General features: G+C 37.3%; 9 protein-coding genes across 22 annotated transcripts; 4 read left to right on the forward strand and 5 right to left on the reverse strand.

The window, feature by feature from the left end:
* Nucleotides 1-3,502: 3,502 nt before the first annotated feature.
* Nucleotides 3,503-4,045, reverse strand: LOC121252392 (uncharacterized mitochondrial protein AtMg00810-like). The gene has a single exon (XM_041151999.1). It carries the CDS (start codon nt 4,043-4,045, stop codon nt 3,503-3,505), a length of 543 nt encoding a protein of 180 aa, XP_041007933.1.
* A 5,181-nt stretch (nt 4,046-9,226) lies between these two features.
* Nucleotides 9,227-11,596, forward strand: LOC121253120 (proteoglycan 4). 2 transcript variants are annotated; one of them, XM_041153042.1, is made up of 3 exons: nt 9,234-11,115; nt 11,152-11,312; nt 11,392-11,596. In XM_041153042.1, the coding sequence occupies exons 1-3, from the start codon at nt 9,426-9,428 to the stop codon at nt 11,416-11,418; spliced, it is 1,878 nt and encodes a 625-aa protein (XP_041008976.1). In that variant the 5' UTR covers nt 9,234-9,425; the 3' UTR covers nt 11,419-11,596. The 2 variants fall into 2 exon arrangements, with proteins under 2 accessions (XP_041008977.1, XP_041008976.1); XM_041153043.1 differs by lacking the exons at nt 11,152-11,312; nt 11,392-11,596 and having other exon boundaries at nt 9,227-10,730; nt 10,829-10,967.
* A 14,298-nt stretch (nt 11,597-25,894) lies between these two features.
* On the forward strand, nt 25,895-35,122 carry LOC121252042 (tubulin-folding cofactor E). The gene is made up of 15 exons (XM_041151507.1): nt 25,895-26,291; nt 27,360-27,530; nt 28,311-28,357; nt 28,624-28,770; nt 28,843-28,917; nt 30,332-30,441; nt 30,539-30,681; nt 30,806-30,867; nt 32,984-33,091; nt 33,179-33,213; nt 33,379-33,444; nt 34,083-34,174; nt 34,261-34,337; nt 34,422-34,499; nt 34,717-35,122. The coding sequence occupies exons 1-15, from the start codon at nt 25,982-25,984 to the stop codon at nt 34,813-34,815; spliced, it is 1,620 nt and encodes a 539-aa protein (XP_041007441.1). The 5' UTR covers nt 25,895-25,981; the 3' UTR covers nt 34,816-35,122.
* Nucleotides 35,123-36,994: 1,872 nt separating this feature from the next.
* On the reverse strand, nt 36,995-38,870 carry LOC121252043 (protein PSK SIMULATOR 1-like). Its single transcript, XM_041151508.1, has one exon. It carries the CDS (start codon nt 38,504-38,506, stop codon nt 37,103-37,105), a length of 1,404 nt encoding a protein of 467 aa, XP_041007442.1. The 5' UTR covers nt 38,507-38,870; the 3' UTR covers nt 36,995-37,102.
* Nucleotides 38,871-45,064: 6,194 nt separating this feature from the next.
* Nucleotides 45,065-81,186, reverse strand: LOC121252039 (cleavage and polyadenylation specificity factor subunit 1). Of its 5 annotated transcripts, XM_041151493.1 has the most exons (26): nt 80,721-81,186; nt 80,133-80,279; nt 79,179-79,332; nt 77,536-77,671; nt 72,707-72,852; nt 72,430-72,525; nt 72,102-72,154; nt 70,989-71,120; nt 70,413-70,464; nt 70,155-70,274; nt 69,677-69,811; nt 68,505-68,633; nt 68,092-68,169; nt 67,259-67,381; nt 65,998-66,092; nt 51,489-51,679; nt 50,062-50,846; nt 49,103-49,183; nt 48,922-48,987; nt 48,747-48,824; nt 47,634-47,864; nt 47,339-47,470; nt 46,943-47,119; nt 46,276-46,461; nt 45,802-46,187; nt 45,065-45,478 (listed from the first exon to the last, which is right to left on the reverse strand). In XM_041151493.1, exons 1-26 carry the CDS (start codon nt 81,041-81,043, stop codon nt 45,364-45,366), a joined length of 4,347 nt encoding a protein of 1,448 aa, XP_041007427.1. In that variant the 5' UTR covers nt 81,044-81,186; the 3' UTR covers nt 45,065-45,363. The 5 variants fall into 5 exon arrangements, with proteins under 5 accessions (XP_041007427.1, XP_041007428.1, XP_041007429.1 ...); XM_041151494.1 differs by lacking the exons at nt 80,133-80,279; nt 80,721-81,186 and adding an exon at nt 78,211-78,265 and having other exon boundaries at nt 79,179-79,289; XM_041151495.1 differs by lacking the exons at nt 80,133-80,279; nt 80,721-81,186 and having other exon boundaries at nt 79,234-79,334.
* LOC121252040 (65-kDa microtubule-associated protein 3-like) lies at nt 79,387-102,640 on the forward strand. Of its 8 annotated transcripts, none has more exons than XM_041151502.1 (15): nt 86,817-87,036; nt 87,695-87,762; nt 88,176-88,242; nt 98,212-98,298; nt 98,432-98,638; nt 99,220-99,471; nt 99,589-99,798; nt 99,891-100,046; nt 100,162-100,321; nt 100,402-100,553; nt 100,652-100,739; nt 101,143-101,216; nt 101,310-101,384; nt 101,473-101,752; nt 101,950-102,640. In XM_041151502.1, exons 3-15 carry the CDS (start codon nt 88,216-88,218, stop codon nt 102,426-102,428), a joined length of 2,247 nt encoding a protein of 748 aa, XP_041007436.1. In that variant the 5' UTR covers nt 86,817-87,036; nt 87,695-87,762; nt 88,176-88,215; the 3' UTR covers nt 102,429-102,640. The 8 variants fall into 8 exon arrangements, with proteins under 8 accessions (XP_041007435.1, XP_041007436.1, XP_041007433.1 ...); XM_041151499.1 differs by having other exon boundaries at nt 86,817-87,029; nt 87,934-88,242; XM_041151503.1 differs by having other exon boundaries at nt 86,817-87,029.
* On the reverse strand, nt 81,769-84,822 carry LOC121252045 (ATP-dependent Clp protease ATP-binding subunit CLPT1, chloroplastic). The gene is made up of 6 exons (XM_041151511.1): nt 84,484-84,822; nt 84,333-84,368; nt 84,144-84,253; nt 83,459-83,638; nt 82,202-82,329; nt 81,769-82,126 (listed from the first exon to the last, which is right to left on the reverse strand). The coding sequence occupies exons 1-6, from the start codon at nt 84,732-84,734 to the stop codon at nt 82,094-82,096; spliced, it is 738 nt and encodes a 245-aa protein (XP_041007445.1). The 5' UTR covers nt 84,735-84,822; the 3' UTR covers nt 81,769-82,093.
* A 524-nt stretch (nt 102,641-103,164) lies between the features above and the next one.
* Nucleotides 103,165-111,529, forward strand: LOC121252044 (AT-hook motif nuclear-localized protein 6-like). 2 transcript variants are annotated; one of them, XM_041151509.1, is made up of 5 exons: nt 103,165-104,022; nt 105,789-105,871; nt 106,309-106,440; nt 109,229-109,390; nt 110,888-111,529. In XM_041151509.1, the coding sequence occupies exons 1-5, from the start codon at nt 103,674-103,676 to the stop codon at nt 111,101-111,103; spliced, it is 942 nt and encodes a 313-aa protein (XP_041007443.1). In that variant the 5' UTR covers nt 103,165-103,673; the 3' UTR covers nt 111,104-111,529. The 2 variants fall into 2 exon arrangements, with proteins under 2 accessions (XP_041007443.1, XP_041007444.1); XM_041151510.1 differs by having other exon boundaries at nt 103,188-104,022; nt 105,804-105,871.
* A 5,442-nt stretch (nt 111,530-116,971) lies between these two features.
* Nucleotides 116,972-117,499, reverse strand: LOC121252394 (uncharacterized mitochondrial protein AtMg00860-like). The gene has a single exon (XM_041152002.1). It carries the CDS (start codon nt 117,497-117,499, stop codon nt 116,972-116,974), a length of 528 nt encoding a protein of 175 aa, XP_041007936.1.
* Nucleotides 117,500-120,251: the final 2,752 nt, after the last annotated feature.

Below are 120,251 nucleotides of genomic sequence, written 5' to 3' on the forward strand. Positions count from 1 at the left end.
GAAACTCCTCTTCTTCTTTTTTTTTTTTCAAACTGTTTTAGGAAGTTTTTGCTGTACTATTAGAAGCAACGATCTTAGGATTGGTGGTGCAGTGTAGAGCATGAAGATTTCATTTTTCTTTTTCCTGTCCGATCAACTTTGCTTCTCTGTTTCAGCATGAAACTTCGGTATTTCGAATGATTCAAAGCAAGCACAACAAATGATTAACCTTAGTGCTGCTAACATTTTTCTCAACAGAGTTTGATTCTCCCTCACATGGAAGAGGGTATAAAGCCAAGCTAAAGGGTACAAAATGAATTTTAGGCAGAAGCACAAGAGATGCTCTTTATCATCTTTCCCACTATTTTTTTAAAGAAATAAATTATTTCATGTCTGTGTGGAGATGTCTTGGAGATAACAAGTTTTCGATAAGGAATTTCTAGCAAGTGCGCTTCGAAAAATAAGGAAAAAAAAAAAAAATCTCCTTAATCCAATGGCCCAGATGTCTGTGTGGAGATGTAGACGAGCATTTCTTTCTCCTTCTGTCTTTCATATACGAGTTTATTTTTATTTATTTTTATCATTTATTCATTATGGCAAGTAGATGGTTAGGATGTTGACCTCTGAACTGAACATTGGCGATTAAGTATTGTTTCATTTTTAGATTAGATTAAATGAGTTAAGATTAAAATTAAAAGTTAAATAAAATATTATTAGAATATTTTTTTTAATATTATTTTTTATTATAAGATTTGAAAAAATTAAATTATTTATTTTATTTTATTTAAAAATTTAAAAAAATTATAATGAAAGCAACATTATAATATGGGGCCTGAGAGCAACATTTTCATAGATAATGACGGAGCATTAGACGATCAACCAATTACATACATGGTCGAGGGGCACTTCTTAAATAAATAAATGACACCTTCGACAGAGCACTTTGGGCTTACGCCGACAGAGTCACAGTCATAGACTCATAGGGGCGGCTAACATTAATTTAAAATAATTGTGTGACTTGAGAAATATTTTTAAAATTTGGTTCCAATTAAAATGAGACTCTTACAAGAACCCTGCTACTCGTAACACCTCAAGTGTAAGGTTTTGTTTGGTTGTTAAATTGAATTGAATTAAATTAAGATGAAGAAATATTATTAAAATATTATTTTTTAATATTATTATTTTCAGATTTAAAAAAGTTAAATTGTTTATTATATTTTGTGTTAGAATTTAAAAAAATTGTAACGATGAATTGAGATTAATTAATATAAGTTTAGGTTCCAAATGAAGCCTACTACTTGCATAAGCAGAGTATCACATTTTTTTTTTTTTATAACAGATTTGCATTAATTCAAAACCTCTATAAAAGAGGAAGAATACATGGTGGAATATCATCCAATACAATGAGAGGTGAAATTACACCCAACGCATTTTTTGTAAGGATATGAGCAACTCTGGTTTTAGGCCTACAAGTGTGTTGCACTAACCAAGAATTGAAGTTTGCCAACAATACTCTAGAGTCTGCCTGCAACATGCCAGAACTTGTTCTAACTTCATGATCACTTTTAAATTCCTGAACAACTTGTAGTGAATTCCTCTCGAGAATAATGTCCCTGAAACCCAACTCTTAACAAAATAAGATTGCATGAAATGCTGTTGTTGATTCTGCAAAGAGGGGGTTAGGAAGCAAGTCCTTTTACAGTCTAAGTGTAGCCTTGATATTCCCTTCCCAATCTCGAATAGATGCTCTAATCCCCACTTTGCACTCAACTCTGTCCAGAGCTGCATCCCAATTCAATTTTACCTTACCTTGAGGAGGGGCTTGCCATCCATCAGTCGAGAGTTGCCTATTGCCCACACTTCTACTAGGTCCAGAACTGATCCTTATATAAGAAAGTAAGGCTTTTGCTTGAAGCATTAATGTAGTAGGAGTAAACTTGTCCTTGAAAATAAATTCATTCCTTCTTTTCCAAGACAACCAATAACATCAAATTTCTCAATTTCAAATTAATTAAGGGCACCAAACATCTTCTTCACTAGGTCCTTGAAATCATGACAATTAGATACACTCTTTTGTAAACTTGTTAAACATTGACCCAAGCATCACTAGCTGAATTGCACTCCCAGAGCACATGCTCGATGGTTTCTGGTTGTTGTTTACACAATAGACAATTAGAATTTGAAATGATCTTTCTCTTAGACAGATTAACTCTAGTAGGAAGGGCATTGAGATAGACTCTCCACAAGAAAACTTTGTTGGCATTAGGGATCTGCAGTTGCCAAATATTGGTCCGCTCATCTTGTTTGGGAAGTAGTGAAGAAGACTGACCCTTATTTCGAGTTTGCAGTTCACTACATAGATGATGTGCACTCCTGATAGTGAAATTCCCCTTAGCAGTACATCTCCAAATTCTTTTATCGGGTCTATTGCAATGGTTAATTGGAATTGAATTTATAGTAGTAGCTTCTTCTATAGAGAAAATGGCATTAAGCATCTCTTCCTTCCACTGATGTGATAAAGGGTCAACCAAGTTTGATACTTTGGTATCTGCTTGTAAAAATCTGATTGTGCTTTGGGGTCTAAAAGTTGAATGCTGAGGTAACCATCTATCAGTCCATGTACTCACATCTAATAGTGGTTGAGCTGATATAATACTTTGCCATATATAAGAGGTATTGCGGCCTAGTTTGGCCTTCAGAAAGTCAGTGGTAGGGAAATATTTTGCTTTAAGCACTCTTGCAGCTAGTGATTGAGGGTCTTGGATGAGCCTCCATCATTGTTTAGCTAACATGGCAGAATTAAAATTTTCAAAATCTCTGAATCCCAGGCCTCCTTGCTTTTTTGATCTTCTCATCTGCTGCCTGTAAGATAATTCAAGAAATGAGAATTGGCAGCATAATCTGGAGTTGTCCATGCATACATTAATATAGAAGAGTTTGTTACAATTATAGTTACGATATAAAATCTATGAAGATTTGAGGAAATCATAAATACAAGTTTGAATTCAAATATTTAAAAATACACAAGCAGTTAAGATAAGGATGTGGATTGAGATTGTTGAGACTTTGAATTATCTGATAATAGAACATTATCTTCTAATCTATGTGATGATGAGCTGGAGTTGTTCAATTGATCTTGTAGTAGCTTAACATCCCCCCTCAAGGTAATTGGGAGTTCACGAACCATTAACTTGTTTCTTAGCAGTTGAAATCAAGCACTAGTTAGGGCCTTTTTGAACAAATCAGCTAATTGAGCAGTAGTAGAGATATGTCGAAGAGATATGTCCTTTCGTGTAACTTTTTCCCTAACAAAGTGATAGTCCACCTCTATATGCTTAGTTCGAGTATGAAAAACTGGGTTGAAGGCTAATGACAGTTCACTGAGATTATCACACCATAGGACTGGAGCAGTAGGTAGTGAGACACGAAGGTCATTGAGTACCATTCGAAGCCAATACAGTTCAGCTGTTGCAAAGGACATGGATCGATATTCTGACTCGGTGCTTAAACGAGAAACAACAGGCTACTTCTTGGCAGACCATGATATCAAACAAGGTTCAAGGAAGATAGCATAACCCGTGGTGGAACGCCTGTCATCAATGCTACCAGCCCAATCTGAATCACTAAAAGCATTTAACTGAAGAGAACCACGATCATAAACCAGACCATGATGGAGAAAGCCTTTAAGATAACGTAATACTCTTTTGGCAACAGACCAATGAGCTGTAGTTGACTGGTGCATAAACTGACATAATTGATTCATAGGAAATGAAATGTCAGGGCGTGTTAGTGTGCAGTATTGCAAAGCATCCACCACTTGTCTGTACTCCGTGGCATCTTGCAAGGGCTCTCCTTCAAGTTCAGATAATTTAGCACCTGTTGGTAATGGTGTAGCACATGGATTAACACCAAGCATGCGAGTATGATGCAGTAAGTCCACAATATACTTGGACTGTGACAAGTGCAGACCAAAGGAATTATGAATCACTTTGATGCCCAGAAAGTAGTGCAGTGGTCCTAGGTCCTTTAAAGCAAAATCACCTTGTAAAGACTTGATCAAATGCATAGTAAAAGAGAGCTTGAAACCTATGATGATAATATCATCCACATAAACCAAGAGGAAAATGTGAATATCAAGGTAATGAAATGTAAAGAGTGAGTGATCAACTTGAGAAGCCACAAAGCCAAGATTAAGTAAGACTTCAAAAATTTTATGAAATCAAGCACGAGGGGCCTGATTAAGGCCATAAAGTGCCTTGTGAAGCTTGCAAACTGAGTGAGGGTGAGAAAAATCCCTGAAACTAGTAGGTTGTTCCATAAGCAACTCTTCTTCCAAGTCTCCATGTAAAAAGGCATCGGATACATCCAATTACCTTAATGGCCAGTCAAAGTGGACAGCCAAAGCAAGAATAAGTCGGACAATAGATGCTTTGACAACAGGACTAAATGTTTCAGCATAATCTAAACCCTCTTGTTGTTGAAATCCTTTCGCCACAAGACGTGCCTTGAATCTCTCAATAGTGTCATTAGCTCTTTGTTTAACCTTAAACACCCACTTGTTTTTAATAACATTTTTCTCAGTAGGTCGTGGACATAAGACCCAAGTTTTGTTATCCAAGAGGGCTTGAAATTCAGCATTCATTGATTGTCTCCACTCTTCAAACTTGGATGCTTGAGCATAAGATGAAGGTTCTGTTGGAATGGTAGAGGAATGCAATGCACATAAGGGATATTTTGTAGAATAGAAAGTATGAAAGTCAGGATAAGTTTTAGGTTTTGAATGGCCAGTCTTACTTCTAGTCAACATTGGATGAGTTAGAGGATTTATAGGTGCTGGAGTAGGTTGCGTAGAAGTAGTTGCAGTAGAACTAGAAGTTGACAAAGGAGTGGCAGAAAGTGAGTTTAAAGGAGGATCAGCAGAGGAGGCTAAAAGAGAAATATCTATATGAATTGAAGACTGAGGCATATCAGGTAAAATGGAAGGGTTAGAAATAGGTATTTGAATCTGAGATGAGGAGTTTGTAGAAGAACCATCCTTGGCAGCAGACTCAACTACACACGGCTTCTATAGAGATGAAGTGGATTTGGCAGGGAACAAAGTTTCATCAAACACCACATGTCGAGTAAGATATACACGCTTTGAGAGAGGATCATAACATCTATAGCCCTAAGAATTGGAACTATAGCCAAGAAAAATATATTGTTTAGACCTAAACTGAAGTTTGTGATTGTTATAAGGTCGTAACAATGAATAGCATGCACAACCAAAGGATTTCAGAAATGTATAATCTGGATTCTTTTGTAATAGCACTTGATAAGGTGACTTGAATGCCAAAACTGATGAGGGCATGCGATTGATGAGAAATACAGTTGTGCTAAATGCATCAACCCAAAAAGAAAATGGCATATGAGAGTGAGCCAAAAGACTTAAACCAGTTTCTACAATGTGTCTATACTTCCTCTCAGCAATATCATTTTGCTGAGAGGTGTAAGGACATGACACACGATAAAAGATCCCATGTTGTGCTAGAAACTATTTAAATTGATTAGAGAGGAATTCACCACCTCTATCAGTTTGTAGGGCTTTAATTTGAGTAGATAAAAGATTTTCAGCATAACATTTAAACTTAACAAAAGAAGAAAAAACTTCAGATTTGTGTGTAAGAAGAAAAATCCAAGAAAATCTAGAATAGTCATCAATAAAGCTGACATAATAAGTACATCCATTTAAAGAAACAATTGGTGAACATCATACATCAGAATGAACTAGTTCCAAGGGACAAGTAGACTGCCTAACAGAATTGGAAAGGGGAAGACACTTGCTTTTACCAAGTTGACAAGGTTCACACACTAAAGACTTAGGAAAAGTTCATTTGACAGATGGCTGAAATTGAGACTTGAGTAGTTGAAATATCCTAGGTGCTGGATGGCCAAGACGTGCATGCCAGATGGAGTAGTCACCAAATACACCAATAAAAGCTGTGTACTTCTTAGCCTTATTATTGGAGGAAGGAAATTGGCTAGGATACAACCCATCCTTACTTGGCCCGTGTAAAAGAGTCTGCCCCGAGTGATTGTCCTTCACAAAATAAGAATCAGAGGTTAGCATAAACCAACAGTTATTATCAGAGCAGAATTTTTGTATGGATAACAGATTGGTGATGGCATGTGGGCAATGTAAACCATTATTGAGTTTAAGATTAGAGTGAGGTCTAGAAACAGAAGAATGGCCAGTGTGTGTAATGAGCAAACCCGAGCCATTGCCAACAACTACTTCATCTCCACCTTGGTAGGGAGAGCTGAGGTGAAGTTGCTTGAGATCACTAGTGATATGGTGATTTGCCCCACTATCAGCAATCCAAGTATTGTCCTCAGCAGAAGGAGAGAACTTAACAGCCAGTTGGGATGGAGGGTGACGACCCTGGTAAGAGAAATCCATCCTATGATAGCAATCGAGAGCTAAGTGTCCATTTTTGCCACAAATTTGACAAGGTTCACGAGGAACAACTTTGATGGAGGAATCTGGTGACTTCTTAGATGTAGAATAAGCAGAGGAATAAGTATTAGACTTCTTGTTATAATTATACCTCGGCTTAGAACCATTCTTCTGAGTATAAAGAGCAAAGCCACTTGCTGTAGAGTCCATCTAATCAGCAGATGAAATCATTACCTCATAGTTAAGCAATTCTAACTGGAAATCATCAAAGCAAAGGGAGTGGCACGAGTAACCAAAATATAAGATGTGCCAAAACGATGAAAGCTAGGATTTAAGCCACTTGTAATATAGGATATTAAATCATCCTCATCAACAGATTTACCAACAGCAGCAAGCTGATCAGACCAGATTTCAGCCTGATTCAGATACTCAGAGCAGGATTTAGAGCCCTGTTTGAGTGTTTGCAACTGGCGCTTCAAATGAGCAATCCGAGATCGAGATTGAGAAGCAAACCTTGAGGATAAATAAGTCCAGACTTGTCATGAAGAGTCCAAGCCATAAACAGCAGAAAGAAGATCACCAGATAAAGTGGTGGTAAACCAGCTTAATAAATACTGGTCTTTCTTTGTCCAAAGAACATATGCTGGATTAAGAGTATTGGTGGGAATACCACGATCATCCAAACAGTATTTAGGAGGGCAAGGTTTAGACCCATCCACTATCCCAAGAAGATCATTACTTCTAAGGATAGGAAGAAACTGGGATACCCAGTGAAAGTAGTTGGTATTGTCAAGTTTGATTGAAAGGAAGTGAGAAAAATTTGGAGCAGCAAAGGTAGAGGATATTAGGGTAGAAGAATTACCAGAGGAGTTGGTAGTAGCAGAGTGCGAAGGGAGGTCCATATTAGGATCGAAAAAATGGCGATTAACCTAGAGAAAACTGATACCATGTAAGATAATTCAAGAAATGGGAATTGGCAGCATAATCTAGAGCTGTCCATGCGTATATTAATATAGAAGAGTTTGTTACAATTGTAGTTACGATATATAAAATCTATGAAGATTTGTAGAAATCAGAAATACAAGTTTGAATTCAAATATTTAAAATACACAAGCAGTTAAGATAAGGATGTGGATTGAGGTTGTTGAGACTTTGAATTATCTGATAACATAACATTATCTTCTAATCTCTGTGATGATGAGCTGGAGTTGTTCAATTGATCTTGCAGTAGCTTAACACTGCCAACCCACCCAATGGATGTTCTTATCTTGAGCCTGTTGACCCCACTAGTATTTACTCATGATCATATTAAGAGTTTGTAATAGTATCTTAGGTAATTTAAATAATGTCATATTATAGGTGGGGATGGCTTGTACCATTGCCTTGAGAATGATCTCCTTGCTTGCTTGTGAGAGATGTTCGGTGTTCCAAGTTTTCAGCCTGTTTTGCACTTTATCCACAATGCCTTTAAAAGATGAAGCTCTTGATCTCCTCACCAAAACTGGCAGACCTAGGTATCTTTCATAAGAGGAAGTAGCTCTTATAGTTACACCAGCAATACTAGTAATAATCTGCTTGTTCTCTTCTCAAGTATTCTGGCTGAAAAAAAAATGGAGGTTTTTATCCTTGTTGAGCCTTTGGCATGATGCTTGCTCATAAGATTCCAAGAGCATAAACAATCTACTCCACTCCAATGAGTTGGCCTCGCAGAACAATATGCAATTATCTGTAAAAAAAAAGATGTTTAATGTGCAACTGACCCTGGCTAAAGGAAGACCAATGATTATTCCAGAATTTTCAGTTGAATTGAGTAGCTGATTTAGTACTTCAGCACATGTGATGAACAAGTAGGGTAACACATTGACGTGATGATAGATATTTATTCACATTGACTTTAAAAAAAGATTGACTTTAATACTTACCACAGAAGGGGCATTACAAATGTTAATTTTGGGATTTGGAATGTTATTAGTAGGAGAAATAATTTAAACATGTATGCAAGTCCTGTTCATTTTAAAAAAAAAAATTGAATAAATCTAGAATTCACATTAAAAAAGACTCACTTTTTAATAGTATGTCCCAATATTTTTCAAACGGAATAACAGGATTTGCACACCTTAAGATATATCTAGCATTACTTTATTAGTAAAATTTTCTTAGGTGCAAAGTTTCAAATAATAAAGAAAACTACAGGTCCCTCAAAGATAAACAAACACCAAGATGAGAATAATATCAACTGGCCGAAGAAGGTAAGCACTCGGGGGTTGGTCCGCTGTTTGTATATACTTTGGCTGTGCATGTGGTCCATGACTCACGATGGTAGGTCGCATGTTGTCTGAGGCGATGGATAGTCGGAAGTCTTCGACTCGAAGATGACTCTTTGAAGGCAATTACATACTTTCACATGCATTTTCAGAGATTTAGCGTAACAAAAGAAAGACACAGATTCTTGCTTTCGACATAGTTCACTTGTATCTGTTAGCAGCCTTTTAACGTCTTGTCCTCTTGGTCTGGGAAAGAAAAATATAGACATATAACTCTTTTACAGCCACAACCAACTAAGATAATCATGATATCCAGTAAAAAATGTTAATTTTTTTTTTTTTTTAAGTTTCAATTTTACATAATTATGCTCAAAGATGTTGAAAAAGTAATAGTTGTCTTGTTGCTAGAAAAAAAGAGGTCCTTGTCTTCAAAAAAAGAAAAAGAAAAAAAAGAGGTCCTCAAGACTGGAGAACAGAGTAATTGAAACTGAAGGCAATTGAGATGAGATGCTTAGACCTACCAGGGAAGGAAAATATGTCTAAAAAGAATCCCATTTATCTTTGTCCCCTACCAAGGCAAAGAAGCAAGAGCAAAGTGCGGGTTTCAAGGCACAAAACAATGGAAAGGCCCCAAAAGTTTTCTGAAGTATCAAATCCATACCTATATATACCATCATCATTGGCATTACCTTCGTAAATAAAACACCCTGTGTATTTGTTTTAAAGAACATTTTCCTTGATCATCTATGGCAGAACAAAGGCAACCATTCCGATTTCGGCTCCCTTGGCAATCAGCACCAGCTGCGCCTCCACCTCCACCTCCACGTCCTTCAAGCGAATCACAGCCCCCTGGTCCTAAAATTGAAACCCAAACTCCTGCTCAATCCAGCACTGCCTCCATTCAGAGGCCACCATTCAGGCCTGCAGGGATTGCCTCGTCAGTACTGCCCCCTACAGCTTCCCAAGCACGTGTAGCACAACCTCAATATCCTCGGTCGCCAACACCATCGCCAACAGTCGCTTCGAAGCCTCGATCAGCACCTCAAACTCGGGCTGAAGCTCCATCACCTTCACGTGCAGCGCCTCAAACCGGAGCTTCCGGCTCTGTGCCCTCATCACCATCTCGCACATCTCAGGCCCAACCAGCATCTGGGACAACCTCTTCGCCTATATCTCGTCCATCCTCTCCACTTGCTGACCGACGGACATCACAACCCTCTTCTCCATCTCGCCCAACTGCTCAGGTGCAACCAACCGGTACAACGAAATTACAACCAATTCAAGAAAGCTCTCAGCCTTCAGCCGCTGCCACTCAGCCCCCATCATCTCTCTCTGAGAAAGAACCAAAGCCAGTGGTGTCTCGTTTATCCACTCCACCTGCTGACCGAAGGACATCACGGCCCTCTTCTCCATCTCGCCCAGTAGCCCAGGTGCAACCAGATGTTACAACGAAATTAAAACCCATAATTCAAGAAAGCTCTCAGCCTTTGGCTGTTGCCACTCAGCCCCCATCGTCTCTCTCTGAGAAAGAACCAAAGTCAGTGGTGTCTCTGCCACTATCACAAGAACCTCAACTCAACGCCGCACAAGTGCCATCTGAAACTATTTCCAATTCCCAGAACCGTACCCCAATTAAAACCTCCTCTAAACTAGATGGAGTGACGACACGGCCCACAGAAGCTTCACAAACTTCTCCAACTCAAAAGTTAGATTCTAATGCCATTGGTGGCGATGCTAAGCCAAAGTTAGAGGAAAGGGAGGTAGGGAAGGAAGTAGTGCGAGAAATAATTGAAGAAAAAACAAATGGATCAAGTTATGAAGACCCAACAAAGAAGACAATCACTGCTGCGTTTCAAGAAAAACAGAAGCCAAAGTGGGAGAAGGAAGAATCTTTTGACAGAAAGGAGTCAGTAGTAGCCACCAGTTCTATTCCAAAACAGGTCAACATTGCAAGTTCAAGACATCCGAAGGAAAGGAGATCATCAAGCACATTAACTACACAAAAACCGAGTGTTATCTCCAACGGAGAACAACTTCCCCTGCACGAAGAGGTAAGGAGAGATATCTCTAAATACGTTCAAAAGCTTACCACAAGCCAATCCGATTATAAAAAGCCAGTTAGTGTCATAACCCTATCTGGTGAAAATAGAGGAGCATCAATGCAGTTGGGCTTAGAGTCGACCAAAAGAGATGAATTTGTCCCCATTCACCGGGGTTACAAGCTCAACTCAGATGAGAGCACTGAAGCTACCACTGATGGAGAAGGGAGCTCCACAGATAAAAGGACCAGAGATCCAACCCCCAGAGAAAATCCCCCATCAAGGGCATATGTTAATAGCAATGTACAGAGTGTCAATAACTCCATCTTGTTCGACACTTCGGTCACCGAAAACAATCCTGGCGTCCGGTTGGTTGTATCAAATAAACAAGAAGAACAAATCAAATCGAATGGTAAACTGGGGCCGCTTGAAACACACAAGGCTGAGTTCAACGTCACCCCCGCGGATAAGCTTACGTATCAACCAACAGTAAGAAGACGGTGCCTCAGAGGCCTTTTCATGGAACCAAGTGACTCGGATCCAGATAATCCGGAAAAGCCTCGACGTCATGGTTGCCGGTTTAGCTGTGGGGAGAAGGACAAAGAGAAAGAGATTGGGGAACTCTGAGCAGGTGCATTACAATTCCTAGTATCTGCTTAGTTATAGACAGAAAAATACGTTTCGTGTTTGTTTAGAATAATAAATGTTTGTCGCACATTGATAATAAGGATGTTATAACATTCACCAAGTCATGCTTTCTGTGTCATGTTGTTATTCTCTATAGCTACCTCATATTTTGTATATTCCAAACTCCATTTTCATTGGGTTTAAGGTAATTGTTTATATGTACAATTAATACAATTGTTAATTGGGTTTAATTAAGTGAGATGCATTGTAGAGTAAAAAATAAAATTGGAGATGTTTTGTTTGATATAATGTTAAATTATCACTTATTCTAAAAGGTTTAAACGGACAGAAATAAATAAATTTAATTGTATAAATTATATTACAAGCAAATTTTGCTAAGTTGTCAAACCATTTATTTTTTTTGATACATTTGGAGAATGAGGTTTCGAACCCAAGACCTCAATTTTACAAGTGTAGAATTTATGCCAATCAGACTATATGCCTTCAACATTTTCAACCATTCTTGTTATTACCCATTCAGGGTGTTAGAGCTCATCCCCTTTCTCTATTACTTCTACTATCACCAGCAACGTCGTTCTGGAGAACCATCAGGAAGAGTCCTCAGTGGGCAAAGGATCATAAAGAACAGTCCATAAAGACCCTTAAAGCTCATTGCTCCGAAGAATTGGAAGAAATTGGGATATCTATACAAGGTAGTTGGTGTCATCCAATTTAACATAAATACATTGGGCATCACAGGGAGCAGCAAAATCTGCACTAAATCTTTGCCCTTTGAGAGCTCTATCAATTTAATGAGCTTTTATATTTCGACACCACAATCTCACCTCTCACTTGGGCCTATCTTTACATTCGTGAATCTCTGGATGGTAATGTTCAAGACAAAGCGGAGACGAAATTAGAAAATCTAGTTTGGATGGCCGAGGTTTTACAGAGATTAACAATAAATAAATAAATAACAAAAAAAAAGAAAAAAAAAAAAGAAAGAAAGAATAATAATCACTTTTCTTCTAAATTAGTTAATTTCTTGCCCCTTAATTAAGAAAAGTATAACTTTTTCCATGACAGCTTCTTTTTGGAATAGTTTTTATAACCAGTATGTTTTTTTAGAAAGGTTTTAGTCACAAAAGAATCTTATTAAATAAATCTATAAATTGGTATAATTGGTATCGTACGTTAGTAAATTTTTTTTCTTATAAAATAGATTTAATATATCGTATGAAGTTATGTCAGTTTATAGATTTACTTTTGTAAGATCTTTTTATAACTGTATATAACACTTCTCTTTTGTTTTTGTTGGCAATTCTTAGTGTATGTTTGGGATTGCGGTGTGAAATATAACTTATAGGTTTATGACTTATAACTTATAGCTGAAGTAATAAGTTCTACGAATAAAAAAATATTTACTGTTTAATAACCATATGTTTAAATCACTTTTAAATGTATTACATTTGTTTGGAAACAAATTAAAAAAGTGATTTCTAAAGTGGAAATGACAATCATTTGATTTTTTTTAAAATTAAGATCATACCCTTAAAAGCTTAAATGTTATAATTATCTGAAAGTTGTATGAATATTTTCGTCCATTGACAATCTTTTTAAAATTTGAACTACATTCTAAATTATTCGAAAAAAAAGCATTTAAGGAATTTTCTCAAACGTACTTTTTAAATGATTTAATATTAAAATGTACTTTAATATGTAACATTCAAACAATCTAATTTTTCTATTAAAATGATTTAAAAACTATTTAAAAAAATTTTTAAAACTCTTAACGCAATCTCGAACAAACCCTTAGTTCACAACACAATATGTTATTAGATGCAAAAAAAAAAAAAAAAAAAAAAAAAAAAAAAAAAAAAAAAAAAAAAAAAAAAAAGCCTTTATGAAACCTCACTGTTGTTCCAACCTAAAAGCCCATATCATACACTTGTTAGACAATGGTAGTTGGAAAGACATGACTATCCATTGGTGATCGTATTTAAGGGTTCTGATCAATTCAATCTTCTTGATTGTGTACAATCATCGCTCCTCTTGTGGGAATTGTGGCTAGCTCGCAATAAAGCCATATTTGAGGGCTCCGACACTTCAGCCCTTACTATTATTGTCAATATTAAGAAGTAGTTTTGTGAGCACAATTCTCTTCTAAAACCTAAAACTCTTAGGGTGTGTGTGGATGTTGAAGTGAGTTGAGTTGTGATAATAAAATATTGTTAAAATATCATTTTTTAATATTATTATTATTTTAAAATTTGAAAAAGTTGAATTGTTTATTATATTTTGTATTGGAATTTGAAAAAGTTGTAATGATGAGTTGAGATGAGTTGATGTGAGTTTGGTAACCAAACGCACCCTTACTCGCAAGGATAATATTGAGGTTCTCAACATTTCATCCCTTGGTTAACTGATCGTACCAAATGACCTATTTTAGTCAAATGATTCCACTTCCCATAGGTACTCTCAAGCCGAACATTGACAATAATTCAAAAGGTAACTCTGGAAATGTTGGTTCCAATGGTATTTTAAGTTCCCATAATTACTCTATCATTGTAGGTTTCTCTTAGTTTTTTAGTACACGTACCAACACTTTCGATGAATTGTCAACCGAGAATTGGTTTAACTTTATGCTATGAACTGAGTGTTTTTTACTTAGATTATTGAAATCGATACTCTTTTTGTTGTTAATTGGCTTAATAAAGACTCTTTCCCCTTGAAATTACACTAATATTTGGGATGATATTGTATATTTCAAAAACCTTTTCTCATTTAGTATCAATCATCTATACAAAGAAGATAATGTGCTTGTGAAAAGCCTAGCCAATTATGGTGTAATGGCCCAATGGGACACACAATAAGTTTTCCTTCTCTTCTTCAACTCCCTAAACATATGATTGCCTTGTTCTCTTTAGATCGTGTAGATCTTCAGTATATTTGACACTAATTTTCTAGAATAGTACTTAATTTTGTTCTATTTTTCCTTTATATTTCTCACTCCTTTAAGAAACTTGGTTTTGGTACTTTTTTTCTTTGTAAATCCCAAGTTTTCTCATTTTTGTAAATGTATTCCTCTCAAGATTTTATTTCTCATTTCGTTTTGTTTTGGCCAGAATGGTCAGAATTTTTCATGCGGGAAAAATAACCAGTACGGATAAGTAGGATGTTTCATTTCGGCTAGAATTATAACCATTTCGGCTTGTTTTGGTCCATTTTGGCTGGATTCCGATATTATGGCCGGAATGGGTGTTTTGGTCTGAAATAAGCATCGAAAAACACTACTGACAAGATGTGGTAAGAAATCCAATTTTACAACCTCCGAGAAGAGGTGGATACGTAAGCTTTCTATGGTAATTACGGTAGAACTGATCTTAACTAATCCTACGCATTTTCTCTCCCCCGCGCACTCTCTCCTCAAGCCCCTCTCTTTTTCTCTCCCCTAAAAAGGCCTATTGTGAAGCTCTCTCTCTCTCCTTAAAAATTGAAGCTGCTCTGTTTCTCCCGAAGTCAGAAGCTGCTTTGTTTCTCCCCTATAATCTCTTATGCGGAAAGACCCTTACAACTAAGGCTGTTCATCCGGGTCGGATTTTTTTCCAACCCAGTCCGGAACCCGGATAACCGGATTCCGATTACGGGTTCTGGCCCAGATTTAATCTGGCCCGGTACCCGCATAACAATACCCGGATACATCCGGGCCGGATATCGGGTTTTAAATCCGAAACCCGTCTTTAAATCTGGTACCCGGATTTTTTTTCCTTGTCTTTCAATCCGCAAACAAAAAGCAATTCCAGACCTTTTGCGTTAGTTCAAAATTTCGAACAAACACATAAAACCACGTACATGTTTATGTCTTCCTTCTCTCGACTTAGGTTGTTCGTTTCCTCCATTAAAATGCCAATAAAAGCATTTAGTCTCCCCTCTCATTGGAACCTCAAGTTCATCAACAATGGCAGAGACAAACGGCTCGAATCTCGTGCTTCAGTCTCTCTTCCACGCCCTCGACCCCATATCTCTCATCCGCTCTCAGAGTTCAGACTCCAATCAACCCGTTGAAAGGTTTTTTAATGTGTACGAGTTTTGCAGAGTCAAAGATCTAAGACAGGAAGATGAAGAACTCGGTCTCAGATCACAGCTTCTACATTGATAGCGACGAAGAAGTGGATGCCGGGAAAGAATTTGACAAAGGTGAAAGACAGCAACGATGGAAATGCAAACATGAGACAAGTGCTTACGTCTCCCTTTTCAGTGCAGCAGAGAACGTGGCTTTGGGTTATGCAGCTTCTGCTTGCAGTGCCTTTTCAGTGCAGCAGCAAATGATAGAGATGGCTCAAATGGGGCTCTGTGTGTTTTAATTGTTTTATCCCAACTCCCAAGACTCTACCTAGTTCCCAAGGTTTTAGTTGCTTTATCCCAAGTCCCAAGACCCTTCCGAGTTCCTAAGGGCCAACCTTACATTTCTACATGCTGCTTTGTCTTAGATATAGTAATTATAGTTCATCTCTTCTTCTCTTTTTTTCTGCTATTACTTTAAAAAAAAAAAAAAACGGGTTTAATCCGGAATCCGGGTTTTTAAAAACCCGGATTCATCCGGGTTTCGGCCCGAGTCTAACCCTGGTTAATCCGGACCGGATTTCTGCCCGAGTTTGAAATTCGAGTTCCGGTCCGGGTATACCCAGGTTCCCGAGTCGGAACCCGGATGAACAGTGCTACTTACAACTGAAAGAGCTTTGTAAGTATTTGTTTCTTTTTTCTTACTAGATTGTATTGATGGAGCTAAGGGAATTTTAGTAGTGTTTTTTAGGAAAAAAATAGAGTTTTTTCTTCCACCTTCAAAGCTCCAAGGTTGGGTATGAGATTGTCACCAGTAACAACCAAAGGCTGTTTTTGAATAATATTTACTTTAATAATCACAGATATGCTCTCAATTGTATATCTTTGATATTCTCTATGCATCATTTCGTTTGTAAATTCATTATCTAACGTCTGAAACTAATAAATTTTTGTTACTAAGCACTCTCATTGGATTAGCCAAAATTAAAGAATATTTTTTACGAATGTAAGAAAAATTTGACTTTTGGCTATTCCATTAACATAAATCTCCACATTGAAATAACTATTTTTTCATTATATAATAATAAAATAATATAAGATAAATTTGGTTTTGGTTATTCACATCAAATCTCCACATTAAATTATATATTTATTCATTATATAGTAATGAATAACTACTAACTTCAAAAATATTTAATTTTTTTAATTATTAATTTATTTTATTTTATCATATTTTACTATTCTACCTATTATATATTAATTAATAATCATATTCTTATTAAATTAATATATCACTAACTCAAATTAATATACCAATTATGATAAAATATGTGATAAAAAGAAAGGGAGAGAAATAATTAATAAAATATGTATTTGCTGTATGTACAGTAACCTTTAAATTTGAAAAAATTTTTGAAAGTCACTGTAGCCAAATTTGGCTAATATATTGTGAGCATATTTTGCTCTCTAATAGTTAAATACTCATTGAATTTAACTTTTAGTTAATCTAATAAAAATGCTCTAGACACTACAAATCAACATTATTTTTGTGCACCGAGGACTATCTGAAAAGAGGGAGTTATGCTGAGAAATAGATCCAGAGCAATGACCAGCAAGCAAAATTTAATGGGTGATCACAGCTCTCAACCATTTCCCACCCAAAAATGCCCCAGAGCCGTAGCATTTTCTTTTGGCTGTCCAAGATTTAGAGCTTTCAAAGCAAAGGGCCTCTCCGATATTCTATCGCGACGGGCTTGAGGAAAGATAGAGGGGGCTTAGAGAGAGGGAGACAGAGAGAGAGGGAGGGAGGAGAAAACGATGAGAGATCATTCAATTATCTAAGATCAATTCTATTGTAATTATATTAGAAGTTTAACCGTCTACCTCCTATTGGAGGGTGTAAAAATGGGTTAGTCACCGCATCCTATTTTAAGATTTTCTCTATTTTCATAAAGTTTTTTCATCCCCTTTTCCCCTTCATTGCATAATCCACAAAGAGAAAATATATTTATAAGTTTTATTTTTAGCAGTCATCTGTTAAAAAATGATTAGTGTTTTAATTTTTTTTTTTTTAGAGTTATAATAGATTTTATTACAAGTCTTAAAGACACCAACGTGCAACAAAACTCGATCCCTAAAACCTCAAACACTTCAACTTAACAAGGATGGGACCCACCATATCCAACCGAGTAACGATACACATAACATATTTTACAACACGTATTTAAAATGAGGATATTTTTATAAATTGATGTTACTTTTATAAAATATTTTACTAAAGTATCCTTCATTTTAAAATATGATTGTGTAACATATTGTGCAAAGTAATGTGTGTTTATATTTTTCTTTCATAATATGTTTACATCTTTCTTGTCCACAATCCAGACCATAGGCAATATCACCTGAATAATTCTACTTAACATCTCTACACATTTCACTTATTTTAATTTTTTTTCATTTTTCTTATAATAATTATGTGGTGTATGGATGATAAGTAGAATAATTTAATTAGTTTAAAATAATAAAATAAAATAAAAAAATAATAAATAATAATAAATAATTTTAAAATATATAAATATGTAGTATAAGATGATGAGTATCATTTCTCGTAGGAAAAAGCTACTTTGCCTCCCTATTTTGCCCACTCTATTTGACCGTTGGTCAAATTATTATTATTTTTTACTTAGTGATTAAAGAAATGATTTTAAGTGTATTGATATATTTTTTTTATTTTTTAAAAATATTTAAATATATTAAAAAAATATGAAAAGGAAAAAAAAAAAAAAAAAAGAAAGAAATTTACCGCCCAGCTGTCAACACGGGGCGGCATAATAGCCGCACCCTTTCTCGTATCACCCAAATATCGAACAACTTGACGTCACTCCAGTGCTCCAAGCGAAGCGGCTAAGATCCACTCTGTCAGTAGCAGCTGGTGTTGCTCTGCCAAAGGTCGATGCCGGACATCCACCTCCACATTGCACGGAGTATTTTTTTCACAAGAAAATCAATTTTCGGACAGATCTAAAATGCAGATGAAAAATGAACTAATGGAAGCTTTTATAGCTTTTCCAAATCCTAAAGCTGATACTTCTTTGATCTTTATTTCCTCTCTTCTTCGTTTTGTTCACTTATTTTTCCAAAGTTTCACCAAATATATTTCATCTTTCCCGTTTCGTTGAAAGAGTAGAATCCATTACTCATGAAGGGGTACCTAAAAGGTAAAAGGTGTGGTCCAATCCTTTCATGGGCAGTTAACTCATGGCTGAATTCTCACTTTAGGGCTATATTTGCAGTCGTGTGCTTTCTTCACGGTACATGCATAGTGAGTTTTCAATATGGGATGAGTTCGTAGCAGGAGAAGACCATTCTTGAATGGGAGAAGAGATAGTGGGAATTGTCCATGGTTGCTGGGGAAGAGAATATTTGGAGGATTTGGAGGAAGCTACTGTGAAAAAATTGGGAGAAATGATTCAAACAATGAGCTTGAGCATTGTTTCAGATTGAGGGTTTTTTTTTTTTTTTTTTTAATATGTTGGATGCCAGTGTGTTATTGATATTAATAGTCTCAATTCTGCTACAGGTACACGAGGGCGGGTACCCGTTGCGGAATTACTGACGTGGCTAACACGTCAGCTTTATTATATTATTAAAAAAAAAAAGACGGAAACTGAGACCGGATTTGAGACCTAGGCGCGAAACTGATTTGAGATTTCAGATGAAGAAGAAACATTTTGCGCTCTGAGAAAAGTAAAGCAGGTCCGTTTCGTCGCTCTTCATCATCTTCATCGTTCTTCATCGTCTTCGTGCTGTCTTCCATCGCCATCTGAGCAACGGGCTTCAAGTGAGTGCCGTCTATTTTATGCTTCTTTTTTTTTTTTTTTTTTTTTTTTTTTTTTGTATTTTTCTTGATCTTTTGCACCCCATGGAAGGAATCTAAGGTTTTTTGTTGTGGGTATGAGCATTCTTTGCTTTGTTTTAGTGATGGTTTTTTTCTATTTTTGGCCAAAGATCAGGTTCGCCTCCTCATGTCCTTTTGGAACCGTCCTCTGTTTCTCACATGGTTTTGCCTACCAGGATACTTTTTAATGGCCTTGTGGGTTTATCATTCCCTGGGAGCTCTAAATCTGACCATTCGTCATTTTTTTTCCATTTTGTGGAAATTAATTAGGTCTTATATAATGTGAAACTTGGGATTATGCTCTCTTACAGTGTTTGATTAAGCCTGTCTTTACCAATTCTTTTGGTTTCTCGAATCTCCTTTTATTACCACCAGTTGCTTGAATTTGTTGTAACCTAACCAAGAAACCTTAGCAGGCAGATTAGAGTGAGGGGCTTTCAACGAGTTGGTGAAAATTGAAAACCACCATGCAATGTGATCTTCAACCTACAAATTTCGCAATTAACATCTCAATTAAAACAATTGTGCCGTGCTCACTCAGATATGTATAGTTCTTAATGTTTTTGAACTATTACTCCCTTTAGTTCCTTTTGCAATTTGACTTCCAAACTATCAAATTTGGCACTTAACACCCAAACTTAAAACTGCAATTGTAATGTGTACCTCAAGGACCTGAAATGTTGAAATTGTCATTATATAAAAAAAGTCCAAAGGGCCCTTGCTTTATTAGCTTTTTGGGCAAGGGATCGATTTCTTGCAGGACTTAGAGGGTGGTAGTTTGGCAGGTGGAAGGGGGATTAAGTATTTCTCTTGGGTAATTAAATGCTGAAGCTGATAGAACTTCTAGGCATGCCCAACCTATGTCATAGTTGAGGATATGAACTTTGTCTAATCTCATTATCTCTTCTGTCACCTGTAGCATCATTATATTATAGATAGAGAACTATAAAAAGCATGAAATAGTTCAATATACTAAAGCAGAATAATTATCATGGATAATCATAATATATCTGCTGTGTACAAAGATAATTTGAGAACTTGTAGATGGGAAGAACACTTGAAAAGGAAAGAATTACCCAAGAGTGGCAATTTTTTCTTTTTATAAGAAAGGTGTCGTTTTTTATTTTATTTATTTTATTTTTTTTGTGGGAGAAATATAGGATATAATAGGAGTGGATAAAAATAGCAATGGTTGCGCAGTGACAAAATTTTTTTAAATGTTTCAGTGTTTTAAATTGGCTAAGAGCTTGAATTTTGAGCGGTTCTTAATATCATGTTGTGCTTTAATTTGGTCTAACCTTTTTTTGAATGCTTAATTTTTTGAAAATTTCATAGTGGATATGGGCTTGAGTCATAATGGGTTTAAAGCATTTAATTCAGCGCTTAATGGATTTGTATATTTTAACAAGAAGATATGTTTTTGAAGTTTTGTGGCTGAGTCTTTTTTTATGAAGTAATTGATTGTGGAATTATGCAGTTCATTTCCTCTCGGCATGGGAAAAGGGGAAGAACACTCATCTTCCCAAACACTATCTAACTCAAATACCCCAACCGCGGTATGTTATATTTTTTACAAATTTGCTTTATTTATGTGTTGAGTTAATATTTATTTTCAAAATACATAAATAACTTGTGTAATAACATGTTAGGATATACCATCAAGTAACCAGTGCTTTGTAAGTTATACCAGTGCCGGTTACTATGGACCACTTCCTCCGTGGCCAATGCCTTTTCTGCCATATCCAGATGGCGGCCAATATCCAAGAAACATTCAAGTGGTGATGCCATTGTGTTCTTGTTTTTTTGTTTATATGTATAAGTTGGCCTTTTTTTTAGTTTTATGTCATTGATTTTTTTTTTCTTTTTGCAGAATGTTGGTGACCCGACTCCTCTCATAACTACAAGCTCCGCTACGAGTGGAAAAGTTTATATAGAGGAACCACCTGAATGTAGAGAAACTAATATTGACATTCATCTAATTTTTTCATATTAATCCTTACAGATGTAATTCGGGTTGGATGGATCACAACCGGTGCCTATTGGGTTGAATGAATCGCAACTGCTTCAACCGTCGTTAGAAGGCCCAGGGAACTAATTTACGTAATATTTGCATTGACCAGTTGGGTATTTAAACATTTTTGTGTAATTTAAATTGGATATGGGGCTGGTATGGTTTGGTTTCAATGGCAACATTTGTGATCTGGTATAGAGTGATATGGGGCTGGAATGGTTTGGTTCCAATGGCAACATTTTTGATATGGTATAGAGTGATATGGGGCTGGGATGGTTTGGTTCCAATGGATAAAGCACACTGGGAATGGGCGGGGGACTTTAAAAACATTTGTGGTTTGGTTTCATTTGTGGAATGGGGGGCACACGTGCATTTATATTGTTTGGTTTCATTTTACTTAGCCCTTTTCTTGTTTTGTAAAAACTTTAAAAAGATCAAGTTAATTAATTATTTAGATAATGTGTTTCATATTGACTCTGGATAAATGTTTTCTTTCAGATATGTCACAACTGAGTTGGCAACTGACATAGACATTAACATGAGGGATGTGTTAAATTATTTGCATAAGGTATGAATAGACTTCATTCTACTTTAAAACTTTTTTGTGGTTTAATATGCCCAAATATGGGGGTGGTATGGTCTTGTTTGAATGGTTAATTTTCTGGTCTGGAAAGGAGCAAGTATGAGGTTGGTATGGTCTGGTTTGAATGGCACATTTTGTGGTCTATGATGGTCTGGTATGCCCAGATATGGGGGTGGTAAGGTCTTGTTTGAATGGTTAATTTTCTGGTCTGGAAAGGAGCAAGTATGGTCTGGTTTGAATGGCACATTTTGTGGTCTATGATGGTCGGGTATGCCCAGATATGGGGTGGTATGGACTTGGTTTCAATGGCTCATTTTCTGGCCTTCAACGCATTGATTTTATGAGAGCATATATAACCTGTTTGTTCCTCCAAATATATACTCCAACTATATTAATTCTTTTATTTGGTTTCAGATCACATGCATGGATACTTATGGGTTGAACGTGAAGGTCAAAGAGATGAAAGAGTGAACGTCAAAAGATTTTCAAGAGCTTACTAGATTGGAATGGATTAAACATTTTTATGTTTTTTGGAAGAAACATTAGTCATTTTTTGTAAGTTTATCATTTTGTGATCTGTGTGAGGCATGTAATCACTTATTAAAGTCATTTTTTTGTAAGTTGTAAAGTGTAATAGAATTGTAAGTTGACAAAAATCTCATAGTTGTTATCTTGATTTGATTCATATATATCTTTTGTTATCTGGATGGTCCAATGAAATGTTTATAAATTGCTTTTTGTTCTTTTAATTCTGGTTTAGCAGAATTGTTTTGCTTTATTGAGCTTTTGAGGAAAACAAGTCCAAGATTTGTGTTAGCATGCGTTAAACTGATGGATTTGTTGATAGGCGGCTTTGTTTCTGGTCTTCTGTCCAGAATCCAATTTCGAAGGCAGCACATAAATCACAAAGTAGTTAAACAAACATGATTGTATATCACTGTAACCTTCCTTCTAGTTCTAGCCTCGTAATGCCTTACACATTGCATAAAATACTGTTTCTTCCACAACTGAAAAATTGAAAAAACTAAAATTAAAAAGAAACAAAAAAACTGAAAAAACTAAAACTGAAAAGAAACTACAAAACTGAAAAACTAAAAACAAACTAATAACAAACTGAAAAACTCTTCCATTTATATGGTAAAAACTGAAAATAAAAATAAAAATAAAGTTCTGACTAACACAAAAAAATATCCATAACCACGAGTAGTTTAAACTACACATTCAGACTAAGTTCTAACATCACCAACATAAAAACAATTTAGATACACATAGCAATTAACTTCTAACACTAATCCTACGTCACTTATATAGGCAAGACAAGTAACACGCTACAACAAATGCAAAGGTCCAATATATTCGGAGTAGTTTGCGTGAACGTCGTATTTGAGCTTCGCGAACAACAAGTGCCAACCCCTTATTTACAATCTTCTCATTTCTCGTCGTTAGCACCATCTCTCTCATCTCGATCTCATCCGCTCTCTTACGGAGATCAATCTTGCTCTTTTCGATCTCGTCGAGTATCTTCTCTATCTCTTTCTTGGTTCTTAACAGTTCATTGTGAGTTTCTCGAAGCTCGGACTTTCTGTATTCATCCCCCTCTACCCACTTGAAATACTTACAATATGATAATTCCTAATCATTTTAAACATATTTTCCAAACTTGTTAGATGCACATAATATTAAAATTTTTTATTAAAGATGAATGTAGTTACCTTCGTGTTGTAGTTTGGACATCCTAAGAAGGGTCGTCTTGGATTTCTTGCAATAGATGAGTATCTCAGTTGGGCTTCAACTTCACAGAAACATAATGGTTGACCCAGAGTTCGTTTACCAAAAGATGAAGAAGAGTCTATGGTGGATGATGACATATTCTTAAATTTAATCCAATAGAGTTTTCAGAAAAATACAACAACTAGGTGAATAATTAATCACCATTTTATTTGCTTGCTACCATAAATGTTCACTTTAATAGGAAAATAAGGCCTGAATAATACATATGTCGTTTTCTTATACATGAGGTTTACAAGTACTATGTACCATTATTGTGGATACAAAAAATGCAAATTCATATATTAAACTATCATACCCATTTTTGCTATCTTAAACTGTTATAGAATATTTACTGCATGACCACCATAGATGCAATATTGAAGAAATATAGCTAACATGAGATCGATAAAATATACCACATTCCCATTATATAGATAGTGTCATCTAAAAGACAATTAATTTGATTAATGAAGGTTGATTGAAGCCTTCAGAATAATTCAAGCCCAAGCATGCTATCATGAGAGTACTCTACATCATTATTAATGTACGTATGTTTATACCTACTGCATTATAGTATTGTTTTTCATTATATCAATGATGAAATTATCAACAACAACATGAACCAGAACATGAACCATTTGTATATCTGTACGTGCATATTATATCAACATCAATGATGACATTATCAACAACAACATGAACCAGAACATGAACCATTTGTATATCTGTACGTGCATATTATATCAACATCAATGATGACATTATCAACAACAACATAAACCAGAGCTATATCTGTACGTGCATATAAATGCTACCAAAAGGAAAACTAACAATAAAGAATCAAAGAAAACGGAGAGATGTTATGGGTTGAAGTTTGGAAACCAGAACAAATAAAAGAGGGTGCAATTTCCAGATAAATGTAATTGCTATTGTATAAATCAAACAAATGCTATTTCGAATCAGTGCAGTGAGAGTTTCCAAATCTCCCATTTACAATTAGAGTTAGGGTTTCCAGAAATTCGAAAAATCAAATCAGGTGCAAATTCAATATTTCAGAATCAAATGCTAATTCTTCAAAAAAATCAAATGCTATTTCGAATCAGTGAGAGTTTCCAAATCTCCCATTACGGTTAGGGTTAGGGTTAGGGTTTGCAGAAATTCGAAATTAAACTCAAAAAAATTCGGTGATTTTGGGAACACCGAAATCGTGGGTTGAAGAAGCCCTAAACCAATGAGAAATTCAATTTAGGGCACGTGAACAGTTTAGATGAGATCAAGAAGATGAGATCAACCTGTGACTTCCTTAGTTCGTCTGGCAGCACGTCCGTGGTACAGGTTGTTTGAGCTGAAGCTTGTGGCCACCCATTGTACCTTCATGGGGGAACCGATTTTGTAGCAAGCTTGGGAAGATTGGCCTTGTGAACGGTGCGAGGTGATGATTGGGCATCGAAGTAGTCTTCCATGGATGATTTCATTGAGTTCAATCTAAATCATTTGAGAAGTGTTGATTTCGTATTTCGTTAGGGTTGATTTTAGAAACAAGACTAAACATGAAAACAGTGCGTTTCATTTAAATGGTGCAAACGCACCGTTTAAATAATGATGACTTGGCATCCGGGTACGCGGCGTGTTCCCCGTCTCGGGTGCAAGTAGATTTTTTGTAATAGGCTTGTCCTTGTATTTGATTTTTCAAAATATATGGGTGTAAATCTCTCAAAATAATGATTATTTCAAGACGATATAACATAAAAATTAATTTTAGTAACAATTAATTTAGTAAAAATAAATAAAATAAAAATTTTTAAAATATATAAAATATTTAATGTGAAATGATGAGTAACATCCTTAAGTAAAGGAACCTTTCATTTAGAAATTGTAGTGACAACTGTAGCTGTGAAAAAACTTGAACTTCAGATTTGGTAGATTATAATTTGGAAAAGAAGTAAATTGATAGTAAGAAAATAGTAATATTATCATTATTTTTATAATTTATATCGATAAGCGCATGTTCTACAAAGACGATTTTATTGAAATTAAAGCATCGTAAAGTCGGTTTGAATAATGAAATAAAATAGGATGATTTTAAATAAAAATTAAAAATAAAAAAAAATATTATTTTTTAATATGATTATTATTTAAAAATTTAAAAAAATTAAATTATTTATTATAATTTTAATAAAAATTTAAAAAATTTATAATAATGTGATGAGTTGAGGGAGTTAACGTCGCCAGCAACCTCAATGGACACCGCTGCGATTCACTTGTAAGAAGTTTTAACGGCTTTTGTAGAATCGGGGAAGTAGGACGAGAAGATGCAGGAGTCCATCGAGTCGAACCCCGAGTTTCGAGTGGGCCAGCGCGTCCACGCAGCCGGCGATCCCCGCAGAATCGGGGCGGTGAAGTACGTGGGACCAATCCATGGCTACTCAGGCACGTGGGTGGGAGTGGACTGGGACGATGGGGAAGCCAAGCACGACGGGTCCATCAACGGGGTCCGATACTTCCAGGCCAGGTCCGACCGGTCAGGATCGTTCGTACGGGCCCATAATCTGAGCACGGGCATTTCGCTGCTGCAAGCTCTCGAGCTCAGATACCGAGGCGAGTCTACCAAAGAAGAGGAAGGTATTAATGCCTTTAATAAACTATAGTTCTCTCAGTTTTTGTTTGGTTTCTGATGCGCGAAAGAATATTAGACAAGATAGGAAATGAGCGAAAGAAAATTGATTTCGTTTTGGTTTCTGATGCGAGTTATATTTTGTACAGTATATGGAATCAACTGTTGGTTAGAGTTGTTAGATTCCACAGCATTGTGAGTTCTATGTTTTCCCTTGCAAAAAAGGACGAAGCTTTCATTTCAAATCAAAATTAGAACTAGCTTTCACTTTTCGAAGCTTCGTCCTAAAATATGTGATCCCAAGTCACACTAGCTAATGGCATATTTTAAATAAATTTTTATTTAAGTGGTTGATCTATAAAACCACTTAAATGTGCTATATCAGTAGTATGGCTAAGGATGATAAAATCTAAGAGTAGCAATGCTCTAGGAAAATATTGAATTACTTCTTCTCTCTTCCATTTCTTTTTCCATTTTAATTTATTAACCAAACTATGGAAGATAGAAAACTTAAAATTGTTTTCTTTCCTTTCGTTGATAGTAAACCAAACATAATTAGATTTTTTTTATACGGAAAAGGATAGCGAGTTTCATGTTTCCCTTAATCAGCAATTTTCCTTTTTCTAATACTGTTGTTAGTATGCGATTGTCAATATAGTCGGGTTTTGTTGCTCAAACTTCATTTTTTATAGAGAATGTTTTAAAGGATTTTAGCAATATCAAATACATGTTAATTCGTACAATTCTAGATTTTGAGTACAGTTTACTGCATAAATGGTTTTACTTGGTGGAGTTATTGAAATATAGGAAGGACCTCTTTTTCTATGTCTGGATATTTGAAGTAATTTTAGTTGAGTTTTTTTCACCTTTCAGATTTATGGGTCTAAGCCCCATTTTTATTTTTTTGTCATGTGATGTCTAGAAAATGTAATTAAAGTGAAGTTTTTGGGGAAAATGTGAAGGCAAAAGTTGCCAATTTCTAGTTACACACGAGTACACAAGTAACAATTCGAAAACTGCTTATCAAACATTTAAAAAAGCTGGGAGTTTATTGGGTTTTGATTGTGGTGTTGCAGATGAAATGTATGTTCTATCAGCTAGCAACAAGCGTGTATCAGTTCAACTTCTTGGTAAAGATAAAATTCTACATAAGCTAAGTCAATTTGAGGAGTTAACCAGTGCCGCAGTATCTTATATGGGTGTTAGTACTCCTGGAGTTCCATGTCATATTGGTACCATTGTGCCAAGTAAGTTGGTTTTGTATTATTTCCCTTGAAAATATGTTTTCTTGATATTCTGATTTCTTCCAGAATTTTGAAGTTTGAAATATTTTCAATCAATTGGTTAGTTCTGGACAGTATTTTACCATTGATGGAGGCATTATGGATTTCATATTTCATTCTTTACCTTTATGCAATTCTCCATAAATCTGGGGAGCTTATATAACTGATTAAGGGTCGGCTTCACCAAAAATGAGAGTGAATCAGTAATCAACAAAATGCAATGAATTTGTAGTAGGAAGTTGCTCAACTCAATTCATCTAAGCCTTGTTCCCAGCTAATTGTGGTCAGAAGTTAGAAAGTTTATGTTAGCTCAAGTTGGCCATCTATTTTAGCATTTGTAAAAGAATGATAGATGTACACAAGTAAGCAAGTCTTTTGAAACTTCGAAGAGATAAGCTTCACAAAAACAGTAACCGTTATTTTTGGAGGATGTCCATTAGGTGCCTCATGTTCGGTATTGAAGCCCCTTTGTCCTTGTTATACAAAATAAATGCTTCCTGTTTTTTGTGGGTCCACCTGCACAGGAATAGTCATTTGGTTGTCTGTAAAATCTCTGTTTAGCATAGCAAGATAACTTCTCTCATGCCTTTTGCAGTTCTTTCTTAATCCTCTTCTTTTAATGCACCATAAAATCAATCCCTTTACCTAGCCTTGGGCCTTTGTGTTTGTGTTGCTACGGCTACATAATTTAGACATGCTTTTAGTTTCTGTTACGTTATTTTATTTATAGCACTTTTATTGCAGAGCTAAAGGAGCTTGACTTGACTGGAAATTTGCTTTCAGAATGGAAGGTATATTTTTCAAAAACACTTAACAATTGCTCCTTTTGAGCCTAGCTAAGGCTGACTTTGAGTACAGTAGAGCTTTCTAGTTTAAAACATTGTCACTACACATTGCAGTTTGTGACCAAGTAGGTGCTACTTGAATTAGGTTTTGGATCTGGTGGGTTCTTATATTTCTTTCAATATGGTTAATTGTTTTAGGCTTCTTTATTTGTTAGTATGTAATTGTTGCTGAGTAACTATCCTCTCTTGTCCTGATTGATCTCTTCTTGCAGGATGTTGGCACCATCTGTGGGCAGTTACCAGCTCTTGCTGCCCTCAATATATCTAACAATTTGATGTTAGTAGAGATTTGTGGCCTACCACAGCTGAAAGCCATCCGCATTTTAGTTATAAACAATACTGGCATAAATTGGTCACAGGTTCCCACCTTTTCCCCTTCCTTTTTGCTCTTTTCTTCCTTGTGTTATATATTGTCTTATTGACTGTGGCAGATTGAAATACTTAAAGATTCACTCCCAGCTATTGAAGAGCTACATCTGATGGGGAATAATATAAGCACAATCCAGGTGCATTATTTTCCCTTCTATGGTGCTTGCTGAATATGGTATAATCCTAGTCTTCAACGGGATCGTTTTGTCATATTGGGAATACTATAAATTCTATGTACTTGTCATTATCTTTGAGAAATGTTTTTTATGTGGGTTATGTATTATATATTTCCCTTTTTAACAAATAAGGTCTTGTTAGAAAGGGATATGTAAAATGACATGTACATTATAGCTTGACTTACAGTCTGAGGAATAAAAAAGAAACATAAAATATGATTAAATGATAGCTACATGTATGCTCTGTGAAATCTGGACCAGACACCTTCAAATTTGTTTAATTTTACAAGCAAGCAACCCTGAAAATTTTTCCTCACTGAACAAAAAGGGAGCTAGTTTGTGATGCATGGAAAGTCTACTGCCCCACATATCAACCCATTGGTTTTTTGTTGCTTTTGTGGTCATGTAGAGCATACAAGTGGTTCTATAAAAGGTCAAACACTATATCTTAGTGTTAATTATCTCTCTCTGATAACAGTAAGAAAAGGGGAGAAGGTGATTGTAAATAATGGCATGAAGTTCATTATGATTGGCACTTTTTTGATTTTATCCAGAAATTGCAGAAGCAACTCTCATACATTGAGCAATTGTATATCCTATAGTTCCTGAAGATACTATACCGGATTTCTTCAACCTTTTTGTATCTTTTCAAAGAACAAAATAAATCAATTTTGATTAAGAACTGTTTCAGTTTTTTGATGGAGGTAAATGACTCTATGTGTGCGTGTAAGTAATATTTTTATAAGTATAAATGACTTGGAAACAAAATTATAAGGCTGCGATTGTTTCCCAATCTCAGCTGAGTTCAGTCTAACTTTAAACTAAGTCTAACATCCAAACACCCAACTCTTAAATTACTAAACTCATCGTAACTCAAAACCTTCTTACACATGGGATCCACAACCATTTTCAACTTAAAACATCTTTATACGTGGGACCCACAACTTTTTTTAATTTTTCATAAAAAGTAGTAATCTCATCTTAACATCCAAATACACTTTAATCTCAGTTTAGATGGGCTCTACTTAACTCCCTCCACTACTTAACTCACTACTATTCATAAAAAAACTCAACTCAGTTCAGCTCAGTTCAACATCCAAATGCAGCCTAAAAGTTCTGACTCGAGCTCGCTCTCGTGTCAGAGTTCAATTGCTCTTTCAAGTTGTCAAAGCTAGCTTTAAAATAATTTCCTAAAAATCCTACTTTTCAATAAGCTAACCGTTACATTCTATATTGGGTTCATGCCTACAAGAGCTATTTCTCTCTTTTTTTCTTTCAATTTCTAGGTGCTATATTTAATTTTTCTATGAATTCCTGAAAAACTTACCATCATTTGACACCACAGTCCTGTTTTTACTTCCATTCTGCTTTGCAGCCTTCATCTTCCTTTGTAGTTCGGGGATTTGATTCTCTGCGGCTTCTGAATTTGGAAGATAATTGTATCGCTGAATGGGATGAAATCTTAAAGCTTTCTTGGCTAAGAAGGTAGACCGAAGTTTGTATTCTTCTATCAGAACTATTTACCATCTAAATCTTTGTTGAGTTACCAAACCTTCTTGAGAATTTTTACAATGTGCTTCAGCTTGGAGCAGCTGCATTTGAACAAGAACAATTTAAACAGTATATACTATCCTGATAACGATAGAATGGATGAATTTCTTGGTGGTAATGAATCACAGAAAGAAAGTTATATGCCATTCGAAAATTTGCGTTCGCTTCTTCTCGGTAATATAATTTTTTTAATTATCTTCTGGGTCATATATGCATCTCATATCAACCTTGTGTCTACTTTACTTCCACTGTCTTACAAGTGTTTCTGGTTTGTTGGCTTACTCATTGCGTGCTTCAGGAGGTAACAATATTATGGATCTGGCCTCTGTTGACTCATTAAATGCATTCCCTAAGTTGGTGGTAAGATTTTATTATGTGCATCAATGGTTATACAATCATACATGTTTTCTTTGGGTAAATCAATTAGATAGATCTTTTTCTATGGTGATTATATTACCATGTTTAATTAACTCATAGAAATATAAGGTGTGGGAAACAGTGTCCCTATTCAAAGCTGGCTGAACTAGTTTTATGTCTGATGGACTCTTTTCCTGTTTTTTATTTTCTCTTATTTTCTTTAGCACTGCTACTTGTGAAGAACAAGAAGTGTTCATCTCATTCAACATTCATCCTATGTTGTTTTGCTGACTTAAATATTCAAATCTGCTGATTCTCCCGCTATCTATGGATAAGGTTGTCACCAAAACGATCTTAAGTTCAGCTAAATATTTATCTTGATAATTTTTTTTTAATAGGTAATCAAGATTTTTTTTGATAAGTAAACAATTTTATTGAATAATGATAGGCATAGCCTGAGTACACAAGAAGATATACAAAGGTTGCCCTATCCATGTTTAAGCAATAGAGACAAGAAAGTCATGAAAGTCGAGGCCATTAAAGTCTACCGCTATGGCCCATGTACATAGAGTTCTAGTAAACAAAACTCTTAATTCCATAACACTCTAGCAGTCTCACAGTGTAGTAATAGATGATCCACAGTCTCACTGGCTTTCTTACACATGCAGCACCAACCCACTATAATCACCCTGTGTTTCCTCAAGTTATCTATTGTCAGGATCTTACCCAAGGAAGCTGTCCACGTGAAAAATGCTGCTTTAAGAGTTGCCTTATGTCGCCAAATGTTTCTCCATGGAAACTGATTATTCGGCGAGTGTGTGAGACTTATAGAAAGAGCGAACCGAGAATTTACCTTTACCTGCAGGTATCCACCACAACACATCAGCTAGCTGGTTGCTTGGTTTTATGGAATATGGTAGGCTGAAAAAATCCTCAAAAACTGCCCACTTCCCAATCTTGGGCCGCCGTACTGAAATTGATGTTCCATTGGACTTGCTCCCCTGATATCACCATGAGATAAGCCATTGAAGCTTCTTCTTCACATGCCACCCGGAACACAGAAGGGAATATTTCCTTTAGAGCACTATTTCCACACCATATGTTGCTACAGAATTTAATCCTAGTGCCCTCGCCCAGAACGAAACTTGTATGTCGAGTAAAGACTCCCCATCCTCGTCTAATGCTTCCAAACTCCCACTTCATCAGCCCCACACACCTCTCTAGTACAACAATCCCTCCACAAATCCATATTTGCACTCAATCACCGACTTCCATAGTGCTTCTGGTTCCATATTATATCTCCGCAACCATTTCCAAATAGCGCTCGATTAAAAATTCTCATATTTCTAATACCCAACCCACCCGAGGAGATTGGAGAGCATACCTTGTCGCAACTGACTAGATGGAATTTGAATTCATCTCCCTCTCCACTCCACAATAAATCACGTTAAAGTTTCTCAATCCAGGACGCCACACTTGCAGGAATAGGGAATAGAGACAGGAAGTAAGTAGGTAAATTAGACAGCATACTCTTAATTAAGGTAATCCTGCCACCCTTAGATAGATACAGTCAAAGTACACAGGATGTATACACAAGAATTTATCTTGATAAATATGATCAACACGTTGATCTCATTTTGGAGCATGGTTTAGAAATGCTTCCTATTTCCACCTCTGTTTCTTTAAATATTTATATATCTGGCTTTTGGACTTGAACGTGACAGATTGCTCTCATTTTTCTTGGTGTTTGGATATGTATATATTTAGCTTGTCATTCAGCTGTATTATTAATACCAATTTTTAGTTGTCTGTTTCTGACAGAACACAGGATATGCTTAGTGAATATACATAGCGTCAGGATATCAAACAAATGCTGGGCATATTTAATCTATTGTTTACAACTCAAATTTGGTATCTAGCTAATACGGATGACCAAATTATTTTCTAATACTAAATTATGATGTCGATTATAATGAATGCCAAGTAAGTTATAGCATTACTGATTAGTCTTATATGGTCCCCCCCCCCCCTACCTTCCTGTTGTGCTTGAGCAAAATCCTTTCTGATCACAACTTTTGTTCTGATTTTTCTTTTCCCTTTTTTTCCTGTTACTTGTAAGGATATCAGGCTTTCTGGAAATCCAGTGGCTGATCCTGGACAAGGCGGTATTCCGAGATTTGTCTTGATTGCACGTTTATCAAAAGTTGAAATACTAAATGGGAGTGAGGTAAAGCTGTGGAAATTTAGGCCACAATTTGTTTTCTTACAAGGTTTAATTAAATGCAATGCACTCGTCTGATTAATTACCTTTCAGGTAAGCCCCTGTGATAGGAAGGATTCTGAGATTAGGTATGTTTTTCTTGATCAGTCATTTCAACTTGATCTAATTGGTTATTTATTATGGTGGTATTATGCTCTAGTTGTGGTATATCCATGGTGTCATGGTTTTGTTAGCTATATTGCAGATTATCTATTCATATAGTAGACAGATTTGACTCTTGATCTCTCTTGCAGGTATATTCGGTTAGTTATGTCAAAGCTGCATGAAAATCCTGAAGAAATCAAACAGTTGCATCCCAGGTAAATTTTCTCCAGCGAAGTGTTTGGAGTGAGCTAAGATCACTCTGTTCTGCAAGAGTTTCATGCTGGCATAATGTTAGTTCACTGCTTAAATATGTAGTTGAAGTCAGATTTTCACACGTGTTTTCTTTTATTCAACTTGTCTGAAATTTTAACACAGTGCTGTCAATCACCCACGACCTTTAAAACAGAATGAATGGATTAATTAACTCAGATGGTTTAGAAGTCCAGGCTCAGTTGTCACACCTTATTTGAAGTAGGGTTCTTTTTCATCACCAAGAGAAAAAACAATAAATTGGTGAGCTTTTTCTCTTTTCCTAAAGATTAAGTAATCCTCCTCTTCTATTAGAAACCATGTTTTTCCTATCAAAATCTGTCAACTTTAGTATTCAGTAATCTGCAAACCTATGGGTCAATTTAATAGAAGTGACCTAGTGCGTGGCGATAGCATTAGCCTGCTTTCTGGCTGGTGATAGCTGCTATGGGTGGATTTGATAAGTAAGCACTTATCTGAAGTAAAATCCAGGGAAGTGTGACTATGTGGGCTATCACATCCTGATATGATTTCACTTCAGAATTTGATTTCTGTTTTGATGTTGGAAAATCTCATTGGTGGAGTCATGGACCTAAACTTACAGGTATGCGGAGCTTAAAATCTCTCATGGAATTGAGGATGAAAGGCCATCAGTTGGAGCTGCAGGTCCACAGAAAATGGCATCTGGACTCTTGTGTACGGATCTGGATCTCACGTTCTGATATCAGATTCTCTTTTACACTTATGAGATCTTTTATCAATTACTATACGCATTTGTGCAGCTATCACTTTGAAATGTGTGGGAGCATCTATTGGTGAGAAGCCTCCACTGACAAAGAAACTGCCAGCAACCACTACGGTTATTTTCCTAACCTTGTTTTAGATTTGTTTCTGGTTGGATGAATTTTAAGATTTAAGATTTTAAAATCTTTCCTTATTTCAGGTTGGTAAGCTAAAGATTCTTTGTGAAAGTTTTTTCAAGCTGAAGTCTATCAAGCCCAAATTGTTCCTCCAAGAAGAGGTTTGTTTTCTCCTTCATGTGAATATTGATGATTATAAGAAAACATAACTTGCAGTTATTGAGACTAAGCATTTTGGATTTTGAGTCTTAATAGTCACTCTAATATGTTCGAAAGATGGCAGTTGGGGAATGTCCATATATGCCCAGGTTGCTGCCTCTGGTTTTTAAAAAATCAGGCAATTACTGTCTAATAAGTTATTTGTCGCTTAACTTTCAGGGTTCTCCATTACCGATATTGCTTGAGGATGAAATGGCATCTTTGATGGACCTAGGAATTGGGAATGAGTCCATCATTCTCTTAGATGAAGAGAGTTGACAGAATTAAATCCTAAAGTTGGAGCATTATCTCAAGATTAACATGCCTGCACAAATAATGAACTTTTTCAGATTTTCTCCAATGTCTGCATGTGCTGCATTGTGATTGACATTTATTTATCCTTTTCCTCGAGCTTACCTGCTTAAGAATTTGACCATCATTATAGGTGTTTGATGCAGCACGTGTATTTAACCATTCTGATAATGGATTTTGGTGTCTACAGAAGTTGGTATTGTGGTGTTCTGTTGTGTCCGTGAAATTGTGAGTACTTCCAAAGAAAGTTATAAAAATCAATGAAATTGTAAGCGCTGTGCTTTCCCCCGGCAGTTGACAGTGATCATAGAGAAGTGACTGCGTTCAGGATCGTGTATTGATATAGGGACCATTATTACTAGTCTTAAGCCTCATGTATTGCGTGTTTAAGCTTGGTTTTGGAAATTCACATAACCCATGGCCAGCTTACTTCAGATAAAATGCCCCTCCATGTCCGTCATAGTAATCATAACCACCGCGATGTGGGGATGTACCCCGCATGCCAGGAGGCCTCTGCTTCCAATCAGTCACATAGCAACCTCTTGGAACCATTTGTTGAGGATTGTTCCCATATGCTGTAGCTGGGTAATGTGAATTATGAGGCGGATATGATATCGACGATGCTGACAGTCATATGCTAAACGGCAAGTACCTGGCTGAGTTGGACCACCAGCGATCCACGAGGTCAATAAGCCTGGTTGGTTAAAACCACCAGAGAGAGATGGAGATTTCACCGTCTATTATTCCCAAGCAGTTGCGTATAGAAGCATATCCATTCACAATTAAATTAAAAGCATTAATAATATAGAGAGGAACATTAGTTGCTACCGGAGCTTGGTAAACTCATTTCCAGTTCAAATCATTTGAGAGGCTACTGGGCATCATTTTTATCCAATGAGAAGAACAAATCCAAAGAACACGTTGCCAAAATCAGAGGAGAAAAAAACAAAGCTGAGATCACAACAAAGCGAAGAGAGAGGCGGTACTTGTAATGATACTGAAATTCCAGTTACTACAGCAAGTTCATCAAAGCATGTAGAAGAATAATTAAGAGCATTGCAACGACGATGATAGTAGAAAAAAATATGCATGAGAGATACAGTAGATGATCAAGCTACAAATCATGAAAGAACACGTCACATTTTACACTTTCCAGGGTTTTTACGTGCCCTGTGATGCTTTCAATTGATGCAAATGAAAGACTGACTTATATTGTTAAGTACTTCAAGTTGTTCTAATACAAAAACTGAAAAAAATGTATCATTTTTAAATGATTCCCCCCCATAATATCATGATAAATACTTATGGAAAAGAAAAATTCTTCTCATCAACTATTATTTATCACCCGGTCCACATCCCACACCTTATGAAAAACACTCTCATACTCTATGAAAAACACTCTCACATCTTATGAAAAAGTTATAGATGTGGGGTGTGAGAGTGAATAGTGACTGATACATAATAAATTCCTATAGAAAATGATATATATTTTAAATGACGTGGAACAAACCCAGGCGGGCCCTTTGGAACCACGTCAGGGGAGTTAACCATGTATAAAGTGATTCGGAAAAACTGCTAGTCATTCAAACAATGTAAAATGATGGAACTAATACAGAATAATTATTAATTAGTCATTCAAATGATAAGCATGAAAGAAAAGCCATTTGCATTTGAGGCATCTTTTGATTTCAATTATATCGATACACATCTTTTAAACAGCTTCATAATGACTGAATAACAATCATATGTCACATAGTCACATACAAATGCTAAAATATAATATACTTCAACATTAATGCATAAGATCAGGTTATAACATTTCTTGGCTTTGACTTTCGGGTTGTTATTTTGAATTATAGCAGTCTAAGTTTAATGACTAAGATAGATAAACCATATTTGTTTTCTTTTCCATTTTCCTTTGTTTTCTCATAAGCCAAAAGGATTGTTATGAAGGAAAAGATGACTGGAGAGTTTGTTTTCTCATAAGCCAAAAGGATTGTTATGAAGGAAAAGATGACTGGAGAGTAAAAACTCACATTCCTCGGCCTCCGGCTAGAGCTTCTTCTGATGTTGAAGCCCTTGCGTTGTTTAGATTACTCAAAATCATATGGTTTATTATCTTATACAGAAGTAAAACAGACCCTCAAAGATCAAACTGAAACTCAGCTTAAAACTATAATGATCAATCATGCACGATGATCTTCGATTAGATGCACCATGGAAAAAAAAGAAAGACGCAAAACCATCCCCTTAATTAGCTGGAAATCTTAACATTCAAAATCCCATTGAGGTTGGTACTGCATTGAAACAAGGCCTTGGTAGTCATCTCCCTCTCGAACCTCCAAATGTAATTTAATCCCACTAACAGCTCAGAAATGGCAGCCTCGGTCTTCTCCTTGTTGGCGAAATATAGCGTCTGCAGAAGCAGCACATTCGTTCTGGGCACCAAATTTTGCTGCTCAAAGCTCCTTTCGCTTTGCCATTTTATCATATTATATGCTAATGGTGACAACCACCCCAAAATCCTTCCCAAAGCCTCTCTCCACTCCCCAGCAAGCACCGGATCGCTGGCCGGAAACCCTGCGGATCCCTTCAACCTGGCCCTCAGCAACGATCTTATACTACTTGGTAGCATCGCATAAAGATCATCCCTCGCATCCACGCCGACCAATTGTGGCGACTTGATCATCTTCTCCATCACTATGATCAAATTCGCATAGTGCAGAGCTAACGCTGCAGCGCCTAGAGTAGTTTCTGGGGGTTTTATGAGCTTGGAATTGGACTCGAAAAACCGATCAGCCAAGTCTTTCTTTTCCTCAAGTCTTGAGCTTTTCATGGATTGCCCTGACACGAAGAGACAAGAACTGGGAATCTGATCCGGGTGGACAGCGGCCGAAGCTGAGAGGCTGCGAGTCAGAGACTGTGGACATGGTCCTCCTATGCCAAAAACAAGTTTAATCCTTGCCAGGATCGTGAAAGTAGACCGTGCGAGCATGGAAGCAACGGCATCAAAGCTTCGATTCCAGATTGATCTTTCTTTCAGATACTTAACTTCTTGTCTTTGCCAGAAAATCTTCTGCTGCTGCTCGGAAACCGATGATTCATTTTCCTTGCACTTCAACGATTTACTTAGCCCACTTTCCATGACAGAAAGCTCTTCCATTTCTCGATATAGCGTGCAGGTGACGGTGACGTATCTGTCCATCTTCTTGATTCTAGCTTCCATTTCTTTCAAGCTCAGAACCCAACCATGGGGGTCGCGACCCGAGTTGGCGAACTCATCGAACAAGCGCTCAAAGCAACAGACACTCGGGTCCTCGCATTTTGTGCATATTCTGGATACTGACTTCGCGACAAGTCTGAGATTCTCGGCCAACTCCGCGCACGCGAGGCCGAGGAGGAAAGCCTCGTCGTCAGAGACAATCTTGTAGACTCCTTCGAGTTCAGAGATAGTCTCGTTGCGGAGGCGGACTATGTTCTTGTCTGAGAGGGATTGCCATAGGTGGAGTAGCTTGGACATGATGCCGGCGATCTCGAAGGCTAACACGCCGACATTGGACTTCTTTATCAGTTTTGGGTTCGAGGCGGCGGGTCGCACCACGTCGAAACTGTGAGATATCGCCGTCTTTACCTTAACAAGCCAAGTTTCAAGAGCCATGATTATATGGTATATGTTATATATAGCGAATATTAAGAAGTGAAAAAAAGGATAAAAATAAAACTTAATTTGCAAAGAAGAATAAGTGGAAGCTGGTGTGGTTTTCTTTTGGCTTCGTGAGGGAGTAGAGATCAGATAATTCAAGAGTGAGAGTTGCAGAGCCAAGGATAAAAGAGGAGGTTGAAGATGAAGGTGTTAGGCTCGTGGCCAGGATGTTTTGAGAGCATTAATACACATAATCTAAAGACTCTAAACTAATAATAAACAATAATAGAAGCATCGCAGAGAGAGAGAGAGAGAGAGAGAGAGAGAGAGAGAGAGAGAGAGTGGGCTGAGCAAGAAGTGCCACACCCACATGTATTGATGATCAGAGCTAGTAAAAGGGTTGTGATTGATATATTTAATGAAAAATGATAATTGTACTGTGTTGCGTAATTATTTTAAAAAAATAAATAAATATCTGAGTCATATGATTTTTTTTTTATAGTAGGTTTTACTATTTTTTAAGGTGATTATACTCCACGATTGTACGTAATATTATTTATATTTAATTTGGAGCTTTTGTATCGGGACTTCAAACGCGTAAGAAAAGAGTAGAAGTAGAACCTTCAAATTAGCTGATCTATCTATGTCATGCTTTTCGGTAAATTATAATAATCTACTGTTTTTTTCTTCTTATTTTCTAGCAACAAATTAAGATCGCAGTTGGTAGGAGAAACTTTTTCTGGGGTGTTTGGATGTAGAAAAATACTTTTTCTTAGATGCTGTTTTTGTCTAAATGAAGGCGGGCCACATCATGCCCAAAAAAAGGAGGGCCACATCATCATTGGCATTTTCCCTTTTGATCTCTCTCTCTAAAGGATTAATTTTCTCTCGAAATTTTGTTTCTTTTGTTTGTTTTATTAATTGGCATAAGAGTTCTTAACTCAAAGTACTGAAAAAAGAAGCTTTCGATGCAGAAAAAAAGTTAGAAACTAATATTGATTTCATAAAACTTCATTAATTTGAGAGATTGGCAGTACTAAATTTCTTAGAATTTAGGTCTGTCTTCATTGATATATATAAAGACCCTTCTTCAACGATCCATTTGACTCGATCCCTCTTGTGTCAACGATCCTCTGACTCTCTAGTGAACTTATAAATTGTTCAGTACGTGAAAATTCTCTCCCATGGCATCCTGAAGTTTGTAGCAATTGAAATTATTGCCTTCATTTGTGCAATTTATACAGACAATGAATCTTTGCCCTTTAGAAGCTACAAAAATCGACTCACAGCCTGTTTTTATGAGAATAATCTACTTTAATTCTAATCTCGAGCTAATTTAAGGTCCTGTAAATCCGAAATTGGAAATTAGGCAGATAGCAATTTGCTTGAAGTTGAGCAAAGCTAGCTCAGGGTTGACTATGCAAGACAAATAATATATATGGGGGTAGCATGCCATACAGGAGAAGGACGATGCATTGTTTTTGGGTGCAATGGGTGGTGCATGGCTCTGGAATATAGAGAAAATCCCACTAGCTAGCTTGCTCATTCATACCACATGGTTAGTGGATTTTCGGGTCATGATCATCAATTGGTCAAGGGGATAGGGGGAAGAGAAAGATTAGAGAGATTGAAGATCAGTGATAAGATGTTAGAGAGAGAGAAAGAGAGAGAGAGAGAGGGTGAGGTTTTCACACTTTCACTTGATGATCTCCAAAGGTACTTTCTCTTTTTACTTTTGGCTTAGCTTTTGCCTACCAATGGAAGGGCAGCGGCCGATTAACGTGTTTACTTGTCGGAAAATGAATAGGCAGCCATGATCCCATCCTACATTCCCACATCTGGATAAGAGTGCCTAAAAAACAATTGATTTATAATTGGTATCATCTTAATTATATATGAAAGAAAATTACACTCAACTACTACTTGTATAAACTCGAGGGCTGGAGTATTTATTGTAGTTCTATGGATTATTCTAAGGATATTAATAATTGTCAATAATTATAATAGAATCGCACGATTACAAGAAAACTGTTTATTTGTGATCAGTTATTTTTAATAAAAATAATTATTTCTTGTTAAAATGAGTTTTTTTTATCACAACTAATCGTTATCGTCGTAAATAATCCGTCACAAATATTTATTTTTCTTGTAATGCACGCAGGCCTGCCGGCCATTTCATATGCTTAACTCTTTTCTCTCCCTCAAAATTAGAATAAAGAACTAGAGAGAAACTTGATATATATATATATATATATATATATATATATATTTATAGAAAACCGGCCATGATGGTCATTAATTTTATTAAATGGAATTATGTATATGCATCATTAGGTTCTCTTGTAGTTGGCTAAATCTCAATAATCGAAACATAATTGAACTTAATTATATATGAAGTAAGATCATATCATCACTCTTGATCGATTTTGTTATTGCCCCCGGAGGGGCTGGGATTTGCAGTGATTCTACAAGGAGTTCGACTGCAATATTGCTTTATCCGATGGAGAGACATCGAGCTAGCTTTTCAAGAATCGTTGGGAAGGGAAACCTCCCTGCACTTGATGCTAAGTTGCTAACTGTGTTGACAGGCTCTCAAATGTGAACATTTGTCTTACAGTGAATGGCTAGATATCAAAATGAAGATCTGGCCTGCATGCATGCGACCTACTTTTTTTTTTAATCAACCAGTTATTAATTTGGGTTAAAACACTGGAGTGGTGGAAAAAAGGACTTAATTATAGTGCTTGCAAATAATTTGGATATGAGTTAGTCTACATACAGTTCCCATTTAGAAACTGCTCATGCAAGCTTATATAGTTATGTTTAAAAAAAATTTAAAATTACGATAATATCTTTTTTAAAATAATTTTTTTCCTTTTTATCCCTATTCATTAATAGGATTGTATACGCAATTCTTCGCTCAGGACTACAAATAGAATTTCCTTTAGGGGTATATACCCTCCCTCTTTTGCACCAACAAATTCGTAACATTATATATTGTTTTATTTTGATCCTCTTGTACTTAGCATGCTTATTCATGCAAATAGAGTTTCAGTTTGCTAACTTAAGTATATATGTATATGCATACAAGGATTGAAAAAGCTGCTGATCAAACCAAAAAGACAAATGATTAAAGATATATAATATTGAGTCGAACTGCCTAACTACTGTGGTACTGTTGATTCACATACATATATAGTTAGGTACCATGCCACTTTGAATACAAGGTCTAGGGGCTGAGGTCAGCGATCGAGAAAGCTCAGTCAGGGGTTCCAAATTTCATGAAGCTGGGAAGCAAACAATGGGAACACAGCTTAGCTATATATATGGACCAAAATTATAATCATTTGATTCCATAATTTCCATGCATGGGTGGCTAGCTCCCATGCATGCTGCCATGCTTGTTAAATATCATCACTCGAGAAGGAAGAAATCATGGACAGTATTAGGGCTTTGAATCTTTGATATATGGTCAGAAGCATATCAGAGTGACCTGATTACAATATTTATATCCAACGTCTCCATAAAATAGGGCTGCTTGCATCATCCTTGTAAGTGGGTGATGATGCCACTACTTTTCTAACAGTCTTCCACACTTCCCTCCACAGTAAATGCCACCCTCATAGTGATGCCGTAGTCACCTTTGAGAAAGTGGTCTATACATAGTTAAGAGGATAAGGGGAAGCAATTTAATTTTTTAGTTAGTTATTTACGTGTCACTTCTAATTCGATCTTAGATTTCAGAATCGGAATAGATCTTCAAGTTTGTAATTTGGAAAAGGAGTCACTTCTCTGAGGGAATGAATAGCTAGGATTCAAAGCCTTCACCAATATATTGCATGGAACAGACAGAAAATGAGGCATGGAGTTGTTAGTGGAACCACCAAAAAGATAAATCAAGACCCTCTCATGCTTATTTTCTCTGGAATGACAAACGGAATGGTGCATTATGATCGACAATATCAGCCTTTTCTTCAACCTCACATATCGTTATTACTGTGCTCTAGGTCTCTTTAGAAAAGTTTTACAAGAAAATACATCCATCCACCTGCATGTGGGCTGCATTCGCAAGCGACATCGACCAAACTCCCTCTTCCTCTTTCAAAAGACATGAAATCGACAAGACAAAAGATGACGAAAAAAACACTAGAAACTGTGAACTTTCATTTGGTGGGACAAGGCCTGGCTGCCACTTCTCCGAAATGGAATAATCTGGTCGATCCGAGTCACTCGAACATGGGCAAGTACTCCTAGCCGATAGAGTCGTTGACTCGGACCTCCATGGCAGCTTCAATTGGGTACCCATATACATGCAAGAGATGCAATGCATTTGGAGAAATGACCAAAAGCTCTGTTTTCATGTCAAATTTGCAGGCACTAACTAGTTTGCATGATCTCTGTTCTTGATGGTGACCTGAGTGTGTTAAGTAAGAGTCCCCCGGTTTTGTAGGATTGTACATATAAAGTAGGTTTTTGTAGCAGAAGATATAATTACAAGTTTTAATAAAGAGTATCAAACAGTGAATAGACCAAAAATAAATAAATGAATAGGTTATGCATTTGCGCGCATGAAGGGCATTTTGCAGAAATGTGGAGGGTTGTGTTCCACTTTTGTTAGACATTCCCTAAAGAAAAATGGACCCAAAACGAATCACTTTAGAAACATTCCCCTAATGAAGATCATTGTCCTCTATCAACTTTGCCCTATTGATGAACTGTGCGCACGTGTGTCATCATCATCTTTTGTACGTACGTGGTAGACCGAATTATTCTATCTCATGCACGTGCATGAGGCCCCCGGGACACGCAATGTTGGCCTGCATGGAGGGCATAACATTTTATTCTTCATACAAAAAGCCCTTGATCCCTGCAAAACAAAACAAAATAAACATATTATGTAGGGGTGTAATCGGTCCGGTCCGGTCCGGTCCGATTTTGGACAAAATCTAGGACCGAACCGGTATATACCGGTTTTATATTTTTCAAAACTGCTTACGCACCGGTTGCCCTCCTAAACCGGTACTTTCGGTTTTACCAGTTTTCGGTCCTGTTTTTCGGTTATTTTAAAATATAAGTTTCACAATTTGTTATTAAAAATTTGTTTATAAAAAAAAAATGATTTAAAAAAATATGTTTTATACTTTTATTAATATATTAGACTATATAATAGTATTAATATTAGACTATTGGTATAGTTATAAGTTATATATTAGTATTAGTTATAAACTATATATTTAATATTAGTATTAGTTATAAACTTTTAGTAAAAACTTGTAGTATTAATTATAAGTATAACTATAGTCATTAGTCTATATTAGACTATTAGTATTAGTTATAAATTTTTAGTGATTTAGTATTAACATTTTATGTAATAATTTATAAATTATAATAAGAAATTATTTCATATATGAATATATATAATTATATATATTATATATAAAAATTTCACATAAAAATTTATAATTATACATAATATATAAAACTTATATATATTAATATATATATAATATTTTGTATAAAACTTATATATATATAATACAAATATTATTTTATATATATTTTTTTTTATCAACCGGTCTGGTCCGAAAAATCCTAAAACTAGAACCGGACTTGAACCGGCCGGTTTTTACATTCTAAGAACCGGTTCCGGACCTGACCGGTTCAAAACCGATAAAACCGGTCAGGTCCGGTCCGGTCCGAACCGGTTTTCCGGTTTAAATTTACACCTCTAATATTATGTGATAGAGAAAGCCCATGTAAAAGATTGGATGAACTTGGTTTGTTTGAGATTTGGAATTTAGGATTTACTATGCATTAGCCACTATTCACTCTCATATCTCACATTTATAGCTTTTTTATAAAGTGTGCAGATGTTTTTCATATGGTGTGAGGTGATAAATAATGACTGATAAGACGATTTTTTCTTGAAATTTACGGTGGTGATCATGACAAAGATTAGAGGAATGTGACACATTAAGAACTCAAGCTTTACATAGCTCTTTAAATTGCAAAGTTGAATTATGCGACTTTTGACTTTGCATTGGATTCATGCAGTACTTGGGGACATGGAATAATTCATCCCTACTAAAAAATGGTAGACAGAAAAGGGCAAAGTAATAATTATGGGCTTTCTTTTTGTTTTTTAATGATATTTTTTGGGAGGGTAGATAAATAGACGTCACCGTTAACTCAGGCAGTATATTAATTAGTTAACAATTTACTTGTTAATTGATTCATACAGAACCAAATGTCATATGAAAATAGTTTATTTAAAGTATAATCACACAGGTTCATAATAGCTCGAAATATCTCAAGTATTCTTAAATATCTTGTTATTATTTATTATTTTATTATTATTTTTTACATATTTTTCACTAATATTCACTATTATTTAATATTCTATCATTATTATTTTTATTACATTTTCACTACTATTCACAGAATACCTTAAAATAGCTCACTACCCAAACACAACAGACTTGACAAGAGTTTATAATATCCATCCATCAGCCTGGGAACATCAGCTGGGAGCAACGATCGTGAAATGAAGTTTCAGACTGATGTACAACAATAAAGCAACAACTATCTTTTGCTTCTTTCACGCTTCTCCCTCTACAATGGTACATAAACATTTATTTAATGTACAGCATGTTTAATAATTTGATGATTCTCATTACATAAAACGAATGCCCATTCATTGATTGGAGCACCTCTTCAATAGTGTATCTATCACATTTGACCTGCAACAAAGAAGCAACAGCCTTTTCGGCGTAGCTCATACAGATGATTGCTCGATTCAGGCAGCCCATGCATTCAGCACCTCTCTATTGTGCTTTCCTTAACTCCTGTGACCTGCTATAGATTGGCTGAAATCACAAGAAGCTCGTTCCTAAAGAGAGGTCAGTCAAGTTTGAGAGAATATGTGAACGAGTTGTTCCAATCTGATTGGCGATTTCAAGCTGTTCCTCCAATGGAAGCATCTCATAACTGGCAAAAAAGAAAATATCACGAAGTTGCTAGGGCTTTCAATACAGTATATGGATAACATAACAGTATACTTTTATTTTAACCTTGACAAAAGGGATAAGAGGATCTACAAAAAGAGCATGTGGGAGATTCGCAGAAATACAAACAAGGTTATAAGATTACGATTATATATTGCCATTTCACAAGACTTCTGATGTCTTCTGAAATTGAGAAGACTCAGATTTTCAGCGCCACTCAAGGGAAGATCTGAGCATGATCCTTATAACCAACATCAGATGATCCCACTCAAGACATCAAAACATTTAGCGGAAGATAAAACTTACTTGCATAGCAGCTCACAGTCAACTATGCTGTCAGGGCCAGGTCGATGGGCCTTTCCATTTGTGTGGAACTGGCGGAAAGATCTTGGATTTAGGCCAGCAACATGGGGAACAGCATCAACAAGCTTTCTTTGTAATGACTGCAGTCTACGAAATGTGAGTTCATCAAGAGGTGCAATGCAACCAATGCTGCCGTCCAAGGTACCAAACAACAAAGCAAATCGATTGGTTTTATCAGAGCCTGGAGCTGCACCACTCCGGTCCGATGAAGTGGAAAGCATCTGCAACCGCAAGAACTTAGTCACATGGGCACCAACATGAAACTCGGCCCTCGAAAGAAGCTTCTGTCCCTTCCAACTCTCGGACATCTTTGGTGCATAATAAAATATCTGTTTTGGCACAAAATATTCAAACTGAGTAGATACTTTCAAACTAGCCGAGTATAAGCAAAAATGCAGAAATCATGAAGGTGCTAACCTGAATGTTCTTTTGATCATCTGAAACTATGAGGCTGAGGGTACTTCCATCAATTAAAAACTCTGTTGCAAAACAATCAAGGGAGCCAAAATCCTTTGCTAATAAGCTAAGTTGAGATCCCTGCTCCTTCCAGCTAAGAAAGTAAATGCTTTTGTGAACGTCACCAAGGAGGATAAAATTCTTGACCTGCAACAAGATCATAGCACAGAGAGAAAGAAATAACATATTAACGAGAACTTATATTGCTCGGGAAGAGAGCTGCAATAACCTAAGTTAAGATTCAGAGGGTGGGGGGCTTGTGTTCCCTTAACCATAGATCTAATACACTTCATTCTCTTTTATTCTGATCTATCTAGGTGGTTCTCTTTTGTACTTCCTATCTATGGTGATGATGCCTCTTTTTTGGGATCTTCATCTCAATAAATGTTTTACGTTTAGGAATATGTATATGTATTTATTTGGTTCTTTTTTTCCTTGGGCACCTTCAGATTTCTCTCTTTTTTTTTAATTGTTTTCTTCTCACCAAAAGGTAATTCTCAAACATATGGGGAATATCTAAATAATACCAGTCTCGTACCATATCACCAACTCAAGCCATTAAAAATACTAAAATCAAGGATTGATATCCATGTACGATATGGATGTTGAGAAAAAAAAGAACACGTACGATATTTAAGCTCACGACGTATAATGGAGGAGCATCGAAAAATGCAATGCCATTCAACTCAGTACCAGTCCAGTTGTGTAAAATTATTTTAGGACCAGAAGCTATCAACAAATGGCCCTGAAGAGAGGCTAAAGCAGATATAGCACCCTTCAATTCCTTTGAGTAAACCTCTGAAACCTGAAAAGAAATGATGAAATTAACAAATAAGATATTTTTTGGAAGGTAATATTAAAACGATACAATAGCAGGAATACAATAAGGGCCAAATGAAATGAAAGCTTAACACAGCTTGGATAATCTGGGGTAAAAATTGTAACATCACATAGAATTGAACTCAATCAAATTCCAAAGAATATAGCCAACCAATCAAAGGTCTATAGCATCCAAACAAAATACCAAATTTTGGGGATTATCGGTGTTTTTTCCAACAGAAAATAAGAGCACACGTCCTCTTGCAGCAACATCTTCCCCTTGCACATAAGCAGTCCCAATAGCCAAAAGTGTTTCATTCTCTTTGGTAATGGTATTCTGCAATGGGGAGCTGAATAAGTAAAAATCATACTCTAGGCCAAAAGAAAAGAGAAACGATTAAGGAGACACCAGTTAGTTTTTTCTAAATTCATATAATATATCCACATCTTTCCCCCCAAAAAAAGGCAAAAAAATTCAGATGAAAAAGCAACAAACTAACCAACAATGTAACCACTCGCACAGTTAGAGCATTTTCAGAACTCTGCATTGGAATTGTAGCCATAGTTTGCCAAGGGCCACCAGACTTTTCTGGTTCCAAAATGCGGACCTCATATTCATCTACTGTGTAAGTCCGATGCTGCTCATCGGAACCCAAGTTATGATTTTCAACCTGATGGCCAACTTCTTGATCAACCAGAGATGAAAGAACTTGATTCAATGGCTTATGAACCTGATCAAATTAAATAGAAATTGCATAGATGCTTCAAATAAGCTCCAGAAAAACAAACTCTTACAATTATATTAAGCAAAATATGCTCTGGAAATAATAAATGAACGCAATTGAATAAAGCTTCATAACAATGAACATAAGATTCTAGTTAGCCATGAGTTTAAGAGGAAGACAGATCTAGCACACTATTATCCAGATGTCTCAGATAAACAAACTTCTCTACCTTTTTTTTGACAAGTAAAAGTAAAATTTTATTGATATAAAAGGCATCACCTAAGTATGTACACGGGTAACAAACTTCTTTATCTTTCCAGTATGCATTATTTAAAAAAAAAAAAAAAAAAAAAAAAATCAGCATCTAAATGGAACCTAAGAAACTCAAAAGACATCAGATTTGACAGATGAGTACAATTACTTGGTAAATAAAATGAAAAGTAAAGGAAATGCTACTGTCTGTGGATCTCTAGATGCAATATATTCAGCGTGTCCGACATGATGCTTCTCTTCTCCCTTTTTCTTTCCAGTAAGTAATAGAATACATTTTTGTTTACTGATCATAAAAAAAGTAATATAATGCATTACCATTGGCAAACAAACAGAAGAAATCAAGAACACCACCTATCAATTTCTTAATCAAGCCGTGAGCTGTGAGGGCAAAATAACTTTTCAGCAACTCATGGTATGAATAGGCAACAAAACACTTTATGGTGATAGCCAGATGCAAGCTGATGGATCCAGGAGGCAAAAGGACATGCTAATTGATAATGGAATACCAGAATCTAAAAAATTTACTCAAAGAATTTTTATGATAAGTATCACATAAAGAAATACAAAAGATAACCATGCGCGCACACACATATGAAAGGTGTAAAATATACTCACAGGAACTGAAACTATAAGGGGGTATAAATTCTTCTCAGCAAAGTAGGTGACTTGATGTGGGGTGCCCTTCAGTGGAATCTAATCAAAAGATGAAAATTGTCAATTGCAAAATTGTTGATGTTAATAAATGTGGCTTTGTATATGACAAATAAAATGAAAGAAAACATAAGCACACTTTTTGTACTGGCCAATAGTTGTCATAGCTTGATACAGTTGGCAGTTGGCAAATTTTCAAAATACCCTATAAAGATGAAACACAAACATAAAACATAAGAATGTGTCAAGCTGATTTTCAAAGAAGAAAGAAAAGGAAATAGAAAAATAATCTACAGCAAGGACCCATATTGTTCCCAAACCTGTGATGTAACATATATGAGCCCATGATTGCAATTAACATTGTGGAGAACAGTGAAGGCAACAATACATCCGTCGCATAGCTGCCAAGGAAAAAGTGGAGCTTAATAAAAGTAGCACAATAAACAACATACAAAATTTGCAAAACCAAAAATGAGAGATCCATTTTCTTTTAGTTCTGAAATCTAGGCAATGACCAAGGAGACATATACAAGCAACTTTTTTCACGGTGTATAATCTTATAACAAAAATTAGACAAAATAGAGTCGGAAAACATCAACTGCTAACAACTTTCTTTTCATATGTAATAAATGCTGAAAATTCTTAAATGCATTCTGTAATAAGGAGAGAGTACCATGTCATACTGCTTTCTACTTCAGAAATTCAGGTTTCATATTTGAAGTGATCAAAGTTTAACCCAAAGGCGAATAACAAACTTAAATTGATGTATTGATATCAAAAAAATCTATAGACTTGCCCTAATCCTGATCTTGAAGTACCAAAGAATATCCAAAGGAGAACTTTTCAGATGGAACACATTGTGGACCATCTGAAAACTTCTGGATGCTTCTAAATTAACAAGTCCAAACACTGAGCAGATAAAAAAAAAAAAAAAAAAAAAAAAAAAAAAAAAAAAAAAAAAAACAGAAGAAAAAACAGCTCTTGGATTCCCCCATAGCATATCCATCCTTTCGTCATTGAATAAACCCAACATTATAATGCCAAAGATCGAATGGCAGAATTACATATGGAAGAAGTAAAATGTCGTGAGACCAAGCATAAGTTTCTTGAAACATATAACGTAAGTGAAACTGGAGCTCAACAAATCTCTCTCTCTCTCTCTCCAAAATTCACCAAATATCCAATCTGAGTCAAATACTGACCAACTATGATGAGTATAATACTTTAAGCTGGCCTCAACTATTCCCTCTCTAAGGATAAATAGAACCAGATATCTGACCTGTGGATGAACTCGAAGCCGCTCCCTGAATACCATAAACCATGCTGGTCTTGATCCAGAAAGGAACAAGCCTTGGTGGCCACCAATATTCTTGAAAATGGTAATTCTTTGGCATGGCGATCCACTTGGTGTCTCCTCCCTTGCATACGTGTCCAAAGGGACACGGACAAATCTCAAATTTCTAAGTCTAGAAGCACTGATGCTACTTAAACCACCAGAATTCTGTACAGAAGCTGAATCTTCAACTCTAGAGTTACTCTCAGCACCTTCATATAAATATGCGTGGTAGCAAAGAATTGTTCCATCACTCAATATCCCAAAAAGGAAAGGGCGGCTATGCTGTCCTGCCCATCTCTGCATGGCCAACTCAACAACCTTCATGTTCTGTGTACTTTCTTTCCTGCCTTGGCCAGTAACTTCTTCGGAACTTCTGTTCGTTACTTCAATATCTTTGGCTGGTTCTCGCATAAATGCATCAACAAGGAGGGGATTCCCAGACATGAACTTTTCCGCAGAAAAAACACAATTGAAGTTAGGCACATCTAATATTTCGAGTGCACCACTTTCATAACAAACAACACAATATATATCACCCTGATCATGTGGTGCACCATCAGCACCATCAATTGCCTCACTTATTCCTGTAGAAAGCCATGCATCAGTACTTGTCTTCCGGAGCCATGGCTCAAGTCCTTTATCATGATACAGCGTACAGGCAGATACGAATTTCTTTGAGGTCTCAAAAGAAGATGGAGTGTACATGGAAACAGTGCAAGTTAAAGGATCTGCACATAAAAGAAAAAAAAAAAAAAGGTTAGCAGCAAAAGGAATGGGAAAAATATTGCACATGTATATCATCATGAGTCAAGTAGCACCTCCTTGAAGGCCATAGCATGCTTTAGCACATTATATTTCATAGAATGATTCCCACAGATGCATACATCAAACTCTACTATAGTAGACATCATGTCACAGTTACCATAATCATAATTATAAAATTTAGCTCATTGAGATGTTCAACTTTCCTACAGATATGTCTGATACAGACATCTGATGATATAGATAATTCTCTATATACCAATATAGTCCCCCTAGCACAGCCAGAACAGAAAGAAAAGGGTATGTTAAACAAAAGCTAGACCCATATCCTAAATTAATCAGGAATTTTAACTGAGTTAGCTTGACCCAAAACATTCAGTTATTACTTTGATCTACATGAACCCATAATGAATAAAACCATATCAATAAGCAAATAAAATAATATAACAATTTGAGAAAAAACATTGTCAAACATAACGTAAATGCCATGACAAATACTTTTAATAAATGACTTTATGTTTCGCTACAAAGATTGAGCTAAACAAAGAATCATTAACATTTAGAAGTATTCATAACTACTGTTACTGAAGAGACATGACAAAGCATACCTCCAACAAGCAGCCGAATGCTTCCATCAGTCATTCTCAGTAACACATATGGATCAGCGATAGAGACAGACAACACAGTGGAACTCTCAGAACCAGATTCAGAGTTTGGTACTCCAACATTTAGATCTTGAGTCATAAAAGAACCATCTAAAATTCGAGCACCACGTTCAAAGACCTGGACAACTCGACGCCTGAAAGAGGAAAGTACTAGATAATTCAGATTTCTCTCTATATCAATCTTCACCTAAGATCATTTCCCTTACTGAAACAGGAAAACAATGCATAATATAATTACTGCAGCAGATTACTGATGGAGCCGATAATAATGCATTAAGTTGATGTCAGTAAATTAAGAAAAAAAAGTCAAGTCCCTTGGCACTGGAGATTGATAGAGCAAAGGCTGGCTTGGCATGCCAAGCTTTCATTAACAGTAACATCTCATATGCAAAGGCTGGACTGTATTCCATGAATAATATGTAAAGCTGATGGCTTTGTTACTTTAGCACTACAATCTACAATGGTCAGATGAATGGTTCCCACTTCTTGCCAATCTTTGTTTCTTTCCAAATTTCAGATTTTAGACCATTGTACCACCCAAATTTCATTTGTTAATAGTTTCCCTTCCTCTAAATAACTTGTCTTAAATTCCAGATTTGACAGATGGCCAATACTAAATTAAGTCCCAAACTTTAATAATCACAAAAGAGGTAATAAGTTTTATTGTATTCCGCATTATGTTGGCTAACTTGGCCAAGCCAACACCTAATTTTTTCCACCTTTTTATATAGATCCCATCAAATATCACACGAACAAATTCCTCATACAAAGGACCATGGATACTGCACAGGTTCTTGCTAGTTTAATCATACAACAGAAAAATTCTAAGGCCAGTAGACAACAATGTGGCATATTGTAGGAAATCTATATATCTTAAGACCATTTTTAAGCCATGACACGGTAAGAGGGGCAATTTAAAAATAATAATTTAAAAATCATGATGGGAGAATAGATTGAAAATGTGAAATAAGTATAAAGTGGAGATAACTGAACGATCATAAAAAATAGAAGGAACTCATTTTTTTTTTTATAAGTAAAATGGAATTTTATTGAACAAATGTAATAGGCGAAGCCCATGTACACAGGAAGTATACAAACGAAACACCTAGTTACATTCTATAAAGCAGAAGAAAAAGAAAACAGAAAATCATGGGCAGAAGCTCCATCAAGACCTATAGAAGAAAACCATTGTGATAAAGTAAATACAAAGAATCTCCAAAGTTCCTCCAAGGTGCGCTCCTTATCGTTGAAGCATCGCTCGTTCCTTTCCCACCAAATACACCACATGAGGCACAAAGAAACCATCTTCCACGCCGCAACCACTTGTTTAGAACTACGAAGCCCCATCCAACACACAAGCAAATCCACTACTGTCCTTGGCATCACCCAAACCAGACCAACTCTACTAAAAACTCCATCCCATAATGCCTTGGCCACCTCACAGTGCAAAAGTAAATGATCCACTGATTCCCCATGCTTCTTACACAGAAAACACCATTCCATAATCACAAAACCCCTCTTTCCCAAATTATCAATCGTCAAAATATTTCCAAGTGAAGCTGTCCAAATGAAGAATGCAACTTTGGAAGGCACATGAGACTTCCAAATGCACTTCCAATGAAAAAAATACACTGTTGAACAGTCATTGCCTTGTACTACAACCGAACCGAGAAATTTTTGCAGCCCGAATGCTTCCATATCATTTTATCCCTCTCATCACCCCCAACTCGGGGAATAAAGGAAGCAGAAAAAATCAGACACCTCAACAAGTTCCCAATACTGAACAGCTCTTGTAAAACCAACATCCCACTGCAAAATTCCATTCGAAATTACTGACAGATCAGGCAACAGATGCAAGCCGATTAGATGCTATATGAAACAAAGCAGGGAACGCACTACAAAGAGCCCTATCACCACACCAAGTACCAAGTACCAAGCCAAAATCAGACCCTTGTACCCTCACCAACAACAAAATTTGTATCTTTTACAAAGTTCTCCCATCCCTTTCTAATAAATTTCCAAAGACTCACTCCATGGGTCCCCCTAACCTCCTTAGAACACCCCCCCCCCCAATTCACACCCATATTTCCGATCTCAAACCTGCCTCCACAACGACACCCCTTCCACTTGATACCTACACAACCATTTTCCCAACAAAGCCTTGTTAAAACTACTCAAATTCCGAATCCCCAAACCTCCATGAAATAGGAGAGCAAACTTTTTTCCAACCAACAAGATGAATCTTCGTCTCCTCACCCATACCACCCCACAAAAATGTACGAAATAATTTCTCAATCCGTTTTCCCACCTCTACTGGCAATGGAAATAAAAAAAGAAAGTAAGTTGGAAGGTTAGAACTTTTAATGAGAGTGATTCTACCCCCTTTTGTTAAATAAAGCCGCTTCCAACCCGCCAACCTTTTCTCAATCTTCTCCACAACCGCATCCCAAGTAGACTTCGCCTTGAAAGCCGCCCCCAATGGAAGACCAAGGTACTTCAAAGGTAAAGCAGGAACTTTACATCCCGGCAACTCCTCCAAGCAGTTAATACTCCGCACCTCCACCACAGGAACCATCTCCGAATTACTCAAATTTACCTTCAGACCTGATACAACTTCAAAACATAATAAAATAGCCCTTAAGGCTTGCTTGGATCTGTCCACAATCAGGATCACAAAAAATTATAGTATCATCTACAAAAAAGGGTGAGAAATAGTGTAATAAAACCATTCTGGACATCTCCCACCTTAAACCTAGAAAGAATCTCCCCCCCCCCCTCCCCCCCAGCAGCCTCCACCATTCGGCTCAAAGCTGTTGGGGAAAACACAACACAGCGGAATAAATAAAAGTGGAAATAAAAGAGCACACACACTCACACAATGACACCAAGAATTTAACGTGGTTTGGCAACTGCCTATATCCACAGACAAGAGCTTCACTAATAATAGTGGAACACAGAAAAATATTACAGAGGAGAATCAAACTCCACTCAGCTCAACTCTCTTATTTCTCTCTCAGAACTCTCCTGGCTCTCTCTCAATTTTCTTTCTTTCTTAATACACAACTGATGCACAAATGAGTTGTATGTTAAGCAGCACATTAATTTGTCTCCCCACTTATTTTAAGCAGCACATGGGCTGCTGCTCACAAATCAGTCCACTTGCACATTTGGTTTATTAGGCGGACAAAAGTTTGTAGGCAGCCGCAACAAATTGCCTTGCATTCACACAGGCATGAGCTTGTGTGATTGTCCTATATAATGAGGCTCTCAGTGAGAGCCTCATTTGTGCATCAATTGTGTATTAAGAAAGAAAGAAAATAGAGAGAGAGAGCCAGGAGAGTTCTAAGAGAAAAATGAGAGTTGAGTTGAGTATAGTTTGATCATCCTCCTCTGTAATATTTTTGTGTTCCACTATTATTAGTGAAGCTCTTTTTTGTGAATGTAGGCAGTTGCCCAACCACGTTAAATTTTTGATGTCATTGTGAGTGTGTACTCTTTTATTTTCACTTTTATTTATTCCGCAGTGTTTTGTTTTCCCCAACAAAAGCTTCCATGATAATAACAAAAAGGAAGAGAGATAACAGATCCCCCTGTCTCAAACCTCGAGTGCAATGAAAAAACCAAAAGGACTCCCATTAACTAACACTGAAAATCGTGTAGTAGAGATGCACTGTCTAATCCATCCACACCACCTCCCTCCAAATCCACATCTCCCAACCATATGAAAAAGAAAATCCCAATTCACATGATCGTAAGCCTTCTCCATATCCAAGTTACAAATGACACCTGGCACCCCTTCCCTCAAGAGATTGTCTAGACATTTATTTGCAATTAACAAAGAATCAAGAATTTGCCTTCCCTGAACAAAAGCATTTTGGGACTTGGAAATAATTTTTTTCATCACCGTACTCAACCAATTGGCAAGTACCTTCGAGATTATCTTATAAACACCACCCACCAAACTAATAGGGCAAAAGTCCTTCAACTTAGAGGCCCCAGCTTTTTTGGGAATAAGAGCAATGAATGTGGCATTAAGGAACTTCTCAAACTTCTGATAAGTGAGAAATTCCTGAAAAACCTGCATCACATCGGCTTTCACAACATCCCAACAAACTTGAAAGAAACCCCTAGAAAAACCATCCGGGCAAGGGGCTTTATCTTTAACCATTCCACAAACCACCTGATACATCTCATTCTCCTCAAATGGTCTCTCCAACCAGCTTGAAGAAATAGGATCCAACGAATCGAAGACCAATCCATCAAGTTTAGGACGCCAATCAGCCGTCTCAGTTAATAAAACTTCATAAAACTGCACAATATGTTCCTGAATTTCATATGGAGATGTAAGCACATCATCATCACCACGAAGCATCTCAATAGCATTACTATGCCTATGTGAATTAGCCAATCTATGAAATTGTTTTGTACATTTATCCCCTCTTTCAACCAAAGGGCCCTCGACTTCAGCCTCCAAGAAATCTCCTCAGTAAAATCTTTTCAAGTTCTTTCACCACCTCTTTTTTCCTCAGCATTGCCTCCTCCTCCATAACCTCAAACTCCCCCCATCCTCCAAAACATTCAACTCCTCCAATAGAGATTTTTTCTGATTATACACATTCCAAAAAACTTCAACATTCCACTTCTTCAAATCATTCTTCAAAGCCTTCAGTTTGCTTGCAAAAATAAAACTAGGAGTTCCCGAAAACTTATACGAATTCCACCAACTCCTAACTGTCTCCTCAAACCCTACAATATCAAGCCACATATTTTCAAATGTAAAAGACCTTCTGCCCCCATGTATATACCACCACAATCTAACAAAATAGGGAAATGATCTGAACTAACACGAGGCATCCTCTTCTGACATAACTCGGAAAATGAATCTCCCATGACGAAGAAACAAGAAATCTATCCAATCTCAACTAGCTCTTACTATTAGACCAAGTGAATGTTCCCCCAATAAGGGGAAGATCCAAAAGATCTAAGTCAATGATAAACTCTGAAAATTCTTCCATAGCCGCCGACCTACCAGCATTTCCTGAACACTTGCCAGGGAAACAAGTTATGTTGAAGTCCCCGCAAATACACCAAGGAAAATCCCACAAATAATACAAACCCGCCAATTCCTCCCACAAGTAACATCTATCCATGTCCAGATTAGGCCCATAAACTCCCAAAAAAGCCCACTTCCACCCATCTTCGATTTTTTAAAAGAACAAGCCACAAAAACTGCCCAATACACTCGTCATCAACTCCACTACTCTAGTATCCCACAGTACAATGACACCACCTGATGCACCCAAGGAAGCCAAATAAGCCCAATCCACAAATGGACATCCCCACAAACTACTAATAATACTTCTATCAACAAAACCCAGCTTCATTTCTTGTAGACAAACAATATCAATCTTCCACTTATGTAGGAGCGCTCTTATGCAAAAACACTTATTGACATCGTTAATCCCCCTAACATTCCAAGAAAGAATCTTAGGCTTTATGAGAAACAAAAGATATCCTCCCTTTTGATCTGCCACTACCAACACTATCTTCCATAGAATCATAATTGATTGAACATTCTAACCTTTTTAACTCCCTTTCCTTCTTAGAATTAGACTTCATTACAATGCTATCTTTAAAGTTAATTAGAACGTTATCTGTTGAACATGCTCTCTCTCTCTCTCTACTATATTTTCTCTCCGTACAGTTTCAGTTTTTGTTGTGGTTTTTTCCTTAATGTTGGTAGTGATTCGTTAATGGCTTTTCCTTCTTGAGAGGATTAGTGAATCACTGAAACATTAGGGTTGTATTGTTTGTGGGTTGGTTTAGATGGGGTTGTGTAATGAGGTGTTCATTGACCAGAAGCTTTTTGAGTTCAGAAAGGAGAACGCAAGGTGGTGGAGGATTATAGAAAGTAGTCGTCGTGTAGTGAAATATATTTCAGTGGATTGGGAAACTCTGGGTTGGCTGGGTTCTATGGTGAAGGAATGTGCAGGAACACTGGGTCCTCATGAGTTTTTGCGAACTCGTAGGAAAGGAGACATTGTACTAATAGTGAGGAAGGAACGTAATCTCAATGGCAGCTTCATCTCCCTCTCAGAATTTGGTCGCAAAAAGAGGAGAGGTTTGCTTGTGATTCCGGAAGGGAGGAAGGGGGAGGGGTGGAGGAGATTTGGAGATACTTTAATGGAGATCTGTTCACCCTCTGTTTCGAACTCATCCCAGGCAATTTTTGCAAAGAAGAACAGAGGAGAGGGAGGTGCTCCATCTGCATGGGCAGGAGGAGCAAGGTCGTACAGTGAGGTGCTGAAGAAGGTACCGCCTCGTGCTGTGAGACGTGGTGCTAGGCGCAATCAGTTCTGAGGATATGCAAAGGTATGGTGGAGAAGACAGCAGACTGTTGGGGTTAAATGAGGAAAGTGTTTTGAGGATTTTAGTTGGCTTGGAGGAGAAAGTGGGCATCATGTTAGATGAAATCAGTTACTTAAAACGCTGCGTTAAGGGCAAGGCTGAGCTGAAGGATATTGTGGGCCTTGTCCTATGGGTCGTGCGTCGGGCCATGGTATGGGTCAGGCCTCAGGTCATGTGAAGGCCTGGAGGGCAGTGACAACAGATGGGTCGGGAAAGGATATTGGGTCCGAGATATCAGACCAAGGACTGCGACATGCTTCTGTGGCGCCGATAAGAACATTACTGGCAACCCTACCGGCACAGAAAGTGCCGATGACCTCAGTCGACCACCCTGGTGAGCCGGTAAAGGTGCTCTAACGGGACGCTTTAGAGGAGAGGGAGATTTTGGTAGAGCCAATAGCGCTAGAGAGTTCGAGAATTGCTTCCGCGTCCTCGTCACTAGGGATGTTGGTGGAGAATGGGCATTCTGAGTCGTGCATGGTGGTCTAAAGCTCTGAGGCTGTGCAGGAGTAGTCTGTTTCGCAGGAAAGTGGGATTTCATCTCGGGATGAGGCTGTGCAGGTGCAGTTAGATTATCCGTGTGGTTCCCCATCAATGGAGTTGAATATTCTTGGTGGGATATTTTCTGGGGATGACATTCCTCTTAATACGATGGTTTCAAGTGGTGAAACAAATAATTTAGGTGTTTCGGATCTGATTCTGATTCCCAATAACAATGTTGGGGAGGAGGGGGCTTTTACTCCTTTGTGTACACTCCCTCCCAGTTCAGAGTATGGGAGTTGTTCGTCGAATTGGATTTTCAAAAAGGTAGAGGAGTTACAAAATATTTTTGGGGTCTCTTTCGAAGGTTATGAGGAACAATTTATGGCCCTTCTTGTGGCTATTGAAGCTAGTCGTTCGAAATCGGCTACAAAACAAGACAGGGAACTTAAACGTTTAACATACTCCATCAATTATGATGTTAAGGATAGGAGTAGCGGAAGGGTTAGACCGAAAGGGAGGGGAAAGTTAAGTTTTAATGAAGCCTAAAATTGTTTCATGGAATGTACGGGGTCTCAATGATAGCAATAAACGTCTTCATATCAAAGCTTTATTGAGGTCGTGGAAGGGTGATGTAATACGTTTGCAAGAAACAAAGTTGGGTTTTATTGATAGAAGATTTGTGCGTAGTATTTGGGGATGTTCGTGTGTGGGTTAGTCCTATTTGGCCTCTCAAGGAGCATCAGGTGGAGTGTTATTGATGTGGGATAAAAGGGTGGTTGAGGCGATTGAGGAGTGCGTTGGTGAGTTTTCGGTTTCGGTGTTATTCAAAAATGTGAGCGATGGGTGGGATTGGGCTTTTGCAGGGTCCTATGGTCCCAACATGGATAGAGATAGGCGACGGTTGTGGAGGAGTTGACGGGAATACACTCTTTATGGGATGTGCCGTGGTGTATGGGGGGTGACTTTAACATTACCCCTTTTTCTAGTGAACGATCGGGGCATCATCGACATACTTTGGCCATGGCGGAATTCTCTGAGTTCATCTTTGATATGGACCTTATGGATCTTCCCTTAGTGGGTGGTGAGTATACATGGTCTAACAGTCGTGCCTGGTCGAAATTGGATAGATTCCTTGTCTCGCCGTTATGGGAAGCCCACTATCCAAAAGTAAGTCAGAAAAGGTTAGCTCAAGTCAGTTTAGACCATTTTTCCATTCTCTTAGATTGTGGAGGCATTCACGGGGGTTGCCGGTATTTCAAGTTTGAGAATATGTGGCTTAAAGTGAACGGGTTTGTAGAGATAGTGAGTACTTGGTGGGCATCGTACCAGTTTAGTGGCACCTCGAGTTCCATTCTTGCAAGTAAGCTGAAGGCTCTAAAACAAGATCTGAAGAAGTGGAACTTGGAAGTTTTGGTCATACTGACAATCAAAAGTCCACTTTGTTGGAGGAATTGCAAGAGTTAGAGAGTAAGGAATTATTGGGAGAGGCCTCAGAGGAGGACTTATTGAGGAAAGCCTCGGTTGTGGCAGAGTTGGAAAGGGTTTTGTTGTCAGAGGAGACATCATGGCGTCAAAAATCCAAAGCTCTTTAGTTGAAAGAGGGTGATAGGTGTACGAAGTTCTTTCACAAAATGGCTAATTCTCATCGTCGTAACAATGCGATCGAGTCGCTACATTCAGGTACTCAGGTTCTATCCTCTCCCGCTGAACTAGAAAGTCATATTACACATTATTATGAGACTCTTCTTACCGAATCGGTAACTTGGAGGCCGAAGCTTGATGACTTGCCATTTGAGGCAATTGATCCGCAACTTGTGAGTGTCTTGGAGAGACCTTTTGTTGAAGATGAGATTTTCAAGGTCATCTCTGGTATGGCTAAAGACAAAGCGCCGGGTCAGGATGGTTTCTCAATGGGTTTCTTCCAAACTTGTTGGGATGTGGTGAAAGGTGATGTCTTGCGGGTGTTCAATGAATTTCACGCTTTTCAAAAGTTTGAAAAATCACTTAATGCGACTTTTATTGCACTCATTCCCAAGAAACATGGGGCTTCGAGTATTGAGGATTTTCGTCCAATAAGTTTGGTTAGTAGTGTCTATAAGATTATTTCAAAAGTTCTTGCTAATTGGCTTAGTCCAGTGTTGGAAAGTATTATTTCCAAGCCTCGTAATGCTTTTATTCGAGGGAGACATATACTTAATTCGGTGCTCATTGCAAATGAGAGTTTAGATGCTAGTTAATGACACTGCTGTTGGTTTTTTTGATAGCTCGAGGGGTTTGCGACAGGGTGATTCGTTATCTCCTCTTCTTTTTGTCATAGTTATGGAGGCATTGAGTAGGATGGTGCAGGCTACTGTGGGTGGGGGTTTTTTATCTGGTTTTCAGGTGGGAAATGGCTCTGGTAGCCCTTGTACCATTTCACATCTCCTTTTCGCAGATGACACTCTGTTTTTTTGTGAAGCGGATAGGAGTCAGGTCCAAACTTTACGTGCTTTATTACTTTGTTTTGAAGCAGTGTCAGGGCTTAAGGTGAACCTTGGCAAATCTGAGTTGGTCCCGGTGGGTGTGGTTCCTAATATACGTAGTCTAGCAAGTCTTTTGGATTGCAGTGTGTCCTCTTTCCCAATGAAATATTTGGACCTTCCGCTAGGTGCAACTTTCAAGAGTAGAACAATATGGGATGGGGTGGTAGAGAAGATAGAGAAAAGGTTGGCTAGATGGAAAATGGTGTATTTATCGAAAGGGGGTCGTCTCACTCTTATTAAGAGCACCCTCACTAACCTTCCCACTTATTTTTTATCTCTTTCCTATGCCTATAGGAGTGGTGAATAGGATTGAGAAACTCTTTAAGGCTTTTTTATGGGGAGGCATAGGGGAAGAAAAGAAATTTCATTTGGTTAATTGGAAGACAGTATGTACCCCAGTTGTGAATGGGGGGTTGGGTGTTTGTAATTTGAGAATTTTTAATAAAGCGTTATTGGGGAAATGGCTTTGGAGATATCATTTGGAAGGGGATCTTTGTGGAAGGAAATTATAGATGCTAGATATGGTGTTGCTTGGAGTGGTTGGTGTTCCAAAGAAGTGAGAAGGAGGCATGGAGTGGGGCTATGGAAGTTTATAAGGAAGGGGTGGACAAGTTTTGTAAATCATATCCGTTTTGTCGCAAGTGAGGGCAACCAGATCAATTTTTGGCGGGACGTGTGGTGTGGCGACCATGCATTGGAAAGAGTGTTTCCGGCGTTATATCGTATTGCAATTAATAAGGAGGCTTCTGTGGCAGATGTGAGGTTAGCTGCTCATGGTTCGCATCAATGGAATATTCTGTTTAATAGAGATATTCATGATTGGGAATTATCTATGGTTTCAGACTTTTTCAGCTTGCTACACTCCTTAGGGACTACTATGGCACAGCATCACAAGAAATGCACAGTAAATGCGTATTATAAAATCTTGATAACACAGGATCACACCTCATTCCCTTGGAGGAACATTTGGAGGTCTAGAGTGCCCTCTAGAGTTACTTTCTTTGTTTGGAATGCCGCCCTTGGGAAGATCTTGACCACGGACAACTTGAGGAAAAGAGGATGTGTTGTGTTGGATTGGTGTTACATGTGTAAAAGAGTGGAGAATTGGTAGATCATCTTTTAATACATTGTGACGTAGCGAGAGGGTTGTGGGATGAGATTTTTCGAAGGGTTGGTGTGGCTTGGGTAATGCCCATGAGGGTGGTGGATTTGATGGGTTGTTGGAGAAAATTGCAGGGCAGTCATCAAGTGGCAGCAGTTTGGAGAATGATCCCGTTGTGTATCATGTGGTGTATTTGGACGGAAAGGAATGCGCACTGTTTTGAAGACAAGGAACGAATAATGGTGGAGCTGAAGAATTTTTTTCTTTATACTTTATTGCTTTGGTTTTCAGCTATTGTATTAAATGGGGATGATATTCATGAATTCTTATCCTTAGTTCATCGCTCTTAGAATGTATTTAGGTGTTCTATTGTATACTTCCTGTGTACTTGGTACATGTCTATTTCATTCACATCAATAAAGTTTATCTCTTACTTATAAAAAAAAAAAGAATTAGACTTCAAACACGAAGCGCGACCAGCTTCAATGGCCACAAGAAGAGCCTTAAACTGCTCTTCAAAACACACACAAGAAAGCCCTACACATTCTTGAACTTCTTCAACCTTCTTTAAAACCCAATCCAAAACAAACATATTAGATGAATGAGGTGGCAAAGTATGACGAGGAGTAGGGCTACCCACATCCTCATCAGGACTTTCACCCTAATAAATCTCCAACTGTAGACCTGGGTCTATAAAATCATCCTCATCTGAAACCACCTGAAGCTGCTCCCCAGAAGCACTCCCCAATTGACTACAACCAACTTATCAAGCAGAAAATCGTCACCTAGATAGGTAGGATTTAAACATGACGGAACTGACTCCAACAACTTTACACAATTGTTCAACGACTCGAGGGACACAATCGGGTTGAACTCCCCTCCACACAACACCTCCTTATCAGGCTCCCGAAGAACTAATTCACCCACTGCAAGATCCGGTGACAGAACAACCTTCGTCGCATCACCAGAGAGATCAGTTATGTGCCACCCCTGCAACCATCAAAGCAGATATCGGCACCGTCGTGTTGGAGTTGGATGCCAAAGCCGAGACCAAGACATCCGATAAGACCGATAAGTCTTTTCTACCTTTAACCTTCCACACACGTTTCGGTTTCTTAACCATACTCGACCCACTTGCAGGTCTTTTTCCCCTTTGGTCCATTTCCTTTGTACAACCCAGATCCATACTCGGCCCTACACCCAATACTCCTTTCTGCAACTCCACAAGCCTTTTATCAACCTCTTCTGAACCCACACCGCCCATACGCATTCCAACCCAATTTAATAATATATTCACTTGTACTTTAATATCCAACAAAGTCTCCTGCATGGACTATAACAATACAATGTTCGCACAACCTTCCACCTGCCCATTGGGAACCAAACCGTCACCCTTTAGAATATGGACAGTCTTCTCCAACGACTGGCCTTCCACTTGAACAGACAGCCTACCGACCACGCCACAGACCTCCCTACTAACCACCATACTCGGCGGCTTTTTCTTCAAAACCTCCATGAAGGACTCCTTCCTTCCCTCCACAACCTGAGAAGAAGACGCCACCTTCACACTTCCTCTGTTTTTTACACCCAGAACAAAGGATGACGAGGTCATAGTACGCAACATATCCTCAAACTTTCTCCATTCCTCACCTTTAAAACCTTCTGGTACAGCAATAAACCCACGTCTTTTAACTTGTCCAAACTCCGACACAAACAGAAATCTACCGAAGCAATTATGACATCTTTGAACCACCAACACTTGACTCCCCTTCCTACGAGTTTTGAGAAATTCAAAGGAACCAACAGCCTCTCCACAAGCTCTTACCACAGATGCCAACTATTCCACCGCCGCGACATCAATAGAGATATACTTTGAAACCCTTCGACTATTCTCCAAAATCCTCCACCACTGAGCATTCTCACGATTAAACTCAAAGATCTTCTGATCAATGAGTATCTTCTGATACAAACCCATCCAAACTAACAGAAACGGAAAACACCCCACAAACCAACCAGATTCAAACTAAACTAATAATGAAAAGGAAATTACGAACAAACTGATTAAGGAACATTCCCGACAAGAATCATTGGAAATATATCACAAATAAGAGAGAGAGAGAGAGAGAGAGAGCTAGAAGGAACTCATAGTGCAGCAATTTAGCAATTACAAAAACAAACAGCAACAGAATTACTAGTTTAATAAAGATCAATAGAGCTGTGGTGAAAAAGAAACAATTATCTGAATTCCATGTAAAAGAACAATCCACAAATTAAGGTCCTGTTTGTTTCAAAGTAAAATATTTTAGGGATGGATGGAAAAGATTAGTCAACATAACCTACTTGTGGGTAGGGGTGCTACCCACACCCCCCTGAACGGGGGGTGCCCCTGTCGCGGCCCCAGCAATCTGCCCCCCCACCCTGCCCACCCCAGTAAAAAAACAATTGGAAAACACCAAAAAAATCCAAAACAACCGAAAAAGAACAACAAATCCACATCCATCCACAACAAATCAGAAAACAACAAAAATAAATCCAAAACAACCAAAACACAACAAATCTGAAAAATGAAAAATGGCCACAAATGGCCATGGGTCTCTTTGCAAACCCATGGCCATTCGTGCTTCAAGGTGGAGAAGAAAAACTGGAGAATGAGCCGAGGAGGTGGAGAGGCCAAAAGAGCTAGAGATAAAAGAGAGAGAGTGGAAAGAAAGAGACAGGGGGGGAGGGGTTAGGTTTAACTTAAACCCCTGAAATGACATTGTTTACATCATTTTATTTTAAAAAATAAAACCTAAGATAAAATGAAGTCGTTTTATTAAAGAAAATTATTTTTTTAATATATATGTATATAATATATATGGGTTGGACCAGGCGGACTATGTAAAACCCAGGCAGGTTTGGGCCTAGCCCAGCCCCGCCCCCACTCCCAGCTGCATGCCTCCCCTGTCTGCAGACGGGGTGGGGTGGGGTAGGGTGGCGGTTCCCAGCCCTACTTTTGGGTCAATACAAATTCTCTGCAGCCACCCACCACCCTTTGCTAATGAAATCCCCATCCCACAAAACCTATTAAAGCATGAAACGTCTCCCCATCTTGGGCACTGAGAAGCTCCCCCCGCAGCATGAATCACCCTTTCTCTTTGCAACTATCCACTGCCCTCAAGTGTGACTCCAGCCCCACCATTGCAACCCCTTCCCGACTCTGCCCCCATGGCGTCATTACACCTAGCCATCCAAAAGACCCCTCCAGCACTGCAAAACTTCACTCTGCCCTTTGTAACCTTCCCTTCGCCATGATTTTCTTTTTCTTTTTCTTCCTTGAGAAGTCGGGTGATTCACTGTACCCTTGGATGAATGTGTGGTGATGTATTCAAATAATTTTCATGCCAACCCAACACCCAAAAAGGTTTTAAACATCATTTTTCAAGTCTCCACCAAACAATAGGAAACATGTGGTTCTCCACAATAATATTTTCAACTAAAATGTGAATACTAACAAATCAAAAGAAGGTACATCCTGAAATTCACCTCTTGCACCTACTTGCAAATTATTAACCAAGTGACTAAACCAATTAATAAGCACGAAAATTTAATAAGATTGACTAACTTATCAAATATAATCACCATGCCCAAACACCACTACAATTACAAGAAACACACTGATGAAATGCATGACACTTTTGTGCATTTTATAATATGTAGATGTATGCAAGTGCACGAGCACACAAATACATAAACAGACTTGAACCTCAAACCAGGAAGATATGAACGGACTAGGCAAACTGATCAAGTTCCAAGGGAAAGAACAACCTAGAATAATTTTTGGTGGTTCAAGTAACGATCTTACTTGAAAGGAAACACCTAAAACAATTTTTTTTAAGGTGATTCAAGGAATGAACTTAGTTGAACAGAACCACCAAAAAAAAATTACAACACTTACCTTCCAAATAAATTCCCTGCAGCAAGTGTTCTCCCTTGCACAAAGTAGTCAACACTTTCAGTAACTTCAGTCAGAAGATCAGCCGTTTCAAGTACCTATGCATCGAATATTGCAGCATCATCAACAGCGAAACAAATCGTGACTTGGACAAACTTAACACAGTGCTTAACACACAAAATCACCACCCATCCCCCCCATAAAAAAGCATATACGGACATTGCGAGGGAAAAGTGGTAAAACTGAGTAGACACAACACAAGTGTGTCCAAGGAAGACTTCCACCCCCCCCCCCCCCCCCCTCCCGCTGAAAAAAAAAAAGGAAAAACACTTTAGAGGGTTTTCCCGTCATCCCTAACAGTTAGGCTTGTAAGAATAATTGTTCAATATGGTATCTAACCATAGGGTCTCCAGTTAACTCTTTGTGACATCCATTATGGTAGACTCTTCTGTCCTATACACAGTTCAATATTGTATGTGTATAGACAAACATATGTAAATGCATGTAGGCATATTTACCTAATGTTTACAAGTAATGCAAATTTTATCATAAGGACAGCGGGACGTAACCCAATTACATGGGAAGTATACAAAAGGATATACCCGACTAACGAAGAGAAGTAGCAGCATATTTACTATATCAATTTATTGATGGTTCCCATAATGATGAGACAGAAAAATCAGTCATTCATATGATTAAATGCTTTCACATGCATTTAAAGATATAAATACAGCATACACATGAGAGTTCTTTTTTTTTATAGGTAATCAAGAAGTTTTATTCATAGAAGTAGGCAAAGCCCAAGTATACAAGGAGTATACATGAGAAGCACCTAATTAGAGTTTACAATCAAAAGGAGAAAGTCATGGCAATTTAACCCATTACACATAAGACTTTGCCTAGGTTTTTGTGAAAAAGAAGCCTCAAAGAACCCACCTCACAACCACAATACAAAACTCATCTCAACAAATTTTTATCCAAACAGCTTCTCACTTTTCCTAACCACTTTCACAAAATCCAATTCAAAACACATCTCAATTTGTTTTTCAAGAATTCTAAAAAAATCTCAAAATTTTCACAAAACCGAACATGCCCTGGAACTCTTTTATTCTCAAATACCAAGTATTTATGCCTTTGGAAAGAGGGAATTTATTTGGAACTAACCAAAAAATAAAGTAAGACATTTAGTTGGGAAACATGACAAACATATTTTGCAAAAAAATTCAACTTCTGTTTAGGAGGATGAAAAGGTAACCGGGTTTACCATTGTACGAGCCTCAAGACTTATTATCAGATATGCATGATACTCATTATCGTCAGTGGCCAGTTGACCACGAGCGTTCTTGTGGTAGACAGTCCAAATTCCGGTGCAACCAGGTAGTTCAACCTGCATACAGGTATTGGGCATGTATCACTAGGTATGGACGTAAAAATGACTACCACAGCTTTTAAGCACATTAAAAATTGACATTTAATATAAGAAAATCTATAGGTGTCTTATGCTTATAAAAGTTGACATTTTTTAGTAAATAAAGGAATTGTACCAAATTAGGATAGGATCAACTTGTTAACCACAAGTAAATTGAGTACTTGTAAAACAAAGTTAAAATATCTTATTAAAGAGAGTGCAGCGTGATTAAAGGTAGCTTTAAGTAAGTTTTGTTTGATTTCCTGATGACAAACAACTATTGAAATCAAAATATGAAGTAACTCATATGGGATCAATGACAACGTGACATCATCAAAAAGGTGCTTAATGCACGAACATCCTGGAAAAGGACACAGCTATATATAATAATCAAGGGATCCTTTCGAAAATGGGCCTACATCATTAATTTACTAAGTCTATGCTGAGTATTATACATTTACAAGGCCTGCTATATTAATAGCTGAGAGAGCTCATAATACATCAAATAATGTACACTTCACATTATCACATTGCAAAATAATAATATTACTCAAATCACTTTATTCTATCGATTTAGCTGGATTATGTTTTAAGGTACACTGATTCAAAGTCGTCTCCTAGGGCTCCATAGGAATCATCAATAACAGAGGCAGTAACACATCCTATCGAAACTCAGAGAAAATACAAACCTCAGTAATCATTTCTGGGCGAATCGACTGCCGAAGAACACATAGTGCACCATTCTTTCCATGACCAGAACAACATACCTGAGAAACACTCAAGCAATAAGATCAGGATGGTGCAAGTTTTATCCTTTTCCCATTCCTGTTTTTCTCATTAAGAATTGTACACAGACCTAACCCAACGCCACACTACCCATTACCACTTGAGCTGAACCCTAACTGGATAAGAAGTTTAGCAAAACATGACAAAGTTGAAGCCTGAAGGCATGATTCTGCTTTTGATATTATTTTTTAGGTAAAATAAAATTTTATTGAATAATACTGATTTATATTTTAATGAGCTTAATTCTTTCTGTAAGGAAGTGTACCACATAATCATGCAGAAGGGAACAAGTTGTACACCAAGTTACTAAACTGACCAGTTCATAGTTACTTTGTTTGGAAACTCCAGTTGCATTTGCATCTGCATTTATCCTTAAACCATAAGAGAAGTCCTTCAAAGGACCAACATTAATCAATGAATCCCTCACAGCAAATGAGAAGGTTTTCTGCACAAAAGGACAACAATATTTTATGTGTATATATATAGATAAATTCTATTATAAATAAAACATCGTAAGAATTAGAAACAATACCGTACATATGGATCATAAGTATGGCAGCCTTGTTAACAATGTAAAACAAAGACTCCAAGAAATAATTGTAATTGAATTATCAAAAGAAGACAGTTGCAAACAATGACTAGCAATTTGTCTAGCACAACAAGACAAACAAACTAGAATACATCAATGATTATTCACCAAATTTCTAAAATTACTTGAAAGTAGCTTAGACCATGTTTGTTTAAAAAATAAAAACATTACACTTTCAATCCAAACATCTTTTAAACACCTAAACAATTTTTCCTCTAAAACAAACTATCAAATCATTTGCCTTGGTTTCCATGACAAAAACAAACACAAAATCCAACATGACTTTCATAAAAACCCAAAAAATCTTATTGGTGGATCCCACTACTTGTACAAATCCCAATAAAGTTTTTTTGATTGGTAAACTACAAATCCCAATAAATATCTCAAAAACTTCTAAACATATTTTCTACAGGTCCAACCACTTCTACAAATGTCAAAACAAAATATCTCAAAAAATCCCTCTAAAGAATTTAAAAGTTTTCAGGAAAATATTCAATCCAAACAAGGCCATGTCTATAACATAAACAGAGAACAGTAAATAGAAGTTCTACAACATTCTGATGGTGGCACAGAGTCAGATAGGTATACAAGGAAGTCAAAAGCACACATACATTACTTTATGGATCTGAATGATTGGGAAAAGCAGCACATTTTTCAAAGGTTCTAATTTGAAAGGGTAGGCAAATTATTTAGGAGGTTCCCATGTAGAGATGACCAGCTCCTTTGATTGCAATATTCAGCCACCAGTTTTTAGATGCTTAAATAACCATGGAAGTGGGTCTTAAATTTGATGTTTTAGATAACCTTTCCGAACAACAAAGGGATTTGGCTCCCTGTTTGTGTTTTCATAAAAATTCTTCAAATGCAAACTATTGCACGTTGACATAACGATAGACAACCTGTGTTGAATCAGCATTATTTGGAGCAGAGCCATACAAGGAAATCTCATCACCGCTAACCATATCTTGCAAAGCATCGGAAGATGATCTTCGCAATCGCTTTACTGGAGGGGCATCACCTTCGATATCTCCAACCTGTAAAGATAATGTTTTAAAAGAAAAATACAATGAAAGATATTGTACATCAGCACCCAGAAAGACAAAAACAAATCACATTTAAAAAAAAAAAAAAAAAAAAAAAAAGATAACAGAGAACTTATTTGAAATTTTCAACGAACCATGACATCTGAAGTTAAAAAGAAAAATACAATGAAAGATATTGTACATCAGCAACCAAAGTATCAGCGTTCACTGGTGATAGGTTAAGACACAAAATTTAGCTAGCACAATCAGATTACGGTGCTCAAAAAATAAAACATCATTAGGTTGAACCTTCTTGCAACGAGGTAGAAAAGGGAAGTTGATTTCCAATACAAACCTCTTCCTTTTGACCAGATGACAGTACCGCAGAACCCAATCCACAAGTAAATTGCACAAGCAAACTATCTCCCAACCGGCTGCCCAGAAAAAAAAACGAGTTCCCAATTGTTGTAATCCCCTGTAAAAAAAAATTGGTAGATATCCCCAAAACAACAATAATTAAACAGTGAAATTTAGAAAAAACAGAAACAAAATGCTAGATAGTTTAATGCTACTAAGAGATTAGCCTGGAAAGGTCTTAAAATATGTAACCAACCGATGTAAGCACCGAAGCTTTAGATTTTGAAAGATCAAGTCTGTACACAACCCTGTCATTCCAAACAGAAACTTCAGAATTATAGGTATAACACCATGTAATCCAAGAAGAAATTATTATTTGGCAGTCCATCTAGTTCACATGGGGAGGAAACTCTGGTTTTATACACATTATTTCAGAGCTGCAATTGCACTTATAACAGCATTAGTCATTTTATTTTTTATTATAAACAACCTAACCAAACAAGAGTGTCAAACACAAATATTATGGGCTGCAGACTAGATCGCATCATGGAAATTTGAGATTCTTTCACTTCAAGGGAAATCAATGCTTCACTTTTCAAGCAGCATATACTAAAATGATACAGATGACTGAAAACAAATTGCAATGATGATAACGTGTCCCCTTGATGCAAACTGCAAAAGCTCTCAAAGAAATCAGATGCCGTACCATTTATCAAGACAGAATCTACACAAGAGAAACAATGTGCTACCACTTGCATCAGGCCAATTGCAAAAGGCCAAAAAAAAAAAAAAGAAGAAAAAGGAGAGGAACAGAGAGAACGTGATGACCTACCGGCCATCATAGACCAGGGTCAGTAAGAGCAGTTCCCCAGTTTTTGTTGACACCAAGGCCACATCAGTCAATAACCAAGTTGCATTGGCAACATCAAGCTCTACACTAAAACTTGATCTCGGCATCTCCTGACTGAAATAAAATACAAAGAACTTCAAACATGAGAAAAATTCTTGCATCCAACTCAACTAAGGGGGATTAAAATCAATGCCTTTTTTACAAGTAATTGCATGCAGTTAAATAATCGCCACACAAAGGAAAATACATTTTGCACCCCAAAACTACCATCAGAAAAGCCCATTCACCTAGCAAGAGGTTATGTAATAAAAGACTGGATAGAGATAATTAGTTAGAATCTATCCTAGTGTGCTCTAAACCTACAGTCAACTAGCTACTTGCCTCAGTTGTCTCCTGAAAGAAGCATGTTTTTGGAAATTTACACCCTCAGGATCTAACCATTAAGATCAATAAAAAAACAGTACATGTGGTATAATCTTGACATTCAAATAGCGATTGATGATGCAAATTTCCAAAATGTGGTAGTTTGGGGTGCAAATCGATGGTTTTTGTAGGTTTGAGCACAAGATGAAAATGCGGTGACAATCTGGGGATGCAAATTTTAGTTTCCTCTAGATATTCTAAGTCTAGGACAAAGAAGAGAGAAGATTCAAAGACAAAAGGAAAAAAATAATTTATTTCAAAAGGAGAAAATAAATAGAGGATAGATAAAAGTTGCTACCAAACATATTCTGCATGTCTCTTAACAAGAGTATAGAATACAAAGTATACAACTATCAATATGAACAACTATTATATACTTCCTACGAACTAGGACTGCACCCTACACGCTTTTTAATATAATTGTACTACTTAAGAAAATAAAAACTCTCATCAGTAGAGGGGATGGAGAAGTAGGAAGAACAAACCGAAACCAACCATATATGAAACAGATAAATTATTCGACCACAACAAACCATTTAAGCATTAGGTCACATATTTCATATAGTTTCAATTTATAGAGGAAGCTTAAGACATACAAATATTAATGAAACAACATAAAGACAGTTTCATTTTAAGTAGGTGGAATTGGGAGAGAGAAAAGAGAAAAGTCACCCGCTGTCAACAGGAACCGCATAATTGTTCAAAGCCAACGCACATGAGGCTGACTGCACAAAAAGGAGACTGATAAATTATTTTACTATTATATGAACTTTTTTATAAGTGAAATATGGATTTTTTAAAGTAATTGATAAGTAATATATGAAGTTATGGATATCAAAGAACTCATAAAACTCTATTAAAACCTTTTCTATCAATACACTCTATTAAAACCTACAAAAGAAATGAGTAGCAATAACAGTGATAATCTCAATGGCGATAGCACAGGTGATGATGGTGATCTCAACGCAGCTGGAAATTAGTTACTTCAGTGAAACAATACCTGACTATGATAGTGAATAGAATTTGCACCAATCACAAGAACACCACCAATAGGAGATGGGACTGCAAGTAGCTTGTATGCATCATGAGGGAGATTCTAAAAGAAGAGAAAAGATAAAAAAATAAACATAAGATTAGCTTCCAAATACTTAAAAATGCAGTAATCAGGGTATATATATATTTTTATTCAGTTTTCAGCCTTGTCTGAGTGCTACAAATTCATGTCATACACCATTATATTTGGACCAAAGACCATTGACTATCAAGCAAAAACTTACAACGGCTGACCATATAAGGGGATGCTGCTTCATAGATGTGCTGATACTGAGTGCAGAAATCATGCAAGTATGGTGCTTCCAAGACAGACGCCCAGCCCAAGTCGGCTCCCGCTCATGAAGTATGACCATCACAGGCTCAATATAACCTATAAAGTATGTCATAGCAAGTTTAGAAATGCATCAAGCTCATTTGAAGTCATTTAAAGGCAGCCAAAATCATTATTACATATCTGATATGACCACAGCGTTCTTTACCACTGCAAGCAAGATTCAGCTGTAAGTTTGGAGATATATTTGCTGGAAAGAGAAAACCCGCTGCCACCCTTCACCCAACCTAGACCGACGACTGAACCTCACCACCGGCACAAACAAGGCCGACAGGCCCCGACGACTTCACTGAGGGCTGTCCGGCGTAGGTCCTAGCTCTGGCGACGTGGATTTTCGCAAGATTCTCTCTTTGTCTTTCTCGAAGGCAACATTGACCGTCGAGCATGTGCCTCCGCCACCGCCACAAACAAGACCGATGGGCTTCGGCGACTCCTTTGAGGGCCCTCTGACGTCGATCCCCCTTCGGCAACCGGGATTTTGATTTGCATTTTCGTCGGCACAGATCTGGTGTTTCTGATCTACTTTTTATTTTGTATAATCCTTGAGATGACGAAGTGAGATTATCCTGGGAGATGATCTTGTGACTTGGGATCAGACGATGACGACACGCAACGTGGATTCATCTCTAATGGAAGGTGAGAGGTGGTTGAAGGTGGAATCCAAAACTTTCGTTTTTACGAAAGGAGGAGAAAATAGCTTTCGCATCTCTGAACATAGTAAAATGATGGCTAAGTTCATGTGTCTAGGTGGGACAGGAGCTTCGTGGGTGGCTAAAGAGATAGAGGATTGTTTAGAACTCAACTGTCATGAAGGATTCTTTAGGGAGCTAAGGATGGGTAATGGAGTTTTCATCATTCAATACCATATTAACGCAAGGGGCAGCTTTTTGCAACTCTCAGAATTCCGGAATGGAAGTAGGAAAGGTTTGTTGGTGATTTCAGAAGGCGCAAATGACATTGGATGGAAAGGTTTTCTACAGTCCATTCGAAGCGTTACTGGGTCCAAAGCCGCTATTCTAAAGCATGCAAACAAAGAGGAGTTTGTTGATGGAAAGACAATGGGAAGGCCTTCCATGGTCAAAGGTGGCTCGTACGCTTCGGTGTTGAGGTCACTGGTGGGTAGTATAGCCAAGAATAGCTCCGCGGCAGAAGGAAAATGTAAGACACTTATAGGAGACAAAGGCTATCAGGTAACATTGGAGAAGTGTCTTGTGGGCTATCAAAGCTCAATTGACGGGAGTTATGGAGTATGTGAGTGATTTCATGATTAAAGTGGATAAGGGGTTGGACCTAGTGGTGGCTCGAAAACAGACCAGGGGGGGCGGGGGGTAGATCCTACAGGTTTGAAGGCCTCAAGTACGCCGGCAAAAGGCGTTTCAACGTCGTCGCAGAAAGGGTCATTGGACACCAACATCACTGTTCACGCCAGTGTCACTCAAGACATCGGTAGCCTGTCGTCTAACTGCACTCAGTCGCCAGTTGCTAATGGGGTTGGTACCTTTTTCCAGGATTTACTTTCAATTAAAGATGGGGGTTCTTCCAGGGTCTTGAATACTTTGGAAGAAACTAACGAGCCTCTTTTAGAAGATAAAAATGGGGTAACAGAAGGTAGTGCTTTCCCTACCTGTTACATGCTTCCTGAGGGAGTAGTAGGGTCTGACAAAGTGGCATAAAAAGGATCTTCAAGGGATGGAGTACATACAAGCAATGTCATCGTCGATGGAGGGGAGGAACCTTTAATAGTGACAACAACAATGGACAACAACCATATAGCTGTTGAGGAGGTTCGGGATTTGAATGCAGGATATGGCGGGGAGGAAATTATGGGTTTGTCATTGGTGCCTTGCGAGGAGGAATGTCTAGGGTCGGGAGTGCAGTTGGGTACTGTGTATGGGGATAATGTTATTACCCTGGTTTCTCTCCCTCTGATAAACAATATAACGGGTTCACCATCGGATTGGGTTCTGCATAAGGTTAACAAGATTCAACATATCGTGGGGCTCTCACTGGGAGGATGTGAATACCAATTCAAAGCACGACTCACTGCGATTGAGGCGAGCCACTCACTTAAAACCAAATCAAGTTTTAAGAAAAGCAGGGAGTTAAAGCGTCTTTCTTGGGCAATCAACTATGATGCTAAGGGTAGTAGCTCAAGTAGAGGGAAGACTAAAGGTAGGGCATCATGAAGACGTTCTTGTAGAGGGAGTTTCGGGTGGAGTATTAGTCTTACGGAAAACAAGGGGTTGGGGTTGGGGTTGGGGTTGGGGAGGGGTGTTTTATTCCAATTCAGGCTTGGTGTATTTTGGGTAGTTTTTCACAGGCTTTTAGGGTCTTTAGGAGCTCTCTAGTATGGGCTAGGTGTTTTCTTGTATATGTCCAGTGTACTTAGTTACTCCTATCGATATATATAATATTTTTACTTAAAAAAAAAAATGACCACAGCTTTTCATATAAAAATGTAAAATGCACAAGTCAAGAACATTATCCAGCAAACTGATGAAAATCATGAATAAAAGAAATTAAATGTATGGAAAATATTTTTTTTATTGGAACCGAGTTCCGGTAACAGCGTCCTGACTAATCTCGGGGTTGCACAGGCCCTCAGTAAGGAGTTTTTTGCAAGTGCACCTTAGGCAACTCAAGGGGAAAATCCCTCAGTACGATGGCCCCCTAGAGATTGTTTGCACCCAAGGAAATTTGAACTTTAGACCTAGGGAGAGCATACCCCCAAGCCCAAGGCCTTTACCACTTGAGTCAACCCTTAGGGGTTACATGTATAGGAAATATTGAAGGCAATCAATTAATGATAATATCTATTTGAGATTGATTTCTTTTTTATAAGTTAATCCTTTTTTCTTTTTGGAGGAGTGATAAGTAAGTTAAATCTTTATTAATGATCAAAGGGAATGTTGTCCAAGTAAATAGGGTGTATACATAAGATCACCTGACCTAACAAAAATAATAAAGAGCAAAACTCCTTGAGACTAGAAACAGAAAAAAAAAAAAAAAAAAAAAAAAAAAAAGAAGCCCAAAATAAGCCAACATCCAATGTAAAGGGTATAAAAAAATAAAGCTTTTAAGTTCCTCCACCATCATTTTGCTATCCTCAAAACTTCCAAACAAACAAGAAACTCACACTTTTGCCACTTGATGCAAATTATAAAGCCGTAGATGCCAGACTATAATTGGATTGCTAAATTCCAAACAAACAAGCAGTCAAGAACTTGCTCAGAGATACAGTACTGCTGCATTGTTTTTTTGATTGGGAAACAAAATTTTCTTGATCATAAAATAGACAAAGGCCCGAGTATACGGGACATATACAAGAGCATCACCTATGCATGCTAAATTGTGACATATGTTGGTATGCAGGACCCACATTTTAGGATTATATTTCATGTCAAGAAAAAATGTAGCATGTACAATCAATTCCACATACACCATAAAGCGTGTCTGGCTATAATACAAGATATTTTTTTCTCCTTCAGATGATAGGTACAAGGGTTCAACAGTCCCAAGACACTTAAACACTCCATCAATCCTCTGCTATGTGCAATGTTCTCTTCAGAATCAGACCTCTCTATAAATGTGCAGTCAAATAAAACAAAATCAATCACTGTTTGTATACCCAGGCTATTAACTCTAATTTTCCGCTCAATTTTACTCCAAGTGGCACAAGAAAATGGCATTCCTGTTTACCATCACAGATGATTCGGTACAATGTGTTTCAGTTATTATTCTCCTAGTCTGGTATCTTCAACCTAAAATTTTATTGATAGGTAAGATAAATTATATAAAAACAAATGAAATAGGCATTGCCCAAGTACACCAGGCATATACAAAATAAGACACAACCTAAGTTTCAGGTTCCTAGAATGTATTTAGGTGTTTTCTTTTGTATACTTCATGTGTACATGGGCATCACCTATTTCATTCATATTAATAAAGTTTCTTTTACTCATCAGGAAAAAGAAATATAGCTTTTTGACCCCCATAGGTACCAACACAGCCAATGACAACTTTTGCCAATTTAAAGATGCGTCTAAGTCACCTATGATTAGACAACCTGCTATGATTATGGATTGGCATACACACTTACCAAAAAAATAGGGGATTGGCATGCATCCATCCGCATTTATCTAGGAGAACCATATGCAGCATCAGATGTCATTGAATAACACCAATTTGCATAAGATCACTTGTATAAAAACACTTTATTGAACCTTTTTTTTTTTTTTTTTTTTTTTTTTTTTTTCATCCCATGGTATTTTTTTAATTAAATCTTATACTCCTGTCATGATAATCGATCAAGTTAAATTTCCCAGATGCAACCTATAAGATTGTCCCATAGCAGCTAGAGGGAGGCATTTTTTGTAGAATTACAAGGAATAGAGGATCAACAACAATAATAATAACGATCATAATAATAGTCAGGATTATTAACGCGCATGAAAATTTACTAATAACATTGAATTGAATGACCAATTTAGCTAAACTAACCAATTAAAAAACAAGAACATTTTTTGATAAGAAAGTAAGGTGGCCAATGAAATTTCTACCAAGCAAATCTAAAACATACTAATAACATTGAATTGAATGACCAATTTAGCTAAATTAACCAATTAGAAAACAAGAACATTTTTTTATAAGAAAGTAAGGTGGCCACTGAAATTTCTACCAGGCAAATCTAAAACAAAAGCATAGTTGCTCAGTAACACTTACCATGTACAAATATGAAGTCCATAACATGCTTCATGTCTAAATCTCGTAAATTAATTAGGAAGGATGACTCAATTCGAGCAGAAACAGCAACCCCAGAACCAAAAGCGTCATCATCCCCAACCAAACCAGACCCATCCTGAGAAATTAAATATATCCAAAATTTAGAAGTTAAAGCTAGGATAAAATTCGTAAGTGCTTTCCAGAAAAACCATTTTCTTATTTGGCAATGTGCATTTTAGATAATCCATCAAAAGGTCAAATGCCATATGTCATTATAGAGGATGTTAGGTTTTTGAATATTTATTGCCTCTCTTAACATTTACATTTTCAAGTAAGAAATCCATTAAAAGGCACCATAGGAGAACAGCCCTTGTCATCCTTACCTTAATTTTACCCAAGTTGTCAATATCAATACAGGGTACCAACATAAATCAGATTCTATTAGAAGTAACAACACAATCAACAAAGATGATGATTTATGTTATATCTCAATTCCCTATATCTTGCAAGATTACCTTGCAGTCTTCATAGAAATGTGATATATATATATATATATATATATATATATACATATGAAAACAGAAGTTTACTATGTTTCTCTAATCTAGTGCATTTAAAATGCTCAAACAAAAATCACCTTTACTAAGTCGGAACAGTAAGGTACAATCCACTAACCAGAATAGAAGATACCTCAGCCTACTTGGGTGAAACATCTCAAACATTAATGGACCTACAGTCTCAATCGTACAAGCAGAGTATGTGTCATTCTCATGGCTAAGTAATCAGCAGAAAAAGTGATGCACTGCACAGCTACCAATATATCTGGATATTGACAAACTACCATTGCAAATATGCAGACCACAATAATATGCAGAAAACAAAGTGATATTCTGGACTACAAGTCTCAAGGATCCAATATACCTAAACTTCAGTAGTTATGCCCAGTATCCATAGGATTTTGAAATCCAACCCCACCCAAAACCCAACCCCCTTCCCCAACAAATATATAGATTATGGGAATCCATAAAACTGAAAATGTAACTAATCATTATGGATCTCTCGTATACCAAGTATCACACAAATTGTTCAAAATAATAAACAAAACTCCTGAGGAGATATGAAAGATAACATTTGTGCCCAGCATAAAGTCTGGCTGTTCCATGGGCCTAATTTCTATACAATGTGAGGACAGAAAAAAGGCAAATAATATGGCATAAGACACAGAAGATCACATTGGCAATCCAAATAATCTTTTCATCTATAAACCTAATAATATTTTTTAGTTTTATTACATTGTTTGAGTCTGTACGCATGGCTCATCCCCCAGATCAGTACTAGAGGGTCCCACGATACCATGACCAAGTCCAGCACTTGCAACTATGACACTTAAAATCACAAGCTAATGTCCTGTGTACTTGGGCTATGCCTAGTTCTCATTAATAAAATTCTTATATCCTGATCCAAAAAAAAAATCACAAGTTAATGGTCAGAGCATTTGCTAACTCAATAAGCTTCTCTTCACAAATTTCGTAAACAAAAAATGCAGAAATCAAAATTAATCTATAAATGTAATAAACCAACAAAAAAGATAAAAGGATATGACTAAGATTTTTAAGTTACACAGTATAGGAGACAAAAGAGACCTGAACAGCCTTAAGTATTATCATTTGCAAATCATAAACAAGAGCACCGCCACACCTCCCCTGCGGATCAACCTTTACCAACGGGCCTCTAGCAAATGATTCTCTACCTCTTTTCAAATGAAGCCACTCTGGACCCTCAAAGCAGTGCATAGAGCTGAAAGCAGGATCAACATACATTACTCGGTATTTACTTATTAAACAAATCGAGAGAGAGAGAGAGAGAGAGAGTTGGTATGCGTCCAGCAAAGTAAAACTGACTTTAACTATACATATTAACACTCCAAAGTGTGCCCACATACAACACACATGATTTATTTAAAGAAAGAATCACTAATGTGCAGAAAACATTTGTTCTTTGACTATAAAAGCATGATGTTCAATTGCGGGTAAGATAATGGACGGAAACTGTTGAGTGTCCAAACAAATTCTGGAGAGAATTTTATTTGAGTATGTGTAAACAAAACTAATGACAGAAAATTAAGAAGATCAACATTTACAAGAAACTTTAAAAAGTTTTGGGTGGATAAATTAGTTCTAAAAAAATCCAATAGGTCACATCCAACAAAAAAATTGAGGCATCTATTAACAGATTTGCTACATCATCTTGTGCCCTTGTTCAATGGTAGAACTTGCCCCATATAGCAACAACATTTTAGTTATATATCCAAAAAAATGCAAATAACTGAATCAAAGCATAGCCCAAAAGGAACAAAATAAGGAAATAGAGATTTTTTCCTTTTTCTTTTTGATAGGTGAAGGCACATGAGATATTATATAAAAAAGGCAACATTCAGATGCTCCACTACTATGCATGCTTGCCTCATACGTCACAGATATTACTCAATGACAATAGAAATGTTATTTTGTACATAAATTTTCTAATCTAATATAATCCTTTAACAGAGAATAATTAACTAACAGCACTTTGCTTATTTTCATCAACATCCTTCCCACCTCGTACGAAGTCCATGGATTGAATCATCAAACTCCAGAACAGAAATTTTTGCATCTTGAAAGGTTAAAATAATAGAATCTCTCATCCTAGAACCATCACCAACTCCAAGGGGCAATACTGCCATTGATTCCACATTACCATGCAACCTGTAACAAAGCCCAAACTGAGATACAAAAATATTTAGATTGCAAGTAGGCATCGTACTTATAAACAAGAGAAGAGAAAGGACAATTAAAATGTACAAGTAACGATATTCATCTACTTGATAAAGCCTACTAAAAATGGATGCTAAATGAGGGTGCATGTTACAGTGCAATGTAGTCAAATTGGATTATCGATTACTCATCTCATACCGTTCACTTGAGATAGCGTGTAAACTTTTTTTGGTAAGTGAGATAGCGTGTAAACTAAATGGCTACATGTAATAATGCAAGCTTTTAGTGTTTTAAGCCAACACATATCAAAATCAAACAAAATTGGCCCGTCTTATCACCCAAACAAAGTCAAAACTGTACAAAAAAATAATAGAACAGAGCTACATTGACCTCTAAATAAACAATTGATTGGAGTTTAGATATAAAGGAAACCTATAATGGGAAACCAACTCGAGCGAGGACCCGGAGATTCCATCCATGACACCACCGCGCTTGGTTTCCGAGGAAGACCTGGACTCTCTGCTGCCCTCTTCTTGCACTCTAACGACGTACAGCTCGAGGATATTAGCAGCAGTGACGACGAGGTTGGGGACCGGACCGATGCCGCGGCGGTGGGTCCAGTCGGACTCAAGGTCATCGGTCTGGATCGGAGGGATTCGGGGGACGAAATCAGCGCGGGAGTGGGTGATGAACCCCGACGCGCAGTTATCGATCCCGGTCGGCCACTGCATCATCTTGTATGCAGCGAAGCTCATCTTCGTCTACACGAGAGGGAGGGAAACGACGACGTAGAGGAAGTAGGAGGAGAATGGGGGATTAGGGTTTCTTTTTTTTCGAAACGGGTGAACGCGAGAGCTCTAACGCCTTAAACCCTTGTATAGTGTGATTGGCGGGAGGATAGATTCTTTCGTTTTTTTTTTTTTCCCCCTGGAGAGTTGGGGCGAGGCGATGGACCTGTGTTTAACGATTGGACCGAGCAGAAGACAATTCTGTGTCGTTTGAACAGTAAATTAAGATAAAAATCTAATAAAATATTATTTTTTATTATTAATATTGTTTAAAAAATTTTAAATTATTTATTATATTTTAAGTAAAAATCTGAAAAAATTATAATAATAAAATAAAATATTTTCACCGTCCACGGAGCCTCAGTTAAATTCAAGAATCAGGATTTTATGTTTTCCCCTCTTTAACCTTTTTTTTTTAAAGATATTTTCTGTTAAGAATCATCATACCATTGGCCGAATTGTTTCTTTACAAAGTGCGCAAAAACGACTAGAATGTAAATTGGTCAAATTGACCGAAGAATTTGCAAATCGAGATGTGTGCGGCCAATTATACTAGTCTTATGCAACTCTGGCCGAACGCAACAAAGAGTAAAAAAAAAAAGAAAAAAAATCTATACAGAAGAATGTAAGACCATTTCAAAGGTTCTATGAATGTTTTGCCATCCAAAAGAGAAATTTCGTTACAACAGATATTGGAACATCGGTGAAGATTGTGCCATTGAGAGTCGAGACAGAGATGGGGAGAAAAATTAAACGTCAAGGAAAACATCTATCACTAAAAAGTTAACCAGCCCAAGATTTTGGATTCTACAAAATTCCTTGTTTGAAAATTTGCAAATGTTAAGTTAACCACCTTCGGGTAAGTTCAGAAAAACATTGGGTATAAATAAGAAATCCATCACTGGAACAACTTCCTCCATAACAAACTCCGCCTGGAAGCAATGTCTTCAGGAGATGTATGAAAAGGTCCAAGCAACAAGCAAGTAGCACTCGGAAAGAAAACCTTTAAACATCCCTCTACTTATGGCTCAAAACAAAATCCTCATTGATCTGCATGAACAAAAATTTCATTAATAGTCGTACGAAGAAGGCTAGCAGCTCATCACCAAAGTTTTTACTACTTACAGTTTTGGCAAGCTCTTTGGCTTTCTCGTCATCAAAACCAAGAGAGGCCATGATCTTGTGACCTGCTGAATCTTTTTCAGACCAAATTCCAAGGAGCAGATATGAAGTTGTTATCTCGCCATCTTCTCCTGTATTCACCATTAAAGAATGAAACACAATTGTCACGGGCAGCAAGATACAGATCTCAAGGTGTGCTCCATAGTACAGAGGTTTGGTGTTTGATATAGTATGTGTGCATTACAACTGTAACTTCTATGCCACGCAGGATAGATTAAACGAGCCATTTATATGCCTCATAATGTGAACATATAAAGACCTGTTATTTAAAAACTCTCGACATATGTGACTAAGTATATGGCCCCAGATGGAGTGGGTTGGCAAAAAGGATTCTTGCAATCAAACACTTTCGAAGAAAATTAAAGTGCGCCAACAAAATGCAGTGTTAATGAGTCAGTAAAACAAGGTTTAATGGGCCACTGCAATTAGGAAAGGTGTAGTGGCTATTGTGACAGTTTATGGTCCTAAAGGGAGTGGTTTGACTAAAGGATTCTTGCAACAAACCCTATGTACAAGTATGCTTTTTTTCTTCGTCCTTTTTATAGGTAACTTTGTTGTTGTTGGGATGGATAGTTTGGATATTTGAACAAAAAAATAATTGGCCTCAATATCACAGATGATAATATTTTCTGCAATTACTTGACTATAAACTCTTAGGTTTTATAATCTCTCAACCTACCAATGGCCCTTGGGCTGAATGGTATCACCCCTGGTCCTTAATGACCATGAGGTCCATGGTTGGGGGGTTTCAAACACCCCCCCCCCCCCCCCAAAAAAAAAAAAAAAAAACTACCAAGGCAGTAGTCCCTCAAAGAATTAATCCCTTAACCTTACCTGGTTACGGCTTAGTTGATATAGAAAATTGATGATTCCAACAAAATTAGATGGCACGCAATAGTCTCGGTAAAACACAAATTAAGTCCATAATGTACACCTTGACTCTCTACTGTGATCATAGCAAGCTTAATTAAAGAACACCAAAAAATGAATGACATTTTTGACAATTCCTGAAATATGTAAATTATACTTAAAATAAAATATTGAAATAAGCAAGCCATCATCGAACATTATCTGTTCTAAAAGAAAAAAGATCGTAAAAAATTGTAAGATATGTTCAAACTCATATTATCAGAAAAATTTAATACTATATGATCATGATATCCAGTCTATCCCAGCAATAAAAGAGAATCCCAGGACTACCTGACTTCAATTTCTCATCAACAGCCCAATCAAGGGCTCTCTGAGCCGGTTCGGTCAGTGGAGGATGCTCAGGGCTGAAATAGTACATATCAGATTTTCCTAGTAACTTTACTGTTTCTTCTCGCACCTTAAAAAGTGTAATTCCATTAGCCCTCAAAAACTTTGCAGCTATACTTGTTCCTGTGAGAAGATTATAAAAAAATTAGAAAACAAGAGCCAGGTAAACGATCATCAAAGAACATTTCTAGTTCAGTAAAGCATACGCTAGCCAATGATAGAGGCACCAGGAAAGTTTATAAATGAAAGTAATCCCTGGATTTTAATTCAAATTCAACCTCTAGCTTCAGCCCCTTTGACTATGTAGTTAGAACTTAGAACAGAGCTAATATCAGAACTCTCCACAGCCACTAGCCAAACTCGGTCAACCTTTTCAATGCTAAACTCAGACCCAGCTCAGTGTTCTTCAAGTTAAACAAACCAAACTTGAGTATGGCACTCCTGAAACTACTCATTTATCGTTCATGAATGCAGATTATAAAATTAAGTTTCCCTCAACTATGGCTACAATTCGACATTTAGCGAAGAAACTCATCCTCTGACCTCAATCCCGAAGCCAGCTAGTATCATAGCTTGAAAGCAAAATAAAAACTGAAAACAACCTTAAGAATAGGCCAAAATCACTAACCCTCGACCAAAATCCCCATTAGAAGCGCTTCCGTCCCAGTATTCGGATACTTGAGCTTTCTTGCCTCCAGTTTCCCCATAGCAAACGACTTTATAGCCCTCGCAGACCATCTAATCATTGGCCGCAGCCCAAACCGTTAAACCACAAACTACAGACACGCACGCAAATACAAATTTGAAGCTCACTCACTTTGGGGTTTTATCAGAAGACGCCCTTTCTGGTTTCCTGGAAAAAAAAACAGGCAAACAAATCAGTTCCACGTATCACTCCCACAAGGTCTATATGCAATACATCCAAACATACATAAATTTATATACATATTCAGGGCATTCGAACATACAGAGTAGGGAGACTAAGGAGCACCGTGGCGATGGCCGAGCGATGCTTCGAAACGAAACGTTGCGAACTCGAGGACCGAATCGAGAGCTTCCTTCCAGTGAAAGGGGTCGTTAAATTATCATGTTTGGGACGCCGGAGAAGGGTGGAAGAAGAAGAAGAAGAAGAAGAATCGGTATCGGGAGCATTTCTGTGGCAGGATTGCGAGTTGCAGTATAAGATTATTGGGAGCCCTGAGAGCGTGTGGGAAGCCATTCTGCTTGCCACCCGATGCCAAAACCCTAGCGGATTGGAAGGCTGTTTGTTTCAGAGGAGATTGGGATTTGATTATTGGATTGTTTTAGGGTACGTTTGGAAGTATAATTTCTCTCAACTTATCATTACAATTTTTTCAAATCTCAATACAAAATATAATAAATAATTTAACTTTTTCAAATTTTAAAATAATAATAATATTAAAAAATAATATTCTAACAATATTTTATCATCTCAATTCAACTCACTTCAACATTTAAACACAATCTTATTTATTTGAAAAATGCTGCGCATCTCCTCAGGCTGGTTTTGCCTCTCGAGTTGAAATGAAATTTTAATAAAAATATTATATTATTAAAATATTATTTTTGTTTTGATATATCAAAAAAGAGTATTGCTATGTAGTAGTCGTTATAGTTGTTCACACATTACACACACTATGTGATTGCTTCTGATCCTTTCGTTTTTTTCTTTTTTTGTACAAAACGCATCAGACGGCTTCTACCCCTCTCTCTCCAACATCTCTCTCATCATCTCTCTTATCAGCGACTCTCTCTCATCAGCTCTCTCTCTCCGACTCTTTCTCTCTCATCAACTCTCTCTCATCACATCTCTTTCATCGTCTCTCTCTCGTCACATCTCTCTCATCACATCTCTCTCATCATCTCTCTCATCCTTTATCGATTCTTTTTTTCATCTTCTTTTTTTTATCTTAGTCTCTCTTTCATCTCGATCTCTCTCTTATTATAGTAGTAATTTTGAATTTGAGAGATGTGTGATTTGGATAATGTCACATAGGGTGTGCAAAAGTAGCTGCTGTCAAAAGTGACTACTGCCAACATTTTTTCCTAAAAAAATTAAATTATTTATTATATTTGTTTGAAAGTTTGAAAAAATTATAATGATTAGATAAGATGAGTTGAGATGATTTCTGAAAACAAATGAAGCCTTACTGCTCTAGTATTTTAATTTTGTTTTGTTTAATAGTTGTAAAAGTGACTATTAATAAAATTATATATTTTTTTATTTTTTTTAATGGCGAAGAATGTTAAAAAAATATTAAAAAAAGAAAAAAAATATTTTCACTAGCATACACCCAAAGATTACACGCCCAGTAAACGCCGGACGGTCCGCTAGCAGCCTAGCATTATCCTATTTTTGTTTTCCTCACTGTTCTTTTTTATATTTCTCCACGTGTTCTTTTCCAACCATCATTTCGCATGACAAATTCAATTCTCAACGATTATTTGCAATGTTAATATTTTAGGGAAAATGATGCATCCACCGAAGATGCATCCAATAAAAGTTACCAACTTATCTTTTTTTTACTTAATTGTTAAGCAAGTATTTTTTAAATGAGTTTACGAATTTTTTTTCTTTTTTTTAATATTTAAAATGATTTAAAAAATGCTTAAAAAGAACAAAATAAAAAAAAAAAAGTGTAGAAACTTTCGAGACCACCTCTTGGTGGCTTTAGCAGTAAATATTTGGTATGCTGCTTCAAAGTAATATTTTATTTAGTATGTTAATGTTGTAATTTGGTGGGGGGAGTTAATATTGTATTAAGGAGAGGTTTGAATAGTGAGTTGAAATGAGATGAGTTAAGATAAAAGTTTAAAGTTAAATAAAATATTGTTAAAATATTATTTTTTAATATTATTATTATTATTAAATTTGAAAAAATTAGAATTTTTTATTATATTTTGTGTGAAAATTTAAAAAAATTGTAATAATTAGATGAGAGAAGTTGAAAGATTTTTATATCCAAACCGGGCCTAAGTGTGTACAAAAATAAAATGGATAAATTAATTAAAATTATAGTTAGATTATGTTTAAAAATTGAGAATTGCTAAATTTAAGCCGCACATACTCCACACGAATCTTTAAAAAATTAATAATAAAACTTACTTAGAAAATCGTGTTTTTTAATAGGGTTGTTTTTTTCATGAGGATTGTATAGCCTCCTAAATTTGTATATATTATTTTTTTAAAATTTTATTTTCTTTAGTCTTATGTATTTTGATTGTAACACGCAATTGGATAGCATGGCAAAACAATCAAATTATATCGCAAAAAGTTAACTTGGCTACCATATTGCACAAAACTTGGAACCATTTCGCCCTCTCTCTCTCTCATCTCTTCTCTAACTTTCCACAGTCGCCCTCTTTATCTCATTTCAAATCTGTAACCTCTCTCTCCCCTCAAGCTTGAAACCATTTTGTCGTCGCGAAGCCTCTTGTAAGTCTATTTCGTCGCCTCTCTCATCTCAAATCGTGCCCGCAACATCCAAAATAAGTATGATGCAAGTCTTTTGGATTGACTCTTCTTTCTTTCTATCTATTTATCTATCTTTCATTCTTTCTTTCTTCTTTATTTATTTTTTTTTCTAGTTTCTTTTCATCTTTGATAAATGCAAACAAAAATTGTTTTCAACAATAATGTGCCATGTATATAACTCAAAGTTTTAAATTTCGTACCGTACCGGCCGGTACGGCCGAAATTTTTCGTTTCGGCCGTCCGGCCGGTACAGGTACTATATCTGTTCCGTACCGGCCAAAATACCGGCCGTACCGGCCGGTACCGGTCATACCGGCCTCAATTTCGGCCTGTACCGGCCTATATTTCGGCCGGTACCGGCCGATATTTCGGCCTGTGTGTTTTTTTTTTTTTTTTTTTTCGTTTTTTTGTTTTTTCAAACTACAAACTTATTTTTTAACCCTAAATTCAGACTATACTATTTATAATTTATATATATATGTATTTGTATATAATTTATTTATATATAGACTATTATTTTAGAATATAATTTTTATATATATAATTTATTTATAGATCGACTATCCCGAAACGCTATCCCGAAACGGTACCGGTACCGAAATATTTCGTTCCAGTGCCTTGACCGGTACGCTATCCGGTACGGTATTCAAAACATTGATATAACTCCTTTATTTTATCATTAGAAAGGTCAATAGAGATCTCATGTCGAATGAGATGCTAAAACTGGGTCAACAACTAGAGTATTTGCAAGGTGAGATTTATGCCCGTATGGGAGGATCTTCTTCTATGGAATAATGGGTATTTTGTAACTTATATCTCTTTGTTGGTCATTATTACAACAAATTGAACATTTTTTACAAATAAATTCTTGAAGATAAGTTTAGTCATTGACGGAAGTTACTTGATAAAACTAATCATGCAGGTTGTTAAGAAAAAGGGTCTCAATTCTAGCTTGAGAGAGAGAGGGGGGAAGAAAGAGAGAGAACGGGGCACAAAGGACATGGGTTTCGGCCTGCAGTCGAGAGAGAGAGACCGGGCTAGGGAAAAGAGAGTTGATCTGGATTTATTTTGATATAATCGCTCTATAATTATGTTAGGCTACATACGTGTCACCCTCTCATTGAAAGATATAAATCTTATTTACGCACCGCATCTGGTTTGTAGGGCCACTCTTTATAAAAACACGGAGTAAGCGCCCTCTTTGATGAATGTTGCCCCTCCCTTGGAGGAGGTGAAGGCCCTCTCGCATCTCAAGAAAAATGGACGAGTTTATCGTGATCTTTTTTTTATTTTAAAAATTAATTAAGTTATAGGTAGATTATGTTTACAAATCTTAAAGTTTATTTAGAAAAATATAAGAATTTGACTTTTTTGTCACAAGATTTTCATTTTTGAAATTGGACCTTGATGGAAAGAACGTCACATAAAAACTCTTAGAATAAAGGGTAAGAAAAAATACGCACATGAGGCTAATTTAATGGGTTGGTTTATATAAATATATATATATATATATATATAAATGATAAAAAGATGAGTATTGCTAAATATAGGCTACACAAACTCCGAAAGAATCTTTAAAACAAAAAAAAGTAAAACCTACTTAGAAAAATAACTCTTGGCTACCATATTGCACAAAACTTAAATATGGAAGTTAATTTCCAACCAAAAATTGGATTCATGAAACTTGTGAATAAGATTTGTCAATCATGCGTTTCTCCATAGTCGATCACACGATTGGATGACAATTTCTTATAACTTGTCACTCATAAAAAGAGATATATAGCACTTGGACTATATAGCATAAATATATTAGATAATACAAATCCCAATATCAAATATTGTGGGTTAACATATATTTATCTCTTCTAACTGCCCAAAGTACTTAAAATATAACATTATCAAAAATTATTTAAAATACAAATTATAAAGAATCTTAGGCAATCCAAACCAACACTTTGAATGACTTATTTTTGTAATTGCTAGGTCTGAAAATAAAAACCTTGTGTAAGTTCTAGCTTCAATGTCGTGGTCCTATTGGCAAAATCCTACATTGCAAAACGGGAGATCCAAGCCATTTATTTCTATTCTCAGCCTCGAGAATAATTTGAAGAGTCCCGCTACGTACAAGTGTTTTTGCGCACACTATTGCACACACAGCTGACGTGGCGGCTTGTTTAATATTATTAAAAGAAATAAAAAAAATATGCGGCGAAGAGAAAGAGAACTGGTTCTGTTTCTCCATTCCCATTCCCATTCCCATATCTAGGTTGAACGTCGTCTCCCCAAGCTTGTTTCTGGCATTTCGCACCCCATTTCGCATGCCATTTTCATGCTCCTCGTTCCTCCACGACCCACGTCTCTCTCTCAAATCTTGAAGGTCAGCTACGCTGTAGTCTTCTGCCACCCACTTGAACTTCGTCATCTAATTTTTTAGAGAGAAGCTCCTTAGTCGTTGGCATCGTCTGTGGGAAGTAGTTACATTTCCCTCATTTTCATTAAAGCCCATGTGTTAGAAGAAACATTCACTTCAAATTTTCAAATATATATTAACAGAATCAACCAAATCAGCATCAAATCTGCACCAACATGATTTTAGAAATTAGGAATATACATAGTTACCATATACAAAATAGTTATCATACATAGCATAGTCATTGTATCTATTTATTTGTAAATTCCTTCAATGTAAAAATCATTACAGTAAAATAAAAGTTTGATCTTTGTAATTTTAACATGGTATCAGCCTAACCCACGATCCACCCTCTTCCACCACAATGGCTACTTCTTCTTCTTCCTCCTCCAACCCCATGTCTCCTCCCCTTATCTTCTTCATCCATCTGATTCCCCAAGTCTCATCCTCGCTTCTGGTCTCCTCAATGGAGATAATTCTACAAAATGGCAAAAGGCCATGACTCGAACCCTCAATGCCAAAAACAAATTGGTTTTTGTTGACGGCACACCCAAATCACCGGATCTCACTTCCCCCATTATGCTCAATGGAATCAAACCAAAGACATGGTACTCACCTGGATCCTCAATTCTATCAGTCCCTCAATTGCCAATTCCCTCGAATACCATATTGATCCTCGTGATGTTTGGCTTGACCTCACATCCCGCTTCTGTCACGGCAATAATGCCCGCATCTATCACCTCAAGTGTGAACTCTCCTCCCTACAACAAACCACAAATTATGTCCATGAGTGCTACAACCAAATTAAAAAAATTTAGGATGAACTTAATCATTTACAAAACAGCCACGATCTCAAGGAATTGCAATAACAGGCTGAAGATGAACGTGTATTTCAATTCCTGCTTAGGCTCAATGATTCCCTTGCTCATCTTCGAACCTAGATCCTAGCCATGGAACCTCTCCCCTCCATCTCCAAAGTTTTCTCCATCCTCTTTAAGGAAATTCAACAGTGGATCTTGCATCTATAGCCACCATCATCTGATCCTCTTGCTTTGGCAGCCCTATCTACTGGTCGCATGAAACCACCCCTCAAGTGCACAGAGTGTTGCAAGGATGGCCACATTTACAACCGTTACTAGAGGATCATTGGCTACCTCCCTGGCCAAGAACCCTGCAACAAGCCTCGACCCTCTCTTCTCGGCAAACCACCGCTGGTTGCAAATCAAGCCTCCTTCTCACTCTCCGCCTTAAGCCCGGTCCTTAGTTTATCGTTTGAGCTTTATCAGAAGCTGATGGACATGCACACACCATCCTCGTCTTCCGCCCATTTTGTTGGTAACAGTTCCTCCACCATTATTTCCTTCGATCCCCACTGAGATTGGGTTGTGGACAACAACACAAGTGATCACATGTGTCACTGCCACACCTCCTTCTCCGATCTCAGGAGCCTAGCTTTAGAGAAAATAGTTCAGCTACCCACATGCCAAACCATTTCTATTGAAGCCATTGGTACCTGCATCCTCTCACCCAATCTCACTTTACAAAATGTTTTATATCCCTCAATTCTTCTTTAATCTCTTATTTGTCCTTCAACTCACCACTAATGTTTCTTGTGTTGTTTTTTTTTCTTCTATCACTTGTCTCTTTTAGGACCTACACTCGACGAGGCTGATTGGAGTGGGTGAGTTTTGTAATGGGCTTTACGTGTACTAGCCAAATCCCATCATGGCTCTCTCTGTGCAACCTACTGTTAATAAAACCATGTGGCACCAGCACCTCTTATAGCTTCACCATTCCCGCATTTTTAATAATCCATGTATTATTTCTAATTGTGATATTTGTGCTTGTTCTAAGCACATCAGACTACATTTTTCTTTTCATGCTAATAATATTACTTTTTCTTTTACTTTTAATCGCATTTTTTGTGATATTTAGGGTGATTATCATACATCTTCCATATGTGGGGCTCATTATTTTCTCACGATGGTCGATGATTTTTTCCGCACTACTTGAATATATCTTATGCATTATAAATATGAGGTCTATACCCATCTCATACCTTTTTTTGCCCTTGTCCAAAATCAATTCAATACTACTGTTAAAATCATTAGGACTGATAATGGACAATAATTTATCTCCCACTAATTCCAAACCTACCTTTATAATCATGGCATCATTCATGAATGTACCTGTGTTGAAAATCCACAACAAAATGGCGTTAAGAAACGTAAACACCGGCACCTTCTGAATGTTGCTCGCAATCTTCGCTTTTAGGCTCATTTACCTTTAAAATTTTGGAGTGAATGTGTTCTCACTGTTGCATAGCTCATCAACTGTACACCTAGTCATATCCTCCAAAATAAATCTCCTTTTGAAATCCTCTTCACTAAAACACCCAGTTATGATCATCTTCGTGTGTTCGGTTGTCTTTGTTACACACAAACTCTCTGTGTGCTCATCATGATAAATTCTCCTCCTGTACCTCCAAATGTGTTTTCCTAGGCTACCCTAGCACTCACAAAGCATACAAACTCTATAATCTTGACACCCAAGCAATTTTCTATTCTCATGACATCACTTTTCATAAATAATAATTTCCCTTTCAGCACATTTCTGACTCTCCCCTACCCTCTCCCCCCGTCCTCCCTCTTCCTGTCCCTGAACCTATCTTACCATCGCCCTCTCCTTCTTTTTCTTCCCTTAGCACTCCTGACTTTTCACCTCCAACTCCTATACCTCATTCTCTTTGTCATCGCCGCACAACTACTCGCCCTGCATATCTTCAAGACTACATCTGTCCAACTTTTCCCATAGAGCCCACAACATCCTCACCTGCTGCACAGACCTTAAGTACTGCTCATCATTTGTCTACGTTTCTTTCCTATTCACGTTTCTCACATTCCCACCTTACTTTTTTTTACTGCTCTCACCGCTTTTGTTGAACCATCATGTTATTCCGATGCTCTTCATCATTCTCATTAGAGAAATGCCATGTCTGTTGAAATCCATGCTCTTGAGGACAATTTGACTTGGACACTTGAGCCATTTCCTCTTGGTAAAAAGCTCATTGGTTGTAAATGGGTATTCAAAACTAAGTTCAAAGTGGATGGCTCCATAGAATGATATAAGGCTCGGCTATAAGCCAAGGGCTACACTCAGGTTGAAGGCCTTGACTACCATGAGACCTTCGCCCATGTTGCCAAAATGACTATTGTCCGGTACTTGTTGGTTGTTGTTGCTACAAAACAATGGATCATCCATCAACTTGATGTCAACGATGCTTTCTTACATGGTGATCTTGATGACTCTACCACCCAAATATTGCATCAAGGGGGAGACTTGTATCTGCCCACCTCCAAAAATCTCTTTACGGTCTCAAACAAGCCTCTCACAACTAGTTTTTTAAACTAATCATTGTACTTCTTGATGCAGGTTTTCATCAGTCTCAGGCAGATCATTCTTTATTCACTTTGGTTACTCCTACCACCATCACTCTTGTCCTCGTCTACGTTGATGATATCCTGGTTGTTGGTAATGACATCTCTCAGATCGAGGTTTTCAAAAGCGTTCTATCAAGACCCTTCAAAACCAAAGATCTCGGTTCTCTGAAATATTTCCTTGGGCTCGAAGTTGCTCTCTCACTAAAAGGCATCTTCCACAATCAACGCAAGTATGCCTTTGATATCTTTTCTAATAGTAGCCAACTTGGTGCACAGACCGCTCATTTTTCTATTGAACAACATTTGAAGCTCACAAATGATGGCAATCTCCTAACCGATCCCTGTGTCTATCTAAGGCTTGTCGGATAGCTCATTTACCTGACCATCACATGTCCTGATATTGTCTATGCAGTGAATACTCTCAGTCAATTTATGCATGTGCCTACAGTCCCTCGCATGATCGTTGCTACTCGTGTTCTCCGTTACATCAAAGGAAGTCAGGGCAAGGGATTTTCTTCTCATCATCTAGTAGGGTCCATGTCACTGCCTATATTGATTATGATTGGTCCAATTGCTCTACTACTCGTCGTTCCACCACAGGATATTTCATTCGGTTAGATACGAGTCCTATCTCATGGCATACAAAAAAACAGAATATAATGGCCCACACTTTCGCTGAAGCTGAATATCGCACCATGGTTGTCACCACCTGTGAACTCATATGGTTGAAGCAACTTCTCACTGATTTTGTTATTCCTCACCCTGAGCCCATCACCTTACATTGTGACAATCAGTTTGCTCCCTACAACGCTCAAAATCTCGTGTTCCATGAGCACACCAAGCACATTGAGATTGACTGTCACATCATTATTGATAAGATCCGATCGGGTCTTCTTATGGCCGTTCATACATCCTTCCACGAGCAAGTTGCCGACATCTTCACCAAAACATTAGGTCGGAAACTTTTTTATCATTTTTCACGCAAGTTGGGCATTACAGACCTCCATGCACCAACTTAAGGGAGAAGTATTGACAGAATCAACCAAATCTGCACCAACATGATTTTAGGAATTAGGAATATACCATATACACAATAGTTACCATACACAACATAGTCATTGTATCTATTTATTTGTAAATTCCTTCAATGTAAAAATCATTGCAGTAAAAGAAAAGTTTGATCTTTGTAATTTTAAAAATATATATGCTCGATAGTTTAGTCTCTATTGTGTAATCTATGGATGGGTCAATAATTTTGTTTGTAATTGGCAGATTAACTTGTAGTCTGATTTTACACGATAATGTTCAGTCAATGTTGAATTTTTTACATGAAATCTCAAGCTTGTGCAGTGAAAAAATTGAGTGTGGGGGGTTTGGGTCCAACAACTTTACATGAAATCTTGGAACTTTTGTTTATTGATTCTATATTGAGTGCTGAAGATTTTGGGGGTAGATGAAAGGGTTGTGGGTAGATGGAAGGGTTGTGAAGCTCAAGCTTGAGCAATGAAAAAATACAGCCTCGTGGGATGGTCTTATGCATCTTGTTGGTTGCTACTTTACAAAGCATCTTTAATTCTCAAATAATCCAAAAAACCAAGTTGGTAGTGAGTTCAAAAGTGCATAAAGTTCAACACTTACTATTGTTCTTTGAAAAAGAAAAAAAGCTCTCATGTACTGATAGCCCAAAAATAGTTAATGTTCTTCTCAACTAGCTATTGTGATTGTATTTGAAAACTAAAAGGTTGTGCTCTGCTGTAGGCATACCAATCCACTCCACAAGTGGTAGTTTGGACTTTGGACCCGCCATTTGGTAGCCCCCCACTTTCAATAAATTGATTATATGCACTTTTAGTTTTTTGAAAGAGTTAAGTATGCTCATATAGCCAAAAGTGAAAAGAAAGAGGACCAACAAAAACAAAAGGCAAATATGTTGCAGTGATATACCATTCTCTTTTATCACCCAAGTTGGAGATAGCGAGTGGTGTGTTCAGTTCCTGTTGGCATGCAGTAATCTTATTAGGCTGTAGAATAAGAGTTTTGAGTTCCTTATTCTAGTTACTGCAATGTATAAATGATGTTTATGTTCTGAATATCTAATTGATTTGATACTTCAATATTTCTGGTGATCATCAGTTCTCCTCGTGAGTTCACATAAAAATCATCATTACATAAGTTTTTCTCATGACTTTCTTCAATGAAAGTTGGTAATGTTCTGAATTATCCGTTTAATTTTTTTTAGTTGGTTTAAGATCATTTTTAATGTTATAAAGATGATATTGGTCCTAAAAATGGAGGGCTTGTGCCAACACTTACAGGTTCTTCTTAGCAGTAACTGAATATTTGGTTGTTTATTTATATCCAGGATGGTGAAGTTATACTCAAATGAAGCTGGGAAAGGTCTATCGGGAGCTACTCAAATGATTAGCATATAGGGATGCAAGTATGGAGCTGATTTTCTATTTTTCACATTTGATCAAAAGACAACTTTGATTGCATTATGTTGTAAACGATATGTTTGCATTAGTGTAATGAGGAAATGTTGATGTTTACAAGTTAATCTTCTATTTTGTGCCTTATCACAATGATAATGACTTGCTTGATCTTTCTTGTTGTCTGATGTTTAAATAATCTTACCTCCTGGCGCACAATCCCATTGTAAATATTGTTCCATAATTAACTCAACATATATGAGCATTCTCAACACTAACTTGAAATTTAAGTAGAGGTTCCAATATACAAATACAAAACATGACAAATAGTCCCCCACATACAATGTATAAGTTTCAAAATACAGGTTACAATGTATTAAGTACAAGATCTAACAAAATACAAATACACAACAACATTCGAAATAGCCCCAACATACAATGTACAAAGTTCTTTGACAACGGGCCTTCATTTCGATCGTATCAAGTAGAATGAAACTAAAATGGTAATAACCTAATATGCAAAAAATAGTGTGCGTTCACATCGGATGTCTTGTTGTTGCCTTTCAATATCAACTTTCAATAGCTCATCTAGAGCTTAACTATGATGCATGGGGAAGTAAAAAGGTAGCAAACTGTTAGAGTGATTACCCAAAAGGTAATATTGGTGCTTGGTCAATATTATTCCTATTTGAAATAATATGCAAGACATACACAAAATAACTAAATGGGCAGCGTACAAATCTTGTTTTGAAGGTGATAAAACTGCTTTTTCCAAATTCCACCAGGTATAGGCACATTAAAAAATACACAAACTAAAGGAAGAAGAAGAAAAAGATAAAAGATAAACAACCACCATCGCGTAACTAGAAGACATTGTACTTTGCAACACAAGTTACTTCAAGCAAAAATGCTTGGCCAATCCAAGTTACTTCAAGAAGACAATGGTGTTATTTACAGCACAAGTTACTTATATATCTCAGGGAGCAGCATACAAACTTTAATATCTTAAAGAAAAAATCTGTATGGAGTCCATTTTGACTGTCCCAAACAAAGTTACTTACTCCTCATTCGTTTCCATTCCAACAGAATTATCTTTAAAAACAATTACATAAAGAATGCTTGGCTTATCGAACACAATAGCATATAGTTGCAGAATTTGATGTGATAAAAAAAAAAAAATCCTATAAAAGTGATATTCCACATTGATATATATGTCATTCAGTTTGCTTTTTACAATTATTTATAAAATGAGTTATAAAATAATTGTAAAAAATTATAAGTATATCATTACCTAATTAAATTATTTTTAAAGCATATGATGGTAGTAGTTTTATTAATGATCGGCCCAAGTTCAGTAAAACTTAACCTATATGTCAAAATTTCAGAAGATTTTGCGGTAACAATCTCTTATCAAACAACTCATCAATTAAATCCTAAAAACTGAAACGAATACAAGAAGGCAGTAGAAGTCTAGCCAAAGAGTTTGTAGTGAAATACCACATCCAACAATAGTCAGTTTCAAAAAAATTGGGTAATTAAATCTTCAAAACTGAACATAATATAACAAGGCAGCAGAAGTCTAGCAAGAACAATAACAAGTGAAATACCACATCCAACGAAACCCAACGAAAGTCAGCTTTGAAAAAATTGGTTCTACGAGAGAGAGTCAGCTTCAAAAATATTGGGTCAAAACGAGTTATGTAGAACGAGATGAGAAGGAGATGGAAGAGATAAGGACAGGTTAGGATTTGAGATCGAGAAGATTGGGGAGGAAATCGACTACACCTAAGAGCACTGGCATTAGATTATCCAAATGCCAGTGAAATGCAAAATTTGACTTATTTTATATAAGATTACCTACATTGAATTATGTAAATGGAAAAATATATGACTTTTAGTTACAATATGTTAGTGTTGTGGGTCATATATGACTGTCTACTGTACAATGACCAAACCTTATTTTTATTCCATAAACGTCAGATGCCGGTAACTTTTTGTTTTCTTGCTGCACTTTGATTGCTGATTTTTGTGAAAATCAGCAGTAGGCAAATTTCTGCACTCTAGTTTGGTTTGTAACTAAAAATCAATTAATAGAAAAAAAAATCAATTTATTTAGTTACTCTTCCTGTACTTTGATTGCAGATTTCTGCAGGTTTCAATTAATAGAAAAAAAATTGAAAAAAAAATTATTGAATTTATAATATTTTATTATTATTTTGACTAATAGATAGATAATTCAACGTGAAAATAAGTTTTAAAGAAAATAGCTAAATGTAAAATCATATCATATTATGTAAATTTTATATTTACATTTGTATAATCTAATATTAATGCTCTAAGGAACGGGAAGGAGATGAAGGAAAATTTCGAAACACACCGTATAACGATGGAACGCACCGTTTTAACAAAATCTTTGTCCCCGTCGTACTGGGACGCTACGTTCTCTTCAATGAAATGCTCCGTTTCATTTATTAACTGGGATGCCAGGCTATATCTGCAAGTGTACGCGAAATCGCCTATAATTTTTCGAAATTCAAATCTTTCTACGTTCCAAAATCTCATCGCATCTTTAAACAGAAAAACAAAACAAAAAATCCCATTCAACGGTCTCTTTTGCTCAAACGGCTACTTCTCTCTCTCGCTCTGTGAAAAAATTTTACATTCTCGACACACTTCCCAAGGAAACACGTTTTCTTCTTATCCAAACAATTTGATCATATCTAACGGCCGTTTCAATTGCAGTTATGGTAGGGGATAAAGAATTTATCTCTTTGGGTTTCAGTATATCATTTAATTTCACTTTCCTTCTTGTTCCCTGGTTTTGTTGCGCGCTTTTCTTCTCCTAGATTGACCATGATGTTTTTATACTATTTAGACTTGTAATTTCTAAACATTTTTGGGTATGTTACTTTTCTTGGCAGGCGCAGTTGCTTAATATGTCTAATCCTCGAACTCATCCACTTCTGCAAGTGGAAACAACATGTGGATCCCTTCTATATGAACTTCAGGTTCTTTGGGAGTCTTTTCAATATGCAATAAGTCTTCTTTTTCTTCTGTTACAATTACTAACTCGTTTTGAAATTGTCTTGTGCATATGATTCGCTAAAAATGATTTCTCTTTCCCGTTTTCTTTAAAATCAGATTATTTGGGATGAAGTTGGTGAATCAGTTGCTGATAGGGATAAAATGCTGCTCGAGCTTGAAAAAGAATGTTTAGAAGTATACAGGAGAAAGGTAGATCTTGCAAATCGATCTAGAGCTCAGCTACGCCAGGCAATAGCTGATGCCGAAGCTGAATTGGCTGCCATCTGTTCTGCAACTGGGGAGCGACCTGTACATATTAGGCAGGTCTGCAATGATGAGCCTACAATTTGATTCTGCCTCTGCTATTTTGTGAATGACTATATGTTTGGTTACTAGTGTTTGCTTGTTTTCTGACAAAAAATTACAAACTGTTTTTTTTTTTCAACTTTGATTAACCAAAAGGTGAAAGTAATGGGCATAAGTAATAAGTTAAATGAACTTCTTTAAAAGTTGTGAGAAACTATGAAAACATAAATCAGAATTGGATTTGTACCTTGAAGCAGTATCAAATGTTTATTTTAGCATGCTGGTACTCATTAAGATGACTATTACAACTATTGATATTGCATACATAAGTTCAGAAAATGACAAGTGAAGTTGATCATTGGGTTTGATAGTTTGGAACGTGACAAATTTTTTTGTACCAAATAGAAACTTAGAAAGAATAACATGCAAATTATTGTCAAGTATTACAGCATGGAGGAAGAAAACTTGTACAATATGTGTGTGTGTGTGTGTATTTAATCTGACCCATTATTGGGAAATATGAATTTTCTTTCTCTACCTTTTCAAGTTGGGATTATAGCTCATCAATTTAACCCTCCCGGAGGGCCTTCTTTTTCCAGTCTGTTCAAAATACTGGAAGCTTGAAGGAAGAGCTCAGTAGAATTCTTCCACAATTGGAGGAGATGCGGAAAAGGAAATCTGAGAGAAGAAATCAATTCCTAGAAGTCCAAGAGCAGATACAGAAGATCTCAAACGAGATTTATGGATCCACAGAGTATATTTCATCCATGTTGGTAGTGGATGAAAGTGATTTGTCTTTGAGAAAGCTTGAGGAGTTGCACAGAGAGCTGCATGAACTTCAAAAGGAGAAGGTTGAATTAAGTTTCATTAATTTCCCATTCCCATTTCATTTATGTTGCTGCCTATCATTGCGCTAGTGGATGGTGCTCTTTACTTACTGGCCGTACTTGATCTTTTCCTTTCTGTAGAGTGATCGCCTGAGGCAGGTTCAGGAACATGTGTGTGCCCTGAATTCGCTTTGCTCAGTGCTTGGTGTGGATTCTAAGAAGATACTAACTGAAGTTCATCCAAGTTTACGAGACTCTGAAAGGTCCAAGAATATAAGGAATGGTACGATTGAGCAGTTGGCTGCTGCGATACAAAAATTGCGAGAGGTTAAACTACAGAGAATGCAGACGGTAAATAATAGTTCAAATTACTATGGAGTATATCTTATTTAAAACATTTCTTTTTCCTTGACTGATAGGAGCATCTTTATATGCTTTGGCAGCTCCAAGATCTTGCAACTACCATGTTGGAGCTCTGGAATTTGATGGATACACCAATGGAAGAGCAACAAATGTTTCAGAATGTTACTTGTAACATAGCTGCTTCAGAACATGAAATAACTGAACCAAATTCTCTCTCCATGGACTTCATTAATCACGTGAGTAATATATATTTAAATGGCTTTGTATATGATTTTTGTTCCTTGGTTTGTCTGGTTGGAAAAAGAAGTAGATGGATTTGCTTCAGAATTTATAAACAAGCAAATCATGCAGGTTGAGGCTGAAGTATCTCGGTTGGAAGAGTTCAAGTCGAGCAAAATGAAAGAGCTTGTTCTGAAGAAGAGGTCAGAGCTAGAGGAGTTCTGTAGAAAGACGCATATGGTTCCAGAAGTAGATAGCACAATGGAAGATGTCATTGACGCGATAGAATCTGGTATATGTCTTGATGATTGTTTTGATCACACTGATGTTAATACTGAGTATTTAATGTCTGTACCATCTGTCTTGATGCAGGAGTTGTGGACCCTGCTTGTGTCCTTGAGCAAATTGAGCTTCAGATTGCTAATGTTAAAGAGGAAGCTTTTAGCAGGAAAGAACTACTCGAAAAGGTTGAGAAATGGTTGGCTGCATGTGATGAGGAGAGTTGGCTTGAAGAGTATAATAGGGTGAACCACTTGAACTACTTTTACCATCTCTTTATATTCAATATTCTTTCTCTGCATCTACATCCTTCTGCTTAATGTATCACTTTTTGGTGGTTCAGGATGAGAACCGATACAATGCTGGAAGAGGTGCTCACCTTACTCTCAAGCGTGCCGAGAAGGCTCGCTCTTTGGTTAACAAACTTCCAGGTATACACTGATCATATAGGTTGGCAGCCTTAATTTGGTTCTCTTAAAGAAGCAAACTTGACAAGACCAAACTGAATCTTGAGTTCGCATTTATGTCAGTTCATGGATTAAAATTATTTTAGTAGTATCTAAAACTGGGATTGATTAATTTGGCGGTTTTGATTCCTCAGGTTATTAGTTTGCTCAAGAAGCAAAAGATATTATATATATATATATATATATATATATATATATATATATATATATATAGATATCATAATAGTTGTTATTTCTGTTGATTGTCTTGTTCAGCTTCCTTTTTGTGACCACCTATTGCTGCTGAATCTTTACATACCCAGTTCCCGTTCCCCCAGCATACGTTGCAGGTAACTAAAAATTTTTATCTGTCATGGTTTGCATACAGCAATGGTTGATGCGTTGGCTTCAAAAACCCTGGCATGGGAGAAGGAAAGAGGCATTGAGTTCACATATGATGGTGTAAGTACTATCTCTGAAGGTGATGAGTGTTTGATTAGTTAGTCTCACTTGACAACTTATTGAAATGGTTAGCTGTAATATGCTGCTGTCTAGATCCGTCTCTTATCTATGCTTGAAGGGTATACTTTAGTGCGGCAAGAGAAAGAACAAGAACGTCGTAGGCAGCGGGTATGGATCTATGTCATCGCCCTATCACATGCCTACTGAAATTTTATCTGACTGTTTGACTGTCTGTGGAATTAAATTTCCGTTTCAGGACCAGAAGAAACTTCAGGGACAACTGATTGCAGAACAAGAGGCACTTTATGGGTCAAAACCCAGCCCTTCAAAGACTCAGGGTGTTAAAAAAGCACCCAGGATGTCAACCGGAGGTGCAAGCAGTAAAAGACTTTCACTTGGAGGAACAATGCTTCACACTCCCAAACCTGATCCGCTTCAATCAGCGAAAGCTACTCCTCACTCGCGCCCCATTAGGAAAAATGAGCGGATGCACCAAAATCATGAGGAATATGATGGCATTTCTGTTTTATCTGCAGGTAGGTTCTTATACTTCACTTTATGAGGAATAGATGCATATTTTTATTCTTCCCCAAGAACTTGGTAATGATGCTCTGTGTGTGTGTACGGATAATTTATGCTTATCCTTTGTTTGGGTATGTTTTATGGTACCATCGAAACTCAGATTGTTTGTTGGAGTGTTTGTCTTATTTCCTTTTTCATCATTACTGTGCAGGTAGGAGAGGCTTGGATGTTGCCGGTCTCCCAGTGAAAAAACACTCATTTGGAAATGGAAATGTTCGTGAAGGAGAGTCACCCATGATGCGGATACCATTTTCCCCCATTATCTCCACAGCACCATCAAAGGCCAACATGGCAAACTTGTCGGATGATCCAAACATGACTCGTAGCGAGAAGATGCAGAAGACACTTCCAACCAAGAATCTGCAATTCAATACTCCCTCCAAGACAACTTCAATGGCAGATGAAGAGAACAAAACGCCAAAGTCACTGCCGATTCGTGTCCCCACAACACCTTCAACTGTGTCAGTTCCGATGCAGACAGCCCCGACTCCGGCTCCTCCACCACCTGTCTCTTTTGGAGCCAAGGTAGTCGAACTGATTCCAGAAGAAATTGAATATTCGTTCGAGGAAAGGAGAGCTGGTTTTGTGCTTCCTAAAACACACATAAGGCCAATGATACTGCAAGTATGATAAGCTCTTAGGTGGACTCGAATGAATATGTTTTAGCATGCTTTTAGATCAGATGTCTACTATTCTTTTTGGTGTTTTGGGATGGGCCAAGTCAATTGTAATTGGCTTTACGGATTAGTGTACATTGTTTACGAGTACTGAATGTTGAACTTGTCCTCTTCTGTTTGACGCGACCGCCGACCAGCTTCTGTTCAGGTGGTTTGTTGTGGTCCGGTCGACTTGGTCGCGTCGAGAGAGAGAGAGAGAGATGCATTAACCTCGTCCATGCAGTTCAGTTGTTTTGGGACACTAATATCTGAATTATTTTATAATTGAAAAAATGAATGATGGGTGCAGGTGATCCTCTTGGAACAAAAATAAATTTCTTTGTTTAAGAAAGAAAAGGAAGGAAAAAAAGAAGTGAAGATCATGTAGTTACTGTGGCATTAGCTGTAGATTCCTCAAAAGGAGTGGGTATTTAGCTCCAAGTTAAATTTCTCTAGTCAAACTTTAATTTAACTGAAAGACAATGAAGTTGTCAGTAGGTGGAGAAATGCAATGGCTATAACGTTAGCTTTACAGCTTTGAAATATTTCTTTTTTAAGCTTTAAATATATAATTGAGAATTTCATATTTAAAATTAAAAAAAAAAATCTTCCCAAATTATTTAAATCATTCTTTTGTATATATTCAAGACGGACGTGAACCATTTTCTTAACCAAAATTTATACTTTGAATTTTGCAATTAAAATAATAATTATTAATTAAATTCTCAGTGTTAAATTACATATTTAATTTAATATGTTTAATTTTTCATTTTCAACTTTATTTATTTCTCCTCTTTTTGCCTGCAAAACTCTTAAATTCAACCATCACTTTTCAAGAATTTTTGTTCTTCAAGTTGGGATTTTTCCCTGTAATTCTGGCAATCTTTTTGTGAAATTCGGCGCCACGGTTGAATTCCTCTGCATTCTTTGCAATGGTGGAGAATTAAGCTACAGAGCTGTGTCTATCACATAGAGCAAACCCAGCAGTGGAAACTGTAGTCTTGGACTTTGATCTCTTTGCACTCGAATGAGGGTTTTAGGTTTTTGAGAAGGTTTTTAAAAGACCGAAGTTCATGCATTCGTTTTCCCATTTTTGGTTCTTTAAGTTAGGAAAGTTTGAGTCTTTAATGGGTAGGCTTCGGTGTGTTTAAGGTTTTTAGGGCTTTAAGCTTTTGGGAGGTTTCTGGGTTTGTTTATTGTTTTTAATTATTATATATCTATGGAGGAGAAAGAGAGCTCTGGTTCTGGGGTTGGCGTGAAAGTTGATGAGGTCCCAGAGAGCTACCGGATAGGCCCAGGGACCGAAAATCCGACCCAATTAGGGGGGCCCACAATGGCGGTTACGGCTGCCTCGCCGGTGAGTGTGGCGACGCCCGGTACGAGAATGAAGAAGAAGAGGGGCAGGCCAAGGAAGTATGGTCCCGACGGTGCCGTATCGCAGGCATTGTCTCCAATGCCGATTTCATCCTCGATACCACTTACCGGGGAGTTCTCAGCTTGGAAACGGGGTAGGGGGAGGCCCATCGAATCCGTCAAGAAGTCGCATAAGCACGAGTATCAAAGCTCAGGTAATTAACGGTTCATGTTCTCGCTATTTGAATGTTATTATTTTCGTTTTTAAGAATCATGAATTTAAAAAAAAAAACAATAGAAGAAAAAAAAAAAGAAACTTGAATTCTAGAAACTGTTGGCTTTGTTTTTACTGTTACATTTGAGATCATGATCTGTTGTGATGGTTACTTGGTAGTTGGTCGGAAAGAGGCATAGCTGTCTGAAATTCCGTGACAAGGTTGTTAGTCACCCTTGATCAACATCAAGTGGAAAATCAACGCCAGTGGCTAGTGTTTTGGTTTTGTGGTGAATGATTGATAGTCGGATTGGAATCGAGTTGTGCTGTGTGGAATTTAGGAGGATATGTTTTAAATTTGGCGTCTGCGAGTGGACCCTCATCTCAGATTCCCCGTCAGATCTGGAATTAATGTTAGCGGTAAGAGGGGTTGGGTTTTGTTGGGTTGCCGTAAAACAAGGGAAGTTTTATCCTTTGACTAGAATATTACAGTTCTTGCCTTTTCTGAGGGGAAGATAGCATAGGTGAGAAAACAAGCTTCCAGGCTGTTGAATGGGTGAATTCCAGTACTTAGCCAATGTGACCGAGATTGAACTGGTCTTCACTTAGTAATCAAATTTTAATGACCCACTGACTCAATTACAAGATGTATGAAAAATCACACTAACTTGTCTGGAATACGAAGGAAGAGGGGATTGAAGAAAATCCCAGACAAAGATTAAATTTTGGGAAATAATATGGGATTGCCACGTAGCAGTTGGCGGAAAAGATGACGAATGGGAAAGATTTATTTTTGAATAATTGCAATATATAATTTGCCTTTTCTGAACCATACTTCAAAGATGGGGTTATAATTCAACTGTAAACAATTAATATAATTTCTGGCCTAGTCCTTATCAAAAGGAAAAATCAGTGCGTTCTGAAATTCGCTTCTTGAAAGGGTTAATTCAAAGTACTAACTTGAGTTTAAAGGTAAAACTGATTTGAAAGCCATAACTAATTGAAATGGAGACTACTATTTGTAAAATGACCAGTATACCCCACAAAATTAAGTGAACAATTCTAAACTTCTTATTAATCATGAGCTTTATCATGCACATGTTATCTGGACCAGATTCTTCTTAGAAGCTATCATAATATCCTAGTGGGTATTTCAACTGGGAACTAGAATTGATGGGACTAGGTAGAAAATCTTTGACAAATGACGGTCAATTTCAAAACCATTCTTATTTACCAAAAGAAAATTTTCAAAATTTTTCTGTCATGAAGTATAGAAGTACCAACTATAGCCAGCTGAATGATTAGGAAAGAGAGAGGTAGGAAATATTAAATCTTTTTTATCTTTATTTTTTCCTAGCTTATTTGTGGCTGGTCTTGTCATTTTCAATTTTTCATTGGATTAGTTTGTGAAACATTTATCCAGGCTTACTTATATCTTATACTGTGTTCCATTCGTTAGACTTCTTAAATTGTGATCCTATCATTTTGCCAACTTCATCGGATTGATAACTAAATGGGAGACTCATTTGTTTGTTAATCAAATTGCTTCATCAGATTGATAACTAAATGAGATGCTCATTTGCTTTTTAATCAAATTGGAAATGAAAGTGAAGAAGTAATTTTTGATGAGTAAAAATGGAAACATAATTTGGTCAGCTGCTATTTTTAGATTTTTTTTATGTGAATAATGATCCAGATCTGAAGAGCTAAGATGTATATTAATAGTAAAATGAGAGATCCATTGTGGTTTTACTGATTTTTTTTCAGCATTTTGTATTGTAGGTGAGAGAATTGCATACTCTGTTGGTGCAAATTTTACTCCCCATGTGATCACTGTTAATGCTGGTGAGGTATGCCCTGACAAATATATGTGAAATGAAACCTGGTGTTGGTCACTAAATTTCCAATTTCCAATGATTGATTTCATCATTAGGGATTTGTTGGACTGTGGTTCTAACTATTGTTTTGTGCCAGCTAGCATGTTTGAAATGGGAGGTCTTATGAATGGCATAAAGTTTCTTATTCCTAGACACATGGATATATAGCTTATGTAGAAACCGTTGCCAACACTGTTACAAAATACTTACAAAAATTTATGACATCAAGCTTGTGAAATCGCTTTTGTGTGTGTGTGTGCGCGCGCGCGCGTGCACGCTAGAAGTAAGATGATTGATAATTCCTTATTTGAAATATTTTTATGGTGACTTCGTCTGCTACTTTGCAAGTATTTAGTGTTAATTTATCTTGGACTTCTCTACGTTTCTTATATTCCTTCTGGTTGTTACAGGATGTTACAATGAAGGTTATGTCCTTCTCCCAACAAGAATCCCGTGCTATATGTATTCTTTCTGCAAATGGTACAATTTCAAATGTTACACTTCGGCAACCTACTTCTCTTGGGGGTACTTTAACATATGAGGTATGGTCCTATATCCAACTTCCAAGTGATTTGGTATGAGTTGTATGCAACGTTTATAGTACTAATGGATGCTTTTATATGCAGCTCCATTCGAGCACCTATTTTGTGAATGCTGACGTAGCCTTAGATCTTGAATTTCAGTGTTTTTCCATGACTACTGTATTTTTGTTGATGTGCATGAGCACCACATTATTGATATATTTAAGCCACTTGGCATGACTTTCATAATGTTTGGCACTTAGATTGTGAACTGGATGTGTCATTTATGTGCCATGTGTAATTTGCGTGCCACCATATGCACAAGTCGTGGCTTTGTGATAATCATGGCATGTACTGTCTCGTTTAGAACTAAACACAGTTAAAAGCCAAACCCAAGACCATCTTATGTATACCTCACTGCTACAGTTTCAATATGTAATTAAAGAGTATCTAGTTGCTAGGGGTCCCCCCGTCCACTCCGCCCCCGAAGGGGTAGATGGGCTACCCCGCACTGCCCCCCGCAGGGAGAATACCCAGCGGGGGCGGGGGTGGGCTGACCCCAGCGGGGCCCTGCCCCGTCCCGCCCCACCCCCCACTCTGCCTCCCCTAATTTTTTAAATTTTTATATAAATATTTATTAAATAAATATATTGTATGTAGATATAATTTATTAATATCGAAACAGGCATAGGCTAAGTATACAAGAGAATACTTCTAGTTAGGAACTAGAAACGGGTACAAGGAAACCAAGAAAATTGAGACCATTAAAATCTATAACAATGGCCTGCATAAATAAAGTCTTCAAGAAAAAAGTTCTTAGATTCTTCCAAAGAGCGCTCCCGATCCTTCAAAACTTCGGTCATTCCTTTCCCTCTAAATCCACCTAAGTAGATAGATGAGAGCCTTTTTTTCTTTTGAAGTAAAAGTAAAATCTTATTGATAGGAAAAGGCATAGCCCAAGTATACAGGGAGTATATATCGAATATGCCTAATTACCACTAAGCACTAGTGAGAGATGCAAGCAAATCATCAAAATTGTCCACATTACAGGTAATGGCCAAAGCCGAAGAGAGTAAAGTAATATAAAAAAAATCTCTTCAGCTCATCCAAAGATCCCTGTCTTCAAAGCACCTTTTGTTTCTCTCTATCCATAAACACCACATAATGCAATGAGGGATCATTCTCCACACAGCAGCAATGTGGACATTTCCCCTAATAATTGTCCAGCACTTAAATATGTCTGTAACTCTTCCAGGCATAACCCATGCCACCCCAGTCCGATTAGGGATCTCATTCCATAAACACCAGGCCACTTCACAATCTAACAAAAGATGATCCACTGATTCTCTATCTTTCTTGCACAAAAAGCACCAATCCCCATTGATAAAACCGCGTTTCTTAGACATGTACTTATCCTCACCTGTAATCTCCTTCAAATTTGATGCAAATTAGACATTGTTGGTACTCTCACCCTTGTCTTCTTATGTCATTCAACCATGGGGATGCTCTTCAAGTTATCTCGATCACAGCTCATGGGTCAAATTTTGTTTATTGGTTGGGTTTAAAAATGTACTACTTCAAGACTTGGTTGACGTGGATATGGGGAAAGAGTTGCCAAACCTATGCTGCTCTTGTGACTATTATCAACTCAATATAGTCATATTCACCATGCAGTTTGTCTCCATGGGTTTATGGGAAAATTATGAATTGACTTTCTGTAGTAAAGCAAAATCGTAGTCCGGAAGGGTTTTCCATGTATATCCCAATCTTGTGAACTATTAAGATATGATTGGAAATGGTTTATCTGATGATCCTTTTTGTCTATCGGTGGTTTATCTGATAATCCCTGATAATCTTTGGTTTAGAATTTTTTTTTTTTTTTTTTTTTGGATAAGGTTTAGAACTCATTTAAAAGACACTGATCATTCATTGAGCTCGCTTATCCAAAGGCCACAAGCAGGGGGTGGAACTGTGTTGGCTTCCCCAAATTCCAAAAAAACCCTAAAAATTAAAAGATCTTTTTTATAAGATAGGCTTTATGAAAACTAATTTTGCCCCCATAAAAAAGATCATTTTTATGTCTCTGCCCCCACCCTAAAGTTATATATTCTAGTTCCACCCCTGGCCACAAGTGCATTTTATATGCTGGCCTGGTTTAATTTAGGGGGGGCTGCATTGGAAGTTATTAAATTTCTAGACCCGGCTTATAAAGTCTTTCCCGCTCTCTTCCAAAAATGAGAAAATATCTCTCTCTCTCTCCAACTTAGCCATTCTCTACTTCTGCTCCAGCTCATTAAGGTCGGATTTGAACAATATCTTTTGTATAAAGAAGATTGCGACTGCCTAAAGGCTTTTTGTTTCATGTAATCTAGGCAATTCACTTCGGATTTTTTTTTTTTTTTGGGCAAAATTTTCCTTTTCATGAAGATGGTATTTATGCTTGTTATATATATGATATGTGAGAACAATAACAAGGATAAGCTCCACCTTGAGATATTCTTCAACTGAAAGACTTGTATATTCCCCCTGTTGACTTAAGCTACTGCTATCTCTGGGCGAACTGAGTTGCATGCCTAAGCCTAAGTTTGTTGTTGATCAAAAGACTGGACACAGTACTCAAGTCATTATTCCACCCCTGCCCTTCACTTTTTACTTTGGCTTATCAACAGCAATGTGTGGTATTTCACTTTCCTCCTTTTGAAGGTGGAGGTCTCATGTTCACATGCAATGGCGGCTGGATTAGTCGATTAGAGATTGTTATCGTATCCTATCTCATCACACCATCAACCTTTTCTGGTTATTTTTACAGGGTCGATTTGAGATACTTTCTTTGTCTGGATCATTTATGCCTACTGAGAATGGAGGGACAAAAAGTAGATCTGGTGGGATGAGCGTCTCTTTGGCTGGACCAGATGGTCGAGTGGTTGGGGGAGGACTTGCTGGTTTATTAGTGGCTGCTGGCCCTGTGCAGGTACAATTGTTTCTTTTTTATGTGGCCCTATGACAACTTATGAATTTGTCACTCATGCCTGTACATGCATGTACATAGTACATATGTATGTAGGTAGCTATGTTTACTTTTCCTTTTTTGAGCAAGATAACAGGGTATTAATAGAAAATAAAACTACAAAAGGAGCAGGTGTGGGATGCTAACAAATACCCGAATCCAGTCAAAACAGTTCAAGAAATAAACACTAAACGGGAATTGGATCCAAAATGCTCTGGTGCTATAATTTCTTGATGAAAAGGCCAAGAAGAGTTCCATCTTGATGGCAATTTATGAAGTTGTCTGAAAATTGGACTGCTGATAATTGTCTGCTGCAGATGAGATCTATAGTGAAAGAGGGTGCATTAACAAGGATTGCAATGAGGTGGTCGATAGAAATCATCTTTCCCCCACCCTTGGTTAAAGAAAAGAGAGAACCACTCCAACTTTTATTAAGGACGTCAGAATGGACTCTTGAAGGGAGATCTGGACGTATGATGGGGCTGTGAGTGATCCTCTCACATCTGTTGAATGGCTGGTTGGCAAGCAACTCATAGTAGATCAGGTTGGTTGAGGCGCATAGGTGGCAGAGAGGGAAGGGCAGTGGTAGATCTACCTTCAAAACTCCCACTGAAAATGAGAAGAATAAAATTAGAGAGAGAGAGAGAGAGTGGTGAGAAGAGATAGCAGAGTAGAAGAGAAGGGGAAGGGAGGAAGGTAGGAGCTTCTCCCTCCTTATGGCGGATTCAACATGGAGGATGCTCAGTAGAGAGTTTATTTCAAAGAGTTTCGGGGGAGGGCACCTATTGTGGATATGAAATACTTTTCCCATACCCCCAACCCCTTAAAAAAAATTTTAAAAAAAGTATTGAAGGATGCATTTGGATGTTTAGGTGATCTCAATTGATCTGAGTTGATCTATGAATGTGGGTTCCATTGAGATGTGTTTTGGGGATGTTTGGTAATAATTATCATCTCAACTAATCTCATTCTCAAATATCACTCAAACACAAACACCTTCAAATTAATCATTACAATTTTTTCAAACTAATCATTACAACTTTTCTAAACTTTTAAACAAAAAATAAAAAACAATTCAAATTTTTTAAATCTCAAAATAAAAATAATATTAAAAATTTATATTCTAACAATATTTTAATTTTATAATATTTTTTATTCAACTTCTTCTCTCATTTCTCAAAATCCAAAAAATATTTAACTCAAACTATCTCACTACTATTCACAAACTATCTCACTACTATTCACAAAATTCTCATCTCATCTAATTCCTCAAGCATCCTCTTAATGTAAATAAGTTAAAATATGTATTTGAATGAATGAAGTAGGTTTAGATGAGTTTAACTTTTTTATGGGAAGTTGAAAAAATATTGAGTTCCATCAATAATTGAGTTGAGATGACTTTGACAACCAAACATAGCAAAGCCGTGTTTTTTATTCTTACGTACTGTCTAAATGCATCAGGTTATTGTGGGCAGTTTTCTACCAGGGCACCAGCAAGAACAGAAGCCCAAGAAGCAGAGAATTGAGTCTACATCAACTATGACCCCTATTCATGCCAATCTTCTCTCTACTGAAGAAACAAACGGAGTCTATGGGAGAGAAAGGCCCGTTCTCACGTCTTCTACTGCCTTTCATGGAGACAATTCAGCTTCTCTTAACCCACATTCAGGGCTTTAGGAGCTTGGCTGATGACACGACTTCTACGCCAAAGCCCCAGCTGAGTGATTTGCAAGGTTTCTTGTTGATCATGTTCACTCCTTGTACCCTAATTGTCTTGATTTTTTTCCTGAACCCTACAACATTTAGGCTCACTCAAATTTGTTTGACACCGGTATAAATTTGGTAGCCATTTGCTGAGAACAAAGTACAAACTAGGATTCGATGTAATGTTGGTTTTAACCCCCACAAGTCTACTCTCTCTATAGGTATTAGGTAGAACTTCTAATGATTAGGCCTATCATGTTTCTGTTGTCATGATGTACTTTCTTCATAATGTATTTGCTGGTGTTGTCTATTCATTGGTGTAACATTTATATGTATGAAACCTGGTATCTCATTGTATTTTTCTGATTTAGTTCTTTGTTTCTGTGATTGAATTTTGTTGTGTTTTTCAGCGATCTGTATTTGATAAAAGTTAATTGTGTTGGGTTGAAATATTATATCAGTTTTGGGCAACAAGTTCTGCAGAATTTCCGCATTAAAGGGTATTCTGCTTTTAACACAAACGCATTTGCGCGAAACCCCTGCAGTGATAGAAGCTTCTCCTGCATGGCCATTATAAGGATGTGGAACTGTGGTAGAGTTTTGAATTTGAATCGACTAGTTATTCAAATTTCAAAGGGAAACGCCCCAAGACGGTGGAGCCTGCTTGGTAGAGACAACTTACTGATTTACCAATAATTAGTCTGTTTATTGTCTACCTATCCATTCATGACTTTAGACTTGATGTCCAAAACCCTCTTCTTTCTCGTTTTTCTAGGAGTTTAAAGGAAAATAAGGAAAGATTAAGGTTGCGTTTAGATGTTGAAGTGAGTTGAGTTGAATTGAGTGGAAATGATAAAATATTGTTAGAATATTATTTTTTAATATTATTATTATTTTGAGATTTAAAAAAGTTGAATTGTTTATTATATTTTGTGTTAGAATTTGAAAAAATTGTAATGATGAGTTGAGATGAGTTAAGAGATATTTTGTAACCAAATGTACCCTAAGAAATAAATAAAAGGTTTGGAATTAGGTACAAAACTAGTTTTTTTTTTTTTTTTAAACACACGAACGATAATGACATGACCTAAACGTCTATTGCGCTTCTGTTAAAAAGATGGGAAAGCAAAAGAAACGCCCTTAAATTCCAAAACGGCATTGGAAATAAAATTCCAATTTTATGTTCTGATACAAAAAGCAAATAAAAATTTACATCCTATTTGATAGCAAAAGATAGACTCACGCCATTGATCAATAGAAAGCAAAACTCCGATGGGAAAGGGTTATCATTGGTACCAGCGATCAGAGTCGATCGCCTGTGCTGTGGCCATTAGAAGCCACGACACAAGTGACGTTCCTTTCGCTTAAAACTACGAAACTCAGTGTAAGGGAGTTTTCCCTCCCATTGGCCAATATAGCAAGCCCACAAACAACTACTGGGGAAGTACGTCAGAGAGCTCGACCAAGCCCAGCCAAGCCCAACGACCCTTCTCTAAAATGAGTCAGTGGGCCTCTGCAGATTACTCAACCCATGAGCAAAACCCACACACGAAACAACCCACGCGTGGAAAAGCGGACTGTAAGGGCAGATGAGACTGACTGCCCTGATACCTCTTTGATGACACCCTACTCTCGAGAACCTGTGCAGGTAGGTGGACGGAAAATATGAGGAACCCTTAATCTTCTAACAGTAGGCATGAAAAAGTTTAATAAAGAACGTCTGCAGGGCGAGTGAGTCAGGGAGCCATGCTGCATTAATGATGCAACTCCCCGGACTCTACGTCGCATTAATGACGATGTCCCAAAAGTCACACCACATTAAAGAATTCTGATTAAGCGAACAGTTGAAGGGACATGGGCTCCCCCAAGTCAGGTACGAGTTGTCCCCACTTAGAAACCTAATATAAAAACCAACCTCCAGGTACAAAGAATTCTCTCTGATTCCTCAAAACTCATGCAGAAACTACTAAGGAGATATACTGACTTTAGAATCAAAGACTCCTCAACCTCCACAAAGGCCCCCCACTCTCCGTGTTTTATTAAGTGAGCAGGTGAAAAACTCAAAACCCGAGTTGCTGGAACCTGACCCAAAGGCGTACGAAACACGACGTTAACACTCAGGAAAAGCAAAAAATAACCTTAAGAACTACGAAAAACAAAGACATTTCAACAAACAAAAAGATATTGAAGAAGAATACGGCATAGAAAAATAGAAGTCAGTAGTTTGGTCATGAAAGAGATGTGGATTGATATTGAACATCTTTTAGAAAAATGTGAATTGATATTGAATATTAAGTAGTTTGGCCATGAAAGAGTAGTTTGGGGAGTGAGTAGTAATGCAAATCTAAAATATATGACTTTTAGCTACAATATTTTAGAATTAATGGTTATATTTGGTGGTCATTATAGCTAGATCAAATTGATTAAAAAATATTTTCTCACTCTTTCCATAGTCTCTCTCTCGAATGCGGAGAGCGAAGCTATAGAATGTCTGACCAAGTGTGTATGCAAATGCCAAAAACCATAGGAAAATCTAACACGTGGCCCAGTCGAAAAAAAGATAATGATATATTATACTTTATTCGATCTGTTATTAACCTATTCCTTTGCATTATCACTTTTCTAAAAAAATATATATTTATCAAGTTATTAAAACAGTAATGCTAGACAAATCCAAACCCATCTGCATCTTTATCCAAGTTTCATATTGTATAATATTAATATTTTCATGTAACTCTTAATTTAGAAAAAAAATTAATAGAACAAAAAATTTGAAAAAAAATATTATTAAATTTATAATATTTTATCATTATTTTAACTAATAGATAGATAATCCAATGTGAAAATAAGTTTTAAGTGGAATAGCCAAATGTAAAATCATGTTATATTATGCAAATTTTGCATTTGCATTTATATCAAAATTTGCATTTATATAATCCAATGCTAATGTTTTTAGTTTGAATTATGCATGTGTTTGACAAGAAGAGGAGAGATGGAGAAGACAGATTTACCGCTTATGGATAAGTTGGGTGTTGGACATATGTGATCAGGAGGGTCATGAAGATCATCGATGTTCCATTTTCTGCAACTTCAATGTATTGGTCCTTGAGGTCTTTCGTGTGTTGCCATAGCTCAGACGCTGTGTAGGTTTCATGCTATTTATATGGCAACTTCACCATCTTATTTATTTTCTCATCCCCGTTCCCATAGCTAGCTTCGCTTTCTGCCATCGTTTTTAGCCAGTGCTCAAATAGCGGTGTCAAAGTCAAAGACAGACTTAAAAAAAAAAAATCAAACTTAGGAAAAAAAGTCTATCAGGAAGCCCAAGGCTAGCTGAGAAATTAAGAGTCGTATAAGTCCATCTTTAACGCCGCTATTTGTGCATAGACCATAAACAGTGGCAGAAACCGAAGCTTCAGAGACGAGGATGCTGTCAAGATTGAGAGATCGGGGAGCCAAAAAGGACAGCCAAGTTGAGTATGGGAAAAGCAATTAATTCTCGTTGTAGAGAAATGTAACACTCCAAATAATTTCCTAGCTAGCTAGGGTTTCTTTTGCTCTCTTCGAGGGGGAGCTCCTCCAGAATATAGAAAATGAGAGATAGAGAAAAAGTAGAACAAATGACGAGTTTTGCAATTGTCATTCAGAATGCCTCAATCAAAGGACACTGGCCAGCATATATGCTGTCAAGACTCTAACGGAAACAATAAAAACAAAATAGCAGGGCCATAAAGGCCAATATACGGAAATGCAGCAATTAAAGCAAACAAAGTAAATGGCTACCAAGAGCCAGTTCGGACTCTTCTAACGTAATAGACCTTACAAACATAATTGGCCCATTTGGAAACACTCTTCCGGCCCACACAATATATGAAAACAAATCGCTTAACAGAGTAAGCCCCCGAGCCCAATAACTTGACCCAGTCCATGCAATCAACACTTTTCCTTCAGTTTGACTAGTCTTTACCAAGTACATGACCGAAGTCCCCAAGTTCTCGATACTTCTTCCCTCTTCACATTAGAGTCTCGTGCAAACCCTAGATGTCGTGACCTGTTACATCTCCTTCCCCCTTCAAAAACCTTGTCCACAAGGTGGGGGAAATCTTCCTTAAGTTTTGAATACCCTTCCCAAGTGGCTTCATTTGCTCCCTGTCTGTGCCAACGTACTAAGATTTCTGCCTTAGCCCCATTTCCCGATTTTACCATGCGACGACCAAGACCTCCTCAGGCTCGGGTCTTAGAGCCTCTTCTTCATCTAAGGGTGGTAGATCAGGAACTACAGTGGTGGAAGCTCCCATTTTTTTTAATAGGGATACGTGAAAGGTAGGATGAATCCGGGTAAAGGATGGAAGATCCAAACGGTAGGCTACTTTCCCTATCCTTTGTATCATCTTAAATGGTCCAAAGAATTTCGGTGCTAATTTATTGCTGTGACGGAGAGCCATCGTAGATTGTCTATACGGTTGAAGTCTGAGGTACACCCATTCACTTTCAAAGAACTCCCTTTCTTTTCTTCTTAGATCAACGTATTTTTTCATCCATTCCTGGGCTTTTTGCAGATTCTGTTGGAGTAATCGAGCAACCTTGTCTCGGTTCTAGAGGCGGTCTTCAACTGCGACTACTCTAGCCGTGCCAGGTATATATTCTAACCATCGGGGATGGGGGTAGCCTTATAGGGCTTCAAAGGGGATAGTTTGGTTGATGAATGTGGAGTAGATTTGTACCACCACTCTGCTAGTGGTATCCAAGATACCCAGTCCTTTGGTCTGTCCCCAAAGAAGCACCTTAGAAAATTTTCGAGGGTCTTGTTTACAGCCTCTGTTTGCCCATCAATTTGAGGGTGATATGATGTACTTAGTGCCATTTAGACCCCCTGTAGATTAAATAACTCTTGCCAAAAATTGCTAGTGAAGGTCCGGTCTCTATCTAAGACTATTGACAGAGGGAGGCCATGTAGCTTGAGTATGTGTTTAAGGAACAAGTTGGCTATGTCTTGTGCTGTGTATGGGTGTTTGAGGAGGGTTATGTGGCTGTACTTAGTGAGTCTGTCAACCACCACCCACAAGTTGTTAAATCCCTTCGAGTTAGGGAGACTTTCCACGAAGTCCATAGTGATGTGGGTCCAAGGTTGAGTGCGTATGAGAAGGGGATGTAACAGCCCACCAGGGAGGGTATTGGAGGACTTAACCCTTTGACAGAGGTCACACCCTCTTATAAACTGCTTAACATCACTCTTAAGGCTTGGACAAAAAAAATCCCTTCTCACTCTTTGAATGGTCTTGTCAAAACCCAAATGACCCCCCCAAGGGCTGCTGTGGCCCGACTCCAATAACCTAGCCTTGAACTGGGTATTTTGAGGAATATACAGGCTTTGCTTGTATAGTAACAAATCTGACCTTATAGTGTATTCAGAGCCTAATTTACTATCCTTGAAGAGTGAGATTAAAGCTTGTACCTTTGGGTCAACAGTGTAGGCAACCTTAAGATCCTCCAGCCAATCTACTGTTGGAAATGAAATCAACATCAAAGTCTCCTCTCCAACCTGGTTCCTCCTAGATAGAGCATTAGCTGCTCGATTCTCGGCCACTTTCTGTACTCCACCACGAAATCGTAACCCAGCAGCTTAGAAATCAATTTATGTTGCATTGGGGTTCCTACCCTTTGATCGAGGAGGTGTTTAAGGCTTTGCTGGTCGGTTTTAACCTTAAAGGTCCCACCCAATAAGTAAGGTCTCCATTTTACTACAGCCGACACCAATGCGAAAAGCTCTTTCTCATAGGTGGATAGATGTAGGGTTCTTCCTTTGAGGGCTTGGCTGAAATATGCTATGGGCCTCCCTTGCTACATCAAAACAGCTCCTATGGTTGTACCCAATGCATCACACTTTATGGTAAAGGGTGCTGTAAAATCTGGCAACGCGAGTACCAGGGGCAAGAGACGACTTTCCTTCAAGTCATGAAAAGCCTTTTTTGCTTCTTCGCTCCATTGGAAACTACCCTTCCTTAGCATTCTGGTCAGCGGACCTGCAATTCCCCCATAGTCCTTGATGAACCGTCGATAATACCCGGTCAGCTCCAAAAAACCCCGTAAGGCTTTAATAGATCCAGGAAGGGGCCAATCCTTCATGGCCTGTAGTTTTTCAATATCTGTCCGCACTCCTTGAGCAGAGATTAAGTGCCCCAAATATGCTATCTCCCTACACCAGAACTTGCATTTAGAGAGTTTAGCATATAGCTTATGCTCTCTTAGTGTTTCAAGAGCCACTTGCACATGTCTCAAATGGTCAATTTCAGATTTACTATAAATCAGTATATCGTCGAAGAAAACCAGTATAAATTTCCTCAAATGGGATTTGAACACTTCATTCATGAGGCTTTGAAAAGTGGAAGGGGCATTAGTTAGCCGAAATGGCATAACTAAAAATTCATAGTGACCCTCATGGGTCCTAAAGGCTGTTTTGTGAATGTCTGAGGGGTTAACTCTAATTTGGTGGTAACGGATCAGAGATCCAACTTAGAAAAAACCTTAGATCCATGCAACTCGTCCATCAGCTCTTCCACAACTGGAATGGAGAATTTGTCCTTCACCGTAGCTGTGTTAAGGCCCCGATAGTCTACACACAATCTCCATGACCCATCCGCCTTTCTTACTAATAAAATGGGGGAGGAATAAGGACTTTGGTTGGGTCTTATAACTCCCAACTGCAATAACTCCTACACTATTTTCTCAATCTCGTCTTTTTGAAAATAAGGGTAACAGTAAGGCCGCATAGAAATGGATTTGGTGTCGGGTATGAGGTTGATGGAATGGTCATGAGTACGAGTGGGGGGTAGGCCTTTAGGTTCAATGAACACTTCTGGGTACTGTTTGAGTAGTGTTTGAATGGTTGCTGGAATTTGTTCTTTTTGTTCACCAATCTGGATTTTTTCACCCTCCATAACATGTACTAATATCCCCTCTTTTCCAGCCTATTAGACTTGTTTAAAGGCCCTTCTTCTATCCATTTGGTGGTTGCCAACCCTTGTAACTGTACCTTTTTTCTCTTCACCAAAAATTGCATTGTTAATTTCTAGAAATCCCAAAGAACAGTTCCCAAATCTTGTAACCAATGCATTCCGAGCACCATATCACAGACTGCCAATACTAACACATGCACTTCTACTGTAAATATGGTCCCTTGAATTTTAACACACACTCCCTTACATCTTCCTTCACATGGGAGTACTTCCCCATTGGCAACTTTAACCTTAACCCTTTCCTCCTGATTAATGGGTAGTTTAACTTGACTTAGCACTGTTGGGTCCAAAAAGTTATGGATAGACCCAGTGTCAATAAGGATTGTTACCCATTGAAGTCCAATCTTCCCCATTACACGCATGGTCTTTGAGTTTTGGGATCCTATTAAGGCATAGAGGGTTATTTCTGGGTTATTTGGATCTGGTTCTATTTTGGAAGTTTCTGGTTCCTCACTCTCCCCATTCAGTTCTTCCTTAGCTTCTTCATTTGCTGGTTCAAACAAGACCTCTTCTAGTAAGTAGAGCTTGGGATTTTGACATTTATGCCCCAATGTCCACTTTGAGTCACAGTAATAACACAACCACTTTTATCTCCTTTCCTTCATTTGGGTCTGGTTTATTCTTTGGATTTGTTGGTTTGATTTATGAAAGGTTTTGGAGGTTTCACTCATGGGTAGGCTAGGTTTTTTTAGTATACCCGGATCAGGTGAGTATACAAGGCCAGATCTGTTGTATTTTTTGGATATGATCAATTTTTCTTCTTGTATTTTAGCTAAGTTGAAAGTTGTAGCCAAGTTTGGTGGGTTGAACATTCTCACACTCAATCTTATTTCATCCTTTAGGCCACTAAGAAAAAAACTTAGTTTGTATTGATCAGTTAAGCCCTTCATTCTGTCTGACAAAGATTCAAATTGATCTTTGTATTCTCCAACTGTTCCATACTGTCTTAAATGAGACAAGGTCTCCACTAGGTCATCATACCCACTTGGCCCAAATCTGGCCAGTAAAGCTCTAGAAAGGGTATCTCAATCTCCTATTTGACCTGACTCTTCTAACCATTGAAACCATGTTAAAGCTTTTCCCTCCATATGGAGTGAGGCTAACCTCACTTTGTGTTGTGGCAGGGTGTTATGAAATGCAAATAAATGATGTACCTTGTAGATCCAACCCATGGAATCTTCTCCATGGAAGGATGGAAAGTCAAGGTGCACAGTCCTAGTCTGCACATCACCAGCAGGTCTCAGGTTCACTTTCTCTTCATTGGTATGCATTCCAGATATTGATTCATCAGAGCTCTAATTCTTTCCCTTTTCTGCAGCTCACCAGTCACCACTGTCAACTGCTGTATTACTGTATCCACTTGCCTTTTTAGCACAAACATTTCAGTTTCTAAAGTTTCGTATTGAGAATCAGTTGTCTTTTTTAGGGCATTTAGCCCCCTCCTATAGTTCTTTGAGTCTCGTGCCGTCTGCCATTAGTTATAACAGAAACGCGTCTCTAGATACCAATTTGTAACACTCTAGATAATTCCCTAGCTAGCTAGGGTTTCTTTTGCTCTCTTCGATGGGGGGCTCCTCCAGAATATAGAAAATGAGAGAAAGAGAAAAAGTAGAAAAAAGGACGGGTTTTGCAATTGTCATTCAGAATGCCTCAATCAAAGGACACTGGCCAGCATATATTCTGTCAGGACTCTAACGGAAACAATAAAAACAAATTAGCAGGGCCATAAAGGCCAATATACCGAAATGCAGCAATTAAAGCAAACAAAGTAAATGGCTACCAAGAGCCAGTTCGGACTCTTCTAACGTAACAAACCTTACAAACATAATTGGCCCATTTGGAAACACTCTTCCGACCCACACAATATATGAAAACGAATGGCTTAACAGAGTAAGCCCCCGAGCCCAGTAACTGACCCAGTCCATGCAATCAACACTTTTCCTTCGGTTTGACTAGTCTTTACCAAGTACATGACCAAAGTCCCCAAGTTCTCGATACTTCTTCCCTCTTCACATCAGAGTCCTGTGCAAACCCTAGATGCCGTGACCTGTTACAAGAAAACCTGAAGCTGAAGAAGAACGTGATGGAAGGTCGATCCATGTATA

Source organism: Juglans microcarpa x Juglans regia, chromosome 2S (assembly GCF_004785595.1).
Source record: "Juglans microcarpa x Juglans regia isolate MS1-56 chromosome 2S, Jm3101_v1.0, whole genome shotgun sequence".
Lineage (NCBI taxonomy): Eukaryota > Viridiplantae > Streptophyta > Magnoliopsida > Fagales > Juglandaceae > Juglans > Juglans microcarpa x Juglans regia.

Excerpts from the sequence above, each read along its gene's own strand:
- LOC121252394 (XM_041152002.1), bottom strand. The coding sequence starts at position 117,499 with ATGAATGAAGTGTTCAAATCCCATTTGAGGAAATTTATACTGGTTTTC.
- LOC121252040 (XM_041151501.1), top strand. The coding sequence starts at position 88,216 with ATGAATGTTGCCCCTCCCTTGGAGGAG. Across the intron at positions 99,472-99,588 it reads ATGAACTTCAAAAGGAGAAG|AGTGATCGCCTGAGGCAGGT; the intron begins GTTGAATTAAGT and ends TCCTTTCTGTAG. Across the intron at positions 101,217-101,309 it reads TTGAGTTCACATATGATGGT|ATCCGTCTCTTATCTATGCT; the intron begins GTAAGTACTATC and ends GCTGCTGTCTAG.
- LOC121253120 (XM_041153042.1), top strand. The coding sequence starts at position 9,426 with ATGGCAGAACAAAGGCAACCATTCCGATTTCGGCTCCCTTGGCAATCA. Across the intron at positions 11,116-11,151 it reads ATCAAATAAACAAGAAGAAC|CACACAAGGCTGAGTTCAAC; the intron begins AAATCAAATCGA and ends GGCCGCTTGAAA. Across the intron at positions 11,313-11,391 it reads GCCGGTTTAGCTGTGGGGAG|AATACGTTTCGTGTTTGTTT; the intron begins AAGGACAAAGAG and ends TATAGACAGAAA.
- LOC121252392 (XM_041151999.1), bottom strand. The coding sequence starts at position 4,045 with ATGCATTTGATCAAGTCTTTACAAGGTGATTTTGCTTTAAAGGACCTA.
- LOC121252045 (XM_041151511.1), bottom strand. The coding sequence starts at position 84,734 with ATGGCTTCCCACACGCTCTCAGGGCTCCCAATAATCTTATACTGCAAC. Across the intron at positions 84,369-84,483 it reads CTCCTTAGTCTCCCTACTCT|GAAACCAGAAAGGGCGTCTT; the intron begins GTATGTTCGAAT and ends TTTTTTTTCCAG. Across the intron at positions 84,254-84,332 it reads TCTTCTGATAAAACCCCAAA|ATGGTCTGCGAGGGCTATAA; the intron begins GTGAGTGAGCTT and ends GCCAATGATTAG.
- LOC121252039 (XM_041151493.1), bottom strand. The coding sequence starts at position 81,043 with ATGAGCTTCGCTGCATACAAGATGATGCAGTGGCCGACCGGGATCGAT. Across the intron at positions 68,170-68,504 it reads AACAAAGTAACTATGAACTG|GTATGTTGTTCTGGTCATGG; the intron begins GTCAGTTTAGTA and ends AGTGTTTCTCAG. Across the intron at positions 49,184-50,061 it reads GGCTTCGAGTTCATCCACAG|CTATGCGACGGATGTATTGT; the intron begins GTCAGATATCTG and ends TTTCCTTGGCAG.
- LOC121252044 (XM_041151509.1), top strand. The coding sequence starts at position 103,674 with ATGGAGGAGAAAGAGAGCTCTGGTTCTGGGGTTGGCGTGAAAGTTGAT. Across the intron at positions 104,023-105,788 it reads GCACGAGTATCAAAGCTCAG|CATTTTGTATTGTAGGTGAG; the intron begins GTAATTAACGGT and ends ATTTTTTTTCAG. Across the intron at positions 109,391-110,887 it reads TGGCTGCTGGCCCTGTGCAG|GTTATTGTGGGCAGTTTTCT; the intron begins GTACAATTGTTT and ends TAAATGCATCAG.
- LOC121252043 (XM_041151508.1), bottom strand. The coding sequence starts at position 38,506 with ATGGCTCTTGAAACTTGGCTTGTTAAGGTAAAGACGGCGATATCTCAC.
- LOC121252042 (XM_041151507.1), top strand. The coding sequence starts at position 25,982 with ATGCAGGAGTCCATCGAGTCGAACCCCGAGTTTCGAGTGGGCCAGCGC. Across the intron at positions 30,682-30,805 it reads TTTGCGTTCGCTTCTTCTCG|GAGGTAACAATATTATGGAT; the intron begins GTAATATAATTT and ends TGCGTGCTTCAG. Across the intron at positions 33,214-33,378 it reads AGGAAGGATTCTGAGATTAG|GTATATTCGGTTAGTTATGT; the intron begins GTATGTTTTTCT and ends TCTCTCTTGCAG.